The 118,456-nt window shown below is 36.0% G+C and overlaps 7 protein-coding genes across 8 annotated transcripts; 3 read left to right on the top strand and 4 right to left on the bottom strand.

The window, feature by feature from the left end:
* The first annotated feature begins 18,172 nt into the window (after window positions 1-18,172).
* On the top strand, window positions 18,173-25,265 carry LOC107187108. The gene is made up of 3 exons (XM_015575116.1): window positions 18,173-18,569; window positions 20,169-20,336; window positions 23,640-25,265. The coding sequence occupies exons 1-3, from the start codon at window positions 18,515-18,517 to the stop codon at window positions 23,852-23,854; spliced, it is 438 nt and encodes a 145-aa protein (XP_015430602.1). The 5' UTR covers window positions 18,173-18,514; the 3' UTR covers window positions 23,855-25,265.
* Window positions 25,266-29,040: 3,775 nt separating this feature from the next.
* Window positions 29,041-37,268, top strand: LOC107187099. The gene is given in 7 exon segments (XM_015575105.1): window positions 29,041-29,269; window positions 30,805-32,182; window positions 32,184-34,096; window positions 34,622-35,204; window positions 35,277-35,547; window positions 35,621-35,764; window positions 37,047-37,268. Coding segments are annotated over 7 exon segments (4,740 nt in total).
* Window positions 37,269-38,097: 829 nt separating this feature from the next.
* LOC107187107 (ralBP1-associated Eps domain-containing protein 1) lies at window positions 38,098-41,434 on the top strand. The gene is made up of 5 exons (XM_015575115.1): window positions 38,098-38,550; window positions 39,335-40,568; window positions 40,658-40,722; window positions 40,949-41,156; window positions 41,227-41,434. The coding sequence occupies exons 1-5, from the start codon at window positions 38,377-38,379 to the stop codon at window positions 41,409-41,411; spliced, it is 1,866 nt and encodes a 621-aa protein (XP_015430601.1). The 5' UTR covers window positions 38,098-38,376; the 3' UTR covers window positions 41,412-41,434.
* A 2,008-nt stretch (window positions 41,435-43,442) lies between these two features.
* Window positions 43,443-46,700, bottom strand: LOC107187109 (glyceraldehyde-3-phosphate dehydrogenase-like). Its single transcript, XM_015575118.1, has 5 exons — window positions 46,652-46,700; window positions 45,105-45,198; window positions 44,752-44,991; window positions 44,411-44,665; window positions 43,443-44,325 (listed from the first exon to the last, which is right to left on the bottom strand). Exons 2-5 carry the CDS (start codon window positions 45,180-45,182, stop codon window positions 43,984-43,986), a joined length of 915 nt encoding a protein of 304 aa, XP_015430604.1. The 5' UTR covers window positions 45,183-45,198; window positions 46,652-46,700; the 3' UTR covers window positions 43,443-43,983.
* A 3,748-nt stretch (window positions 46,701-50,448) lies between these two features.
* LOC107187098 (glyceraldehyde-3-phosphate dehydrogenase-like) lies at window positions 50,449-55,477 on the bottom strand. Its single transcript, XM_015575104.1, has 7 exons — window positions 55,393-55,477; window positions 55,201-55,324; window positions 53,866-53,981; window positions 53,526-53,789; window positions 52,783-52,943; window positions 50,736-50,930; window positions 50,449-50,575 (listed from the first exon to the last, which is right to left on the bottom strand). Exons 1-7 carry the CDS (start codon window positions 55,468-55,470, stop codon window positions 50,449-50,451), a joined length of 1,065 nt encoding a protein of 354 aa, XP_015430590.1. The 5' UTR covers window positions 55,471-55,477.
* Window positions 55,478-58,667: 3,190 nt separating this feature from the next.
* On the bottom strand, window positions 58,668-68,347 carry LOC107187102 (probable hydroxyacid-oxoacid transhydrogenase, mitochondrial). 2 transcript variants are annotated; one of them, XM_015575110.1, is made up of 8 exons: window positions 68,295-68,347; window positions 66,936-67,044; window positions 65,891-66,154; window positions 64,538-64,770; window positions 63,860-64,093; window positions 62,104-62,266; window positions 60,633-60,914; window positions 58,668-59,649 (listed from the first exon to the last, which is right to left on the bottom strand). In XM_015575110.1, the coding sequence occupies exons 1-8, from the start codon at window positions 68,345-68,347 to the stop codon at window positions 59,566-59,568; spliced, it is 1,422 nt and encodes a 473-aa protein (XP_015430596.1). In that variant the 3' UTR covers window positions 58,668-59,565. The 2 variants fall into 2 exon arrangements, with proteins under 2 accessions (XP_015430596.1, XP_015430597.1); XM_015575111.1 differs by having other exon boundaries at window positions 68,301-68,347.
* Window positions 68,348-71,553: 3,206 nt separating this feature from the next.
* On the bottom strand, window positions 71,554-113,971 carry LOC107187100. Its single transcript, XM_015575107.1, has 9 exons — window positions 113,591-113,971; window positions 79,943-80,295; window positions 78,392-78,720; window positions 77,322-77,905; window positions 75,764-76,106; window positions 74,523-74,888; window positions 73,229-73,402; window positions 72,519-72,732; window positions 71,554-71,968 (listed from the first exon to the last, which is right to left on the bottom strand). The coding sequence occupies exons 2-9, from the start codon at window positions 80,285-80,287 to the stop codon at window positions 71,561-71,563; spliced, it is 2,763 nt and encodes a 920-aa protein (XP_015430593.1). The 5' UTR covers window positions 80,288-80,295; window positions 113,591-113,971; the 3' UTR covers window positions 71,554-71,560.
* Window positions 113,972-118,456: the final 4,485 nt, after the last annotated feature.

The following is a 118,456-nucleotide window of genomic DNA, read 5'->3' as shown; positions in this document are numbered from 1 at the left end:
AAAAAAAAAAAAAAAAAAAAAGATTAGAGTAGATTAGATTAGACTGGGGACACGAGGGCTGGAAGGGTCTCGTCTGGGCACGTCTGTCTGGGCGAGAACTCTGATGAAGCTGATGTTCCGCCAACACCTGGGCGAGTTTGCTCGCTTGGTGAGGGGCATTTCGGCGAAGTTGGGGGCCCGACCGGCTCAAGTCCACTCACCGCACCTCCACGTGGGGTCCTTGGGCCTCCGCCCCAGTAGTTGGAGATCGCTTCTGCGAAAACCAATTTGCTGGACGCGGAGGGCGAACGCGGGGAGCTGGCAACACGACGGGAATCGATGACGAACAGAGCAAGCTGGGAGTTGGAACTGGTCCGCCCGCAAGGACTAGGTACATATGGAACTATGACATCGAACGGAACAAACGTTTACGGTGCAGGGGGCGTCGGATCCCCCAGTACCGGCGCGGAGGGTGGTGGCCGACCGGGCCCCCCCGCGTCGTCATCCATCGACCGGGGGAATATTGCGGTAGACCGCCAGGCTGCAGTATTCAGCATCACGATTGGTGACGAGGCGTCAGGGGCGGGCACATCGCATACCCCTGCGCCTGGCGTGAGGAGCGGCGTCCCCGACGCGGCTGCGGGACCGTCTGGGTCGACGGGTGTGCCGCGGGAGCTGCTGCCGATTGTTCGGCTGCGGCGCCACCCGAACGGCCTGAGCTGTTGGCCCAGCACGGCGAGCGTCGATGCCTGCAGGAGCGTCAGCTACAAGAGGGAGCTTGTGCCTGCCTGCCCCCACTGCCGGCCCCCACGCCTCGACGGATTGGGGGCCGGCGCCGGCCAGGATGGCTGGCGACGGGCCGACATCCCTGGCGCGTCGGGCTTGCGTGACGGGGGGGGGCGGCGGCGTCGGCGCCGCCGCGCCGGCGCGCTGCTGCTTCGACTGCTCCGCCTGCTCGCTCGCTGTTGCGGCCGGCCGTCGCCGATGGCGGCGGTCGTGCTGCGGGCGCGGACGGCGGAGCGGCGAAGAATAAGAAAAAGAAGAGGAGGCCGAAGAAGAAACCGCCTGCGCCGGCGGAGGCGGGGCCGCCTGCGCGGTCGCAGCCGGAGACGGTGGCTGCGGCGCAGTGGCGGCATGAACCCGCCGGTGGCGTGCCGCCTGGTCCTGACCACGCGGATAAGTGGTCTGAGGTGGTGGGCCGCCGAGAGCGCCGGAGAAAGGCTGCGGCAGCGGGTGCACCGGTATCGCCAGGGGCGGCGGGCAGGGCGCCGCTGCGGCCGGCGCTCGCTGGGTAACGAGGGGGCGACCGTCGTCCCCCGCGCGTGCCCAAGCGGGCTGCGGTCGCCCTGACCGTGACCCCGGGGAGCCAGACGTCGTACTCCGACGTCATGCGGCGGGCCACGGCCGGGGTCCCGTTGGCGGAGGTCGGCATTAACGACCTCCGGTATAGGAAGGGCCAAACGGGGTCCTCCATTCTGGAGGTCCCCGGACCCGACAGCGCGGCCAAGGCCGACGCCCTTGCGGCACACCTGACCGAGGCTTTCCGCGGCACGGACGTCCGGGTCTCGAGGCCGGCCATGACCGCCGAATTGCGGTTGTCCGGCCTGGTCGAGTCCGTGTCCGTGGGGGCCGTGGTGGCGGCGGTTGCCGACGTCGGCGGGTGCGGTGCCGCGGAGGTCCGTGCCGGCGAGATCCGCCGGGGCCGGTCCTGCCTCGGCACCGTATGGGCAGGTGCCCGCTCGCCGCCACGAAGCGGCTGACGGCGACTGGCCGCGTCCTGGTCGGCTGGCCGTCGGCCAGGGTGGAGGCGCTCCCGGCCCGCCCCCTCCGGTGCTACCGCTGCCTCGAAGAGGGGCACGTCCGCCAAAAGTGTCCGTGTGATGCGGATCGTGGCGGACGGTGCTACGGCTGCGGTGGCGAGGGGCATAAGTCCCGGGATTGTGAGGCAGCCCCTAAGTGCCCGGTGTGCGCCGACCTCGGTAGGCCGGCGAACCACCGTCTGGGCAGCCGGGGCTGTGCGCCGCCACCGTCCCGACGGGGGCATAAGGGGCGCGGCGCGGCGGCGGCGGCGACCTCGTCGACGCAGACGAGGGAGAGCCAGCCGACGCGTTCGGCTGGCGTCCCGCCTTCGACGCCGCTGGCGTCGGCGGCGGAGGATGGAGGATCCGGTCGGGGGGAGGCCATGGTTACGGACTAATCTTCCCCCCATGGTCGGGGTCCTCCAGGCCAACCTCCACCACTCGGCACGGGCGCAGGACTTGTTTGTCCACAGCCTGGCCGAGTTGGGGGTTGGCTTGGCAGTCGCCGCGGAGCCGTACCGCGTCCTGGACCGCCCTGATTGGGCGGGGGACGCGCTGAGCTCCATGGCGAGAGCGAGCGACGGAGCAACGCCCCTGAGCGTTACGACGCGTGGTCGCGGCTTCGTTGCGACGCTGTATGGGCGTCTCGCGGTGGTCGGCGTATATGCACCGCCGAGCATGTCCCTCGCGTCATTCGAGATGCTGTTGGACGGGATCCGGGACTTTGTGTCCCGCGACTCGACCCGTCCGACGCTGGTCCTGGGGGACTTCAAAGCGAAGTCCACCCTATGGGGAAGCCCCAGGACCGATGCGAGGGGCGATGCGGTGGAGGAATGAGCGGTGTGCATGGACCTTCGTGGACGTGCGTGCGGTGGCAGGAGAGTCGATAGTCGACCTCTCATGGGCTACGCCCGCCGCCGCGCGTCTCGTGTCGGGGTGGAGGGTGGCGGAGGAGGTGGTAATACTAAGCGACCACCTCCACATCATTTTTGATGTTTCCGCCGCCCCTCGACACCACCCCGCTCTCCGCCCGGGCGCTGGCCGGCCGCCGCGTAGATGGGCGCTTAAGCGCCTGGAGGAGCACGCGCTGATGGCAGCAGCCCTCGCCGTGTCCTGGCCGGGGGTTCTGACCGGACCGGTCGCGGACGTCGATAGGGAGCCCGAATGGCTCCGGGAGGCAATGGCGGCTGCGTGTGACGCAGCCATGCCCCGGGTCAGGAAGCCCCCTAGGCGGGCCTCGTATTGGTGGAGCGGCGAGATCGCTGCGCTGCGTAACGTGTGTCACGCGGCGTGGCGCCGCTTCACCAGGGCCCGCCGGCGGCGGAACTGCGACTTGGCGGGGGAGCGCGAGCTCTACGGGGTCTTCCGACGAGCGACGGTGGACCTCCAGAGCGCCATCAGGGAGGCCAAATCCCGTGCCTGGGGTGAGCTCCTGGAGACGTTGGACCGTGACTCGTGGAGGCGCCCATATCGCATCGTCCTCGGACATATGCGGCCGGCCGGGGCCCCGGTCACGGAGTCTCTTGACGCCCATGCTCTCGAGCGTCTCGTTGAGACCCTCTTTCCGGACGATCCGGATGAGGGCTCGCGGCCGCTCGAGCCGGCGGACCCGACCAACTGGTCCGCCCAGCTGGGGATCACGCAAGAAGAGCTCGCGGCGGCCGTCAAGCGCCTCGGGGCCAATAAGGCTCCGGGGCCTGACGGCATCCCCGGGCGGGCGCTGGGATTGGCCTCACGCGTCCTCGGGCCTCGACTCATGCGGCTGTTTGACGGCTGCATGATGTCGGGGCGGGTCCCGCTGCCCTGGAAGCGGGGCCGGATGGTCCTCGTCCCGAAGATTGGAATGCCCGCGGACTCACCTTCCGCGTACCGGCCGATATGCCTCCTCGACGAGGCGGGCAAGCTCTTCGAGCGCGTGCTCGCTGCCCGCCTGTCGAGGGGCATGTCCGACGGAGGTCCCGGTTTGGCAGACTGCCAATACGGTTTCCGCGGGGCACGGTCTACGCTAGATGCGAGAGACCATGTGCATTCCCTCGCGGACCGGGCAGTTTCCCGCGGTGGTATGGCGTTCGCGATCAGTTTGGATATCGCCAACGCCTTCAACTCTTTCGCGCCGAGCGCCGCATATATGCGGCATCCACTCGACGACCTGTGGGTACGGGCGCCACATATATACGGCATCCACGCCACGACTTCTGGGTACGAGCGCCGCATATATGCGGCATCGAAATGATGTATATACAAGTGCCATCTATAGTCGATAGCAACACTTTTCGTTATCGGCAGATGATTTTCCGTTGATTTTATTGACATATTGGATTAATCACTTCTTAAAACTCTTTAAAACTGCTCTTTGTTGAAACCACATCCAAACGTATTGCGCAATAAACTACAAACATAAAGGCGATCGTTTACTGTTTTATACCAAATATTCTATCGAATCCATTCGGCAGTAAACTCGTTATTAATTATATTAAACATTTAATCGTTAAGCTTTGTAATTATATAAATACCTATGTTACCTATAATTTTGTATTTTGTATTTTAATAATTTTGTAAGTCTTTTCATATTAAAAATGTAAATATACTTATTACATTAGAGCAATGATTGTTTTATTCAGCACAGTTACTATTTAAGACTTAGAACAACATATATACAGAAACCACGCGCACTGTGCATATTCCCGGCGCGAGTTTCCATTCAGTGACGGTACTTCGACGGACGGGGCTGCCGTAGCGAAAGGGTTAACACCATCCGCCGGGACACGATCCGGGAGGCATTCCGAGAACACGGGGTGCCTCCGTATCTCCGGATCGTGCTGCGGGACTACCTGTCGGACAGGGTGATCGAATACCCCGGCCGGGGAGGCGTAGTCATACGTCGGAGAGTCAGCCGAGGCGTGCCCCAGGGGTCCGTTCTTGGACCCCTACTGTGGAACGTGGGGTACGACTCGGTGTTGCGCGGGCTCTTCCCGCCCGGTGTGCGTGTCGTCTGCTATGCGGACGTCTGCAATGCTCCGCATTGCGGAGGTGGCGGTGGCGCTCATCGTCGCCAGGATCCGGGACCTGGGGTTGCAGATCTCGCCGCCAAAGACGGAGGTAGTCATGTTTCATGGACTGCCTCTGTCGCGGTGGGTCCCCCAGGCCTGGGTCCGAGTAGGAGACGCCTGTGTCCGGGTCGAGGGACATATGAAGTACCTCGGCCTCGACCGGGACAGCCGCTGGCGCTTCGAAGGACACTTCGACCGCCTAGTCCCCCGGATTGAGGGCGTGGCGACCCTGTTGGGTCGTCTGATGCTCAATCTCGGGGAGCCGGAGGAGAGGGTACGCCGCCTCTACATGGGGGTGGTGCGGGCGATGGCCCTATACGGATCGCCCGTGTGGGCCCGCGACCTGATGGCCCACCGGCGGGGCCGGCAGCAACTGCGGCTCATTCAGCGCCGCATGGCCATCAGGATCGCGAGGGGGTACTGCACCATCTTCCACGAGGCGGCGGCCGTCCTGGCAGGGGTCGTGCCCTTTGATTTCCAGGCGGAGGCTGACGCCGATCTGTATCGGTGTCTGTAGGGCCTCCGCCGGAACGGGGTTGACCCGCCGGACGACGCAGTCGAGGTGATGAAGCGCCAGTGCCGACGGCTCGCTCGCGAAAAGTGGCGGCGCCAGCTGCACGACGGCTGCGCCGTCCGGCAGCGGGCCGTGGGTGCGGTCCTGCCCAGCCTTGATGCGTGGCTGGACCGTAGACACGGCAGGTTATCTCACCGGCTCACGCAGGTGCTCACCGGGCATGGATGCTTCGGTGGGTACCTGCTGAAGGTGGGAGCCGGGGCGACACACGGGGGTACACGCTGGAGGAGTGCCCGGCCTTCTCTAAGGAGAGGCGGGCGCTCCGGCTAGCCATTGGGTGGGACCTCTCGCTCCCGGCAGTGGTTGCGGCCATGGTGGGGAGCGAGGGGTCGTGGAACGCGGTGTCCTCCTTCTGCGACACCGTCATGAGGCAGAAGGAGGACGACCAGCGGGATCGGGAGGCGAGTGATCCCGCTCGCCGCGAAAGGAGGAGGGTGAGGCGTGGTCGTGGGCGGGGCCAAGTGGGCCGCGCAGCCGGCCCCGCCGACGCTGGCGGGGGGCCGGTCCCCGCGTAGGCAGGCAGAAGCCTGCGAGAATGAACGGACGCGTGCGCGGACCTCGCGGAGCCGCAGCTACTGCGGCTCTTTCTCTATTGGAGTCCCGGGACTCTCTCCCTGTCCTTGAGGGGGGGTGGTAGATTTGTGAGGGGCATCAGAGGAGGGGGGGCTCCTGAAATATTCGGGGCAGGTAATACGATAGGGGGTTGAAACAGGCGACACAGCTCTCTCTCAATGATGGTACGTACATAAGCACGATGATTCCACCCCTGGTACAGACTCGGTCTGTGGGTGAAGCAAAGAGTGAGCCGGTACTCACTTTGGAGAGGAAGGATCGGTTGCCCCGACGACCATATTCCATAGCTAATTATTTAGGTAGGGAAGGGACGATCCTAGTGACTCTCCGCCCCCCGGCGAGTACTTCCTCGCCTCCATGTGGCCCGGGCCTAAAAAAGTTGGTCGGGTTGGAAAACCGGGGGAAATAATAGCCCCGGGTAATGCCCACAGCAGCCCCCCTGCTAACGTGGCGGGGGCTGTTTGATAGCTACCGGCGATTTGAGCCACAGCTGGGCCTTGGGGGGGGGGAAATCGCACTTCCCCTCTCCCGGGAGAACCGTACTACTACTACTACTACTACTGCGGCTCTTGCCTGCGCGCGCGCATCCGTCGGTGCCGCTGCGGTTGGGGTGGGGACCCTGACCGCATGTTCGTGCGGCCCAGTAGTGCCAGCGTCGGAGTGCAATCCTCCGACGCTGGCGGAGTAGAGAGGGGGGTGACCGGGGTTCGGTCATCCCTGGGGGCGACATACTGCCCCCACGGAACAGGGCTCCCCGACGTTATGGGGAGCATAGGCGCGGCGGTGGCGGTTCGTTCGTACGAGATCCCGCCACCGCCGAGTTCCGCCTGAGACGGCTGCCGCGGGGGTTTTAGTGGGTGCAAGCCACACACTACCCCGGAGTCCCACCCCAGGACAACGCGCATTGCAGAACACAATTGAAAGGGTCGATGTTAATGGCTCGACGCGCAGCTAACGACTTCGTGCAACGTCAAGCCGAACACGAGCATTCTGACGCGCATCGTAGAAAATCGTATAACGCGTGTAAATCGGTCAATGGGCCCTCACTGTCGATGGTACAGGGACGATATCGCCGGAGCGGAGACGACTGTGTCATCCCCTCCACCATCGACAGTGAAGGCCCATTGATAAATTTACATGCGTCGACACGGTTTTAATAGCGGGGTTGTTTAGAGCGGCACGGCCTTTTATTTGGTGCAGCGAGAGAATCACCCTGTATGTACTTTATTTACGAAATATATATAATTATTATAAATATTACTACTTACTTCCATTGTATTAAGTAGGCGTCGCGGCATGTCCCGATCTGACAAGAATTTTATGTAATTGTAGAAAAACCAAGTACTTTTATAAACTTAACTAAACGGTAGACAGGGCTTTCCTTTTTTTCATACATTCACCTTCAAAACGAAGCTTCAGGTAACTAGATAATTTAATTACCGAAGGAACAGTAAGTAAAGGGGATGACTGCTGCGCCTTTTCTTGCTGATTCTCTACGTGAATATTCCTTCAGTAAGAAAATTGACAGATAACCTGACGTTTTGTGTCAACAAGTAAATGCATGGAAATGTGCATTCGAACAAAGTTATGTACACATATGTATAGTAACAATGTCATAAAGCAAGTGATAAATGAGTATGTGGCTGTCATATATGACCGTATATATCTCTCAACATTTTCTCAATAATATGATTACATTATATAATAATGAAAACCTTTATGTATAAATATACATTATATTTATACCATTTGTATAATACATATTCAGGGAAACAGGAAACATATTCTTACTATTTGGTACATGATCATCTATATAAGTGTTATTAATTCATTCAGCAGTTTATTTTTCATTACGGATGGTTAGTTCAAGAAAAATAGAAAAGCTTCTTCCAATTTGGTGGATGATGCGTTATCGTGCGCGCGATAGCCGTGTTTCCCCGTCTTGACGAACATTTGCGCGCAACGAATGCGCGCCCGGTTGTTTAAGTCGACCCTTCTTGAGGGTCTTGAGTGGCAATTCTGTTGCATGTTGCTTAAATACGGACGGAATTTTGGCCGCGCGCCGTATTGTGTGTGTTCGTACTCAAACTTCATTTTGATGATCACGCAGCTACTTGACTTAGCAATCGACCGAGACTGACTACCGATTCATGTTAATGTTACGAACTGATGAGATGTTTACATTTCTAGCTATACGCGATGTATTGCCACTACATAAACAATGTTACAAGACCATTCGTTTATGTAAAAGTGAGGGTCTATAAAATAATACAGCATGTACTAGAATAAGTTTAGAAACGATAAGAAGATCTGAGAACGATAAGAAGATTTGCATTGACGCAAACGTTCACCACGTCGAGGATCTCCTGTAAGGTAAGAAAGTTTAATTTACTAGCACAGTTGACCTTACATGGCCTTCAATGATGACTCGCTGAAGTCGTCTCAACACCGGCTATCACATCGCGATAAAAAAAACAGAGATGACCATGAAATCTCCTCTATGCCTTCACCCACGCAGAAACTGTTTGTGTCACAATATGCCCCCCCCCCCCTCTATACCGTGTAAATTTTATATATAACATTTTTTCATATTATTACAAATAACGGCAATATTCAAACTGGACATAGTTATTGCCCCATGTACCCTGTATGTAAGGAAAAAGTTCTTTAGAAGCACGCCCCCGACAGTATATTATAAAATCATTGAAATCATTCTATGTTGGTATATCAAATAAGCTCCAAAATTATTACTGCCATGTTATGGTCCCTCTAATACCATATAATTTTGGCGAATAAACTTTTTTTATATCTCTAAACATAATGGAATAATTAAACTGATCACGCACGCATTTTTTTTAATAGGTACTCATCTCATTTATAAACAGCATATCAATTTTTAGCTATTCGCAGCGTTTTGATTTCTATGATTAACTACCATGAAAATATTTAACATTCTTATGCTTAACTGTAACTTTGTTACATACTATACGTGTCGTGTAGTTCTATAGGTTTATTTGCTGACATAACTACATATATTCACTCTGAACTGAGATTGATACAAAATGTAGTTGATTCTAACTGACAATATCCAGAAATATTGAAATATATTATTAAAACAATATTATATACATGGCACTTTCTTTGATGAAAAAGATGCGAGTTAAACGTGACACTGTATACAGAGTATAACAAAAATGTTGGAGGACGCGGAAATGGGAAAATCGTGAGATGATTTGAAAGAAGTTTTTCTTTAGCAAAAATGTTATCTGAGGCTTTGTTAACGAAATATTAAGGAAAATCCCCGACCAATCGGAGCGCGAGTCTGCCAGTCGAGTTCCCGCGGTAACGATGGCCACGCGTTGCAATTGGTAGGTAACGTTACCGCGGGAACTCGGCTGACAGACTCGCGCACTGATTGGTCAGGGTTTTTCGTTAATATCTTCTTAACAAAGCCTCGGATAACATTTTTGCTAAGGAAAAACATGTTTCAAATCACCTCACGAGTCTCCCATTTCCGGATCCTCCAATATTTTTGTTACACCCCGCATATTTCGTTCCATCCTCCCTGGGCGTCGGAGTGCGCGCACGTATGGATCATGGACCTAAAGGACGGAGTCCTGTTCTGCGGGGGCGGACCGAAAGACGGAAAGAGAATCGACCGTCAGCCATCTAGTGAGGCTAAATTTGTAGTGTACTCTGCAGGCGAATTTAATTATTGACACTAGCGTGGCTTGGCGTTATTTGGCGTGTTTTGGAGTACATTTGATTTATTTATAAATCTAATTATAAAAATGCCATCTTGGTATTGTCAAATAACTATAATTATAGGATACACCTCATAAAATGTATCATACAACAATTTGTTAAAGTAAGATACCACCATATGTCTAAACAAAGTGAACATACTTCACACAGTAAAAGATCCTATTTTAATAAACTTATCTTGTGTTTTGGTCACTAAATTTATTGTGTTATTATTGACCCTATGTATTAAAACTTCTGAGATGTATGTATTATTATAAAAATAAATATATATATTATTTACAAAAATATTTGTGACTTTATACAACATATCCTTGATGATAAAACTTAACACGTAGAGATAAAATTATTATCCGATTTACAGTTAACTTAAAGCATGCAGACAGCTTGATAAGTGTAAATGCCTCAGTCCGCGGAGTCACACTCATGAAAACATACGAGGACAGTTGTCAGCACCTCGTTATTTTTTTGCTCGAAGCTGGAGCCTCGATCGCTTGCCTATGAAGTGTCGGACATAGAAAAGGACAAGCGACGTAGAGAACAGACAGAGAAAGCATCTCTTTCCACTCGATTCGACTGCGTAAACCCGTCTGCGACGCTCCCACCGGCCAATGGTTTCATTATAACCGACCCACAGTCCGATTGTGTGTGTACCGTTTCGGCCAATAATAATAAGACGTGTAAATGGAGGTGACCCAGCTACATTTTATTCATCGACAGCTCTCTGGGCAGTCGCTGACGACTGAACGCTTCGACTAATCGTCGTACATTCCCCTGCTTCGTCCGCCGAGTCCCTCGAGCGCATACATTGTTGCACGGCGCGCCGAGACGGCTTCCCATTCACGAGCCAAAAAAGATTACATTCCCGGGTATTGGCGAGACAACGCTAATGCAACGATGAAACTGTTTTATTTTTTATTCGTTGTTAATAAAACGTTTACTAGTATATTGGTGAGATTTTTCTGATTAAAATGATATCAAATATGACATAATTTGGATCATATTTACTCATGTAGAAAGTGTTAACAATTCATATTTGTTCATTATCGTTTCTGATAAATCATAAGTAAATATAGTCCAAATTATATCGTGTTTGGTATCATTTTAATCAGCAAAATCTCATGGATATGCTCGTAAAAGTTTCGTTAACAAACAACCAAAAACAAAAAGGTTTCATCGTTGCATTAATATTGTGTCACTCGATACCCGGGCATGTAATCTTTTCTTGATCTCCCCTCGTTCAGCCGGCGGTTTGTGAAAGGGAAGTCGCCGCGGCGTACCGGGCAAAAAATTATACGCTTGACTAATTCCACGGCCCCCTTCCCCAGTGGTGGGGATGACGACTTCACACTTACCGTGGCTCAGTCGGCTCACATTTATCGAGCCATTTCTCTATTTGCCGCGGCATGATCTAGGTGGAAGCACTTTGGTAGCGGCACAATATGCTTTAAGTTAACTGTAAATCTGATAATAATTTTTTCTCTACGTGTTAAGTTTTATCATCGAGGATGTGTTTTATAAAGTCACAAATATTTTTATAAATAATATATATATTTTTATTTTTATATTAATATATACATCTCTAAAGTTTTAATATATAGGGTCAATAATAACACAATAAAATTAGTGACCAAAAAACAAAATAAGTTTATTAAAATAGGATCTTTTACTGTGTGAAGTATGTTCACTTTGTTTAGACATATGGTGGTATCTTACTTTAACAAATTGTTGTATGATACATTTTATGAGGTGTATCCTATAATTATAGTTATTTGACAATGCAAGATGGCATTTTTATAATTAGATTTATAAATAAATAAAAAAATATATTCAAATATTGTTCAATATTGTGACTAATCAATTGACGGGGGCAGCACCTCCCAATGATCACCAACGAACCGACCATGCAACAGCCGATCAGCCATGAACGATGCATCGGTAATGGTTGGCATCATCACCGCAGAGTCACATACACCACGCGCCGATAGCTGCGCGTGGCGTGCGCGTCGCTCACCACAAGCCAATCGCGGCCCGCGGCGTGCGTGTCGCGTAGCGAACGCACCAATTGCAATCATCAACTGTGACACGTCACATCCGTCTTCCTTACAAGCGGGCGGAAACGACGTCTCACTCTGACACTCTTGTTCGGATCGTGGTATCAACCGCATCGTGTACGACTCGACAGTTTTCTGTTCGTGTGACTCTTTGTGCACAAATCTACACTGATCTTGTAAATCGTGAATACTGTGACGGAACACCTACTCAATAAGAACAACTCTATACAACACCGTAGCCCAACTCAACAACAGAACAGCTCACGCCGAATAATCACCAGCTGATTGGCCATTGTCGAAACCACCTGCGACCACGAGGTGATTTACGACCACCTCGCTGCACATATCAACGCAGTGGTTACTCATCCGCACGGTAAACACTCAAGTCTCACTTACTCGTAGACTCTCTTACCATAGAACCACTCATAGTGTGGCCATTCAATTAATAATGAAAAGTACTCTACATTTGACTTGATCAACCAGATTCACATGGCCTAACTCACACGATTTACACAGTGTAATTCAACTCATTTTTATTGTGTTCACATTCTGAAGCTTGCTCATCCATTGATTCTATTCATATCAAGTGTGTTGCTCAGGCATCGAGTTGATAAATATCAATTAATGTTGATCACTCACTGTTATATTCACCATCCATAGTTTACACATTCATTCTTCAATTCATAGATAATAAACGGATCACTCATTGGTTCATTGCATACTTTGAATTCTGGTTCTCTCATTGTTTTAACCAATATTGACGCAATAAAGTAATCATAAAGCCAACATGTGTACATTTACTTGCCACACAGCTGTCACCAGACATCCGTTTCCATCCTGGCTCGTTCCATGCAAATGCCACTCATATACAGTCCACTAAATTCCTAACATCAAAAATAATAAACCGAGCATTACGCAACAAATATATATAAATAAATATATATAAATAAATTCGCTTGCAGAGTGCACTACAAATTTAGCCTCACAAGATGGCTGACGGTCGATTCTTCTTCCGTTTTTCGGCACACCCCCGCAGAACAAGACACTGTCCTTTAGGTCCATGATTTGGACCATAGATATATATAATAGACTTCGCGGTTTTATGATAGGGATGAAGTAAGCCCGAAGGACAGAAGTAGCGCTGGATTGAATTCGATCTTGCTCGCACATCGCAGAGGGAGGGGTGAAAGCGATTGGAGTGCGATGAGAAGAAGGAATGCTGCACGCATGTAATGTCTCCACTCCAACCATAGAAGAATCCGTCACCAACAGCCCCATTAGAAAGTGGGGAAAGTTACTCCAGTTACTGTCCTCTCTTTCTAGTGCCGCCTTCATACGTACCATAAGACCGCGCAGTCTATTATATGTATATGTCTATGGTTTGGACTAAACCAGTGGTGGGCAAAGTTAGCCTGTGATAATGCACAGCACATACACACCCGTAACTGCATATAGCGATACATACATACATTATTGCCTCGGTTTCGCTAGCAAGGATTGGAATTCTGGAATGGTACGGAACTTCTGACGCCCCAGAAGCATGGGACAGAAAATTACATTGTATGTTAGGTCTATCCTTATATCTCGTCTGTGGTCACACGTCGTCAGTTCCCGAATTACACGAACAACTCCATCACTGTATGCGTATCGCTCTTGCGAGCGCGTAACTCCGGCCCCGTCCACGTATGGGTAAAGGAGCGTGCATTAAACGAATATCTACTGCAACAAGTACAGTAGAAGCTCGATAATTGATAGTCCGTTAATCGATCGCTAGGAACACCCATCGTTCACACGTATTTCTCAAACACGTACGCACACCTCACTCTGTCGCCCAACAACGAAAGAATACAATATATACGGTGTAGCATTTAACTCGCATATTTTTCATCACAGTAAGTGTAGTGTATATATTGTTTGAATTAAATGTATCAACGCTCAATAACTTCTGTGAATAAACTTTTTTAATATCTATAAAAATAACAGTAGGAAAGTGATCAAAAAATGCATATATCCAGCCCACCCTATACATAGCTACGTTAAACTACTGAAAGGACGATCGGCGGGGAGAGTGCGTGTGTGGTTGGAGCCGTTAATTATTGATAAGTTCCTGGAAATTTGGCCCTCTACAGTTTACAGCTTCGAAATGATCAATTATCAAGCTTCTACTGTATCGTTTTCGTTATGAATCATCAATTACTAACAGCCAGTATAAATGTTTCTACTCGAATGGTATTTGCACAGATAAGTTAGCATACATTTATCTGCTACTTTAACATCACTCGATCAAAACGTGTTCTGTACTTTCTGCGATCGACAATTGTAGTACTATATTGTAAGTCTTACCTCCTTGGAAAACAAAGATTAATACTAAAACTCGTAGCGTATTTAGCTTTATCTGCATTATTCTCTATCTTTGCATTTATTCTGCAATTTGTGTTCGATTTTTGAAGGACCAGTAGGACGAAAGAAATATTTCGTGTTGACGTTGATAGATCACGATTTTAAATGTTACAATGACAGTGTCATCTATAGGTAATAGATTTCGATAATCTGAAAATGAAATATGATATAATTTACAATTATCAGAATTAATAACGTAATGATTAGAATAAATTTAAAGAAAAGGTTATATGTTACCTCAAGGAACGAATGATTGACAGAGGGATGTATTCATTTGCTCTTTAGTTCTGAATATCAATAATTTAATAGTGAAACTCGTATATATATATATATCAGAGTTGCGGAGTTTCGAATTTAATTTACTAATTCTTTGTTATCCTTTTCACAATTACTCCACCAACACGAACATAGCAAAGAATATCGATACATCGCTATTTTGACCACGAGATAGGAAATTTTGTCCTAAAATTTCCATCAGTTAGCACCCAAAAGTTACTGAAGAATTTTGACAATTTAACTAGTATTGTCTTGTTTGAAGAAGCACTCAAACAATTAATGTCATGAGTAATAGAAAAAATGTTTCTTGTTCTGCTTATAAAACCTCATAGAATGAAAATATTTTTTTCTATAACATTGGGGTCACTATATGGCAATGTTATACTGATGTACATCATAAAATCAATGACATCTAATCCATATCGTTGGTTATACCACATATTTACCGTGTAGAATATAATCGTCGAAGATGTGTCAGGGACATATGGTGATGTTAAACATGTTAAATGACACCTGCAATAAGCAATTGATAGTGAAAATGAAATGTTAAATGTAATTTTCACTCAAAGGAAAATTTTATCTTCACATATAAAACAATAGTAGTATAAATTATTTAACACGATAAAAGAAGTGAATCTTTCACGTATAAATCAATTTTATATAATTCATAAAATACATTTTTCAGTAATAGTATTCATGATTTACAAATCATTTAAATTTCATATGTTATTTTTTTCTATAATTATCCTTAAAATGTACACCTATCCTTACGTATTTTTTAATAATCTCTAGAAATATGTATAAAAAATTCTAACTTTCAAAATCCTATTGATTTATCATAGCTTGTTACTAGATAAACAATTATTATCGACTACATATTCATATTCAGAGAAATATGTTCTTCATATTTCTTGTTCTTCATTCTCGTCTTCATATCCGTTACATATCCCCATAGTTTTTTCCCTTACTTCTTCATCATTCATACGATTAATATTATCACTTTTCACCATTTTTTGAGTTCATTCACTGGTTCACATCATGAATAATTCTTCCTCTGACCATCTTCTTCAATTTTTTGTATTATCATATTCTACATTCCTTATACAATAATATTCTTAAAATCCACGTATACACCATGGAATAACAGCAAATTTCATATCAAAATTCGTATGCAATATTAGTATTTCGTCACTACTGTTATCAACGTCAAATTTTTAAATAAATACTATTCACACAATGGAATAAAATAGGTTCATCGGACAATGTGTTGAGCAGTTTCCAAGTAATCATCGATATTATTCTCGTAAGCTGAATTGAAGAAAAGAAGAAAAAAAGAATCTCTTTTATATTTACAGCATAGAGAGTTTGACGACTTCATTTTGAGGATAAAAGAAACGCGTGATCCTTGTCATGGAAGGATACCCTCCGCGTTCCTTTCCGTGTACCGTTCGCGTGCAACTTATTACTCGAGCTTCCATGACATTTCATGACGTTCAGTGTGTCACAGGAAAAGGGATATTATCCACTTAGAGTGTTCCAAACTACCACTTTACGCTCCATTTGAACATAAAGCTCTTCGTACCGCCCACGGCCTTCCCTATTTAACGTGTAGCCCAGCCTTATCCGACAAAACAATCGTACTTTTTATTGTCGTCGAATAAAGGTCCCCACTTGCTTACATTGCATTATCCACGAGAAGTTAAGATCTTTGTTATTCTTCCGCCCCGCAATAGAACGAGAGGCGATCGACGCAAACAATTTCGGAAGACAAGTTTACAGACGGGTGATTCTGGAAACTGGGGCAGACTTATACTTCCATTACAAACGAAGTCGAAGGAAATTCGATATAAAGGAAGTTGAATGCCATTTACGGATAAATGTCTGACATCATTCTTTTCATAATACAAATATTGCAGATTTCTCGTAAATCCTAATTATTCTGTGTATTTTTGTTACAGTAAATTTTCCACATTTTAGTTCTCAAAATCGAGTCTTGTTTTATTGTCGTCTAGCATAGATGAATTTAACTACATAATTTATCTTTCAAATAAATAACTCTTTAGAACGAGATGAGATGTTTTTCATATGAAACTACGTATTTTTATAAAATTTAAATCTTAGGGAGCTACTGTACTTCTACGTAGCTTATCTTGTGTTAATGTAAGGAATTAAGAATATAATTTTTCATCTATCGATTTAATAAAATTTAATTTATAATTTTTCATTTAAATATGCGATTTTCGGAATTGTGGGGAATGATCATTTTCTGAAAATATAAGGTGTTTAAAGTGTTGTTCTCCGCAGAAACGCAACTGTAATACTCTACTTTGGGGATAATTTTGCATGACATAGAAATAGAGTTATACTATGGAACATCTGTTGCGCGCAGTGAGATGCTATAGCTACTATATGTAGAGTATAGATTGAATAGAGTAGAGAAGTTTGTTGATTCTCGTCCAGGACATCCTGTATACATACAAACGTGCAGAAAGTGATCAGGAATAGGAATCATTTAAACTTAAACCTTTGCAGTATTTTATTTGGTTACTTTTCGATTCTTCAAGGTGTAAATGCTCTTTTCAAAATTAACCCTCATCCGTCCCATGTGTCAATTTCACGCATTTTTCTTCCATGGAATAATGTTATTCTGTCATGTGTAACTAAATTTGTCTGAGGCACCGTGACTTTTATTTTAAAGAATTTGCATTTCAACTATTTATCTCTTCATTACATCAATTTTTTACCACTTTATCAATTTGACACCGAAAGAGAAATTAAATTGTGAAAATGAAGGACGGATGAGGGTTAATATGTGTTTCTGTATTTTCCTGTATAATTTGAAAACTATAATGCGTATAAAACAATTGTGACAATAAAAGTTTAGTAGCTTTGTGTGCTCTATACAACTGTATAATGAAATCGTCAAAAAATTATTTATTTATTTAAGAACCAAACTTTTCACAATTTTATCGCACAGATTCATACAGCATAAAAATCCATTAAATTTTCGTTGTACCAATTGTTCTATGTCTACTATGGTTATCAAAATATACAAAAAAATAGAAAAATCGTTAACACTAGAACTACCAGCACTGAATGTATATGTATACTAAATTAAGTTGTACAATATAGTAATAGACTCAATATATAGTATAATTTAACGTAAAATAGTATAACATAAAATGTGTAGTAAATTAGAAGCCAATGTAAATTCTGCCTAAAGCACTATTATAATGTCAGTAGTCCTAAAATAAGAAATCCGCATTCCGTCATTTCGACGGGTTTAGTAGTTCTAGTGTTAAGAGGTGTTTTTATTTCGGAGAACTAAAAAGTAGCAAAGAAAGAAAAAAAAACAAAATTGCCCGACACTTAAAGGGAGATTCCCTACAACCCCGCAAAGTTTCAAACAAATTAGGATATCTGGGTTACCAAAGTTTCCCCGCCAGTCGATAAAAACCGTCCACCGCGGAAATACTATAAAAATCAATCCAGGGCAACAGCATCCCTCCCCCATGTTCGTCAAAAATATTGATTCCGCTAGAGGCTATCAGTGCCACGAGCCGCGAAGTAGCGCCCTGAAACTTTCCCTCGCGACGATGGATTAGATCGTTTGGGCCTTGGGCAATTTCGTCCGACAACTCCGTTTTTCCGTTCGGCCTAGCCTACTCTTTGGCCGTCCTCGGCGTTACTAACGGCGGCGTAGCAATCACGTATACACGACGTGGGCTCTCTCGATAAACCGCGGGCATCGGTCGCGTTAGTCGCGGACTTGCGCTGCAATCGCATCGAGCTGTGACGGCCAGCTAGAATCAGTGCTTCAGCAGCTCTCGGGGCCGATTGGTTGGCCTCGCCAACCCCTAAGAGCTATTTCTCTCTTTCTCTTTAATCACTCCCACCGAGTCCACACACGACACCCTGAGAAGCGACCCGCTCGGTCGCGTGACAATCGTACCGTTGACCCCAGCTAGGAGGACCACCCCGTCTGGATCCATATCGAAGGATAACATCCGGTTTCTACGGCAAGGATACACAGGACAGATCGCAACCATGAGGCGCTCGCACGTCCTCGGAGTTTGCCTCCTGCTCGTTCTCGATCTCTACGGTAAGCGTCCAGAGTCCAGATGTTCTGTCTAGGCCATCCCTTGGTTCAACGATCGCGGGGGCGGGTGTACGAGATACTATCGATCCTCCAGTGTCCCTCTTAAACACAGTTTCCTGGTTTCATTGCTACCCACAACCACGGTTTAAAGTCGTGACGGGTTCGTTCGTGATAATATAACCGATGATTACTGTCGCGGTGGAGCTTAAGAATCCTGCAGCGATGAACATTGTCGTGATTCGGTTACGACGATCAAATATTTTCACGTATGATCGAGGACGAACCGAGAGATTGAGTCGTATTGAGGAGCAGTAGTATTTATCTCATCGAAGTAATGGAAATTGTGTACTTCCGTTTCGTTTCGTTATCGTTGGATTAGCAAATCTAGTATACAAGGCGCAAGAACACATTCCTGATTGTTTAATTTTATGCTGTTTTATTATTTATTGTAGCAACATCCTGTAACGCTTGTAATTGTAAATTTCTGAACTGGATCGCGTTACCTCCTCAATGTAGAAGTATCGAGTGTTCGGAGATGAATTACTGTTACGATCGATTTGATAGTAATGAGTATGTATAGTATTAGAATTACTGAATAAATCTGCCGTTGAATATAGATATGGTACAGGGAATAGAATATAATAATAGAATATAAAAAAATTAATTTCTATTTGCTGTGTAAAATTATTAAATTATTTCACAAGTTGCCCAATTGGTGCACACGTCAATTAGGTCAACAACGGTGAGCTATGCGCAAAGGAGCGTTCGTATTAAAGGAAATATTCGATTCGTCCTAAATAATGTACACTCCACCGTTAATTATTATTAAACGTTCAAATACACTGAATTTACTTTCATCGTTAATATTTTCTATCCTAAAGATAACAATTGTTCCTATATCTGTCACTATAGAATTCATTACAAAATATAATCAACGATTAAAATAATTCTTTCGATTCACATTACGGTGATATAATATTGTAGTAGCGTTATGTCATCCGAAACATTCAGGTTAAAGTTCAGACTCCCCGTTTTGCATACATAAAGCTCCACATGATCGCAAAAATAAGATCAGAATGTGCTGAACATATTGTCGTTGTGTCATTCTAGGGCAGATAACTGCATCGATTTTAATATCGCTCACGGTTGCAGGAACGATGAACATGTCCTCGATTGAAATTCCCGTTTCCTACAATATTTCAACCCCGACTATACATTGAGCCAATATTCGTTGCAATACAGAAAACATATCATGAAAGAAATTTAAAACGCAGGCAAGCACTGATCCCCTTAACTGAAATCGTTTCATCGTACGTATTATCTTCGTTACGCGTTGACCCCCCTTATCAATCAGTCTCTCGATAATGTTTATAGCTTCGTGCCTCGAATTATTACAAAATCGATGCGCCCTTTTGTATACAACTAGACATAGAGTGTGTTGAACCATTTTTGTTGACGTTCTTAATGTAGCCTTTTTTTTGTCTCTACGTCGAAGGGAACACGTTATCGAGAAGTATTCCTCTTCCGGAAAGATTAGAAACCATGGAAGTTACGTTCTGCGAGTGTCAGGACGATGTTTTAAGAGCAGGTGTAATGTTCCAGGTGTAAACGCGATCCAATGTTACTTGTGTAACAGCCACAATGACAGCCGATGCGCCGACGATATACCGCCGGATGCCCTTAAAAGAGATTGCTCTGATCTCAAGGACGGCGCAAAATACACGATGTGCCGAAAGATTACGCAAGTCATTGAGTTTAGCGTTAATGGACGTAAGTAATACGCAAATTATTTCATTATTATGATATTAGCGGTGTGGTAGGTAGATCTTGCGATGCGGTAGAAACATAATATACACTCCCAATCGTAAGTACTGGGACACTTATCGAATATGCAACAAACATTACATGGCATTACCAAAATGCTGAAAATCTGAAAAAATATTGTTCAGGGAATATTGAATTTCGATCGACACCACTTATGCTACTATGAAGTAATAAAACTCAGCTAAAATAGATAATTTTTACGAAACATCACATCTTCTTCATACAGACCTGGAGTCCCAAAACTTATGAGCAGTAAAAGAAAATTTTTTAAAATAATTAAGGACCTGGTGTCTGAATATTTACAAGCAGTAAAAAAGCATTAAAAAATGTTTAAATAAAAAAAAAAAAGATAATAAAGGCATGGTGGCCCAATACTTATGAGCGGTAGTGTACGTACCGTGTTTCGTTCGTAATCATTTCCCCGGTGCTTAAAGTTAAACAGAGTAATTATTAGACTGCAGATGTCTATGCGGATATAGAACTTTATGGACTCATTTCTCGAAACAGCACGCGAAATAAAATTTATTTACCTCGTTAAAGGTTCTAGCAGGTTCGAAATAGAAAGAAAATCTGGATAAAGCTTTCTGAAACTTTTTACTGCACTGAATATAGAAAACTATGTAATGATTTATGGAAAAGCATGTATTCTATGATTGATGATCAAAAAAATAGTAATAGATTTTGTAATAAATTAAAAACTTTCATTATTCTAACATTAAATATTCATGGAACAATATGCCCCGGCAAGCTATCTATATTAACCCCGATTAATACAGCACCCTCATTATTCTATAGAAAGCAACCGTGTATTACTACGCATGCTGCAAGAGCGTGTTTAGTACAATGCATATCGCGCTATAGTTGTTCGACTTATCCAGCGCAATATAATCACTCTATTTTATTATATTAATACGTGGTTAAATGTAATTTATGGTACAATCGAAAATATCATCGTACGTTCGTGTAAATAATAAATCGGAAGTCTCTTCGCGTTTGAAATTTTTTATGTGCAGCATTTCTTTGAAAGGAACCAGAGTTTTAAAGATACAATTTACTATATTCCTTATTTATTTAAAAATTCAGTAATTTGCAATGTTTTATTATCGTATAAACATTTAAAATTACGATTCATGCGAAATTATGATCGAAGATTTTAACTCACTCGAAGAATTTGTAAAAAACTTCCTAGTTTTCTGACATCTTTTTCTTTTAATTGTGAATAACACTTCTAATATTTATATACATTATACGGTTATAGTTCCTTGGCAAGTGATATTTTTTTATAACTCGTATTAAAATATCGGTTTTTGTACAGTGAAATTGTATGATACCATTGTAGATACAGAAAGGGAAGAAAAACTGACAGGGTGACCAGGCTGACGAAGTGTTCACAGTATTAGTAAATGTTTGTATAGAGACGAAGAAATGAAAATGATCACAGAAGCAAGCAATGTCCAAATTCAGTTAAATTTAATTTTACAGAAAATTAGATCTAGCAAAGAAAAATTTCACTTTAATCTTTTCGTTCATTTATTTATAAATTATCGTCTTTTCTTTGATTGTACTATAAATTAAACTTCGCCTTGCACACACAGGTTTTTATGTACAATGTGGTAAGAATAATATTAATGCACGTCGCAAAGAAAAATTATAAAGACTGATGTGAAATTAATTTTTACTGATTTCAAGTTTGCTAACACTCTCGTTACACTGTATCTATAGATTATAATTCTATATTTTCAAACAGTTCCCTTTGGAACAAATAACACTTATACTACACGTTCATCGTATCTTTTTCAGTTTTTCTATGGGAAAAAAGTGATTATAAAAATAAACTAAGCGCTCAACGAAATAACACGAAATTACTGAAATTTTACATAAATGTAGTACCGAAATGAACTACACCCATTTTAAGGTTACTTCTTTCTAAATAAATAATTGTAGACGAACTGGCGTATGAATCTAGGCTTACGATCAGTTTGGCAGAGCGTGGCAAAGCGACGCTCAGCCAAGAAATAAACATAACAATAAAAATCTCATCGGCCTTATATCATACGTGGTTCCATAAGATTCAATGTTTTATACAATTTTCTCTTCGTATCTCCGCTCGCTGCAAAAGTGCCAACCAGTTTTCAAAAATACCAGTGGCAATTTGCCATTTATTTCTAAATTGCTAAACACTTTTTTATTCGGAAGTTTATAAATATTAGGTCAGTACAAAAGTTTTGGCTAATTTTCTGCAGATGATAAAAGCGCCCTAGTTTCATAAAAACAATAAACAATCACAGAGTAAATTACTATTTAGATAAATAATTTACATGATTGAGTGCACTTTATTGTTCTAAAATAAAATGTAAAATGAGCTTTTATACGCTCCATTTACATGTTGTAATCGTGCACGAGTGTTCTAGAAGAATAAACATTAGAAACACCGTAAAAAACACTTGCGATTTATTTAGAGAAGCTACTTCCGTGATAAACTGTGTATAAAGCCAGATTCACACTAGCGGTCAAAGGTACGGTCCGATCACGATCAATCTGAATTTAGACTATATCTCTACCATTAGATTACGTGAGACTGATAAAGACCGCTGCCTGATTTGACCGGACCGTGACCGCTAGTGTCAGTTGAATGTATTGCCATAATTTAATTATATAAATTCAATAATAAATATAATATTCATAAAATATTTATTGAAAATATATATGTTATAAAAGAATTAATACATATTTTAGTAAATAAGTATTGAAATTATTATTCTACAATTTTACAGTGAATCCAATAAAAACATTTACACTCATCCAAATCTTAATTTGACAATACTTATCTCTTAAGCACTTATGTTGTATATGTATATACGTCATGACCAAAGTCAATACAAAGCGGGAGTAACATATTCGCATTACGAACATTTTTTAAATAATTCTTAAAAAATAAAGATTCGGAATTCCTTTAATTCTTTCGAAATGACAGTGTTCAAACTATATTATTTTAACTGTATTTCTAGTAACGTGCAAAATTTTTTTCGAATAATCATTACGACATACATGTACACCACAGTGAAAAATTCATAATTACCACTGTAGACTGCACATTCAGTGCTGATCCATAATACAGTAAAGGCTTCATGAATAAAAATTCAGACTCGTTTCTGAGACGAGTCATATGTAGTTAAGGTTGAAGAGATTAATAAAAATGATCGTAAAAGAAACGACATGAACAATAACGGCACTACGCGTTTCAAACAGTTCCAGCTGATACCCGAGTGATAAGAGGCTGCGGATGGCAAGAGGAGAGCTACAAAGGCAAATGCTACCAACGAGGCGGTTTCGGTGGTCGTCAAGAAGTCTGTTCATGCCTAAGCGACTACTGTAACGTGGCGACACCAAACATTCTGCCGCCGAAGTCATTAATCCTGTCGTGTGTCCTGGGCAGCGTGTTGCTAGCATTCATTCGTAATTAGCTTTAAAGAAATTTACTACCCCTCCCCCCCGCCCCAACAGTCGACGAGAAGATACGTTCCCGATCGGTTAGTACATCTACTGTAAGCAGCTTCGTGTGTCACGCGTCGTATACTCGAGAAACGGAAAGGGACCGGGGGCTGACAGGACAATGGATTCGAGAAGAAGTATCCTTTGATCTCTCGTCGCAGATATGAGAAAAGTGCACATAGCAAAATCACTTTTCGAGTTGTCGAGATACATATACGCAACTAAATTAGAATCTATCGATACATCAGGACAAACGTAATGCTAACGATCTTGAATTGATCGAGAGAACGGAGGATCCTCGATCGAAGCCGTGTTTCATTTTTGACAATCTACATAATAGAAACGGCGCCGCGGCGTCCTCCTGTCCGTTGGTTGACAGTCATCGTAGCTTTAGAGAAACTATGCACGCTGTTCCTGGTCACCTTGTCCATATTTTCATGAGACACGATCGCCCAAGAACAAATTAGAATCATCGGCGTAGCCAGGGGGGCAGGGTAGGACACTTGCCACCCTACCCTAGAGGGAAAAAAGTAGCCTGTACCCTATCCTAGAAGAAAGAAATTGGATTTTACCACCTGCCCCTCCCCAGAGAAGAGAAATATTATGTTATATTAATTAATGTTTTGTATGTAAAAATTAGTCTAAAATCGATGTAAAGTAATATTACGAAAAACTTGAGATCAGCTTTGCCCCCCCCTCCCCTCCCGACTGATAACCTGACTACGCCCATGAAAATTACATGACGTTCATACATATACATACGATGTTTCAAACGTGTTACGGAAACAACTGAAGTTTTCATCAGGGTTGTAAAATAAAGTATAGGCAAATGAAAGTATTTAAAAAGTAATATATAAATCAATGAATAACTTACATAAAATGATTGACGACGAAAGCATATATTGTATATGTATCTATGCGAGAAATTATTTATTCTTCATAACGAATTCATTACCCATTGATGGTTCAGTTCACATTTCTCATGTAAAAGTATTTAGATTTGTCAGAGACTGGAATATTGGCTAATTATATCGAAAAATTACGATTTTTTATGAATGCATTATATAGGGTTTCAGGAACAGTACTCGTCTTTTCGTACTTTTTCGCGAAAGTCGCCTAAGCGATAATTCCTCCGGTCATGTGTAATCTCTTCTCAAAAAATTTTTCAATTTAGATGCTGAAGGTGTGGAAACAACAACCACATTGTGTTCACTCGACGATTTTTCTGCGTAGAGCTTAAGAATGATATTACATACGCAACGATTCCGCAACTTGTTGAGGATCTTGTTGTGGCCGATGTTCACAAATGAAAAAACATCTGTACAATATGTTTTTCTTTTGTGCAAAACGAGAAAAATATACCAGGGATGTCGTTGCGGAGAATTCGAGTGTTTATTATTATCCCTCGACCTATCAAATTGTAACCTGTAATTTGAAATGCGTATGTACATAATGTCTCTTATGGAATTAAGAATGGATGGAAAAGTATCTGAAATTCACATCACAATTCATATAAACAATTCAAAAACAATGGAATCACGAAATTCCTCCAACGCATTTATATTTAATTTTCATACGTTTATAAGTGTTCATTTGGAATGCAGAGTAACATAAATATTAAAAAAAAATGGAACAAATAATATTCCAGACCAATATTAATTAAGACATGAATAGTTTGTGTCTAAAGTGGTATTACATAGAAAACACACATGTACGTTTCTGTCCAAATGTTTATAATCGTTACCTTACTTTTGTAATATCTATTAAGTTATTAGAGCAGTTATTGAAGTTGTTTTTGTAGCTCATCTTAAATTTTACTTCCATTAGTGGCTGAACTTTACTTTCCCGGACCAAAAATTATTGACTTTTTTTCTATCTGCTGGTAGTATTCAACGAGTGGAATCTAAAAATGCAAGTTTTAAGTTTAGGAATCCATTCAGAAGTTATGCGTATGTAAAACATTTTTAGCGTACTTTACAGGTTGGTTTAACGTCATATTGACTTCTATACCAAATTCGTCCAATCAGTGGTGTCACTGCTTCTAAGGAGATGCACGTGATGACGGTCATTTTGGCGAGATAATTCAAATGTGCTTGCAAAAAGGAATCACTTATTCAAAGCGAAATACTGATTCTGAATTGGTTAGAGCCTGTTTATGAAAAAAAACATGTATTCAAAGCGAAATACTGATTCTATATTTCTTTTTTATTAATGAGTGATGTTATTGGTTCTAAAGAAATGCGCTATTTTTGTTATTTTTAAGAATTTGGATATCAAGTTCAGATAGCACATGACGCCTTAAAGACGCCTATTTTAAGTCCAAGGCGTCATGTGCTACCTGGGAGAAAGAGTGATCGGAGTAGATCTGGGAGGGGCGGCAGCAGACAACTTTCTACGATTATTCATTTTAAAAGGTTCTCACATGTGCCTCTATCCATCACAGAATCAGTATTTCGCTTTGAATAAATGTTTTCTTTTTTCGTACACAGGCTCTAACCAACAAAGAATCACTATTTTGCTTTGAATAAGTGGTTTTTTCCCGTAAACAAGCTTTAACCAAGTCAGAATCAGTATTTTGCTTTGAATAAATGATTCCTTTTTGCAAGCACATTTGAATTATCCCGCCAAAATGGCGGCCATCACGTGCATGATGCACGGTGCATCTCCTTACAAACAGTGACACCACTGATTAGACGAATAGGGTATAGAAGTCAATATGGCGTTAAACTAACCTGTAAAGTACGCTAAAAATGCTTGGCTTTATATAAACATAACTTTTGAACCACTGGATTCCTAAACTTAACACTTGCATTTTCAGATTCTACTTGTTGAATACTATCAGGAGGTAAAAAAAAAGTCGATAATTTTTGGTCCAGGAAAGAAAAGTTTAACCCTATTAGTTTATCATACTACATATATTTTCATTCTCAATGACACGTAAACAAAAATTTGAAAAATAATGATTATTATCAATTTCAAACAAAAAGTTCTTCAAATCATGTAATTTTAGGGTATGTCCTGGCTTTACTTAAAATATATATTATACGTTTGCTAATACTATATTTTTAGATTCAGGATACTATGTTCACCTATACAGTTTGAGAAACATCTTTTATATGAAATGATATGTACATGAGACATGATAAAACAAAACATAGAAATATTTCTTACGAAGCGAAGTAATCAAAATTCTGTTACCTATAAAACAAACATATAAGCGTAAATTTTCTTTTATTTGCAGTAACCATAATCGTAAAAATTTAGAATATAAGCTCCTAAATGAATGTAAGTTAACTGTTACTAAACAATTTTGTAAATATTGTTCGTGTCATTCCATATTCCTCGAAGTTAATACTGCAATACCACTTGTTATTTATAACTGTAAAAAGTATACATTAATATTACTATGATATGTTTTTTTTTATTTAAAAAATTGTTTTGAAGAAAATTTTCACATAACAGTTTTAAATAATACTAAATTAAATAACTCCTATGTCTACTTCTTCGAAACAGGTACAATGAAAAAATCTTAAAAATGATAACAGTTTCCACTAAAATACGTTAAATCTCCGTTTGAATTACTTCTACGAAACACAAACTTTATAAATTTTCCAATGAAATCGGTATATTAAATAATATTTATATTAAGAAAATAATCGAACCAGGTATATTAGCATCGAAGCTGCTTGAACCGTGCGTCAAATTTTTCTCTCGTTTCATTGTTCCGGGCGAATAATTTTGTTTCATGTCAATAGAGTCAGTAATCTGCCATTTTTTCTTCGCGGTGTTCATAGATTCTTCCGTTTCATAGATTACCATTATATTTCCAACATGTATATACGTTCTCTTGTTCCTCTTTCATAAGGAATCACATAATCAGTTCGCTGTAAGAGACAGGGCGCGATAAGTACGATAACATGTATTTTTAATTAATGCAACACAGCAGCAGGGCGAAGTGATTCGAAAAGTTCGTGGATCAACATCAAATTTCTTACCTCCGATTGGAAGTTAATTCGTTGACAGTTTAAATCTGTTTCCTATTACCGTTCCCTCCCGTATGTATTTATTTTTGTTATTTGAGTTTGAGATGATTTCACCTTATTCCCTGTGGATCCAGCCTCTTCTCCCAATGACGTTCCTTCGTCATATACCTTACCGATATGTTTGAACGCAACTGATTTTGAACTCAGGAACATTGAAAGGGTATTTTGGACATCAGGTAAAATTCAAACTGTTTGTCATCGCAAATTAATAAACCGATATGTAAAATACGTGCTTAGGTTACCGATCTGTCAAACAGCAACTGATATAGTGGCTACGTTCGTTCGATTTGTTCGGTATTTAAGATTTCTTAGTCGTAGATATTATTATGTACAGAACTGATATCTTTCATTATACATTCAAATAAATTAATTTCGTAACACGTTTGCTAACTCACAATTCGTATGCTGAACAGAAAAACTTTAACTAGTAACTAAAAGTCCTATTCATCTCCCTCAAAAATGGCTAGATGATAGTGTACAAATCATATGCAAGACAATGCCTTGTGTAAAAATAAGTGAAAAATGTAGAATGTTATGTCTTCTCTGAAAATTCGTTTTGACCCATTCCTCAAGGTATCTGTAACATCAAAGCTATGGTAATAACACGAAACTTGTTACTTATTGTTAGATCCATCTACTTAATGTGAAAACCCAATTTAACAGTAGAACTACCAGCCCTGAGTGTATACTAAATTAAATTGTATAATATTACTATATTACACTGAATATATAGTACAGTTTAACGTAAAATAGTATAACATAAAACGTGTAGTAAATTAGAAGCCAATGTAAATTTCACCTAAAACACTATTATAATTTCAGTAATCCTAAAGTAAGAAATCCGCAATTCGCCATTTTGACGGGATTAATAGATCTATGTTAAAAATTATATTCTATATTTTTTACTTACGTTTAGTTATGTGTTGAAAACATCTTAAATGACAAACGTGTTAAAAAGAGTCTGCTAAAAAATTGCAAATTAAAAACATAGATTATACAGTTACGCCAAAAATCATACCTATAACCAATATCTACTAAGTGATTTGAATCTTTGTACAGACCATTGAAAGTCCTGGCAAGAAGAAGTATATTTTTGAACTAGGGTTTGGTGGATCATGCACTCAACAGCTGCACGATCCAATCGAACACCTTTACAATCTTCGATTCCGCCCACGACCACACCCTCGTCCATTCTTCATCCGCAGCAACAACAAATTCTTTATGGTCCCATCATTAATCCAATGTTAACACTTCAACCATGCGGGACTGGTTTGCATCCATCGTGTATTTATCCCGGCGCTCAACGTAACGGTGTACCCAATCCTGTTTCCTTACACATACAAGGTGTAAATATGTGTCATTTTTAAATTTTATTAATTCCATAATCTGCTTCAAAGTTCTTGACATTTTCGGATGTATTTCGGGAAATGATTAAACGCACATTACTTACAACTATTGACATATACGACTCAAACACTTTTTGATTGAGTAAATACAAAATATTATTTTGTTTGTTTTTGAAAAAGGAAAATTTCATCTTAAATGTACCATGTTATAATTTGAAACAATATTTTTAGTGACATAAGATGAATATGAATCTTACAGATAATATCATTAAATTCGATTGCGAACTCCTCCTTTGAAAAGAAAGAAAATTAATTTTTTGGTAAATTAAATTAAAAACATATTACATTTGATACTGTAGCAAACTCATTGGTATATTTCAGGATTAGAATGTCTAGAAAGTTTTTCCATTAAATATTAAATTATATAATTTACCATAATCAATCTTAAATAAAGTCTCTTGAAATTGTATTTTCGATTCATACAATTAAAAAGATGAATTTGTTCCACTGTTTTCTTTTTCACTGTACGCACAGAGTCACATTTAGTAACAGAAATATATAAACTGTCTTAAAAAATTACTCTTTATCGATCAAGCGTGAAGTTAATTTTTTCCTTGACTACATTTTCAGAGGGTAAAACATATGAGAATTACCTAAACTTCGAAAATAATCTACTTTTAATTTCTGTATGTAATTTAAAAATCGTCAGTGAGTATAATTTATTTCTTTTTATTCTTTATTGAAGTCGATATAAATACGAGGCGTGTTCTTAAAGTAAGGTCCGTTCGAAAATCAGAAAAAAAATCTTCAAAAAACATAAATGATTTACTTTAGCGAAAAAATATCTAAATATTTGTGGTATTTTTCCATATAGTCCCCATGGACGTCGACACATTATTTATTCCACTGTCAAAGAAGTCCGCCGCCAGAGTTTATACTATGCTTTGACGTCGTTTTTCAGTTCATTATCATTTTCAAATATTTGCGATAGCAGCGATTTTTTAAATGCAAAAATAAGTGGCAGTTGCTTGGTGCAAGATCGGGACTATAGGATGGATGGTTAAAAATTTCCCAGCGAAATTCTTCCAACATTCGACGTCGTCGTGCAAAAGCATAAACCTACTGGACAGTAACTTACGTCTTTAGCTTTGAATAGCACGTCTAAGTTATATCATCCACTATTTATTGCAGCACTCATAGTAAGTTATTGAAATGCGGTAATAAACGCGACACTGACTAAGACTAAATAGCAGCCAGCTAGTTAACGAATTAGGAAAAGATACTATGTAATTGCGATCCCGCTTCGTTACTTCAATTGGCGGTAATTTTAAAACGGACCTTACTTAAAAAAAACACGCAATGTAAATATAATATATATATATATATATATATATATATATATATATATCAGAATAAGATACAAAATAAAAATAAAAATTATCTCTGCTCTTCGAACTATTACATAATATATTTATCTTAAATAATGCTTCCAGTTTTTTTAAAATTGTCGTACAAACCATTCCATGAATATAGGGAAAAGCAGCAGATGGCTACCCAAGAGTAAACTTGTACGAAACCAACAATATTGTCAGCAACAGCAACAACAACAACAACAACAACAACAGCACATTCAACAGCAGTTGTCCTACAACCCGAAACCGTTGGTTTTGTTCGATCAAACGGCGAACAATGCTCCACCGCCAGCGCCGACAGCTTCGTTCCTAGTTGCTTCCTCGACGTACACGCACGGCTCATTTTCCGGTGATCAGTACAATAATTCTGGAGTAACCCTGATACCACAACCCTATTATAAGCCACCAGACGTGCAAGTTGCCTATTGCCTGGTTCAAGATCAACAAACTGCTCAGCAACAGCAACAAGAACAGCCGTCTCATGGTTCCTACTACAATATCTCTGCCACCAATACCTGCAATCTGCAAACCGTGAACACCCACTCGACATTTCAGTTCTCCAATCTTAGCCCATACGCGCCGACGAATTTCAATAACCAAATCCTAGGACCCGTTCAAACGGTGCAACCCGCTAAAATTTTCCCCAGCCCACCAGTGAACTTGGTCTTGGCCGGTCCGCAGAGGGACAAACCCGTGTCAACGTCCACCACACTCGACGTTTCAGCCTTTAAATGCACCAATAGCAAGATCACCGGCAACGCCACTCAAATCGCACCGATTGTCTCCGAGGGCTACAACGAATGGCCGTTCCAAACGATCGCCACGTCAGCCAACAGTTTGTTCGACGGGAAACCCACTACCGATGACGCGCGCCAAGAAGCCACAACGAATTCTCTGGACAAAGTCACCTCGAACGTGTCCACGAAAACGCAGGACGAACATTATTCTGACGAATCCTCGGCCAGCTTCGACTTCACCATCGAGGCCGAGAAAATGGTCTCGGCGCTCTGCAACACGTCTTCGAATGACCTCGGCAAGGAGGAGAGGAAAGGCAACAAATCGAATTCGGCGCCTCTGTTCAGCGGTGCTGGCGACACAATCTCGAACAAGAACACCTGGTTCCCTGACTTCTGCGCCAGTTACGGGTCTGGCACATCTGTAGCGATTCAAACTGATAGTCCGTGTGCTGATGATACACACTATCCAGAACTGCTAAGGAAAGTTATCTATTGGGGATGCTCCGAAGCTGAGACTATTTTAACCAACAGTTGCAAAACGAATCCTCGGTCCGGTTGGTTAAAGAACCTTTCCACTGCTACGAAGATAGCGATCACTAAATCGTCAACCTGCTTTCCTGTCTTCGCCGGGAATCATGTTTTCACCAGTGATTTGATTAACGCTCTGTTGCGCATTAGCAACGGTTGGCTCATACTCGATAATTACTTGAACAAGCAACATTACTCGAGCCTGGACGAAAAATACGACAAAGAGCTGGTCAGATTTGCTGAACCAGATCGTACAGACTTTCCTGAAACTAGGAGAGACCAACGATACCTCGAATGCCGAACAGAAACTAGAATTATTCGGGACCTTTTTTCCAGGTGACGTTTCAGTTTACACGAATTGCGACTTGTTCGATCCGTCCACGAACGCGTCGCGTCTAGAAACTGGTAATAAGAAAAACGATCAAGAGTCATCGTTGAATGTGGCCACCCAGCTATCGGTCGGAAGCCTGCGGAATATTGGTCTCTACAATCAGGAGAAACAAGCTCCGAAGGAATCGAAATTACGAAGTAAGTGGACCGTTACTGAGAATCTAACGACAGTAGACAGCACGAAATTCGTGCCTGATATGTTCCTAGGACACGCGGACACCGGTGTTCCAGCTAGCAGTAGATTTCGTTCGAGGGGCAGCTCGTCCTCGGCGAAGATCGACTCCTCGTCTCAATCCCTGAACGCGGAGTTTTTTCACTTGAGGAGCAAAGTACTCACGGAGAACAACCAGGACTACTCCAGGCAATGGACGTTCAAGGAAAAGAAGCAAGAATTCGTAGAAAACAAAGTCCCAACGCACGAGAACTCCGACACAATTTTCCGACTTCCACGGCAAATGGCCGAAAATTACGACAGCAATTATACCCACAAATGTTTGTCTACAGGGGAATCGTCGTTTCTGAATCCTATGAGCTTGGAGTCTATGTATTTCACTTCCAATAACGAGACCGAAAATTTCGATCCAAACTATACCGATTGCTCTTCCTATAGGAAAGACTACGGTGACAAGAGTATGAAGACATTCGATCAAAATCAGGGGAACAAAGGTAACATGGACTTGGTTTATGTCGGTAAGTCGTCGACGAGCCAACTGGAACTGGCAACGGTACCGAAGGACAAGATGACCTTGCTCAGTCAAATAGAGCCAAGTATTCCGGACAAATCGTCCGAGGAGATGACCGCCAATCTGTCAGCCTGGTTCGCCAGCATGAGGAACTCTGAAACTGGAAACGTAATGCCCCGGTTGCCAACGCGTCAAGAGATGCCGAAGAATACGATGGATCTTAGCAATTGCATCAGACAGTTACAGATCGATGCGAACCGTCAGTTTCAGACACTCCAGAATATGCAGAGTATTCAGAGCGCGCCTTGGAACAGCTACAACCTGATCAACAATCGCATCCAAGTGCAGCAAGTTCATGAAGAATACGATAGCTCCGAGGACGGCCGAGTGTACATGAAGCCAGGCAGCTATAACGTTCCGAAGAAAAGGCATCAGCGAAGATCCACTCGTCGTTTGGACAATTCGCTGCCTCGAAACGCAGTTAGTGGATCAACGAATAGCCATCGTACCCATAATACGAATAAGGAAAAAGTTTTTTTTGCTCCAACCCCTGGAACTACGCATCTGTCTCGGACCACCACCACATCTGTTTCAACCAGTGCTAATAATCCCGTGAATACATCGGTGAAGTTACCCTTCCCAGCGACACCTATCGTACCGCCGCCCGTTTTTTCCCTCGAAAATTCACCGCGAATTTTGAAACGGATCGACGCGACGAGCTATGCGGTATCTGAAGATGTCACATGGAAAGCAGCGTGTGCCTCGGCTGAAATTTTACTAGAGGCGTTAAACGTGAAAGAGGATGTTAATGTCAACAAGGAAGAAGACCATCGCAGTAATCCCATTACGGAGCGAGATAATATCACGAAAGAGGAAAATGTCGATCCTGTGACACAATTCGTGCAGAGTCAGGAGAAATTACAGGAAAGTTTTTCCAAAACGTTGAAGGATGATAATGATGGTTTAGGGGGAGCGTCGAGTTATGAAGCGTCTGAGGATGATTCGGGCTCAACTTATCACTTCTCCCCTAACGCGAGCATAAACGAAGCTTTACAATCCTCTGAATCCAAAAATGGTAACTTGAGTTTCTTCTAAATATATTCACCATCTTTTATAAGATATTAGACCTGATTATAAGCATTTATCAATTTTATTCATTTTTAATCAGAATATCGATATCTATAAAATAACCTAATTCAAATAATTATCATTACTTTTTACGACATTTTGCCGTATATTTGGATGTATATACAAAGGATTTTTTAAGTTACTTGATGATATTTCATTAAGTTTCATTCTTTATTTGCAGTAATTACTCAACCTAATATTTTGAAATTCGTATTTTACAATTAATTAAAAATAGCAGTACTTTACTCACTGTTTCATAAGTAACGCAAAGTTCAGTACATTCAGTTGTAATGTCTACTTATATAAATAAAATTTAATCGCTTTAATACTTGAAGGACGGAAGTTTCGGTATATTACACTCTTGCAGTGTATTTAATTAATTGCATGTGTATTTGTGAAAACATATCGAAAAACACATTCCGTCCTTTTAGTATTAAATTTCGCAATATTTTATGCAGCTGCCCATTAACAGGTTCTAGTAAAATGAACGTAAAAACGGACTCGTGGCTAATCAGAACTTTGAACAACGCTAGCATGGCGAATAAGCAGAAACGGCGAAAGAACAGCACCGATCCACATACCTCGGAATCGTCGAACAGTTCAGTAATGGAAGACGAACAACCAATTCCCATTTTATCGTTAACGACCACAGCAACGACAATAGCAACAACCACGACTCTGAAGAACCTTCAGTCAACGAGCTACTCTAGGAAAAGTTTGTTCACCCCATTCAATAGTAACCAAACAACAACAACAACAACAACACCAGAAGAAATGGAACGTGTTGCAGGAAAAGCCACGTATTCCGAAACCGTGCGACGCTGTACACCCTTAAACTCGTCTCAATCGGATAAAAAAGAATTTTGCAGAAAAGGAAAATTAAACATTCTTAACTCATCGGCGATATGCAGTACCGTCATACCAATTCCTGGACGCAGGTGTCAGAGAAAGGAATCCGAGAAGTCGCACTACCTGTTGCATAATAGACAACGGAAATGTCCCGCAAAAAGGCTCGTGAAAAATTGCGAAATCACCGAGCTGCAAATGGAAGAAATATCGTACACCAAGCCCAGAAACACACGGACCGACACGATCAAGGAGAACGCGTTTGGAATTCCATCGGGAACGTCATTGTCCTCTGCGATCACGACGAAGCATGGAAAGAAAAAAAAGGAGAATGTCGGATTCGTGGAATTTTTGGACGGAAAATTTGGCGGAAAAACTAGCGATCGAGGCTGGTCCGTGTGGTACAGTTCCAAAAGAAAACAAAGTCTTAGCCCACTCGCGCTCAGCAAGCTGGAAATGATACATCGGATGGTTTGGCAAATGGAGGAAGCGGAAATCTTTAAGTGTCCGTCTTCTGCAGATAGCTGCGGCAATCAGGCCTCTGCACACGCGGTTAGTTGTTTTATTGCGAGATTACTGTATTGCAGAATCTATAGCATATAATAATTAGACATTTCTATTCTAGATTGAAGACTATTGTAAGGTAATCAAAAACCCAATGTTCCTTGAAACGGTTGAATATAAGCTGAAGAATCGTGTTTATCATAAGGTAGAACATGCGGTTCGGGATTTTCGCCGTATTGTTTACAATTCCAAATTATATCATAAGGTTTGTAGCCTAATTACATATAATTATCCAAATATCTGAAAACGAATTTAGTCTATTATAACTATGTTATAAAATATTCAGGTATATGTAGAAAATCTGTATTACTTTATTTTGTATATCATACTCAATACGCTTACATTGTTTGTAAAAGAAATATATTTTAGGAGCAACTGGGTTTGTTAAATGTAATGATTATTATTAATGTTACAAAGGTCATTTCATGGAAAATCGATAGAGTTTGAACATGACCGTCACCAGTCTTTTTCATTTTTTGTACAAACTTAGATAGGACCTATGAGAAAAGTATTTTGGTAAAACTTTAATATCCTGCGGAACATTTTGCCCGATCTACAGTAGTTTGAAAATCATAAAAATGGTCCATTTTCGCTTAGCAGAGGTATATTAAAAAAATCATAACTTTGGTTATAATCGGTCGATTGGGATAATTATTGTTGCGTTAGTTAGGGAAAAATACATCTTTTCTGAAAAAATACGGCTTCCTTTTTCCGGGCGAAAAATATCTCAAGCATAATGGAAACGTACTTTATCCTCCAATATTTCAAAACCCGCACATTTGATTTTTTTCATTGTTACACATGTTAATTACCATAGTTTCAGCAGCTGACTATAAAATTTTAAGAGTCCGATCGCAATGGGTTTTCGATGATATAAGCATTTTCTAAAATTATTTTCCCTTATAAATTTACTCGCTTTCCTATACGAATAAAAAAAAAAAACTAATATTTTTATATATTTTTATATTTACACAATATAAATAAAACATTTCTTGGTATTGAATGCGAATTGTTGTATAGATTAGACCTCTGCTAAACGAAAATGGACCATTTTTATGATTTTCAAACTACCGTAATTCCGGCAAAATGTCCCACAGGACATTAAAGTTTTACCAAAATGCAGTTCTTATAGGTATATATGTATATAAGTTTCTACAAGAAATGAAAAAATTGGTGACCGTCATGTTAAAAAAGTCCCAATTTTAATCGATTTTCCATGAAATAACCCACAAATAATAACGGGAAAAGACATATTTGGTATTAAATTTATCGTTTAACATTTTATCTTACTGCTCGGTAATAAACCACTTGAGACCTTTGCCGGAAGTACAACTATAAAAGAGAATACTACATGATGAAACATCCGTTTTTATTACAATTGAAATATAACATTTGAAGAAAAATTGATCAAACAGAATTTGATAGTTTTAAATAATGATTTCTTCCAAATCAACTGTGTATTAACAAAATAACCCTTTTAATCGTAGAATGACCATGATCGAGTGAAAACGATCGAAACGCTGTCGAAGAAACTGGAGGAACTGTTCGAAGAACATTTCGCCAGTTGGGATTTCGATAATATTAGCGGTAGTCCCAGGGAAGTTTCGCCGGTGTCGCATCGATTTAAATCAGCCGGGAAAAAAACAGTAACCGGACGTTACGGTAACACGAAGAAAAGTCCGCCTGTTTCGATCACAGAAAATATTTGATGTTCGAACACTATATACCGCTAAACTTTGAATTTATTGTGCCTCTAATCCATGGTGACGTGTTTGCCTACGATTTCTGTTACTGTTAGATTGAAAAACTACGGATTTCCACGGAATTCATATGAATCCGAAGGAAACACAGTTCGGTACACCTCCAATACTTGTCGGATTCCATCGTAACAACACGCTCTCTAGTCACGCCTTAGTTCATATCGTTATTATCATAAGCGTTCTACGAGTTTTCTTTCACAAAGCAACTTACTCCTTTCTTCGTTTATTTTTAAGGACCACAAAAGTCGAAACGCTTATGGTGCATTCGTGCGAAATATATTAAACGCAGGAAAAGAATAATTTTTTTTATACCATTAACGTTATACAAGAGAGAATAGTAATAATTATTTAATCGTATTACCACGGCCGATGACTAAAACTTGAAAAAACATATTATTACTATTACTACAATATTTCGTGTATTCTCTTTTGACAGTCATTCAAAAGAATCAAACCAAAATGCGAATTATTGAAATACATAATAAGGTGAAGCAATTTGTCAGTTGTCATGCGATCAATGTACATGGGATATACGTATCGATGAAAGGAATAGGAATATAGTGTTAAATTGTAATGTTAAACCGATAAAGGATTTACAGAATAAACGAGATGAAAAAAAAGAGAAGAGTTACAAAATCCCACCTAACCACGCGAGAAAACAACGCATGCGCAGTACGAGAGTAATGTAACTTAAAAGTTATTGTGCATCTACCGTAGAAATGTCAGATGACGGTGCGAGTAGTGTATACGTATAGAGTATAGTAATGTCAAACACTGAGGAAACGGAAAGATGGCGGTCAAGCCATAATTTTGCGATGCATCGGATATAGTTTATAAATGGGGCGTCTCACTTTCCCAAGGGATTTATCCGAGTCATAATATTATCGTACGATGTGACCACGCTGATTACGACCATCCCGTGAAGCAAATCTTGTGAAGAACGGAAGAAAACATAGAAGAGGGAGAAGAAGGGAGAAGAGAGAAAGAGAACGGACACCCAGTTTATACGTAACGAGTGTCGAAGCGGTTCATTGCTCCGCTCTAACTTATCGCCAAGATGGATTGGGACTCGATCACGATAGCGAACCTTCACTTAACGATGACCGAACACCAATACTACGAGGACATTTTTAGTTATTGTTGCGAAAACACTGACAGCGAGAGTGTACCGGTGATCAAAGTCGCCGAGCTGCTACGCTCGGCAAATTTACCAGGACTTGTCACGATGAAGGTAAATTACGCCTACCCGTTATGCTTAGCCTGTCAGCTGTTGATTTTCTGTCATTCCCGCGAATCAAATGTTCAGATCATGCGTTACGATTAATTATCTGAAGGTGGTCGTTTAATGTGTCATAACATGTCATGATCTCCGCAAATTCTGGAAACCCAAGCAGGTTAAGTCTCAATAAAGATCATAAGCGGATTGTTATGTTACCGTTAAATAACGAATTAGCCAATAACTATTTCATGTCCTTAAAAGAAAAGTAAATTGAATGCAAAGTCAATCATTGGCCGTGGAATATTCCTGATATGAATATGGAATATAAATTATGAATGTACATGATTGAAAAATTGATTAATTGTTTAGTACTCTTGAATGTTACAACAGCTCTTAAACACGAGTCTATGTTTAAATCGCAAAAGTGTTATGAACTTACTGGACAAATTGCATTATTGTAGAAAATTTCAAACATATTTTTGTATTATTATTAAAAATAATATTGTATTAACGGATTATGGCTTAAGCTCAAATTATCATTTTATTCACATGCTATTTCATTTATAAGTTGATCGTTTATTAGTATCAATAGTAAATAACTATGTTAAATAAATATATGAATAATGGTTTTAGGTATCTTCATTTTATTGGCAATTAATATATATTATAAAATATATTGCATTATTTTCATAGATATTTTTTGAATTCTATTTTAGACTGTATGTAAATATTGAACTGTAGCACAAGAAGCTTATCTTAATATTTCAGGAAAAATTTGAATTTTTGTGGTTTGTAGATATTGGATATTTGTTTTGGAACTGAAGCACCTTGCATCGCAACACACCTTGGAAAGAAACAATTTTATGGATTATTGAAACTTGTGGCAGCTCATCAAGCAGGACTTAATATTCGCAAAGACTTAATCACTATACTTTTAGACGTCATAAGGCTGCCAAAATTTACTTGGCCAACATCAGGGGATGAAGATGACAAAAGAAGTTTTGATTCATATAGAGCTGTGAAAGGTCGACATCATGCTCCTGAAAGTACTACAGAAAGTGAAAGCGAAGCAGAATCTCCAAGGGAAACTGGAGGCAGTACAGATTCACCGACACCAACAAACAGTATAATACAAGAACGAAATAATGATATAGGTGGTGAAACAATATTGGACTCCGTGACAGGAGGTTGGCAAGGTTTATCTGAAGAACTAAGACAATTATTAGGGACTGAAGAAGAAAGTTCAGAACGTCACAGCAGTGACGAAGGTGATAGTGATGGTGATTGCTCAGGATTTCCACCAGAAGTATGGATAATAACTGACGAACAACGTGACTATTATACAACTCAATTTTCGCAGCTACAATTAGATTCTGATGGACTCCTGCATGGTCATATTGCCAGGACATTTTTCCAAAAATCTGGCCTTCCTTTTGAAGAACTTAGTCACATTTGGCGGCTAGCAGATATAACCAGGGATGGGGCATTGAGTTTAGAAGAATTTCTTGTGGCTATGCATTTGGTTGTGTTACGAAGAAATCATGTGCCTCTACCTGATGTGTTACCTCCACCTCTATTAAATCCACTGCTTACAACTGCTCAGAGAACTCCACCTAATACCACAAGCACTTGTGAAAAAAACAAAGAATGGACAAAATTTGTGGATTCTCCAACCGGAACTAATAGCTCCCTTACGATCCCAGGTCTGCAATTAGTAAATTTTGATTTTCAAAAGTCTGATGTTGCGAAAGATCCTAAAATTTTGCATCCAGTACCATTACGCTTAACACCTGAAGCAGCTATTCTTGCTTCTGGAGCAAATGGTAATAGTAATAGTTGCACTACATTAGGAGATGATGACCTTCAACCTGCTGCAACAGCATTGCTTCAGAGACCTTTAATTAAAAAACCATCTGCTCCTCCTGAAGATGGACTTATTGTAACTCCAAAGAAGGAACCACCACCTCCACCACCACCCAGGCCATATAGAACACATGCAAGAAGTTCTAGTCTTGATCTTAATAAACTAGGTATATGTTGCTACCAATACTCTGCAATACTTTTCATCTGTGGCTGTGATAGCAAAGTTTTATGCTTCAAACTGTGCACATTCTTGCAGGGAAAAATGGTCAAAGTTTCCTTGGAGCACCTCCACTAATTCCGCCTAGAGTCTCACCTGGAATTGTAAGTACTTTTGTTTATTTTTAAATTATTTGAACATTAAGTACTAAAATTAGAATTATAAGTTTATATATTAATTATGTTTAATTGAGCTGCTTTTCACGGACCTCAGCAGTAGATATTTTATATACTATACATGTATACAATTTTGCGAATTCCGAATATGTATTATAAAACACAGGCAAAATTACTACTATAAATAGGTTTTTTTTATACATCTCTACTACAGACTTCACCTCGAAAGTTGGTTGGGCAAAAAAGTGAGGGAGAGGGACAAAAAACTTTAAGTGATAATCAAAGTTTTGTCGCTGATTTTTCTCACTTTTCTCCAAAGAGCGAACTACCAGAAAATCTGCCTTCGGAAAGCACTACTCCTCAATCACTACGATTTAGTGGTGTCTGTGGTGCATTTCATATTTATAGAAAACCCAGTCCGAGTAAGTATGTTTATTTGTCATCGATTATGAAAGTGTTTTTGTAAATTGAAAAAATGTTCCTGTTTTCTAGAACGAGAAGGAGGAGAAGAGGACACCCCGAAGGACGAAGTGGAAGAATCGAAAAAGTTAACGTTACAAGAGTTGCGAGAAAAGAATGCTGAATTGCGATTAGTTTGCGAAGAATTAACACGAGAATTAACCAACGCACTCCAGGAACGTATAAATCTTCGTGCGAAACTTTTACTTTTAACATGATGGAATTTGTTACCATTTGTGAACGCTCCAACCTGTGAGATATCGATTTTTCCTGAATTCATCGTAAACTCATGTATTTGATACATCATTCTAGTCTAGATTTTTTTCCTTTTCCAATGAAGTCTCATGTATTCATAATCATTAGCGTAACCAAAAGTTAAAATTACGAAACAGATATCAATAGAAATTATACAAACTCTGTGAAATGAGTTGACTATTCGATCTGTTTTCGTCACTGTTACTTGATGTTTTAAAAATCATTTGCACTTTGATCGTATATTTGTGTATTTTTAAATCTTTGGCGGTTGTAACGCATTTAAACATGACTATTTACAAAGCAAGATTATTTTAAAAGAAATTGCATGCATTTTACATTATTACAGAATTACAGAAATTATATGTATACTGGATGAAATACATATAACTTCAGGTTATCGTATCAATTCGTATCATTTACTATTTTTAAATAAAAATAAGTCGAATATTTATTTTCGAAATTTCTTTGTTCATTTTCACAAACATTTAAGTACGATGTACACCGCTGATGAATAAGGTATTGGAAGCTTATACTGCCCAGATTGCTACTAATTAGGGTTCTTGGGTATGCATAAATCGTTTTCTTGTGGAATATTACATACTGTTCAGTTAAAATTTTATTACTATCACTAGACTGCGGCTTTTTATGCAAAATAACATTTTCCAAAGTAATTTGTAAAGACAGGAGCATATGTAGAAATTTATTTTTGCTCTTAAGTATCCTATTGGGTTCAGACTAAAATAGAAAAATCATTGGATACAATGAAAGTTTTGTCTTTTATTGTATTTCACAGAGCCCTATGGGCCATAAATGCATAAAATCCACAGTCTAACTATCAGTAAATGTGACAACTGCCAAAGGCTTAATATCGTTGTGGTATATATAAATAAGTAGTTAATAAATATTTATGTTACAGTTTCATTAAAGAAGATGAAATTTTCATAATACTTGGAAATTTTTTATATTTAAGTAAGATTTTTCATGGTTACGCTATTATCCATGTGTTATCCTTTCTCACCAGCAATTCCAGTGTGCATTATTAAGAGCGCAAGTACAAGTATTGTAGCGACATCTGCCACTCTTTAACATTCGAATGTTACAGCATTTTAAGATTTAAATCATTTTGAGAACTTATATTTTTTATGCATAATATTGTGCTGAATTGCTAAAATAATAGTTCTTTATATGTATATAAGAATCTTTTAAAAGTTGAATGTTTACATCGAGCGATAGTGAGAGCTTGATGATTATTGTAAACTGCAAAATTATTATAGAAACATATTGTAAAAATGAGTGATAGATGTTTATTGGTTACGACGACAAAATGAAACTGTATTTTCGTAACGCTGTACAATCAAATTTTTCACAGCATGGCATATAATCGAGAATCGGTATTCCTGACAAAGTGTTATAATGTATTTCGTTTCGTGATAGTAATTGTACATAGACAATAGAGTTTAGATCAAGGAATGAGAGAAAATGAAGTCTGCAGGAACAGAACATTCAGAGAATAAATATACTTTAAAAAAAATGTTAATATTCTAAATCAATTTGTTGTTTTAATTTTGTTTCACTTTACATATTATTTAAAATATTGCTTTTAATTCTAAAACAAAGTAGTTCACTATAGGATTTGTAATTTTACTTGCAAACACCATACAAATGCTTTATTGATATGAAAAACATGAATCTATTGATTAATGCTGCTAACAAAAATTATGTAACAGGTAATTCCTTGTGCCATACAATATGATATTTTATTACTAACATTGTAGCCACTATTGACAGGCTAGCAAATAATACTGTCCTGTCGTTAAAAGTTGTTTCGAGATATATGTTTCGGGTCAAGAATTATACAAAAAGATCTTTTTGTAAGTGCATAGATATTGTATACAAATCATATAAAATTGTTATTTACTCATTCCCTTTATTAGTGTATTCCTGTAAAAATGTAACTATATACAAGAAAGTAAATATGTGAAGAATAAACAACCTTTTAGTTTGATAACAATTTTTATTGATGTCAATGAATGATAAATAGTAATGTTTCAGAACGAAATCGTAAATATTTTAATATCTCCCTTGCAAATGCTGAATAAATGGATGATAGAAATCACTTAAAATGTAACATACATTGTCTAAACGATACGGCACAAAAAAACAATAATTTATGTTACATATTTGTTTGTGTACTTTTAGGGCATATACATTGTATATGCAGCTACATTTTTGTATTATTAACAAATAGGTTCAATAACTACAATCAAAAATTCGAAGTAATACACAGTAAATTTTAAACTGTTTTATTTTGTACTGACTTTGACGGTAAACTGAGTTATTTCTGCAAGAAGAAATGTATCTGCTAAAATACCATTGTTTTACATTTTCAATTTCTGTTTGAAAACGCTAATTGGCTAACAATAACGTCATGTAATCTGAAAAATTCATACAACGATATGCTATTTGCATGTATCGTATGATACACATCATACAGAAACATTTATGAAAGTATTACACGTGACATACAAAACCTGCTTAGTTGTCTTTCGTTTGTATGTACTTAATCAAATCGACTACACGGTTGGAGTAACCATATTCGTTGTCATACCACGAGATCAATTTAACGAAGGTATCATTTAATGGTATACCAGCTTTAGCATCAAAAATACTGGAGTGGTTATCACCAATGAAGTCAGAAGACACTACATCATCTTCTGTGTAACCAAGGATTCCTTTCAAAGGTCCTTCAGCAGCTTCTTTTACCTTAGCTTTAATAGCATCATAGGTTGCAGGTTTGCCAAGTCTGACTGTTAAATCAACAACAGACACATTGTGTACTGGTATGTTTTGTGCAGCTCCACGACCATCTCGCCACAACTATTCCATAATTAAAACAAGGGTAAATGTGACATAGATAATAATTATAGTACAAAGAGGAGTAGTGTGAAAGTATTGTATATACCTTGCCAGAAGGTCCATCAACAGTTTTCTGTGTAGCAGTGATAGCATGAACAGTAGTCATAAGACCTTCAACAATCTCGAAGTTGTCATGAATAACTTTAGCGAGAGGAGCCAAGCAATTGGTGGTACAAGAAGCATTGGAAATGACTTTGTGGGATGGGTCATATGCCTCAAGATTAACACCAACAACAAACATAGGTGCATCAGCTGATGGTGCAGAAATAATGACCTTCTTAGCACCACCTTCTAAGTGAGCCTATAAAAACAATAAAAATAGTTATTTCAAGTAATTCTTTTTGTAATTCATAGGCCTCATAAATAATTACATGAATTTCTACATACAGAAGCTTTGTCTATGGTAGTGAAAACACCAGTGGACTCCACAACGTATTCTGCACCAGCTTTTCCCCATGGAATGGCTTTTGGTTCACGTTCACTAAATACAGCAATTTTAGTGCCATTTACAACTAAGCAACCATCTTCAGCTTTGACCTCTCCCTTAAATTTACCATGAGTGGAGTCATACTTGAACATGTATACCATGTAATCCAAACCAATGAATGGATCATTGATAGCAACAACCTATAGAATTTATAACATTAATTAATTTATAAATTAATTGAGATAATTAAAAACGAATAAATGAGATATTATTCTTAAAGAATAATGAATTAAGCTATGGAACTACTGAATACCTGGGCACCACGTTCAAGAGACGCCCGAAGCACAAGACGACCAATACGGCCGAATCCGTTAATTCCGATTTTACTCATGATGCTTTCTGAACAACTAGAAAATAAACGTAACTTTTGATACTGGGTTTTTGTACCAGCAAATACGTGTTGGTACTGATAAATAATTTTTTGTGCAATCAATGTTAATTTCATCACGATGTGTTCTATAAGGTTAATTTTTTTCGATTTATTTCTTATTTACAATGCTTATTGCTTTCTGTATTAATAAACATGAAAAATATTAATGTGGAAATATAATATTTCTAATCTGTATGCACATGAGAATTTTTATAAATTTCCTTATTCATTATAGAACAATCATAATTTTGTGTTTTGTTGCAACAATTACGAAGTCCAACGAAGACTATGTTACCTATAGTTAAATAATAAAAATTTCCATTTATAATAAATTATACGTAGAAAATGAAATAAATTGTTTGCAGTTCAGATTCTGTGCTAGAAGGTCACTGAAGGTCAAAAATAGATAGCATCCTCCGACTTGTCCTTGAAGGCAAACGTGACCTTTTATACGTATACATAGACGAACAATTATGATAAATAAAAGCACTATTAATTTTGAATAAAGTATATTGACATGTAATAAGTGTAATATGAGTTGCAGTTACATTTACTTCCGACATACAGGTAATATGACGCAACAATGATAGATAAAAATGACAGCAGAATATGCTATTTACATGTTATAATGATTCGCAACTCAAAATCGGGATCTTTTCTAATTCCATACTTTCTTAGTATAATTAGCATTACATATTATATTGTATATGAAAACTGATTTACTCTAAAAACTAAAGCAGAATAAAACTGATCAACATTCTCGAAATGCCTTAAAAAATTAAAACCTTTAAGTGATTATGAAGAATAAAACCCTGAATTTCTTTATTAGTATTTTCAAAACATTAACTCAAGCATACAATGTATTATAATATTGATCAATAATCTCTGCTGGGTAAAAAGGTACTGAAGATATCCGAATTTCATTCCGAGGTTATTATAGGAATTTAGAAATATATATTATATGCCTGGTACTTATATAGTTTCTTTGCAATCGTAACAAAAATAAATCTTTTAAAGATAATAGAATAATCTTACAAGTAGGTAGTATGAAATGATAGTTTCTTAACAGAATGATTCCGCCGGGAAGCAAATGTGGACGTGGGTCCTAATAGCAGTGCACGTTTTCTCGAAGATTCTGAGACAGATACTAGATTTGCCGATTTATGAGTTACTATAGGAAGATGCTTATATTCAGTGACGTCATATCAGCCGGTATGCACGGCATGTAGATGTACATGCTACATAATTCCAGATTGAAAACCGAAATATAACTGGGTCTCTACTTTGTTCTTAATGGAGACCAAGCCAGTAATGAATGTATAAATACGTCCAGTGATTTAAAATACAAAAACGTGGTGGATATTTGTTAATTTTAAAAGAAACTAAGAATAAAAGCAATTGCAATTAATTCGAAAATCTATATTACTTACGTGAAAAACGACCCACACGCTACGATTACCACAGAAATAGTGTCATTTGAAGGGCAGAAAACGGTAATATAACCGGCGTCGATCTGGGTGTATGCGCTGTAACCGTTTTTTAACTTCGTGGTTTCTCGGATACGCTCGGATCACGTGTGCTAGTAGTCTTATCGACGTAATAATAAACCGCTAAATTCGAATCTTTTTGTTCAAAGCATTCTTTACACCGTGCATCTATAACGAAAAATTCAGAAAATCGTATCACATTGTAAAATACTTGTGACTATATAAGATTTAATTAATGAAATGTATATACTGATATCTGAACGTATGTTACAAAATAAGTTAAATAAGTTTCATATGTGCACGTTAAAACTTTATTGTAGAGGTGTTGTGTTGTTCAGTGAGTTTAATATACATGTATGTAAATACGTTTAAGTAATATTTAATTTTTTGAATGAATTGAGCATTTAAACTGCATAAGGCGCCAGAATAAGACGTCAGTAAAAAAGAATTGTTGCCTCAGTTACTAGTAAAACTTCTGTTTATTTCATACTATTATTCATTGTAATTTTTTCATCGATACTGCATAATAACAATTGTTAGAATTCGCTTCTAACTAATATTTAATTGTTAAAAATAACCCATTGTTTCACTTGCGGAAAAAATATGATCGTTAATATCTAGTCCTCGAGCCATTCCTTTTTTTGCCTGTACCATTTTTTTAGCATTTCTTGGTTTCGTAGACGTAGACGTAGACTGTAGACGATGACAGTGTCAATGTTGATAACGATCAAACGTCAAACGAAAAATTCTCACTTTTTTAAAAACTTGTTCGAAACTTACGTATAAAACATAGTCAAAATCATTTAAATAACATAATTAATATTTCACATTACTCATAAATATTTAGACAAAGTTGTTTAATCGATTATGATAAAATAAAAATTATCCACTTACGAAAAATCATTACAATATATTCACATCTTATACGTTACTCTATAGTATCACGATTTCTATTAAATATTATTAATAATAATTTGCATTACAAAAATAACATCGTTAGAAATATTAAATTCATCGAAAAATAATTTTCGCATACCTGTCCGCGTAGCTTGCGTTTTTCGCGCACCACAGACCATAAAAATGAGCGCGTGATTGAAAATCGGGTTCTCAGACCTGTAGGAACTGCCTGTTATGATCACCTGGCTTCTGACTATCAGTAACTAAGTAGTTCCAAGTCATTGCTAGACAGTGGCCGAAAAATATGAACGGGTTCTCTCCCTTATCCAAACCTGACTAATAGGGTCACTGTTCTTCCTCTATTTTATTATAACTCTAGTTTTAAGAGTATATCAGTGCCTCTCCCCCCTCATTACACTTAATTAAATTTTTTTTAACGTTTCAATGTGTTTCGTCGTCATCGAACGAAGACATCGCTGTCGCCGCTGGATATTTAGCTTAATGCGTTTAGTTTAGGTTACTTATAATTATTGTTTTAATAATTTATTAATTATTATTTAATTAAGATAGTTATTACGTATTGTAAAATAATTGTATAATATGTCGAGCAGTTATTACTTTAGTTCCCGAGCGATCGGTTTCTGAACCAGTGATCCGATCAGGTATAAAATTACATGTATAAAATAGGCATATACAAAAAATACGATATATATAGAGAGATTTATATAAAATATAACGATCTCTGTACAGGTTTTACGAGGTGTTTTCTGTATAAAAAATAAATTTACCGTTCTACTATAAACTCGGTTCTATGGCCGGTCTTGTTCTACTCTTATTAAAAATATTCTCTTTAAACGTATTATTTAAACGTTTATACACTGGGCGTCAAAATTAAGGAACCACTAAATATTTGCCGAAAATATGGGTCATTTTTAAATGACTATATCTCTGCGAAAAATAGTTATAAAAAATATTGTATACGACCATTTTCTAGCCTGAAGTTTCTAGTTTTTGAATAGAGAATTCAAAAATTATTTTCATGTAGTTTGTTCCTTTTTTTTTAAAGATGAAACGCAGCAAGCGAATGTTAAAAAATATTGGTCAACTTTTAGAGAATGCGTGGGCCAAATAAAATGTTTTCTAGTAATCCCAATGGAATGCTTTTAGAGAACAAACTTTTCTCCTTAATTTTCTTTGTTTAATTTTGTTGTACAATTTTTATTGGCTGAGTTATTCGGCATCATATGAGAAAAGGCACTTTCCACTTTGAGCGCCTGTAACTTGCGAACGCATGATCGTATAGAAAATTCCGAAAGAATTTTTTAAAGCTGTGAGATTTCTCTTTAAAGGCCTTCAGTTGCCAATTTGTTGAAATTTTCCTTCATCGTATACAGTCCATTTCAAAATAACGTAAAATATTGCATAATTATCATTTTTCACAAAACACGATGCCATTTTAACCAAAATCGTGGAATCTTCCATGTATCCACGTTTTTTTCAAGTTAAAAGTACACGTATCCTAACCCCTGTGCCAAAGGCCGAACTGATCACATTTTTTTTACCCTATGCCCTCGATAGTCAAACTTGCAATATGGTCTGAAAAATTGGTGAATGACTCTTTTGCGGTACATTTTCTCTTTAAAACGATTGTGCAGCGTTTTTTTTTTGCGCTAACAGATGCCAGGATACTCATCTCATTACACTGCGAGGAGATGCAATGGAAAGGAAGAAGTTTGGTGAAAAAAAGGCAAATTAAGTTCAGTAAAAAAAAGAGTGCATCTATCACAATAACTAAGGAAGGGTAGGATGTACACAGCATCTGCACTCTCTCATCACTTCGCATTGTGCACTTTTTGTCATTGCGAAGAGATTGGCTAGATATGTGTTTGCTAAATTTCTGAAATCTCTCCTTTCTTTTAAAATAAAGTGAAACGAAAAGAAACGGATCATAACAGTTCAAACGCTGCGAAATCGTTTTAAAAAGGAAACGTACCGCAAAAGAGTCATTCACCAATTTTTCAGATCATATCGCAAGTTTTACTATCGAGGGCATAGGGTAAAAAAAATGTGATCAGTTCGGCCTTTGGCACAGGGGTTAGGTTACGTGTACTTTTAACTTGAAAAAAACGTGAACACATGTAAGATTCCACGATTTTAGTTAAAATGGCATCGTGTTTTGTGAAAAATGGTAATTATGCAATATTTTACGTTATTTTGAAATGGACTGTATACGACGAAGGAAAATTTCAACAAATTGGCAACTGAAGGCCTTTCAAGAGAAATCTCACAGCTTTAAAAAATTCTTTCGGAATTTTCTATACGATCATGCGTCCGCAAGTTACAGACGCTCAAAGTGGAAAGTGCCTTTTCTCATATGATGACGAATAACTCAGCCAATAAAAATTGTACAACAAAATTAAACAAAGAAAATTAAGGAGAAAAGTTTGTTCTCTAAAAGTATTCCATTGGGATTACCAGAAAAAAATTTTATTTGGCCCACGCATTCTCTCAAAGTTGACCAACATTTTTTAACATTCGCTTGCTGCGCTTCATCTTTAAAAAAAAGGAACAAACTACATGAAAATAATTTTTGAATTCCCTATTCAAAAACTATAAACTTCAAGCTACAAAATGATCGTATACAATATTTTTTATAACTATTTTTCGCAGAGATATAGTCATTTAAAAATGATCCATATTTTCGGCAAATATTTAGTGGTCCCTTAATTTTGACGCCGAGTGTAGTATATTTTCATCCTTTAATTGAAACACACCATGTATATGTGTACCACTACCTTCATATGTATATTAAATATATTGATTGTGTTATAATTTTATACAATTCAGTTTTCTTGGTCCTGGTTTTCCTCCAAACTTTTTGCAGGTAGTTGTATTTCACCAGAATCAACTTGATGCATGTATTGCACCAGGTCTACTACACGATGTGCATAACCGTATTCATTATCATACCTGCAATCATTTACATATTTATAGTTGTATCAAGGTATTCCAATATGCTTAATGTATAATAATAATAATAATAATAATAATAATAATAATAATAATGTTAAAAAGCAAATGCTTTGTTTTCATAGTTTACATTGTGTAATACAAAATATGGTATAATTACCAGGCAACAACTTTGATGAATGTACTTGTCTGTGGAATGCCGGCTTTTGCATCGAAAATACACGAGTAACTTGTGTTGCAGAAATCAGATGATACACAATCGTCGTCTGTATAACCGAGAATATTTTTTAGTTCATTCTCTGATGCTGCCTTCATTGCTTCCTTCACTTCTTCATATGTTGTTGGTTTATTAACTCTGAAATTGAATATCATCCAAAAAGTAAGGACTTAATGTACCAGTACATATTCTATTAGTTATTATTTTTAGTTATTAGTTACTGTTTGAAGTAGACAATATAATAGTGCATTTTGCAATGTTAAGGCCTGTTACAAAGTCGAGCGGAGCATCCGCGCTACACGCAGGGACTTCTACCGAAACGTAAAATACCGGTATTTTTGGTTGTACCTTCGCCCTATACATATAACCCTACAAATACATACAAGCTCTACCCTTATGGAAACCAAAAAATACCGGTATTTATTTCGGTTTTCAGTAATATATCGGTGTTGGTATAGCTTTGATGGCATAATACCGGTATCAAAATCATATCGGTTTAAGTCCCTGGCTACACGTGCGGAGCAAATGTACTTATGCAGGTACATTACATACATATATGGGAGCGTTCACAGTTCAGCGGACGGTCCGCTCGCGGAGCAGCCGAACGCGTGATCCTTCTGTATCAGCGACACATAATTACATGGAGACAAATGTAGTATTTAACTGTCGAGCGGATTCCGTCGAGGATTAAACAGTTACCATAGGTGTAGATACGGAAATAGTTTAAAAAATTGTTTTCATTTTCACATAAATCAGTATACATATAATGACACAAAAGCGCCTTCTAAACTCCTTTGAGCAATAAGAGAATGTACCCCGTATCGCCTATTTACCCGAATTTCTTTTTTCTTCCTTTTGTGTCAATAATAAAACATAGCGATAATTTTATGCATTAATTTGGTCATATTTGAATAAAACAAAACTACATAATAGAACTTCAATACAGGCTATCATATAATAGTTATAATACTTGCTACTGAGACACGATGACTGAAGTAAGACTAATCGCGAACAAATCGCGGACAATAATCTGCTTGACTGTGAAAAGACATCGAATCGTCCGCGCTCCGCTCAACTCTATAACGGGCCTAAGAGTAGAAGAAGATACATATTACCCTAGTAACAATTATTGTTGGCATTTTAATGAGCCATTGATGGAATATTGGTTGGCCAACAGTTAGAATTGTTACCCTTTTTTGCAACTGGGCCAATGATCATACCCAACGTAAGGTCACATCACTATAATACGAAGAGCCAACTGGAGGTTCCTTTCTGTAGGGCCAATTGTTGATTATCTACAATAAACCAATAATAGGAAGACAGTTGGCTATACTACACTTCCTTAAATCCTTTAAAAATATTTGAAGGAGTATAACACTGGAAATAATATTATATTTATAATAATTACTTGTTATAATAATTACATACATGTATAAATTGTATATGTATATTAAATAAGTAAAGAAGTGTTTTACCAGCAAAGTAACCTTTACAATTTATTATGTACAATTTATACATGTAGCTAATTATAACAAATAATTATTATAAGTTATTTCCTATCTTCTGTCTCCTGACTCTATTTCAGTAACAAATTGCGAATATACTCATAAATAAGAAAACAAAAAAAATCAATTTGAAATATAATAAGTTTTTGGTTGTAGCAACATTTCTGACGTCTCCAAGACTATATTTAAATGTTGTCAAACTTTGGGTGGGCCAATGTTGTATTATCATTGTAAATGTCTTGTTAATTAATCAACTATAATAATTGTAGGCCAAACACTCGATATTCGTTGGCAAATAGTCATGACTTTTTCGTCGTGGGCCGTATTTTGGGAATTTGTAGGCAAAACCACTAACTATATCCCAACTAACTCCCGACTGTTGAATACCGTTGGTCAACCATTATTGCTACTAGGATACTGCTTTAAATTATCTCATATTTTGTAATTTATAATATATCATGTATATGTATATACATATTTGTTACCTGAAAGTCATATCACACAAAGAAACATTCGGGACTGGTACCCTGAAGGCTATTGCAGAAATTTTCCCCTTGAGATCAGGAATAACTTTGTCCAATGACTTTGCTGCGCCTGAAGATGTTGGAATAATATTTTGGATACCGCCTCTGCCATCTCTCCATAGCTATAATACCAACGTAATTATAATGTGTTCACTTACAATAATATACGGAGTGTCTACGACCACCTACGACCGAACATCTACATATCTTCTTTATTTTAAATGATACGAGAAATCTTTCAAACCCAGTTTGAATGGTTTTAGAAAGGGAATATCGTACATGAAACATTTTTTTCATGATCATTTTTCGAGTTCTTTTCAGATGACGGTATTTTTTTACTAGACAGAATGTACTTTTTTTACTGTATCATGTAGCACGTGTTAACGTGTGAACCTGAACATTGAAAAAATAATGAAATTTAAAAAATTTATCATATCATTAAAAATAAAGAAGATATGTATGCAGGTATTCGGTCTTAGGTAGGACACCCTGCATAGAATATATCATTATCACTGAAAGGAAACTCTTAAATAAAAACAGAAACAATCATCCGTTATTTGTAAAAAGCAACAGGGAATAGACTTAATATAAAGTCTGTATTGTACCTGTATTAAAATACTGGTACCGAATAAAATGGATAATAATAATGTACGTTATAAGTTGGTAATAAATGTGAAAATCGTAACAAAGTAACGAATATTTACTTTTCCTCGCTCTATGGGACCATCTAAAATTCTTTGTGATGGTGTCAAAGCATGAACACTGGTGATCATTACTTCGAGAACTTCGAAGGTACCATGCATAACTTGAATAATTGGCGCTGCACAATTTGTCGTACAAGAAGCAGCTGATACTATTTTACCTTTTTTTGGATCATAACAAGCATGATTTACACCATAAACCAGCATTGGTGCGTCAACAGAAGGTGCGGTAATGACGACCCTCTTGGCTCCACCATCCATGTGCAACTACCATCATGAATATTGTATAAAAAATGACTTCAAAAGTGAAAAACAGGATGACAATTGAAAAGGAATATCTCACTCCTGCTTTGTCCAGGGTATTAAATACTCCAGTAGCCTCAATTACATAAGTTACACCGGTATCTTTCCATTTTATTTTGCACGGATTTTTTTCTTGCGATGTAGCGATTTTCTTATCTGTAAAAATGGAACCAATTTAAATCTTAAGATTTGGCTTAAACTTTTCAAGGTAAGGAATTTTATACAAATTATATAAGTGCACAGCGAAAGTTTTTAATAAAGCAAAAAATTTAGTAAAATATACATCCAGATAGCACCGTACATCTAAAGAACGTCCGTTTCATGTCCAGTTTATATCCGAATATCCTACGTTCATTTTGGACATCCTTAGGCTGTTCGTAAGACTTAAATTTCGGTCGTTCTAGAAACTTCCGTTCCGAAAGTCCTACGGATGTTTTCAAGACTTAAATTTCGCATGTTCTAAGACTGTCCGTTTCTTAAGTCTTACGAATGTTCGAAAGATTTACATTTCGGATGGTTTCGTTTAGTAATTTTGGCTCAATGTCATTCCGTGCAAGATGATGGAACCCAATGAGCAAAGTGTTATTCTTTAGAGAAGTAATAGAGAAGTGTAACGTCACTAGTGGTTTTGTGCGGAAACTCAGAAAATTTGAAAAAATATTTCTTTTCTTTAACTGTCTCTAACCAACATACAATCATTATTTTGCTTTGAAAATAAAAATAAACACAATGTACACACAGATCATAACCACCAGACCTATATTTTCATCATAATTCCTTATAGGAAATTTAACCTTTTATTTATTAAGAAGAACTAACTTGATCTAACTTCTATTATCTGCGGGAATCGCAGGAATGTTAATCTTTTATTTACTAAACACAAAGCAACCTAACCTAACTTCTATCCCAGATTATTAATGCTTTAAACATTTGGAAAACGTTTCTTATACGCCTTTTAAGACATTACCATAGCGTTTTTAATACCTCTTTAAACGTTCCCAAAAAGTACATACAGAGAATGTTACTTTCACACATTAGGAAAATGTTTTGAGAATGTTAACAAGGACGTCCTCAGGACGTTCCACTTTGTAAACAGGACCTTCCTAGGGCATATAAAGATCTTAACAAGGACGTAGGGGGGGGGGGGAGGATGTGAACCTTTTCGGGACATCCTCCGAATGTACCAAACGTCCGGAACGTACGTACATATGTCGTTTTTGTGCTATTTGGGTACAGTCATTTATTTTTTGTTATTAATTTACCTTTCCTTATTATAATATTTAACAGTTTAATGTAACTACAAGAAAAAAACATCGTTATGCATGGCTTTTACTAAATATAAGAAAGTGCAATGTTATAAAATATGTAGAGATACCTGCAACAATAATGTGTCCGTCTTCACATTCCAGCTTCAAAGGATAAGTTCCGTGTGTCGAGTCGTATTTAAATAAATATATCATATAGTCGGTAGTAATGTATGGATCGTTGATCAATGCAACCTAATAAAATATATAATTCCTGTTTGTTCTGTATAGAAGGTCTGTACAGTTTAAATAATAAACGTTACTTCGATATTCTTTTCTATGCAAGCACGAAGACACATTCTTCCTATTCTACCAAATCCATTAATTCCTACAATCGCCATATTTTTACTATAAAATTATAAACTAAATACTATCGATACTTATTCGAGATATTCGTAAATAAACATCAGAGCTTGTATTTCATTCGCTTTTCATAGTTGCTACAAACATCTCGGAGTCAACAGCGTGAACTTGCGTGCGAAATTGTCTCTCTATGAAGTAAGAACAATCCTCTGTCGTGAATTTTTGTACTTATAGTAAATGTTCTAGTAATTAATATTATACAAGATTATTATGTGACTACTTTTAAACATCAATTATACATAAAAAATTTCTTTTCATGTGGAAAGAACTGAATTATAAGATCGATTTCCAAAAAAGAAGTATTTAAAAATTAAATAACTAAAGGGATTTCAATTCTTTCTGTTTCGTTCCCTATTTAACATAAAACTTGTTATGAATAAACTGAAGATGAATATTAAGGATCGCAGTTGTTTAATATATACATATATATGCGTGGAATCGTTGGTGATCAAATAATCAAACCGCATTTTATCGATGGAAATCTTACTGACGAACAATATGTACACTTTATACGAAATAGATTGGAGACTTTATTAGAAAATGTACCAATAAACGTTCGCCAAATGATGTGGTTACAGCACGACGGGTGTCCAGCACATTATGCTCGGAGAGTAAGAGATGCACTGAACGAACTTTACCCAAATAAATGGACAGGACCTGGAAGATTAGTTTCTTGGCCACCTCGTTCATTAGATTTGTTTCTCTGGGGAGCATTGCAAAATGCTGTTTATCAAGAAGTACCCACTACATCAGAAAATATGAAACAACGCATAATTGCAGCATGTGCTAGAATAAGTTCAGAAACGATAAGACATGCACGTGATGCAGTGATACGAAGATTGCAACTTTGCATCGACGCAAACGGTCACCACTTCAAGCATCTCCTGTAATGTAAGAAAGTTTATTTTAATACCACATTTGACCTTGCATGACCTTCAATGATAGCTCGCTGAAGTCGTCTCAACACCGGCTATCACATCGCGATAAAAAAAAAACAGCATTCCATTAAACAAAATAGAGATGACCTTGAAATCTCCTCTATGCCTTCACCCACGCAGAAAGTGTTTGTGTCACAATATGCCGCCCTCTATACCGTGTAAGTTAATATAACATTTTTTCATATTATTACAAATAACGGCAATATTCAAAGTGGACATAGTTATTGCCTCATTCTGTATATGTATATGTATATGTATATGTATAGTATATGCAAATGTATTTCAAGCAATTAAGTTCACTTATTTCTGGAGGTAGTATTGTTGAAATAATATTAAAATAAAATTTATTACGTAATACAAAGTATTATTAGCACAAATTTATGCTTCGAGAAATGTTAAGAACAACTATAAATAGTTTTTCTCTCTTAAAACTCAATGTCAGTATTAATGGTAGGTAAAATTTTATTCAGATAACGTGTAAGGATTAAGAATATTAAATGTTTTAAAATTTAGAATTTTGTCTTTGGATATTGTAATCAGTACGACAACAATCTACGTATGTACATGTTATGTGGATAGGAGATTGTACAGATATAAAGATCTAAAATGTTATAGGAAACTGCGGTTAATAAAATTTTATTTTATTATAAAACACTTTCTATTGTAAAATGTTTTCAAATTTCTTTATTTTTGTCTATATTGTTTTCTAATCCTTAATTAACTTAAACCAGACCCTGTATATTGTATATGAATAGTATAACATATACACATATAAATTTTATTTTGAAACTCGAGTATCTAAAAACAAAGCATAAACAAATTTCTCAAAAGAATTAGTCTCCTTTCTACTTTCGGGATGAATCTCGAAACATATCATATGTTTAATGAAAACTTCATAAATTTTTAGTGTCGGGCAATTTTATATTTTAAATTAAAGCATTAAGTGCAAACGAAAATATAGGTTGTCCATTCACAGAATATTACTAATTCAGTACAAATGATTTCCATATTTTCTGAATATTTTGAATCTTACAATGTCTCGCACTGAATGAGAGTCGTAAATACCGTGTATTTTTTGCGTCCACGTAGGTCATTATACACAATCATTGTGGAGTATGGCTTTGCTTGATATTGAGAATCAAACATCAACACTGCCAGAGGATAGTATTAGACTTACGACATTACTCGAACGCCAGTCTCGTATTTGCGGTAAAGGAAGCCAGTTCAAGATGACAGAAGAAATGTCTGGCTAAGTGTTCATTGAAAATTTTTTCTTTTCTTTGAGGAGGTTCGACGGTGAGTAATTTAGTGGCTTCGTCAAGTAATAATTACATGTGTTGAACAAATAGAGGGAATTTTTTTATAACAAAAATATATATTTACAGCACTAAACACGATGTGTATAGATTATTAATGCTTTAAAAAGAATGTTGAAATTATCAAGACATCTTAACACGTTTTAAACCATTATTAATAATTAACAATTGAAGATTAAAAGAATTAGATACATTTAGAAAGCATGGAAGGTCGACCTCACGAGGCTAAAGTAAAGATGAAAATGCAAGTACCCATATATTCTCGTTATATTCTGTTCTAAATAAATATTAAATATTTCTTTGTTAATAGTATTGTTTTACAGTAAATTCAAGATTACTCATTATGAATTATTGTGTATTTCAGAATGATTGATTTAAAAGAATCAGCCCGATATTGGAGAATTTTAACTTAATAATAATATTGTTCATCGACAGTATTGGTCAGGAAGGACGTACATTGAAAAATTATTTGAAAGTAAGCAGTATTTCGATCGCACGGAAGCTTTGAGGTAAAAGTATATTATTATGCACTAGAAATGTGATCAGTGTTTAACATAATGAGACGAAGGAAAAAAGATTGTATGTGCATTAACCAAGCGAATGTTGATTTGATTTGTATCGGGAGTATAAATTAATGTTACTTTGAGAAATATTCGTAACTTTAACACAAATCAGTTATGAATAATACTTTCTCTTAAATAAAAGGGAATTACTAATATATGCGACTTTAAGGTACAAAATAACGTCATTAGAAATCTATACATATATCGTTTCATACGATCATAAACCGTGAAAAATGAGCATTGATTTTTCTTTAAATACTTTTAATGTGCGTATTTAAGAATATCATTTCGTGCAACATGAACGATATTTATATATTTCACTGATCAGATATTTGTCAGGACGTCGCATTTATATTAATGTTTCGCGACTTTAAGGGAAAAAAGAAACTTTCAATTTCTTATCACGTATTTCTCAAAGTAATCTGAACAACAATAATTATCAGGACTTTGATTTCGACATTGATATATAGTAGAATGAAATTTATGATTATGATTAATAGATATTAATACTTACATTCTGCTACATACATTTTTCGATGATGTGAGGTTGTAAATGTAACGAAGACGGTCTCCGGAAAAAATGGTTTAATGTGTATCTTGGAAGATTTCGGAAATTTCTAATTAAATTCGCGTGATGACGTCTGACTGCTTCAGATACGGGTTTAAATCTGCAGCTATTGTTAGGGATTCGATTTAGAAAAGTATTATCTGTCTATTTTAATTACTAATTAACATATGCGATGTGTTTGGCGTAGGCGGCTTAATTACCTGTTTACTAGAAGATCTGGTAATATTTCGATAAATATTAACATAGATATAATAATGTCTTACTGTTACAATAGAAGTCATCGATCATCGGAGATCCTTTTCACTACGGTGATAGATGCTTTTTAAGGAACTATCGATAGAAAGATGACTTCACGTATTATCGTGAACTACACGTTTGTACTCGCACAAAATACACGTTTGAACATTTCCTTATTCACGACTGATAAAACTCATTCATACATATTTATTAGTGCTTCTATTATTATTACCATTTCTCGGTCTGTGAGTTAAGATTAATAGTTTTTCTGATATTTTCTTTTATACAATTGTTTACATACTTGAAGCAGAGTGGTGGATTTACTTCACTGTTCATTCAAGGAAGTATTCAAGGATAAGAAATATATAAAGCGAAAGCTAAAATGCAAAACAGTAACAATTTATTCGTTCCCTTTTTTAAATTGATTTCAATGATGTGAGATGTATACTTATTAGTAAATTGTAAACGAATTTTCAAACAATCGCGAAAGATCTTCTTCAGACTGTTCTCTTGGCGCTAATTTTGTTATGCGATGCTGTGAACAAATTATAAAAAATAAATTACTGAACATTGTATTGATAATAAGTTTTGAAATGATGTGTAATTGTAAGATTAACGAAGTCGAATATGAATTTGTAATCGCGGAAATCTAAATGATGAAATATATTTGTAAAAATATGTATCGTTAATACCACAATTATGAATTCGTCATACATGAAAGAGTAGTGTGTTAATAGTATGGCGAATTTATTTAATTGTACTGTGCTATGTATGGTGATCAATAAATCATCATTACAATCTAAATTTTCGTTTTTTTTTTCATATGTATTTGAACAAACTGATTAAACTCATAATATGAAATCATTGTCGTTAGTTGAAATTTTGTATTACCAAATTTCGTATTACATACCAATAATAAGTAAATGTTACTATATATTGTTAATGTTTGAATATATTCAACTTCTCTACAGTGTTAGGACTTTAAATTTACATTTAAAAAAACACATACGTAATACTGACAAATGATGATCTTCAATAATATTACATACACACACAGAGTTAGATAAAATTATTTTCACGTACAGAAATTCAATTTATTGTAATTAAATTCAATTTAATGTTCACCTAGTTCTTTCTATAATACATAGAATGCCTCATACATATGTTCACATGCCTACTATCGAAATAACGATTATGTATAAAGACTTTATGTAATGCGATTTCTAAATATTTATCCTTATTACATTTACTCTTACCATCTTTCAATAATAAATTCTTCTTAATTTGAAAATAAAATTTATGATTTACTACGTACTGTAGTGAGAGAAATACAACGTCGTTCCGTGAACAAATCTATAAGTCACTGTAAGTGTTAATTCGACTATTAAGATACTAGGGTACATACTTATTGAATAATCATGTCGACTAACTCTATGACATAACATTCATCGAATAATACTGAAAAAGTGTGAAATGGGATAATGTTGATGGAGTTACCAAGAGAATAATAAATCTTACCTGTGGCAGTGTCCCCTGAACCAAAGTAGGAATATCTTCTTTTTTAAATCCTAATTCCGCCAGACCGTTTTCGACTTTCATTACTCGCATGTACTCTTTCACGGTGTCGGCTAATATTTTTCCGGCGTCCTCTTTCTTTGCTCGTTTCACATCGGCGCCGAGTAGTTCTGCGGCTTCCAGATGCCTTTCCGGGCATGCACTTCCGGTAAAGGAGAACACAGCGGGTGCTGATATTACGACCGAAAGACCGTGCGGCACTATGGGATGATCGTCGCTGTAGCCCTGTAATTGTTTTGATACTATATCATCAGAAGTGTAAAATGTGAACGGTAGTCTACCGTGTGGTTAATAGTTTTTAGTATTTCATTGCATTTGTAGACATTGTAGCTACTACATAGGCTTTAATAATCAGGGCACCCCGTAAGTTCCTAAAGTGAGCGTTACCACCCACCGGAGGGCGCCATCTGGATATAAAGAGGCGTTCTAGTTATTTTATTTTCTTTATTTTCAATCTAATTTTTTAAGATTCAAAGATTACATGTACAACTACACTTGGAAATTTTGATAACAGAGATAGTTCCTCCGAAGGAGGTGTTAAACAAAAAAACTTTGAGAAGGGGACGGTGAGCCAAAAATGGTTGGGAAACAATGGTTCATCCCAAAAGTTGATGCCGAGTTTTATACCGGGGTTTGAATCCATGTTTCCAAGATAGCTTCAAGTTTTATGAAAACACGAATTAAGTTTGTGCCGTGATGTGTTTATACTACATTTCACAAAGTTTTTCATTTTCAGGGCTATTCTATAGAAGCAAATCGGTTTTTTGATGATGACAATGCTAGACCTCATGTGGCAAAAAATGTTTAAAATACGCATGTGAATTTAACATTAAAAGAAAGCAACGCTTTTTAGTTGGTAAAAAAAATCAATAATCGTTAACGAACAAAAAGATAGTATTGTAAAATATTTGAATGAAAACCCAAAAAGCGGGAAGCAATTGTAAAATGAAATGGCGATAACGTTTTTCCATAAAACTGAAAGTTGTGTTTGAGATAGTGATCTAACAATAAGTTTGGATATAGATTTCGGCACGAACTTATGGAATGATCTAATTGTATACATTGTATGTATTACTAATCATTTGAGCGTATTGTTAATGTATACCATATTATAATAGATTATTATACATTGCCGTTAAAATAGGTACATATGTTAATATACATTTATAAGACTATTTCAGAAAATATTTCAAAATCTTACAAACTATTTATTTTCATTTTTTGTGCTTCTGAAAGTGAAACTTCAGATTATGAAATCGTAGGAGACTCTTTTTATTTCTTTTAGAACTACATCGTTCAGAAAATTATTGTTAAGTGCTTCAAAACCAGTTCAATAAAAGGAACCGTATACAATTTCAATTAATCAAACAATTCATTGTTTTTCTGAAGCAGTGAAAACATTTGAGGAAATTACCTTTGGTTGGAAACTTCGTACATTTCCGCTAATGGGATAAGAGAGCCCGTGACACAGGTGCACGCCGGCATTACCAAACCCGACACCCGCCATAGTACTCGCAAGATGCATGTTACTTCTTGCTTCGAGATCGTCTTTGTTGTAAACGGCTCTTTTAAAGTATCTATCAGCAAATATGAACATGATAATAACGAAATGTCTATTAACAACAGAATATGAATCTACACATTGTTTCGAAATAGCGTTAACCCTCAGACACTACACTAGTACGAATTTGCATCAGCGAAACATTGTTTCGTCTGTTCGTTTTAAAATATAAATATAAAATATATTTCTCACTTTTGCAATTATTATCACTGAATTTTCGAGGAAATTTTACCGTAAAAAATATGTTCTGAGCTCAATTTGCTTTTATTCTTTTCAAGTTCTTAATCATCAAAAATTCGAAGTTCTAATTTGCACTAGTGTGGTGTTTACGTATGCTGAGGTTTTTGAGGGTTAAATTTGCACATTATCTAATTTATATAAGAAACCACTGTTTCACAAAGACGAAAGGAATATTTCTATTTCCATTCTACATATGAACCGTTTATTTTGAAAGTGGTGTAAGTCCATTTTTAAACAAATTGAGAAATCACATAATTTACTTATAATTTAATGTGCACATTTTATTTATAAACAATTCACAGTTAGTATTTTAAAATATCCATATGCTTTGATCAATTTAAAATTCGTCAATAAATGAAATTGCGGACCGATTGATTATGAAAGTGGTGTAAGTCCATTGTCCTTAGAATAACTAATTAATTTAATTAAATTAATTAATCAAAATAACTAATAAGTTTAATTTGTACGAAATGAAACGTGTTGAAATTTCATTTCAACAAAATATCTAGAAAATGCAGTTCAAAAAAGGAAAAGGAACACTGAAGGAGAAAAGGTAAACTGGCTGAAAATATGTTGGATGAGGTTTTGTAAAAGTGCACAATGTACTACTATTTTATATAAAACATCGATGGAAGACATGGAATTTATGACTTTAGATTTATCACCAACCGATCGAGGGAGACCGCCAAAATTTGGAAAAATTACACTAACGCCTTTGTATAAAGATGTTAGACCCATTAGATACGAAAAATATAAGGATATGATGCAGTTATTGCCTTATATGTATACATACCTCCTGTGCGTCATGAATATTTCAAAAAACTTCCACATAATGAGCCTAAATGAAAAACAGTATCTAAAGTTAAGCTCGCAATAATGATAAACTTATCATTAAATAGTTTACCAATAATTAAATATTTTTAATGTTGAGTATAAAAAACAATATTTTTATTTTTTGTTATTATTTTTTTCTAAACAAAATCAGATTAAAACACATTGTATTTCAAGTAAAATTCAATATTTGATTATTGAAATTAAATGATTTTTACAATTCAATAATTATGAAAGTGATGTAAGTCCATTTACAACCCAGAAAGAATATATTATTTTAGTTAAATTCAAATAAAAGTTATTTATGTAATCAAATTACATATTTCTAAATTCGTTGAAACATTGTTAAACTTAGTACAATTTATTTATATTTTTTAATCGACTAAAATGCTAACCTTTTAATATCTCTTTCAAAATAAACGGTTCATATGTACTTTATTAAATAAATTTTAGAAGTTGTGTCAGAGATTTGAGATTTATGATACTGTTTGTTGGTTTTACTCTTGTATCTTTTCTGTTACATCGAAATTACACTTACTTCCGCATAGTTTGGAGAGCATATTTTGACCATACATCGCTGATGGGATTGCTACCCTGGTAAGCAGGCCGAAGAATAGGATTTGAAGGACATGGTGTCCTTTCCGTGTACGGTATAGCAGTGAAAGACTCGAGGGCGTGGCAGAGCACATCAAAACCGGAATAAGCGCAGACCCTCTCTGGCATGGTCAACATGTGTTCCGGATCAATTAAGCCTAAGGTTGGTCTTAAAGCCCTGCATTCATAGTTAAATACACTTTTTGTTACTCATTTCCTACATATGAATTAAAAAACCGTTCCACTCCATTATTGGGACAGCATAGAAAATGTTATGAATATCATATTAAATATAAATGTTCGTTGCTTTCAATTGAGCCATTCACAGGCTAAAATGACTAATTCCAATTTTTGAATTTCCGTAAATTTTAGTGCAAAATACATGCCTTAACTCATATACATATGCTGCAAACACTTAACTTTTTATATTTTAAATAAATTTCCGTGATAATTTAGTGGAGACCACTTTGGCAAATGAACTGCTCAATTATAGAATAGAGAGATTCAGTAGTTTCTAAATAATTGTTGCTTATTAAGAATAAAAATGTTAGAATTAAGTAATATTATGTACGGTAATTATATTAATTGTATATTTATTTTAAAGTTACAAATAAGGATTTACCTATTAGCGATACCAGTTTTTGCTTTAAGTGGCCTATAATCAAAGATGGAAACACCTGTAGTTTCTGAACCAGTGCCGGAAGTAGTTGGTACCGCGATCAGTGGCTTTAAGGGCACCTGAACTGGTTTGCCTTTGCCAATTGGCGCGTTCACATAATCTAAGAAATCCGCTTCTGGATCGGAACTGTACAAATTAGCTGCCTTACAGGTGTCCATCACCGAACCACCGCCGACCTATAGAAAAATTAATTTCATATTTTATTTTTGTACTTCCAATTATCTCACAACTCATTTCGCGAATAAAGGTATTGAAACGCAATAGTAACGCAATCGTTTCTTATAAATTTTCGGTTAGTATACATTTCGAAATTTGAATCAGGTAATCCTACTCCTGAATGATTAGAAAAAGGGTTTTAAATTCTAGGGAAGGTAAGGATTTTCGTAATGTAGTACTATTATAGTAAATAATTATATGTGAATATTTAATCGATGTTGGATATTGTTTGGAATTATTTTTTGTGGAAATATATATTTAATATAAAAAAGTCATTTATTATTTAAGTACAACTTTAAGTAGTAAATAACTGTCATTTCAAATATCAAAGTATATTATCATTATAATTAAAAGTATTAAAATTACTTGGTACATGTCATTATCATTATTTATTCTCTGTGGATTGTTAAATTAAACATTGTTCTCATGCATAACGCAACTAAATTTTTGCACATAAATTCGAGTTGAACATTTTACTCCAAAAGAATAAAATTAATACATTGAATAAAGGACTAATATATCATGGAAATATATGACACGTGTAAATAATAAATAAAATCAATTAGCAGCTTACACACAATACTTGTTATATGTATGTAAATGAAGATACAGTTTTCTTTCCTCTAAATAACTAGAAAAAATATATTATTCCTATAGTTACTTATTAAGTAAACTATATTAAATCAGCAGGCTTAATTTTTTATTTACAATTAAAATGTAACTTCTATCTATTATTTACTTAGTCTGCGTAAATTACAGTTGTACCGTTTTGGATATTCTAAATTAGCTATCATTTTTCATAATATATGCATTGATTCACGCATACGTTCATACATTTCCAAATTATAATTAAGTGTAAAAATATTTATGCAATTCCTATTTATGTATCCACGCGACCTTTATTTTTATTACCCTTTTATGATAGATTTTCCTTAATTTTCGAAGAAAATTCACAGTTTATTATGTAATTTGACCAAGTAAGTGTGACAGGCCTTCATGAACGAATTTGTGTCACTGTATATTTAAAAAAATGTTCTATTAGACTTCTATCATTGTATTATATTATCTTTGGTAACTTACCGCTATAAAAACATCAAAGTTTCCACGCTTCGCGCACTCGATGGCATCTTGAAGACTCTTTTCTGTCGGCTCCACGCGTACTTTATCGAAAACCTCGAACTGGATGCTAGCTTTAGCAAGACTGTCCATGACAGTTTTAACAGGTTGTAGATTCACTAGATTCGGATCCGTCATCAAGCACACCTTCTTCGCGGCCATATTTTGCATGTCCATGCCTAATTCTTTGGTGACGCCGACGCCATATCGCACTGTGGAACAGGCCATCTGCAATTACCTCCATTATTTATTATAACGCAATCGATAAGTATCACGATTAAATTTTCTTACCAGTAAATAGGTAGTTACTTTCGTTTCAGAATCACATTGAAAAGTTTTCATCCTTAGAAAAGATACATCTTAGGGTAAAAATAATATCTGATCTTAACACAACTGATTTTGGAAATAGCAATACATAATTGTTCAAGAATAAAAAATAACATTTATGTATATCTATTTTGCATATTCTATTAAATAGTGTAAACTTTGAAGGTGTTTTTAAGGTGTCAGTAATATATTATACATATATATTGCATTTTCCTGCTAAAACTCTTTGCTGGAATTATTATTAACATTTACTGAAACGAAAACAAACATATTCTCTAACCGCGCTATAACTGTCAAGACGAAAGAGTGAAAATAATATTTCAAGAAACACAATGCGAGTTTAACAGTCAACACTACTAATATTAAGTTAGAATTTTATTAAATAAAATATAATTAACTACTTGAATTGGTAACTAAGTGTTAATGTATTCAATAAAAAAAAAAAGTAAAAATACAAAACATTATTACATAGTAGAGCGTTACATAAGTTAGATTATTATCAAATGATTTTTACGAGTGTAAACAGGTCGATTTTAAAAACATGTTATCGGAATACATAAGATGATTGCGTTTATCGTTTGCAATTGTACAGCCCATGAAGTAAATGAGTAACGATCGTACAACAAAAAATCGTCATTATTCTTTATTCGTGAACTGTTGTAAAAATTTCGTTACTGCATACCTCAAAGGCATATTCTTTTTGCGGTATAGCATTTGCAACTGTGCTACGAGCTTTCGCTAATTCATGCCTGGTCGTGCCTTCTAGATTTCCATGAGCTGGACACCTGCATCTATAAGCAGTAAAAATTTTAAATAAAAAATTTATAGATTTACGAATATAAAATTATAGATTTCTTCAGCAGTAATTATTCAACTGTGTTATCAATCTTAAAGATTAGTTTTGTATTTAAAATAAAAATTTACAACATCAAGAGACTATATTAACGATAGCAATAATTTGTCAATTAATAAGAATTTAATAAAAGACATTAGCACATATAATGTCTTAATTCAATAATTTTATCATTTGCGGATTATATATTGTGTGTTGTACCATTTTTATACAAGAAAAAAGTAGAAGGTATTAAGAAATATTGTATTACGTATTTTTAATTTTGTAAATCATATTAAAAATATTTACATTTTAAGTATATTTATATTTGTATATCATACAATCGATTCAATGTATCTTCTATACAAAATCGAATTTCCCCTATAAGATTAAAGTATTATGTAGCAATCAAAACATATCAACTTACGAAACGTAATCGTTGCTTTTTATTATCTCGCAAATTTTTGATTGTTGATGTTAATAGTCAAAAATATAGGTATTAAATATCTTTTTATACTTTTATTAAATACACTTTTATTATTGAACATTGCTGAACATTATTTATTATACTCATTACGCCCTGTTTCTTCGTTTTAAGGAGTTTTTTCTTATGATAAGAAAGAGAAATAATGACCATGGTTCCGAGTTAATTGGTATTTATTTAGTTGAATTTAATAAATAGTATTTATTATTTTCAATGTTTTATGTAATAAATTATGTTACATACATACATATACATATAAGTAAGTGTATTACATATTGAAGAATATGAAAATTATACTAATGACAATAAATAAAAAACATTGTATGTTTATTTCTGTGCCTTACCAAGTTTACAATAATACTAAAAATTCAAGGCCGATCAACCGGCCTTTTTTGCTGACTAGTCGCCGACTACAAAAGTGACTGGATAGTTGGTTTAATCGATTAGGCGGCTACTAATCGGTACATCTCTAATCAATATACAATAAGTACACAATTAAAGTTTCAGATTTGTTCTAAACTTTCACCGTAAATTTAATAACAGCTGTTTAAAGTTGGTGTTACAGTACTGTTTACTACCAGACGTTATTCTTATCGGTATCGTAGAACATTCTGTCTCCTTAATTATAATATCGCGATGACATAGCATCACGAACGTGTATGTCTCCACACAAATCTTCTTTAAACGTCACAAATCGATGAATCTGTTATCGGTTATTTACTTACGACTGCGAAGAAATGACTTGTAACAGTTTCACGACGCGCCTTCTGGGATACATTTTCTGGCACGATCAAATATAACTATAAAACAGATCGATTATTTAAAAAAAACAGATCAGTGTTCGAGACGCTTGTGAGTTCTTGTGCTCCGTTCTCCGTCGACTGGTCGTATGCCCTCCCCAACCATTCTTGTTATCCACACATGTGATGAGATAGTTCCACACGTACAACGGAACCAGTGCCGTATCAATTTTCGTAATCACATTCACATGCATTTTTTCAAGCAAAGAGAAGTTTATGAACGATTTCTTTTTCGTTTAATTTCGATCTTTATACGACTAATCGTTCAACCAATATTGATACTTCGAAGATAAAATCAGATAAAGATAAAAACCAGGACGTAGTACATAAATTGGACGCTTACCGAAAATGTTGAAGTGCTATAAGTGCACCACATTTTTTCATCTTCTAAAATTGAATGATTTACTTTAAATCATCTTAAAGCATCGAATTATTAATATATACATATGGTTTATAGGAAATTTGAACAAATTGTTATTGTTGCAAAATTCATCCTGTAGTTTATCAATATTATGAAAAAACTTTTTTAAAATCACGAATTTATTATTAGAATAATTTGTTTTTTCTCAAAATCTAGTACGATATAGAAATCTATAAATAGATTCTCGTTATTGATAATATAATAAAAAGAAGCATTATATTCGCAAAATTTCATTTTCTTTTACAGTACATATACTTCATGAAGTAAAATATGTTTTTAACTTAACATATTATAGTTTACTTCAGTTGAAACATATAGAATTATCAGTACATATTATTTTTAAATTTAATTTATTTGTTACAATGATAATATTTTATTTTTAATTTTTGCTATTATGCTTTAATAAGTTTCAATAGGTTTATAAAAGCATATCTTATACAGTCATTAATTTTGACTCTTATATTAGTGTTATACCACATTGACTACAAGGGTTCCAGATTTTAAATATTTTTAAAGCTTTTAAACGATGGACGATGTTTTATATCTTTTTTATTATTTCAAGTATTGTATTGTGTTCACAAAACGTTTGGAAGTGTCATTAAACTGTTAATAGCACCAATAACAGCCTACTTACGTATATACATATGTGCGTCATCAATCGCTCTTCCATATTTTAATCGCGCAGATAATTCTCTTCGAAATTTTACGTCTGATTTAGGTCTGCAAACGTTTCTATTTGGTATACAAATATTAATTATTGATCGAAACGTGTAAATACAGTAGACAAACAAAATACAATGGGTCGACATGTTGATTAAATAGACTACAAAATAAAAATTTTTGCAATAATAAAACTGTTTCTTTACATTGGTAATCTTAGAAGTTCAGCATTAAGAAAAGGTAACAGTCGTAAGTAAATAATAAATTTATTGTTTCCTCATAATCAGAAAAAATAGGTATGTAATTATTTTTGTTTAAAATGCACCTTTAAATGTTAGTTGACACTTTTTGTGTCCGCGTATAGAATACGAAGTTTAGGCAGCACGAGAATGAATTAAATGAACGCTCAATTATTTACTATAATCAAAATTTTATTAAAACGTTATACATTATTTACAGCATGTAGCATAATGCATAGTACACAATAATGTACTACTTATACTACGAGATGTTAGTTTTCTTAGTACTATATGCGGTGTTTAGTCGTAAATACTTCGACTTCTGTGGCTTGAATGAGACATTTTGTTCACTGGAATTAGAAGTCACAAGTCTTATAATATTACTTCTATACCTACAGTACTACGACCCCGGTCGTCTGCCCGCAGTTCGGTATAAGAATTATTATACAGGGTGTCCCACGCAACTGGAACAGGCTGTACCTTCTATACGGTTGGGAATAGATGAAGATGTTATAAGTAAAAGTTAAATGGTATCACTTTTGTGCATCGGTGCATTAGAAAACTTGCAATTGCACTTTTTTTTAAATGGAAATCTATGTTTTTCACTGCACCAATCGATGCAGTTTCTTTGTGCTCTATATACAAGTACTAACATACTTATGACCTAAACTTATTCGTTAGGAAGTTATCCAAGCTAAAAGTTTTCTGAATTATTTCGGTCGCTCGGCAACTGTTCCGAAGTACCTACGTTATGTTCCATTACAATGTTTGTAAACATGAAACTTCGATAACTTCCTAACGAATAAGTTTAGGGCATAAGTATGTTAGTACTTTTATGTAGAGCACAAGAAATTGCATCGATTGGTGCAGTGAAAAACATAGGTTTCCATTTTAAAAAAAAGTGCAGTTGCAATTTTTCTGATGCACCGATGCACAAAAGTGCATAAAATTAATTGCATATTATGCACCGTCTGATACCATTTAACTTTTACTTATAACATCTTCTTCTATTCCCAACCGTTTAGAAGGTACAGCCTGTTCCAGTTGCGTGGGACACCCTTATATCTACTTTGGACCCTGCTTCCACGTCATTTCATTATTTTTGAAGTAAAAGTTTCACTTACCGCCTAAAACTGCATTCCCTCAGCGATTATTGGAAAAATAACAGACACATAATTATGAATTAATAGTTAAACATACACCTACAATTAAATTATTATGACTCCACTCTCATCTTCGATAAAAATTGACCATCCTGATAAAAGAGACAGAATACTGACTGATCATGCAGAAAACATTTTACATAAAATTTATTGATTTATCTTCGAAACATAATGGTGGGCATACAATAATGCTAAGCTAACCATACAATGTGTTCCTTTCCCAATCATCAAGTTTTAAAAAATTACTTTACTCACCATTACATTCATTACGTATGTTTAAGAGTAAATTCTATTGGTATAAAATCTTATAAGTTTCCTCTATAGACAATGACAATGTTAGATACTTTTCTTGTCACCCTTTTTAGAACAACGCATTGATGAGAGTTGTGTACTCTCTCCGTGTATGACATGTATATTCGATACTGCAACGCTCAAAAGATTGAAGTCGTTATCTTCAAAGAAAACTGCTTTTCCAATCATTTTGAAACTCACAATCTCTAAGAATGTACTTTTCATTTTAAAGACTGCAAGCCTCACACATATTTCCAGTTTAGATAATACACGACCTCAATCGTTTGAACAGTAACATAACCTAGCCAATTCGATTTATACAAAGAAATCTTTGTTTCTCTACTTTTCGATTTCTGCACGACCTGATTAACTCGAACCCCGTCGATCAACCGATACATTGTGCACGCGTGTTGCCCTTTAAACACTTTCTGGAACGATTTTGTCGTAGTGGAATGTGCTGCTGGAATAAAAGCTTCCCCGTTTCGGCATGTGCGGTGTCGCGATTTCCTCTTGGAGAGGCTTGTAAACCAGACCACAATTCTTGTTGTCGATCAATCCTTGACGGAGGATCAACGGTGGCCTGATAACAGGTCCGCGACCCCGCCGTCTTGCCAAGTAAATTGCAACGTGCACCGTTAAGAGAAGAATCATCGCCGTGATGACGATAACAGTGACCACGGGCCAGAGCGCGCTGCTGTACCAAGGATGATACTCCATGTTCTCCGCGGCTACAAAATCTTCGTATTCTTGATCTTGTGTGGTCCACGCTTTCTCAACTTCTTCGTTGGATCTTACGCCATGATCGAGTTGCAGTTGAAGCAGCTCCTAGTGGGAAAACAATGTTCGTTACTTTTGCCTCGCAAAATGGTATAAGGTTTGTACACATTTAATTGTATGTTAAAAAATGTCATGTAAGGAGGTGTTCTAATTTTCCACAAAGTAAGTTGGTATTTGGTTTTCAATTATTCTTTTAACAGATTCTGATAGAAGAAAGTGTTACGTGTAAAATTGTATAATTCTGAAGAAGATATAAAGGTCAAAATGCATTTACTTGTATTTTGAAAAAGTAGGATTCCCCCGTTTGCTTTTAGTGTTGTAGTGTAATATCTACATGGACAATTATGAAGTAGTGTGTAAAAGTATAAATAAAAAATATCTGGGACAAGTTTTTCTGATTTTGTTTTTAGATCCGTTTTTTAAAAGAGTTTCTTTTACACAAAACATAATATAGAATACTTTGTGAAAGAAAAGAGACAATTGATTTTTCTCGTAAGTCGAAAGAATGTAAAAATAATTGTAATTTGTTATGGCAAATTAGTCTTTCTTGCGGTAAATCACGGTCACTGAAAATGAAGAATGATCTTTGGCATCTCACCTCGTCGCCTTCGAGATCGTTTCGCAAAAGGGTATCAGAGTCGTCTGATGTATCAAATCCCCCAAGAATAATTTTCAATTTCTTCTTGTGCGGGAATTGTCTGTCTGGTGGTCCGTCGTTCACACCATCGCAGACTATTTTCGCTAGATCAGTCCATTGACTGATACCCTCAGGATCTTGATAATTATCGCCGCCACCATAATTACTAATGTATCTGCAAAATATATTCCACAAATTTATGTAATTCATAAACTCTTTTCATTATGTGTTCAGATACGCGTGAAAAAAGAACTTCGTTTAGAAATACTTGGAAATTATAGTCGAACTACATTTAAGACGTACAGTATATTTATGGTTAACAATTGTTGGAAAAAAAAGGTTATTTATCAATTAGTATTTATTTGACTGTATTAAATTCTCCCTTATAATTCAAAATAATTTAGCTGTAAAATTTGTTTTGCGCAGTGAATTTATTCATATAGCAGAATACTTAAAGTTCAATCTTCCTAGGTAATTGAAGATTAAATTTATTTTCATTTAAAATTTATTTAAAATTTATTTATTAAATTGCACATACTGTGCAGATTTATGACCAAATTTTTGCTCTTATAGCTTCAGTTTTTTTAGTAGGAAAAACATTTATCGTTTAATAAAATTCAATAAAAAGTTGTAGTGGTTTTTATGTTTTCGTTTTCGAAATTGTTACGTACTTCGATGGTTCCATCGGCGAAACCCCATGATCGGTAAGCCATTGCACAGCCTCATTGAATTCGTCATCACAATCAAGAGGATTACGCGACAAATCCAGGCCAACGATTTTAGGCGTTGCTTTCAATTCCTCAACAGTGATTCGTCGAAGCAGATTTTCGCGAACTGATAAGAATCTAAAAATAAAATCTGATATGGAATTGTTGTTACTTACGTTGATACCAATTCGTATCATTCAAAAAATGGTATTATCTCTGTTCTGTTAATCTATTTACAGTATAAATAAAAAAACGCTATTAACACGGATCCTTTTAAGACTAGACAAATAAGAATATGTTTAAGCGTCCAAGGAAAGTACATAGCATTGTCCCTTTTTTTAGTGATAAAATTACTCACTCGACATTTGGCCTTCAAATTTAAAAGCTATTGTCACTAATTTAATGACATTTGTTCTCGAAGGGTCAATAGACAGGATGCAAACGCAATTTTTGAATAATTATTAAAATAAATGGAAATCATATTTACAATGGAATATTTTCATACGAGGCTTCCTTTAAATTTGGTACAGTTTTCGGGTCTTTTTTTACTCAATCGTATTCTGATTTCGTAAAGACTGATCTGATCCATCAATATTTTTCAATATAATCGCGTTCCCAATCTACAAGAAATCGCTTTTATATTCGAAAAGAGTATAAGGAGGTTGTTACTAATAGTCCCGTTTCTCTGTCCCAATCATTAGTTCAAATGTATTTCTGGACCAAATGCTTTAAGAGGTTCAAGTAAACCGACTTTTATTATCAATTAGCGTATCTATTCTATAAAAATAAATACTGAAAGTGAAAACTGATACAAGCAAATAATGTGACATAGTGACAATAATAATATACTAGACAAATATATAATTCTCACATAAAAAATGCAATTGGAAGCTCATAACCAAAACGACCATTGTCAATTTGTCAAATGAAGCTTTGCCTATGAGAAAATGCATTGACAACAGTTGGCTTTAAAGAATCTTTTCAGAATTAATCAGGATATAGGACGTTTTCAATAGAATAGATTACACCAAGTTATAAGTCTCGCTCCTGATTACTAGAATCTATTGTTATCACTAAAATCAAAACATTTGACAAGGGTCGTTTTTGTCACGATCCTCTCAATTGTGCATTTTTGATTCGTTTGCGTACGAAGAATTATCATACTTGTGTTTGTACTATGATGTGTACCAGAATTCCTACGTTTAGCATCCTAATTATGTAAAGTGTTTCAGTCATGTACTGATGATACTGTTCTTACTTCAAACTAGTCAATGGAACTCTGGCCTCGCTCCAAACTCTTTCCAAAGCGCATCCGCTAGCGTCGATCTTGGTAAGGCCAGGAGCAGCCAGGAACGGCGTTACTTGCAACGTAACCAGAGGGTTACCAGCAAGTTTGATCTTCATCAAATTCTTCGCGCCGTTGAACATGTGGTTCTCCAAGGAACTGATCGTGTTGTCAGACAGATCGAGAATACGCAAAGCAGACAGACTGCTCAGCAATCCATCCGGTAAGCCACGTAACTTATTTCTGGAAAGGTTCAGCTGCGTTATCGCTGGCATGGCTTTGAAAGTGTCTTTGTGGAGGGTGTGCAGGCCACAGTGCGCGCATTCGAAACGGTAGACACTGTAAGAAATACATAGACGACGTTATTATAGTTTGATCATGATTATACTGTAAGATGAAAATACGAGATCGGGTCGTTCAATTGAGAGGTCCAATGCAAGAGGCTGCTATGTCACAAAATGTAGAAAAAAACAGTTTTTTTTATTAATTCTGGTACCTCATTGTGTCTAGTTGTTATCCCTTAATTTATAACTACATAGCAAAATTCCTGCCTGCGATATGATTGTATATGTATACATATACATAGTATATTACGATGTACATTACTTTCCATAAAAGCCTTAATATCTCACAACGCTACTGTTATGACACAGCTCCCTCTTGGACGAGACACCTCAACTGAATAAAACATTCTTCAAAAATTTGTAATTTTATATACAGCTTTTTATGAAAGAATCTTTTTACGTGTTTCTTTAGAAATTACCCAGATGATCAATTGAAATATCAAATTCATGTTTAGACCTTTTAAATTCGTGTAGATTCCAACAAATATGAATGAATAGAAAAATATATTTTAAGTATTGTATACAACAAACTTGACTGATAAATGATTACTGAAAATCCAGCAGATGTAATTAAAAACATGTTGTTGATTGTGCTGTTACATACGACTAGACTGTGGATTTAATGCATTTATCGTAAATGTGAATATGCAAAATACAATACAGTAAAAATATTTGGAAAGGTGAATATAAATTTTACTTTACTTTGGATTTAATGAAATCTTGAATAAAAGAGAAAAATCTCAAACATAATTTCAATTCCGTAAATTAATCATAAATACTGAATTTGCATAAAAATCCGCAGGCTACGTACAACTAAAAAAAGAAATTTTCGAACTAATTTAGAAATCTTTGAAACAGAATAGTGTTTACCTGAAAGTGTTGTACTCGAGACTAGTGGTTTTGAAGACGGGCAACGTTTCCAAACCAGGATTATCGTTCATCAACAAAATTTGCAATCGCCAATTCTTCATGAAATGATGTTCCGTCAAAGAAGTCAGCTTATTGTCGCTGATGTCAATGAGAGTAAGCAGTGGGAGGTAGGAGAAAGCGCTCGGGTTAATCCTCTTGATACCGTTCGAATTGAGCGTCAGTTTATCCAGCAGAGTCATACCAATTAGATCATCTTTTCCTATTGTTTTGATTCTATTGTGAGACACATCTAATATTCTCAGTTGTGACGCACGTATGGTGTTCAACGTTGTCAAATTGTTTCCTGAAAATTGAATACGTGTCTTTCAAATAACATTTCGATATTTGATTCTGTATAAGTTTATAAGTATTCGATACTTGATTTTTTGATACAATGGAAAGCATAGAAAGAATGTAATTTGCACTCTAACACTTCTCTATGGTTGTTTAATTTCCCCGAAAAATAAAAAAAATGTCATATTCTTTGCAATGTTATTACTACGGTGGTATTGTACCAAAGTAAATAGTTCGGAAAATGAGTCACTCTTGGGTATTCGTTGTCAATAAACTATCATCTCGAGATTTCCTGACAAGTAGCCGACAAAAAAGACCAGCTTTTCTGATTCTTTTGTTATACTCACATATATATTTTTACTATTTCTTAAGTTCAATTTAAAAATTTAACACACAGGGTTTTATACAGCTTTTAATTCTCTATCCGAATATTAAACACATGCGAAAGTTTTAAGTTGACGTTAAAAAATAATCAAAATAAAACAAATCGAAAAAGTTGTAACTTTTTTGTTGTCCGTTACTATATACGATTTTACGAAAATAAAATTAAAAGTATGATATTTAGAAGAAAAATATTAATTCCTCCGCTCCTTTAAAAACATTTCTTAAGATAAAAAAGTATATCTTTTCGTAATAAGTGTTATTAATTATTTAAAAATATTTTCTGAATAATAACTTTTTATGAAGAACAAGTTTCTAGTTTTCAGTTAATATTTCTTTGTCAATTTTATAAGACATGCAATAATGTTCTACAATTACATTCTACATATTCCATAGTTTCAGGAAATATATTGCTCAAAATAATTAGAGGATTGCTACTGTAGGCGATGCTAATGCGCCAACTAAGGGGAAAAACTTAAATAAATATTACTATTTCATAGATTGACATCTCTTCGTTCGATACCAACACCTAGTTTTGCTTCGATAAAAAACATTACAAGAATTATTGACGGACACAGCAGCTGCAGTGTATGATCCCCTAATCGAGGGGTTCAGTGCAAGACGGAGCTATGCCACAAAATGTTGAAAAATAAGATTTTTATTAATTCGGACACCTCTTTGGTGTCTAGTTATTATCCTTTAATTTGTAACTACGTGCCAACATCCTTGTCTGTACTATGCATGTACAATGATGTTCATTATTTTTTATAAAAGCCTTAATAACTCACAATGCTACTGTCGTGACATAGCTCCCTCTAAATCTACTTAAATAATAGAATCTTACCAGCAATGCGAAGCGTCTGCAGTCCTTTATCATAAAACAGATCAAGAGGGATTTCGCTGATCAAGTTGTTCGAAAGATCCAACTCAATTAGCGACGCCATCGAATTGAACGTCGCGCTGTCGATTTCCTTCAATTTGTTGTTTTTCAGATTAACAAAAATTAGGTCCGGCATCTTCGCGAACGCATTTCGCTTGAGTTTCGTCAGACCATTGTAAGAGTAGTCGAATTCGGTAACAGACGGAGAATCGAAGAGGCCGTGTTTGGATGATTTCGAATCCTGCGAATGTTTCAACGGGTTTCCAGAAATAGACAACAGTGACAGTTGTGTGTTATTCTGGAAAATATTCGGCGGAATCTCCTGCAGACCGTTACGCGTCAGGTTTACCGCGAATAAATACGCCACGCCGTCGAACGCGGTCTGATTCAACTCGACGATTCTCGTGTCGGTGATCACGAACGATTCCAGATGCTGAAGACCTCGTGAACGAAGCGCGTGAGGACCAAGGCGGATCTGTTCGGCGTTCTCGACGCGCAGATGCGCGATTCCAGTGCCGAACGATTGTTCATCCACGAGTTTGGTGCATCTAAACAGAAAACGTAGAAATTGTAGAAACTTTCTTGTGATACAGGTAACTCTTATACATAACTGGGTGGATAGGTTCCTAAAAATTGCTGTGTTATGTAAATTCGTGTTATACGAAACTAAGAACTAATACGAACATACATACAAAAAACAAGGTCAGATTTCAAAAACTAATAAAACTACACTATACAAACTACACAATTCTTTGACCTGTTAGTGCGAAACCGTGTTGTAGGAACGACACGTTATATGGGCGTTGCTTGTACAATCAAAAATGTACAGCTGGTATCAAAACAGGTGGACAACTTTAGGGATGAAATGTATTTAATTTTTATCGATTTAATCCTTTCACTGCCACTTTTTAAAAATTGACTTACACCGCTGTTAGCACATTATACATATAGACTTAGTGCCATTTGAAACGGTTTTCACTATGAGAAGAGAAAAATGAAACGGAATTACTTTGGTTGAAAATCATGACACATACGTTGCAGTCGTTGCAGCTGCGTATTGCCCGGCGCATGTACAATAATCGGGACACTCCGTCATCACTTGCTCGTCGTCATCGAGTTCGTCTTCTTCGTCCTCGTCGTCCCCGTCGTACTCTTCCGCGCTGTCGTCCTCTTCGTCTTTGCTCAAACCATCTTCGTAAGGCGCATCCTCAGCGTCTAATAATTTCTTGATGTCCCTATCTTCCGTAGTGTTGCTTTGTTCGTCGTTGTTTCCCGCGGTGGTCGGTTTCGTTGTCGAAATCGAGTAGGATGGCCTAATTCTTCGGGCCTCCGCTTTCAGTGTTTTAGCAACTTCTTCTTGTGTCTGTAATTATTGTGATAAAAAATCATATCGAGCTGATTTAAAACTGCGGAACAGTAGTTTTACGATCTGCTATTTCATGTAACGAAAAGTTTCGTGATGAAATACGACGAAGACAATTTATTAGATCAATGTGTACCGATACTAAATTATTGTTGAATTTTAATCCTATTGTTCTTCTCACTTACTTTTCAAATTTATATCCCTTCGGATAAAATTACTTCAAATGTGGAAATAATTTCTTTTTAACGAATGGAAAGAACACAAGTAGTAGACGGAAAATTTGCATACGTTTAATATATTAAAAATAAATATGTAAAACATGATACCCATTTAGACAGAATCTTTATTAAGGGTAATATAGACTTGAGGAGAACAGTAGGGTTAAATAGATACGAAGTCAAAAAGAACGTACTAACAGTAAGTACAACATTTCTCTAATTTTGCAAGGTTACATACTTATAAAAACTGTTTCTATGAAAAGCTATTATTAAATAGAGTACTCATTAAACTTGATATACGCAAGTAGCCTAAAGGATAATGTTTACACAATACAAATTTTTTAAATATCCGAGCTAAAATTTTTTGTAAGGTAATATTTATGTATTTGTTAAAATTATTAGATAATTTTTACATTCTGGTTAAAACGTATAGATCATTTAGATTTTAATGAGATAAAATTTGAATAAATAAAACATATATGTACTCACAAGAATAAAAAGTCTTAGAAATATATTGTTCCTTCATTTGTTATTCAAAATATAAACGAAAGATATTGCAGACCTACTGATATTTTGAGAGTTCAGTAAGCCAATTTCTAATACATTTTAAATACATTAAGAAACATATAAAAAAATCTGCATTCGCATATAGCATTGTAATTTTCAGCATTTATTATTAATTTCTTTGGTCTATTTATTTTTCAGCACAAATTATTCTGTTTAACCCCCTCACTGAACTGAATATCTAAACTTATCACTAAAAAATATATAAAAAAAACTATATAAAATAGATGAAATGAAATCTTTCAAGGCAGATACCTTTTGAAAGCTTAAAACTGACCGCTTATTTAATAAATGCTAACGTAGATTCTTAATATTGTAAATACTACATATTTTTGTGAATATTTGCATTATAGGTATTTACTGAAACCATGTGTGGGGAACAAAAAAACTGAACACAATTACGGAATGTGAATGAAATTAATTGTAATAAAAATGATCACCTTGGCATTGGTAACTTCTTCATCCAAATTACGAATTTCTTGCAGAAGCATTTCCTTAGGGTTCAGGAAATTTTTCACATCACCCAAGAGCAGATTATCGTCATCGTAGTTCGGCGTTGTTTTCTCACTAGTACGAGGAGCCGTTACTTTTTTTACAATAGCAGTACGCGTAGTAAGATCCAACGTTTCTGGCGAAGCGCTAATGCTGATCAAATTATGCTGCAATTTCGTCGTGAACGGTTCATCTGTAGTGTCTGTATTGATGTCTCTCGATGGAGTTTTATTTGAAGCAACGATTCCGACCAAGAGGGCAGCGGCCAGCAGCACAGCTGCTAGGACCTTCATTTTGCCTTCTGAAAACCAGAAAAACGTTTTTCATATACTAATCAGTGAATAGAATTTTGAACATATAATTTTGATTCTCGAATAATACAGCTGAAAGTATATTCTCAAAACAGATTAAATTGAATTTTCTTCTTTGTGTACATATTTGTATATTATGTAGTATGAGATATTCTGAAAAAAATAAGCATCATTTTAAAATAGATTAAAGAAAAAATTTTTTTTAATGTATTTGTATATTAGTACCTATGAGATATTCTAAACAAGATAAGGATTATCTTAACGTAGATGACAGAAAATATCCAGAAGTGTTTCATTATGTCGTGCTTAACTGTATAAGTACTAACAACCTTCGTATTACATAACTGAAATGCATAAAGGACTGCAGTGTCTACGTAGAACTATACACATTATAAAACGTAAGCTTCCGGTTGCACACATATTCATACTTAAAATTTAATTTGGTGTGACACATCTTACATGTACATATACAATACCGGACAAAATTATAACAACTTGAACGTAACAATTCTTTGAAGATCAAAATTTCCGGGTACTTTAACTTTTGTTGCAATAGTTTTCAAATACTTTTTATACGGTCCTCCAAGGAAGAAAATCACATATAATATCATCACAGAATTATTACATAAATGCATATAAAAATGCGGTTTTTGATTACTTTCATATCCTCAGAGGTATTATACCTATATCAGATCAGTATTATCAGTATGCTTCACTTCGTATATTTTAATTTCAACAAATTATATCATAAATAAAAATTGTTTCTTGACATTTTACACGACTTATCACTTAATCGTAGATTAAATGTTTTAACTGTAGAAATATAAATAATTTTTAAGGGAAGCATTTAATCTCTATACACGTTCGCAACAATTAATGATTTCTTTTTATTTAATTTTCCGTATATAGTTCTTTTTATTATCACATAATTTAGGTATATGCGCATAAAGTTTCTCAGCAAAGCCAGTACTCAATATAAGTTCCTAGATTCATCGTATGCGGTTACAGAGTTAGCTTCAAGCATATCCTCAACCGGTTTTAGAAGCGGAAGTGCAGCATCTTTACAAGAAAGGGAAGCACCTTCGTGTAATCAATCCAGGGGGAAGCCTCCATCCTCTCGATCTTTCCAACTCGATGCTCCGATTCTCGATCATTCACGGTTTTGTGCGCAAATCTTATACACCTTTGTGCGGAAGCAGTTTTCCTCAGAGAAAAACGGCCCTATATTCTATGGACGATCGACACCTCGTAGAAAGATCCCTATACAGTTCAACCTCTCAGAAACAGAACAGATTAACTAGTCTTTCTACAAACCTTTCAATTGTATTATTTTTAAACAATTTTACTCTTCTTCACTCAAGCTTTTTATTTTAGTTCAAAAGAAATTGCATATGTCGTTCCTACGATGGATATACAAAATGTTTTATAAACTGTGAATATAATTCAGAGGGAAAGTTATTTTAAATTTTTTCAATCTTACAGATACTGAGTTCGTATTTGTAGAACCGACACCAGATCAGTTAATAATGTAGAAATGTCTTCTTATCATCGTTGTACGATTTATCTTCTTGTTAGTAGTAGGAGTATGATTTGCAGTACACACTACGTTATTAATCCTTGGGAATGCATTTTTATAATGTCGATCAACTACAGGTACTTATTAATCAAACATACATTGTTATTTTTAATAAAGAATATCAAATGGTGTCATTCGAACGTGTTTGTACCCTGATCCAAGAATAACTAAAAATTCGTATCTTTTGTAAAAATTGTTATCTATCACGTTCCATATTATCTTGTTAAATAGCTCTACCTAAGTACTCTGCCGATTATATCAAATTCGATTTTCGGTTCTTCAAAATGAAGAATCGAGAAAGACCGAGACATTCATTGTTATACTTACGTGGTATTTTTTTATTCTTTATACGTATTTAATTCCTTATATTTCTTCTCATTGTCACAGGAACAATAATAAAAAACAAAAAATTAGAATCGCTAGTGAGATTATGTAAGTATTGCAGTATACAAGTGATACGCTATACACAATGTGAAATTGATAAAAACTTATTAAATAAAGCTTTCATGAAATTAATTACTTTAATTGTCGTGATAATTAGGTTTTACGAATCGTTTCCAGATAAGAATTAATCAGAACAATGGCAATGTAACTCTGGAAGCGAAAACCTGTCACACAGTGCGTTAATGATGCAGCTATCATTATCGCGATACGTGCTGACGTACGTCTCTGTCGCGTGTTATTCGTCCTGATAATATATCGATAAGTCGAGTGCTTTTGTTATAAAAGAACAGACTACCGAAAGAAAGGCACTTTTTAAAACGTAGCAATTGTAATCATTCTAAATTTTAAACTTCCACTATAAGAAATAAATAATTTAACGATGTTGCTCATATTTTAATAAAAATATACCATAATTCTAAAATATTTTACAAATTTTGGACTAACAGTTCTTACAAAGAATTAAAAAGAATATGAATAGATACATGAATAGAATAAGGTGACACAAAGAATAGACTGTAGATACATAAGATTAAAACGTTATAAATTTCTGAAATTTATACAGTAAAAACTGAAATTTCAAAGTTTAAACAGTTGAAAATAGTGATCATAATCAGTATATTTTGCACTATTTCTATTGGGCTGAATTAAGAGTTCGTACGGTTTTTTACTGTTAAATGAAAATGATTGATTACTGAAATTATATATCACTGTGTTCTCTGATGTTTTCTCTTCAGTAAAAAAAAAAAAACAGAAAACATTGGGATTATCAAACTACTGTGTCATTGATTCGAAAAAGGAAGAACAGAAAGTATATCTCCGGCATCTAATGCATTATTACTTTCGAAAGGGCAAAGATATCACTCGCGTTCAAAAAAAGATTTGTGCGGTATATGGAAACAACAGTGCGAGTTGTCATATGTGTCAAGAATGGTTTGAAAAATTTTAAATAGGAGATATCGCCGTAGAAGATGCACTGCGATTAGGTAGACCTTCCCCTGTTTTGAAAGTGATCAAATTTAGTCTCAAGTAATCAACACAGTACCATAAGTTTGGGTAATTTTGACCTACTCGGAGTAACTTTGTCCCAAATCAGAAAATGATCATTTTCGATTTTGCAGCTCTGCAAACTGTTAAATTAAGTTGATTTTTACGTGAAAAAGTATTTTACGTAAAAATACCTGCAAAATTGTTTTTCTTCAAGTTTTTTTTCTTTTGCAGTTTGATAGGTGTTTTAATATCATTCAGGTTTCCCATTAAAAGTTTTTTCCTATATCTTACGGTTAACAAAATATACTGAAAAAACGAAAAATTCGGTAAACTTCTTAAAGTTTATTACCCCTTAAGGTAACTTCACCATCTTACAATTAGAGTGAATGTCAGCCGAAAAAATTGCTCCTTGCATAAATTTGATGCCCCCAACAAACCCACAAAGTTTCATTTAGATCAGAATCTGCGGGTTGTGAAACCTTCCCTGTAAGGTTACGGACTCCTACTCCTCGGAGAAATTTCGGTAATGTCCGGTGGGTTATCTTTCTGCGTCGCGTTTCTTGTACACACTAGGGAGGGGGTATACGCGATCTACTCTACTTCGTTTTCACCACTCTAAATTCACAACCCTGCTTTTAATTAGACTAAATTCACTTGGCGATGGATTCATTTATGGTCCATCGCGGCTCCCAGGGGAGGTGATCGACGAACCCGACCACGTCTCTTCTTGAGGTCGGCTAGACCGGCCTCCCCATGTATCGCTATTGGAGTCCCGGGACTCCATCCTTGACCTTGATTGGGGGGGTGGTAATTTGATAATGGGTAAACAGAGGAAGGGGGGTTCCTGAAATATTCGGGACATAGGTAGGTAACGATAAGGGGTTGAAATAGGCGATACAACTCTCTCTCAATGATGACGGTACATACGATGATTACCACCCTTGTACAGATTCGGTCTGTGGGTGAAGCAGAATGAGCTGGTACTCAATTATGGAGACGAAGGATCGGTTGCCCCGACGTTCACACTCCTTTAGCTAATATATTAGATAGGGATGGGACGATCCTAGTGACTCTCCACCCCCTGCATGAGTATTTCTCCACCTCCATGTGGCCCGGGCCTAAAAAAGTTGGACGGGTTGGAAAGTCGAGGGAAATATCATCCCCGGGTAACACGCCCACGGTAGTTCCAATTGCGGGACTATCTCCTCTTCCGGGAGACTACGATCTAGTTAGTTAGTTGTACAGTTCTCCCGGGAGAGGGGAAGTGCGATTTCCCCCCCAAGGCCGCAGCAGTGGCTCTGTCGCCGTTAGCTATCACACAGCCCCCGCCACAATAGCCGGGGCCGCGGTGGGCGTTACCCGGGGCTATTATTTCCCCCAGTTTTCCAACCCGACCAACTTTTTTGGGCCCGGGCCACATGGAGGCGAGGAAGTACTCGCTGGGGGGCGGAGAGTCACTAGGATCGTCCCATCCCTACCTTAATCAGTGACTATGGAGTATATCGTCGGGGCCACCGATCCTTCGTCTCCAAAGTGAGTACCGGCTCACTCTTTGCTTCACCCACAGACCGAGTCTGTACCAGGGGTGGAATCATCGTGCTTGTGTACGTTCCATCATTGAGAGAGAGCTGTGTCGCCTGTTTCAACCCCCTATCGTATTACCTGCCTATGTCCCGAATATTTCAGGATCCCCCCCCTTCGACCTCAAAGAGAGACGTGGTCGGGTTCGGCGATCACCTCCCCTGGGAGCCGCAGTGGACCATAAATGAATCCACCGCCAGTGTGAAGCTAGTCTAATATCATAGCTGGGTGTATGAGATTACTGGAGTGGAAAACGAAGTAGAGTAGATCGCGCCCTCCCCCCACCCTAGAGTTTAGACTACGATCTAAACTAAACTAAACTAGGTATCGGTTAGCTCGCTCAAGCGCTCGTGACATACGCACGACCGAATCAAACGCCTCTAAATCAATGGGAGCGGTTATACTGCACGCGTATCGGTCGTCCGATGTCGCACGCGTTCGTCGTATACGAGCGTCAAAACGAACAGGAAATTGCCGTCACGACATCACTTCAACTGTTATATTTTAGTTACTTTTAAACATCTGATTTAACGCTCATTATAAAGCTGAAGGAATATTGTTTTCAAGTTTATGCACAAAATTTAAAAACCACTACTAATACTAAATTAATAGAAAAAAACAATCACTCCTCTTTTGCAACAAAAAATTAACTACATACAAAATATCAAGTTGCAACAAGTAACAACCTGGCTTGGTCAACATTTACGGTCATAATATTTTTAACAATTACTTTAAAGACATTTCATCGATATGGAACTAATCTTGAATCTCCAACCTATCCGTATAAATTAACGTTAAATCTCTAGCCAAAGTATAGACTTTTTTATTTCATGAAAATCAAAAACTGTTACTTTCTACCCCGATCTCCCCTACATCAATATGAAAAATAACTATATTAATATAATCATCAATGTAAGGAATAATGTTAAAAGTGATCGCATTCTCTGTCAGGGGTAAACTTTAGTTATAATTACAAGGTTTTCAATATTTAGTGTACATGTATATCACCTGAGATGTGACTATGTTTTTTGAAATGTTTTCGCGTGTCATAGTTTTCGCCTTTGAATATTTTACCTTTTTAATTTGCTCGATACCCCCCTTTATGTACAATAAGGAAAGGTTCTAACATTATGCCGACAGCCGGTCCCGACCGCGCGGTACCACCGAGGCACAGAACAACAGAGTCATAAACTCGTACCTTTGGAAGATGCTCACGATTTCGGCGCGGTCAAGTCGAACCTTCACCGCGCACATTTATTATTTTCACGTGCACGTGTCCTCCTGAACAATTACCTTGTTAACCTTTTCAAGTAATGAAAAATTATTAATAAAAATTCACTCTGCGGAAAAATATGTATACATAAAGTAGTTATTTACTTAACATTATTCCTTACATTGATGGTTATATTAATATAGTTATTTTTCATATTGATGTATACAGTCGTTTTTGCTATTAAACTTGGTATTTTTTATGTAGTTAATTTTTTGTTGCAAAAGAGGAGTGTTTGTTTTTTTTTCTATTAATTTAGTATTAGTAGTGGTTTTTATAGTTAATATAATAGTAGGGACACGTGAAGTTGGAAAGGACCGTTGGAAAAAACGTTTCCCGAAACCCCACCGCACCAGGTCGAACGAAAAATCAAACTAATTCGATCGACCTGCGTATACGGACGAACTGGTCATATTCAAGCAATTTCAATTCAAGCAATCACTTCAATCGTTATATTTTGGTTATTTTTCAACATAGAGCTCTGATTTAACGCTCATTATAAAGCTGAAGGAATGTTGTTTTCAAGTTTATGCAAATAATTTTAGTTATTGGTAATAAGTATAGTTATAATTAATGTTAAATATTGAAATGCCGATTTGACACTGTTCCTACGTATGAATCAATTTGGAAAAAATACTACTAGATTCCTTGAATCTTCAACTTTAAAATACACTTTTCAAACAGATGGAACGTTTTCGGGAAATTGTAAAAAAAAAATAGTTTACCATGATGTTCGGCCGCGTACTGCGTCTCAACTGTTCAACTGATCGCGTGGTTCTGCACACGCCGCGCGACATACATCATGGTAAACTTTATTTTTTTTTTAATTGTCCCGAAAGAGTTCCATCTTTTTGAAAAGTATATTTTAAAGTTGAAGATTCAAGGAATGCAGTAGTATTTTTTCCAAACTGATCTATATGTAAGAACAGTATCAAATCGGCATTTCAATATTTAACATTAATTATAACTATATTTATTACCAATAACCAAAATTTTGTGCATATACTTGAAAACAACATTCCTTCAGCTTTATAATAAGCGTTAAATCAGCGCCCTATGTTGAAAAATAACCAAAATATAACGGTTGAAGTGATGTCGTGTTGGCGATTTCCTGTGCGTTTTGACGCTCGTATGCGACGAACGCGTGCGACTTCGGACGACCGATACGCGTGCAGTATAACCGATAACCGCTCCCATTGATTTAGAGGCGTTTGATTCGATCGCGCGTATCGATATACCTAACCGAGACCCATCACTAGCTGTATACGGACGACGGGCTAGTCCAGGTTACCCCAATTTACGGTGCCACTAAAGAAATCGCTGAGACATTAAAAATAGTGGTGAACACATTATTGACTCAATGCAAAAATAATATTTACAAAATACATGTTTCGTAACTTCCGGTTCAACCCAACAAATATCAGTTGTATCTGTAGGTGTAACATTTCCTAAGAACCAATGCGTCAGTTACCAGACGAACCACTTTCTCTACAAACAACTGTATATGTACTTCGAGGAATCGTCGGGACCGAGGAAAATCCATTTTCCGTTTATCAAGGGCTGGAATGTCCTGTCTAAATAGGAAACAGCAGGATCCGCCTTAAACGGAACGCGGTTTAAAGGAGCCGTGTCCTGGAATGGTCAGGTACGCATGCAAACGCCACGTTAAAAGATATGAAAGGTGGGGCTTTGGTTGCATAGTGCCTATGAGTACCAGGTGGGCCTCTTTGTTCGACCCCCGAAAAATCTCGGCGGTTCAAGGGACCAGGTAGAGTTACCTGTCCTCTGAGCCATATCGCAGGTGGTCCCTCCTCCTTTACCATTCCGACTCGGTTGGCGCAGGGACCCCGAAATAAAGAGGGCCACTCTGACCCAAAGAGAGTAGTCTATAGTAAATCTCGGGATTGTCATTTTTGGGTAACATTCCTGAGCCCACCTAGGCGGTTGGCAGGGAATTCAAAGGGACTGGCTGACGTCGACATGCATAGATAGATTGACTCGGAAATGTTGTTTGATGATAGAACCGTTCGAGCGGCTACCGACTGTCAAGCTTTGTTTGGAGTGTTTTATCTGAATCTTCGGAGAGTAATTTTGGCTGTTGAATCAAAAGATTAAATTTGTTATTTTTGAACATACACTCCTGTTTGTAAGTATCAGTATCAAATATGATGTGGATGTAATGAAGCAAAATGAAATTATTGAAAGCCTGAAAGAAATATTATTTAGAGGATATTAAAGCTCGATAGACAACACTTGTACTAATATAAAGTTATCAAATTAATTTATTTAGTTTTTATAACTCATATTATTAGCCCGAAGATTCAATATGACATCGTATCGTTATAGTTTAGGATACATTCTCGAAAATAATATTTTGGAAGTGTTTAATGAATATTTATTTGTATTTTGTATTCTTTAATTTTCCTGTTTTTCTGACATCAAATTCAGACAAAAAATTTTTTTTTGCTTGAAAGAAACAATTAAGGTCAGTAAAGATTAAAAATTGGTATCATTCATTACAGATTACCAAAACACTTTACTTTCCACTAGAAACATCACAACAATGTTATAAAAAGAAATGTCCACAACTTCTTTTATCGAGAAGATAACTATTTCTATGAAAATGGGAAGATAACTATTTCTATAAATATTCTATAATAAAAAAAAGGAATAGACAAGTTACACGGAAGACAAGATTCTCTACGAACGTTATACTCTTATCAAACGATATAACGTAACAAAAGTCTACAAAAGATTCTATTAGCGTGTATGCGTCCGATTACTATTATAAAGCAATGTCCTTCGGAAATATGAATCGGCAGCGTTCCCTTAGTCGGAATTACACATCGATCTGATCGATTCCCTGGTCGCTGCCCTGCATCGCTGATTCGTCGCAGGATAGTTACCCGATTTCTTGTGAAATCGTACAACGGTTCGAATGACAATCTTCACTCATGGAGAACCATTACTGGTAACCGTTAACATAACCCTGTTATAATATAATCAGCCGCAGTCTAGTGTCAATAACAGTAAAAGTGGAACCGATTTCGTAAATCCGCGTTCGTTGCTCCGACGTGTGCACGTGCACGTACAGTAGGCAGCAAAAGTATTCATACACTCAAATAAATCATACATAATTGTTGATAAAGGTTGTTTATATTCACCGACACGCATGTTTGATAAATTATTTATGAAACTACAACTATTCTGAATTTATCTATTACAAATATCCAAATGTAAGACCTGCAATGACATGGTTTACCAATTTATTTGTCATGAAACATATCAATAACGCGACACAAAAGTATTCATATAATGTAAGTTTTCCGGGAAATACCTACCTACCCGTTACTGGGAATAAATTCAGAATAGATGTAGTTTTATAAATAGTTAAACAAATCTGTGTGTGGGTGACTATAAACATTATTTATGATTTATGTGGGTGTATGAATACTTTTGGTGCCTGCTGTACATATTATGTTACAAGTTACAATGTAACATTTGCGCAACTATTAATTAATCATCGTGGTTATAGCAATGAGTTTCTGTGCATGTATTGTGTTTTCATGAATACGCAGAGAGAATTCAAGTAGAGTAAAGTAGAGTAAGTAGATAAGATTTCATGTGCAAGTAGAGTAAATCATCGCAAAAATCATTACAGTGTGAACTAATATTTATCACGGACGTGTTTAATTTTTCGTAGGTACTGATATGAGGTTCGATCAGACTTTGTTACTTAATATTTTATTTTATAGATTATTTTGCAGTCCTAAATTATAAGTTGTGTTACCTAAAGATCCTTGACACGGTAGTAAAAGTGTTAATCTTGTATATATATACATATATATGAACATTTCATCTATTGTAAAGAATAAAAACACTATTTTCAGCGACATATGTTGCGAAACATACGTGAAACTAACGAAACATTTCACTAGTATTACATATATGTATGTATCACGATTTTATAAAATTTTTTCGAAAAGGATTGCATACAGAATCCATAAAGTCCATGAATTTTTTATTGATCTCGGCATTTAATTCGGTACTTATACTTTAATTTGATGCTACGTATGTTATTATTATCAAAAACGATTTCATTTATAAATAATGAGATATTTGTTTTCGGAAACAATGGTCTTAAAAAACCCCATTACAATGCTCCCATGCTTTTATAATTTTGAAAGATAAATGTTTATTTTCAGAAAATGTATCTTTGTTTTCCATTTGGGAGTTACATATGTATGTACATGCAACTGGTGGGTGTTGCCACCATGAGTAAAAATAAGTCATTTCGTCACATAGATCACAGATTACGTATTGTATGGATTTATAGTTATAGCAAATACGAATACGTAAAAAACATTAGAATACAAATTTTCATGAAGTTCGACAAAAGTTCTAATTCTTTCTTAACTTCATGACACTGCCATCAAAAGAATTCAATTCCCAAATGTGCCAAAATGAACCCAAATATACGCGAATGTGTTTGTATAAACATTAATAGCTTAATCACAAATTATACTTGTTCTTAACATATTCATTACTAATTATTTTGACGAACGTGACAATTATATTATTATAATGCAATTTTTCCTAATTTTCTACTAGTAAATCAGAATAAGGACAGAAACATTTAGACATTACTACGTAAGAGTATAAATTGAGGATAATTCTTAATGCATACTTTGCATACCAAGTATCACTGCAACTATGTAACTATGTAATTCTAGATAGTTTTTGCAGGACCTATTTATCTCATAGCGACTTCTTTGTCCCTCCTTTGGTGAATCGTGCTGTTCTCGTTTCGTCGCATAAATGTTTTTGCATCGTAATTGCCACTTACGTAATGTGTCACTGTTGGTAGCAGGAATTAATGACGATGTACGTAACAAGTTCTGTGCATTCAGTCTTTTTCAGTTCATCGTCTCATACCGTGCTAAATAATTTATCAGAATTATTATGTAGGGCGTGGCAGAAAAGTTTCCCAAATTTTACTTCCAGATTGTTATGGTTTTGGTAGAGTGAGGAAGGTTATAGATTCCTTCGTTAATCATGTAACTTGCCGTTTTAGTTTGCTATCAGGAGTAGGACGGGTGTAGACCACGCGTTTGTCGTTGAGGAGTTTATACGTTCAGATTTTACGGGAGTTCATGTAATTAGTTCCCCCAAAAAATTACATTTTTACCAAATCTGACTGTCTAGTCTCCTTAAAGCAAAAATCACCCGGAAGATCACGGAGTGTTCGGACGTCAGAGAATTTAAAAACTATGAGACTGACCATTTTCTCAATCTCCAGGACCTTTAGCCCGTAGGCATACTTCTGTCTTTTGGGATTGTCGGAACGAAGTACGAGAAGAATTTTACAAGATTACCTTAAGTCTCAAACACCACACCAATGCGAATTTGCACCAGCGAAACATTATTTCGTTTGTAAAATTGTATCTGGCTAGTACAAAGTTCTCCTTTCATCACGATAAAAAATTATTCCCCACTTTTGCAATTATTACATTGAATTTCTGAGGAAACTTTATTCTAAAAAATATGTTATGAGTTCAATTTGCTTTTATTCTCTTCAAGTTCTTAATCGGCAAAAATGCAAAATCCCAATTCCCTCTAGGGTGGTGTTTACATATGCTGAGATGGGCTGTGGTGTCTAAAGATTAATATGCATCCGTACAAAATGATGGTAGTTTGGGAGCTAAAAGAAAGCGATTGGGGGAACCGTAAGACATGTTGTAACGAAAGCTCATTTTTAGCTGTCTGACTGTGTCGAGAAGCAGAATTTTCGATATTGAACGGAAAAGAATTCCCATCAGCTCCATGAAAAACCATCATTACGTATCCAACGTGTTACAGTTTGGTATGATGTTGATTTTAGTGTTTGGGGTACTTTTGTTTTTGAAGAGGGATACGTAACGATCACCGTAACTTCCGATCGGTATGTCGGGATTGTTACGTAACTCCCTGGAACCCAAAACCTCGAGATTAGAAATGAGGATGTGTGGTTTTAACAGGACGAAAAGATCTATCGAGGTTTTGAGAGAACTTTTCCCAGGCCACTTAGTCTCATGCGTGATGACGTTCCGTGGTCTGCATTTTTTCTCTGGGGCTAGCTATAAGCGGAAATCTACGAACACCGGCCAAGAACTATCCATGAACTAAACGTTGCTATACCTAGGTTAAAAATTTAAAGCAATACCGCCGGAAATAACTACCCGAGTGATGCAAATCTTCAAAAATCGGCGGAAACAGTGTATTGCGAATGAAGGCCGTTATTTGAACAACACAATTTTGAAAACCTAATTAAACTAAACGGTGTTTTATGAACTTTTATATTGTAAACTAAGATTTTGGACTTTTTTACAGTATTCGTCAATATGATTTATCATTCATGGAAAGTGCTTCTACAAAAATAAAACCAGATGTTAATATCTTACGAAAAGTATGTGAATTTATCAAAACCATAACATTTACTTCGTTTCTGTTAAGCCGGGTACTCACCAAGCGAGCGAGCACGAGCTCGCTCGTGTTCAACTGAAATGCTCGCCCTACGTCCACACTGGAACGAATTTATTTCTGTTCGCAATTGATCCGAACACTGACCGCGAGCAGATTGTGAAATAATGAATAGGAAGAAATTAGTTTTTGCAAATGCTGCTTTTGTTGTGCTAAAGTTAAGTGCAAAAAATAAGAACGAAGAAAACAAGATAAGCGATGCTGGCAAACTTCACTGTTTAAAAACAGACAACGGTATAGTGAAAGCCATTTATTAAGGTACTTGTAGGAAGAAGAAGGATATGAAATGTTCTGAAAGAACAATGGTAGAAATTTGCCAATTTTGGACCTGGCTGGCAACGAATGTTCTTTACAAGTTATGTTTCTACAGGTCCTAAGGAATCCAAAATGTATAATTATTTACCCTGTAGACGATGGGAAAGTTATAAAAAATAAACGCAAAGTTCGGAATGTCGGATATTACACAATGAAACATTAAACATTTTAAAATATTCTAGAACTCAAATGGTGTATTTTAACATTGTTGTTATTTTTCTGGCAAATATTACATTTAAACATTGTATGTTATTGTGAATATGAAGATGGTGAACGAATTGTCGATTGTTGTTCCCACGTAACAACAATTTTATGGTTTTTTGGATATACTCGGCGCCAACCTACGATGAATTTACCAGACTTCTTAAATAATTATTTTACTAATAGATTATCATCCGAAGAACACAACGACGACTAATCAGGTGAGTTTTACTAACGACGACATTCCGAAATTTGCGATTATTTTTTATAACTTTCCCATCGTCTCCAGTGTAAATAAATATACATTTTTGATTCCTTAGGACCTGTAGAAACATATCCTGTAAAAAACTTTTGTTGCCAGCCAGGTCCAAAATTGGCCAATTTCTACCATTGTCAATTTCTGCAGAATGTTGACCAAAGATTTTGAAAAACTTCTACAACTTGTTGAACCAAAAATAATGAAAAGTGACACAAATTATATAGGCAAGATATTCTACCATTCTTGGCTACAGTAAGCCTCTATGACAGGCATGTCAAACACGCGGCCCGCCGAGACTTTTTAAACATTTTTAAATATCAAGCTTTGACGCTTGAAGTTGGAAAGTTTGAACTTTTTGGTTGACGCTGGCGCGAGGCGTCAAATGAAAAGCGGCGGCCGAAACCGAACGGAGATAAAAACACAAGACGATCAGAAACATGATAGAACGCGGAGCGATCTAATGCGACACACGACACATGTTTGTCCAAGTCGTCACAAAGTGCAGTGTTTGCTCAATCGTTTGCGAATGATATTTTGAACTCTAAAGTGGATTTTGGTTTTTATTCATATTAAACTAAAAAGTTATTTAATAAAAATATAATCGAACTTCAAGAACAATGAGTAAGAAAAGATCAATTGAAGAGGAACATCGTAATTTTCAAGAAAAATGGGAACTGCAATATTTTTGTGTCCAAAACAAGAATAAAATATTATGCCTGATATGTAAAAACTCTATTTCAGTTGCTAAGGAATATAATCTTAAAAGGCACTATGACACAAATCATAAAACAAACTATGACCAATACGTTGCAAAACTTCGTGAAGACAAATTGTCGGAATTGAAATCAATTCTTCAAAAACAACAAAGTGTATTCACGAAATGTGTTGAAGACAATACAGCTGCTGTAAAAGTTAGTTACATATTATCACATTTAATCGCAAGCAGATCGAAACCATTTACGGAAGGGGAATTTATTAGTGAATGCTTAATTAAAGCGGCGGAAGTATTATGTCCAGCACAAATAAAGAAATTTAAAAGTGTAAGTTTAAGTCGAAATACTGTAGCCAGCAGAATTGATGAAATAGCCGAGAATTTGAGAAATCAGCATAATACAACAATATCAACATTTCAAGCCTACTCTATTGCAATTGATGAAAGTACAGATATTCGAAATATCGCTCAGCTGGCCGTTTTTATTCGCGGATGCGATGTCAATTTAAAAATAAGTGAAGAACTTTTGGAAATCATTCCTATGCATAATACAACCACTGGAGCTGATATTTTTGATGCACTTATGGAAGTTTTGAAGAAGTATAAGTTACCATTGGAAAAGTTCGTTTGTCTTGCAACTGATGGTGCACCTACCATGACCGGTATTACTAAAGGAGTTGTTGCAAGATTAAAAGAAACATGCAAACAGCATGGTAATAATAATTTTGAACATTTTCATTGTATTATTCACCAGCAAGTACTGTGCTCCAAAGTTTTAAATATCGGACATGTTTTAAAAATAGTCACCAAAATTGTAAATTATATTCGAGCACGTGGACTTAATCATCGTCAATTTGCTTCATTTCTGGAAGATATAGAATGTGAATACACCGATAAAGCGATTCTTCAAATTGCTGGACGAAATCATAATTTTCTTGGAAACAGAAAATTATGAATGTGCTGAATTAAAAGATGGACAATGGATAAAGGACCTGGCTTTCTCAGTTGATATTACAAGTCATCTTAATCAACTTAATCTTAAGCTTCAAGGCAAAAATCATGTTGTTACAACGCTATTTGATAATATTAACGCTTTCAAACAAAAATTATTACTTTGGCGAAAACAAATAGAAAAAGAAAACTTGTCTTACTTTGAAAGCTGTCAATATCTATTGATTAAATCACCTAAATTAAAATTTACAGAATATGCTCACCAAATTAAATGGTTAGAAACGGAATTCGATCGAAGATTTTCTGATTTTAAAAGCTGTGAATTACAATTTCGTCTTTTTACTTCACCTCTATCTATCGATATTGAAATTGTTGATGAAAACTTACAAATGGAATTAATTGAAATCCAATGTGATTCTTTGCTGAAGCAAAAATGTATGGAAGTTGGAATTCCAGATTTTTATACATATTTATCTGTAGATCGGTTTCCTAAAATGTTATCGTTTGTTACGCGTATAATGGCTATGTTCGGAAGCACTTCTTTATGCGAGCAACTATTTTCTTTAATGAAAAATAGTAAAAATTCAGAAAGGTCAAGATTAACCGATCAACATTTATCATCAATTTTAAAAATTGCATCAGCTCAATATATTCAACGAAATTTTGATGACTTACTTTGTGAAAAACGATGTCAAATATCTTCTCAAAAGTAATATTAAACTGTGATTTTGTTTATTTCTTATTATAACTTTTATTTTTGTTTTTTATAAAAAATATAAAATATTTATAGTTTAAGTTTAAAAAATAACATGAAATATAAAACGACTATGTATGTATAATATACAATACATTGAGCTTGACATTGAGTCTAATAAATACATAATACATAATATAATCATTCTAAAAATCGTATTTTATTAATTTTTTCAACATTGAAAACATGCGGCCCCCAACTTAATACAAAATAGATCATGTGGCCCGTAATATCATATGAGTTTGACATGCCTGCTCTATGAGTTTAATAATGTTTTGATTACACCATTCCATTTTCATTTCACACGGAATAGAACGTTCCCAGCCAGAGCAATCGAATGCAATAAATAATAATCGACTACACCAGGCGAGCGCGAACACGTCTTTCTTTTGATGTACCGGCACGAGTCGGATCATTCAGCGAACGCGAGCGAGCAATGCGCGCTCAACGGTACACACCAAACGAGCACTGAGTGAGAATGCTCGTTCGCTTGGTGAGTACACGGCTTTACTTGTCATTAGCCGAACAGGACCGCCAACAGAAGCTACTCTAACTCTTTTGATTAATTAGCAGTTCATGAGTTATATCATTAATATAATTTGTAATAAAACCTTGTATCTTTCTGTTCTTATCACGGTGCAAGAAAAATTAAAGGAGATTTTTATTTCGTCGATTTCTTTCTATTTACGTGCCGACATCGCGTTTTACACCACGGAAATTGTATATTTTCAGTTTCGTGTAAGTAACCCTTTCGCTAGTGTACACTAGCACCTTCATTTTATCATATAACGTACATAGATTTGTTTATCGTTTCCTCTTATCAACCTCTTTTATCTCGTATATGTGCTGATAACATATTTACTTTTGTCTGACACTACACCATTGCTTTGCGCCTTTGTATCTCGTCTTTGAAACTCCAACACGCGCGCTTCAACATGCAATTCACGTTTTTGCATACGTATCAGGATTTTGCCAGTCGCACGATTGTAGTATGTACATACATATGTATATACTACACTGTTCTTCGGAAAAATTTACTTTCGTGGTAACGCGACACACTGAATCTAATATATGTTCTGCAAAAAAAGAAATTACATTGGTTCATCGAAGTGATTCTATAAAACTGATCTGTATGAATCTTAACTGAGGTTCCTTAGTGATCAAAAATGCCTTTTTTTTTGTAACTAATTTTAACGAAATAATGAACACGTTTTGAAATGTTTAGTATTCAGGATGTCAGAAATTGAAAGTGTCTTTGTAAGAAATTTGACAGAATTTCTTGATTTTTTAAAATGAAGTTCTACGTGGTGCAATCGTATGATTTTGTTAAGAGACTGTCTTTCAATTTAGCGTTTAAAATTTTTTTGGAATTATACATTCAGGTGTCAGAATATGAACGCGTAATTCACGTAAATTTCTAATTTCTTCATTATGATTATATCAAACTTTTCAACTATTCAACGAATTCCGATATCAATTAAAACACACAGAAAGGAATAATGATGAAAAATATAGAAAGAAAACCCATATATCTAATTTACTAATACCATTAATTTTTTTCGATACGATTTTGAAACAATGCTGTTCACATATGTAACTATTAATTGCTTCCTACTAAATGTTGTACTGTAATAACAGAATCATAAATAGAGGAACTTTGTCAAAACTTTGAAGTTTAAGATTGTAACACTGTTCTACCCGATCGGTTTTCAATTTTTTCGTGCCGCTGACAGAAATTGATTCACGTCGCTGACCTTTCAAGATTCATGACATGATCAAGGGGAGAAGATACCGTACGATTAGGTATCCAAGTATTGTACTCCATGCAGACGATCGATACGAGATTTCACTGAGCGTTGACTATAAATACCGTTTGATCAAGGATATAATTTCAGATGGCCTTTTCCATTTGTCACATGCTCGTATCCACTAACATATTACCGATACTTGTAAACTCAATAAACATTGTAAATTCCTTACAAAGAGAAAATCTGTTACGCTAATGTAAGTTACTTACATAATTTGGAAAGAGGCATTTGTTTAATGAATAATGACTTAAGTGTGGACTCACTTTATTCTGTAATGTTATATTACAACTGTGAATACATACAGAAATTGACAGAGAGAAAACTCGTTTACCAATCAGTAGTTCAGATATAATATGTGATGTGTATACAAACTTACAACGTATCAGTTCAAAGAGTTTACTTTCTCCAAAATAAACCGTTTAAAATTAGAAAAGGGATTTGCAACCATGAATGCTTATTTAATATTTTACATAGTGTGAACGCAAGGTTCGTAAGCATGATATTTTGCAGTGTTTTTCAAGATTTATTTTTTAACATTGAAAAGAATTACGAAGAAGTCACGTCAGCGCAAGTTTAGCAAACCCGTCTCTTTACAGGCAAATGGTGTTAAGAAATCGAAAATTGTAGGTCACTGTATGTTTCGATAAATTTGTACGTATTTTCTTCTAAGTAGTTCTTTTTTGTAAGCAAATGCAATGGCTAGTCACTATGGCTCAAGGAAATCTGCATCAACGAGTTTGTTTTCCATTTTCTTTTATTTTTTTACACTGAAATTCAATGTAGACTGAAGAAATGGCAGTTGCAATAGAGAAATATAATTTTTAACGTATTCTTTTATGACAATTATTACACTTTGTTCTTCGTTCACAATGCTACCCATACGTTGAATGATTGATAAGCACGATTCTCGCGTACTTTGTACCAATACCAGTAATCAATTGTAAGCATTTAAAGAAGACAATTGTATGACAAAGTATTCATACATAAAAACATTGGGAATAGTGTATGCGTCACTTATTCGTCATCTCTTTACATATCGAGCGTTTCACCAGTCAGTCAAACAGTAAGGGTTTGGATCGTTCGATTATCAAGTATTGTTACCACTATTAATCACATCTCGTCTTCTAGGAAAGATACAAAAATATACAGATTATTTGAAACAAATTCACGAAACATAAAACGTTGATTAGCATTACAATAAAGAAATCTGATTTCAGGTGTAAATAACTATTCGTATTACTACCGTGAACTATCGCATATATTATAGATAACTATCGGAACACGATGACATTAGAAATGTTGCATTCCAAATATATATTTGTAAATGTACTTAAAATATAATCATTAAAAATTATAAATTAAACCCAAGATAATCTAACTCTTCCGTTCGTTGGGAGCCATATCATGCGACTCAACGTAATCCTACTTATCAATGACATTGTTTACCAATGAAGGAAATGAGGCATAATTTTCAAAATATACATCGCACGAAAAATTCTGCTTTCCACAATGATCGTATTCTTAGCTCGGAGAAAAAGTAAAGGGAGGGGGGGAGGGGTGGGGAGAGAGAGAGAGATAATCGAAGCATCTGGCGAACCGGCTCTTCCACTCGGTATTTATTCATTCAGGGGCTGGGAGCGATCGTTTCTGATTTTGTGTGGAGGCATCGGGAACGGGAATGAAATTATGGAGTAGAGAGAATAGGCCGATTTTGACCGATCTCAGACCAGGACGTGTCCATCGGGGGTTTAGAAATCGTTTCGTAACCTCCATAATGCATAAGTATTGAATATCTGAAATTATTGTAACCTCATAAATAAAACCGTTCCCTTTATACTGTATTAGTGTTTTACAGACGGATGCATTATCTCCACCACTAGCTTTGTGCGTCAAGTGTAATTATTATTCAACGGACAGCTAATCAAGATTTTCGATCGGATACTGTGCATAACCTAAAATTCACTGCTGCGCAGAAAGCAATTTTTAACGTGTATAACTGAATCATGGTATCTTTATGATTCTAGAAAACTGAATACACTGCTCGAATGCACTTCCATAAAGCCACTGCGGTTTTCGATGAAATCGTACAATACTTCTATAATAATGATTATTTTGTGAGCGATATCGTTTTGGGGTTCATCAAAGAAAACATATTCATTATCAGCAACATTAGAAACATTATTTATTTGAAGAAAATATGAAAAAACATAATATAACACAAAATAAAATGAGAAATTTCTATAAAGCCACTTAGTTTCTGTGTAAATTCCGTACGAGTAGCTACTACAGACCGTGATCAAACCAGTTCAAATGTAAGTATTATTGTTCAAATTAATCTTTTAATTTATAGAAACCGTATACTTATTATATTTAAATTCAGTTTTATCAAAATGCCGCGAGGAAACTTATTAACAAGCGAAGAAACCGCATCGATTGATGCTTACAAGGAAATGGGTTGTTCTAATCGTGCAATAGTGAAACTTATGGTAAGAACCACCCTAAAGGAGGAAACCAGAAAATGCCGAAGAGGCAACGTTCGTTACTTATGAGATGTGCAGCCAAAGAATCGAAAAGTGCATCACAATTTCGCAGTGATCTTAAGTTGCCAGTATCCACGAGACGTGTCCAACAAGTATTAAAAACTTCGAAGCGGTTCCGATGGTCGAAAATGCTGCAAAAACCAAGTCTAAAGCCACATCACAAAGAGGCTCGTCTTGAATTTGGAAAAGTACACATGTCATGGAGTAATGAATGGCAAAATGTTATCTTTTCAGATGAAAAGAAGTTTAATTTGGATGGACCGGATGGTTATAAATTCTACTGGCATGATTTATCAGAACAAAAAAATATTGCAATGAGTCGTAATTTTTGTGGTGGTACGTTAATGGTGTGGGCTGCATTTACATTCGATAATAAAACACCCCTTTTGTCGTATTTCTCCTAAAATTATTGAAATTAATTTTGATACCATTCACCGAAGAAATTGACAATGACAACTTCAGTTTTCAACACGACAATGTTGCAGTTCATATGTCACATGGTACCAAGCAGTGGTTTAGTCAAAAAGATATTAAAGTTTTGAAGTGGCTAACCTGTTGTCTGGACCTGAACCCCATAGAAAATCTATAGGGAATACTCGCAAGGAAGGTTTATGGAAATTGTAAACAATACAATTCTATGAACGACCTATCAAAGGCAGTTTCTGAAGCGTGGGTATCCATTGATGAGGAAGTACTTCGAACTTTAATTCTATCAATGCCGAGTCGAATTTTTCAAGTAATTCAGAGAAATGGTAATTGTACTGACTACTAATCTAGAGATAAGAAAGAAACTATTGTTCATTTAGAGTTTATTTATTTAAAAAAAGATATGGCATTATAGACATTTCACATTTTATTTTGTGTTATATTATGTTTTCTCATATTTTCTTCAAATAAATAATGTTTCTAATATTGCTGATAATGAATATGTTTTCTTTGATGAACCCCAAAACGATATCGCTCACAAAATAATCATTATTATAAAAGTATTGTACGATTTCATCGAAAACCGCAGTGGCTTTATGGAAATTTCGAGCAGTGTAGTGTAATTTTAAAAAAATGTTTTTCCTTTTGCCATGTCAATCACCAGTGACCAACAGTAAAGTTTCCGTTCAAGCCGACACACAGATCTCAAATAAAGGGAGGACCTTCCTTCACAATTTTTATAAAATATTATTACTATGTAGACTGTGGATATTTAAGCATTTAGTTTAATATTATTTTGCGTTCACTACAGCGTATTCTAATAGAGATTTCAAAATTCTGCTTCTTTTTAATTTTTAGATATTAGTATTTGAATTTGTGAATTTGCATAAACTTCGGCAGTCTAATTATTACTTTGGCAGTCATATTTCTAGTACTTTCCCTTCCAATTCGTTTTGCATTTTCTTCTGAATAGTTCTTTCAAAATTTTGCAAACAACTATCGCATTACTCAGTAGCATCACGTGGCGAAAGTGGAAAGGTCATCAAAATCAACTCGGTGATTGATGTGTTAACTACCGAGGTACACTTCGAAAAGTCAGAGGTTGCATTGTTGCCAATAGTGTCTCCGTTTGATGATAGTCATACCTTGACCGTCATACCGTGCGCTCCACCCCGTTTTCATAATCGCTCACACCGATGCAGAAGCTTGAACCGCGTTTCCGAGCATCTCTCGTACAAAAATAGACCATTCGAATGGACACTGACCTTGCCATTGCGTAACGAAACGAACCGAGGCAAGGATGTGAAATATTATTAGAGGAGCCGGAAAGCATTCCGTCGGCTCCATTGTCGTGGACGATACGAGGTAAAGTGCCAGGGGGCTAGCTGATTGTATCAAGGTAAGTAAGTGCATCTTTTTCAACTAATTTCGGCACACGTAAACTTGCAGCGATTGGAAACACAGACATCGTTCAATCGAACTTTCTTTTATAAATAAACGATTATTCTGTAACTGTTTTAAAATGGCTTTAATTGTACTATTCTAACCTGATATTTTGGTTTTTCATCTTTTCGTAGAAACTTTGAGTACATAATCGTTATAAAGGTAACTCACGGTTATCACGCCTCTTTTTCGAACGTAGTTGTTACGCTGGGTCGATTCGACCCAAGCCATTTTTTAGTCAGCTGCTGTTTAAAAACTGTTTATTAAATTAAGTCGCAAAAATTCTGAGATATGTGAATATTGAACATTGTAGAATACATTTTCATTATAAAAAATTACCGTTTAAACCAGCGCTGAGCAGCGTAGGAGCACCTTACGTGCCTGTTTCCCCTTCCAACCTTTCTTTCGCACCGTGTGCCTTCGTAGAAACAAAGAAGCACAGACTCTTGTCTCTGTCACTCCATGGTAACGGTGGACGATGGTGGGGACAAGTTTTAGTTCCCGGGAGCCAACTTTGCCCACCGCTGCTGATTTAAACTACATAATCATCATGTTTAAACAAAATTCTTCATAATTCCAAAAAAGATTTTTTAGGATACCCAAAATTACTACTGTATAGCGCCAATAGTACCATCTCCAATATGATGCCTCAACATACTTCAATTCCAAGTTAAATTTCTAGTCATTTCGACCCAGCATGACAACCGAGGGTTAAATGTTCTAGAATATTTATTATAAAATAGAGTAAAATAGAATAATTGAATATGTAAGGAATTTAAATAAGAATATCGATAAATTAAATTCTCAAAATACGATTGGAAGAACTCTCCCCTCCCCTTGATGATGATAATAACCATAGTATTTCACGTGTACTGAGACAATATTGATAAAATTGATTATAAGATTAGTCTGTCATCGCATATTCAATTCTATTGTAACGACAGTAAGTTCTAAGTGATACCTTCCTCTTCTTCGCAAATGATTATCTATTAATAAGTAACTTCAAAGTAAAAACAAGGAACAAGAGTAATGCAGAAAACGTAATATTAGTTAATAACCTCTTATACAATATACATTTGCATTAATTATGATTGAAAATTTTATAAAAAGTCGCTCATATTCAACTCGAAGTCTCATTTAAATTTCTATTCTAATTTTACATTTTTTTAAAGCGGAAATCTATATAAACTATAAAAATATTCCATTTTAAAAAAAATAAAGCAAATGATGTCATAATTTAATAACTGATGCTCCAACGTTTATACTTGTACAGCTGATATTCATTTTCTTTATCTTGAACAATAATACTCATACTGCATACTGTTTACCTTTATATTAGATCTTTCTCAATGTATAAAATAGCAAATGCAAATTTTAGACATATATAATGTATTAACATAAGGAGAAAAACATTATAAATTTATCAACTTAAAAACAGGTTCATTCTGTAAAATAAACATTCCAGTTACCACACACCTGCAGACATCAGGGTTTTATTTTACAATAATATTAACAATAAAATATAACAACATTACTTGAAATAATAACGACTGTTTGTGATTCACTTCAAAGTAACTGAAATTCATGCTCGTAAGGTTAAATCGCTAATTCGTTAACACCCTGTACAACATCATGGATTTATAATGGTGATGACAGAATACACGCGCGGCTTACGTAAAAATATTTCCGTCTTATATTAATATTAATGCTTGTGTACTGCGATCAAGCGAAGTCACGGTTAACGGTGATGTTTCAATAGTACATGTATGTCGTTGGAATCGTTTATATTTTTCATGGTTCATCTTTTGCATACTGCATTCAAACATTCTATTTTCACTTTTACGAACACACACGAGAGCTTCTACTTGCTCAAAACGTAAAAGAAATCGCATAAATTATGAGCACGGAATAGATTGCACAATGACACTAAAGTTTTCGTTTTCGATCGCGTTGAAAGCGAATTCAATTGTTTGAGATTCGAGCGATCGTTTTAAAATGATACTTGGACAATTTGAGATAAAAGACTAACTCTCGTAAAATACTGTACAGAGAATGTGGTTTACGTAAGTATTTATAAAATAATTTAGCGCAGAAAGTGAATTACAAAGGAAATAGAAATATCGGCTCTTAACTCGATTTCACTTTAAACATTAGATGTAGGTATGTATAATACTTTTTTCAATTTCCTGCTGTTTAACAATTCTTATTTCTTGTCACAGAACACTGTATATATCACAAATATGTAATATATTCCGTTAAAGTAAAGAATAGAATATCGAATATTGATAAAGACTACAATGCAATTACGAAATGTTGCATAAATTATTCAAATATGCTTCTTCAAATAATTTAGAATTTACTCACTCGTTTGATTTTATAAAGTAAACTTAATACAATATTTCAATTTTCCTTTTAACTGCAATTTACAGAGTTTTAAATAACAATGTACTTTTTTTAAATGGAACTACAGTGGGTCACAAAATTATTCGCTCACTCGCTAATGTGGCAAAGATGAACGAAATAATCAGGCAACACAGGGTACTTTTCAATTTTTTATTTGGATATACATAGCTTAAAGTTTAATTTAATAGAATCGTAAAAAAAAATTGCGAAATTTTCATTTATAATTACAGAATAATGAGTTTTAAGAAATCTTTACGTTTTTTCACGTCACAAAATTATTCGCTCATTTTGTTTTAATTACTATTATGACAATATTAATATTTAGTGGGATATCCTTTTTGTCTTATTACTTCTGCAAGTCTTTTTGGCATTGATGCTACTAATGTTTCCAAATAATTATTGTCCATTTTTAGCCATTCCTCCTGTAATCTGTTTTGTAAGTCTTTCTTGTTGGTAATTGAATGTCTACTACGTATTTTAGTATCCAGCATGTTCCATACCATCTCGATGGGATTTAAGTCGGGAGATTGAGGCGGAGTTTGCATTATTTTTGGACAATTATATAATAACCATTCTTGTACCAATCTCGATTTATGTTTAGGGTCGTTATCTTGATAGAAGTGAAACACTTCTGAAATCCCCATTACTTCCGCACTCTGCTTCAAATTTTTTTTTAGAATATCCATGTACATTACTTTATCCATGGTAGCCTCAATCATTTGCAATTTTCCAACACCGTGATAGCTAATGCAACCCCAAACCATCACATGACCACCTCCGTGCTTGACTGTGCTACACAGGTTCTTGGGATCCATCTCCGCGTTTGATCTTCGCCAAACTTTTTGATGACCGTCAGAGCCCCAAATATTAAATTTACTTTCATCACAAAATATTACATTGTGCCAAAATTCAGGGGGCTTTGAGATGTATTTTTTGGCGAATTCTGTTCTTTTCTTCCTATTAATTTCGCTTACGTAAGGCTTTCTTCTTGCTACGCGGCTGTTGTACCCGTTCTTTCGCAACACTCTTCGTACCGTTTCATCAGAAACTTCTTTTTCACTAAAATTTTTCAAACTTGTATTGATTCTGGGAGCACTTATTTTCGGATTTTCTTGAACTTTTCTCACAACAAAACGCTCTTCTGAGGAATTCAATATCTTTTTCCTACCACGGCCAGCTTTGTTTATTATTCGTCCTTCTTCTTCGTACCGTTTTATAATATAACGTACTGTTGAATAACTTTTACAAACGATATTTCCAATTTGTCTGATGGATTTTCCACTTTTCCAATGAAAAATTATAATTTCCCTAATATCTAGACTAGTTTCTTTACTTTTTCTACCCATTGTAACGAATTCTTGAAAATCAAAGAAATAAATGAAAATAAATCCTTACTGAGCGTTTGTTTACGTTATACTGACTCTTTCCAGCAACAATCAGAAACAAATGCCCCTCTGAGTTTGTAGATTGCATTTGTTTCAGTGGATTTCGTGGCCTGAGCGAATAATTTTATGACGTGAAAAAACGTAAAGATTTCTTAAAACTCATTTTTCTGTAATTATAAATGAAAATTTCGCAATTTTTTTTACGATTCTATTAAATTAAACTTTAAGCTATGTATATCCAAATAAAAAATTGAAAAGTACCCTGTGTTGCCTGATTATTTCGTTCATCTTTGCCACATTAGCGAGTGAGCGAATAATTTTGTGACCCACTGTATATATTTTTATTATTACTATGTTAATACGCTCGACAATTGCACAAATACACTTTTCACTGGTATAGAACTCACGGGTAGACTTCCCTACAGGGTGGTCTGGTCCGTATAAACGCCAATAAACACATTCTAATTGAAAGAATTAGAATTTTAGAAAGTGTGCGATTGTGACAGACGCCGATGAAAACACACAAGATGGCTGCACAAGTCACATTTTGTCAAATATCTCACGATTTAATGGTTTTCTCGTCAAACGCAGACCAGACCACCCTGTACACTACTATCACACTATCGTGGAAATTCGATTTGAGTCACTTTATCACTTCTGAAAGGCACAAGTTGGTTCCTACGATTTCATACGTCCAGACGCAGAAATAAACAGTGGTATAGTTCAAGGATTCTCCGATAGAGGCGTTTATGGTATTTGTCAGTCACTTTGGCCTGCGTTACCACGAGCATCGATAAAACAGAGGGAGTCGGTAAATGTAACCTCGCAACACGTGGTGGATCGTATCGATTGTTTTGTTACGCTGTTGCCATTCGACAATTCTGCCCGTCAGGAGAACGATGGAACAGCTACGGCCTACGGCTCGTGGCGAGATTTCGATTCTCGCGGAACGTAGGAAAAGAACGACGCGAGGGAAAGAAATCCGAGAATTAAACAATACGTACTAATGTGTGCAAGGATGAACCTTCTTATTCGTACTTGCAATGATGCTTATTTTTTTAATTAATGAAATTACATACGAGATACTTGACATGATATTCTCGAGAAACAAATTGTAAAAATGGCACAATATATATTCCGGGTATTCCACATACGAAAAACATGGAATACTATACAAATCTCTTGTTGGAAATGATATTTATTTATTTTTTATTGACATAATTGACGCAGGTGTTATATACTTACACAAATATTTCATAAAAGAGACACAAAAGGAACACAATTAATCGCATACGCTCTGTCAATCTTTCATTCGTCGCCCAGCGGAGATAGATTTTGTACTAACAACTGATTGCTGTCGCATGCGTACTTAGCGTATCATCTTCGCTGCGTCTGCACCTGTTCCAGTACGTATTTTGTTTTAAAAATTGGACCAAACGACTTGAGTTTTTTTGAGAAGCTAGAAGGATTAACTTATTAGATGACATGTTTTCGTTATTTCGAAAACATTACAATTGTTGGAATAGCGAAGAAAATAGTAAAAATATTAAGAAGTTCTTTTTTCATTTTTTTTCTGATCCTATAGTGAAAATTTAACAAATACCTCTTATACACTTAATTAAGATACATACACGCTGAAAATTGCAGGGTATAAGTTACAAACTATTAAAAGTGGTTAGACTTACAAGTTAGAGTTACAAATAAGTTACAAAACTAAAAAACTCGTACTTTCGACTTATAAACCTGAAGATTTTTTACTACTTCGGTGCTCGTAGCTTCTTTGCTTTGACCGACGAATTTTGTTATGACTGGGCCCGATAATGGTGGCCTGACCTAGGTCACTCTGAAAGTCACCATCGGGTGTCGATCGAAAACGAAGAGACAGGAATACTGTTTCGTTGAACGTCGACTAGAATGGTCATAAAACCAGCTTTCGATTTCACTATTGTTATTAAGCAGTATTATTGATATATATACATAGATAGTAATGATATACTTAGTCATGGCAATAAGGAAACTGTAACATCGCAGCTTCACTTTTCTTTTTCTTAGATATATAAGTCTACAAGAGGCATATTTCGAATGTTCATTATAGGCTAAGATAAAAAAGTTGAAAAAAGTGTCTGTTACTATTTTTGTGCGTGTTTTGTCAAACATTTCCCTGTACATTGTGAAACAACTAATTACAATTAAATCATTAAAACTTAATTATCTAGACTAATCTTTAACTTCTCATAAACATTCAAATCATTTTATGGATAACTAGCTGACGTACCCGCTCTCGCGCGGGCAGTTTCATATTGCAAATCATATTTTAGTTCGTATATACAGACTAGACTGTAATATACCGTGAATAAATAAGCAGCATAGAATTTTGGATAGTGCAATATGAATCACATCGATTTGCGGCTTTTTAAACTTTTTTGTCTGCCTCAGCTCATCGTTAGCTAAAGAACATTGTCGCTTGACTGTTCCTTCGACTAACTTTGGCCAGCAGGAATAAGTGGGCTGTTGAGCGCCGGGCGAGAGGCCAGCGACTGACGATCGAAATACAATGTAAACAGATAAGGAATGAAACGCATGAATGCAAATTTAATCTTTTATAGTTTTCAGTATACATTCATTAAAGTGTCACGAATGAACTGAGGAGATTCTGTCGGTGGAAATGAGTCCAAATACGACATCATTCGGATTATTTTCAATAATATATCATTTTCATCCGCAACATTACGTATGAGTAACAATTGTCCAATTACACTCGAATTTGGACGCATTTTAATCGGGAGAATTTCTTCAATTCATTCATGACATTTTCATTAAAATATATTGCAAATTGTAAAAGTTTAAATTTTCATTCGTGCGTCATTCCTTATCTCATCTACGTCTGTTTACATTGTATGCCGATGGGTCGGTCGCTGGCCTTGGACGTTCGGCGAGAATCGAAATCTCGCCACGAGCCGTAGGCCGTAGCTATTCCATCGTTCTCCTCACGGGTAGAATTGCATGCGGGACATGAGGCAACAGCGTCAGAAAAAAGATACTGTCCGGCAACACTGTCTTCGCGTAGGAAATACACAATCCCAGCTTGATGGTAACGCGGAACAAAATTTATTTGTGGGTACTGCCGCTAGATGTCGTATTATCAAGCTGTCCCAAATATCGATTTTGTGTTTCCGCTGGCGTCCGCTTATTTACTACAGCGCTTCGATCGATTCGGAGTTGGCCCCAAAGGAGTCTCCCCCCTTAACAGACCATCGTATATCCCCGCGCCTAAGGTTACGATTACACTGGACGCGTATTCGGACAACTAGCCCGTCGTCCGCATACAGCTAAGTGATGGGTCTAGATTAGGTATATCGATGATACGCACGACCGAATCAAACGCCTCTAAATCCATGGGAGCGGTTATTCTGCACGCGTATCGGTCGTCCGATGTCGCACGCATTCGTCGTACACGAGCGTCAAAACGCACGGGAAATTGCCGACACGACATCACTTCAACCGTTATATTTTAGTTATTTTTCAACATAGGGCTCTGAATTAACGCTCATTATAAAGCTGAAGGAATATTGTTTTCAAGTTTATACACAAAATTTTAAAAACCACTACTAATACTAAATTAATAGAAAAAAAACACTCCTCTTTTGCAACAAAAAATTAACTACATACAAAGTACCAAGTTGAATAGCAAAAACGGCTATGTACATCAATATGAAAAATAACTATTTACCTTATTAACCATTTCATTATTTACTTAACATTATTCCTTAGATTGATGGTTACATTAATATAGTCATTTTTCATATTGATGTACATAGTCGTTTTTGCTATTCAACTTGGTATTTTGTATGTAGTTAATTTTTTGCTGCAAAAGAGGAGTATTTGTTTTTTTTTCTATTAATTTAGTATTAGTAGTGGTTTTTAAAGTTTTGTGCACATACTTGAAAACAACATTCCTTCAGCTTTATAATGAGCATTAAATCAGAGCCCTATGTTGAAAAATAACCAAAATATAACGGTTGAAGTGATGTGTCGGTGATTTCCCGTGCGTTACGCGTTTTACGCGTGCAGTATAACCGCTCCCGTGGATTTAGAGGCGTTTGATTCGGTCGTGCGTATCGATATACCTAACTGAGACCCATCACTAGCCGTGTTCGGACGACGGGCTAGTCGTCCGAATACGCGTCCAGTGTAACCGTAACCTAAGGCAGGGTTTGCTAGCTATCTAGCCTTACTGACGAGTCCACTAGCAGGCCCAGGACGAAACGCTCCCTCTCCTTTCCTTTTCACATTTTTCCAGTCACCAGATTGCCGCCAAAGAAGTAATAGAGTGTATGTATACACTTAAACCAGCATACTGCATATTACATATGTATAGGTTGACTATGAGTAATAGAAACCTATTTTTGATGCTATGGTTCTAAAAATAGTCTCACGCCTATTAAGAATCGTTTTGAAAAACATTTCAGTGTTTCTCTTTACCCACATTTTTCTATTTGAACAACCCGAAATGAATTGATATTTTACGAATTATATTAATTAATCGTATAACATATATGTGTAACTATAATTTTTAATTCTTTTGTATATTTCATACGTATCTACAGTTACATAGAAAACAATCATGTTTCGATAGACTTTGGTAGCTAGCAATATGAGTTATTATCAAATAGGTGTGTAAGATAACTTTTATTCGCTCGGACTATATAAATACGGCAAATCAACAAAAATCATTTTATCAAATATTGGTGAAAATAGCGGTGCTTCTAATGTCCTTTTTAATTTAAATAACTATTAAAAGCTTGGATAATTGAGTATCGTTTACATGATGATTAATTATTTATTAACTGACCGACATAATTTCTCCTAAAGACTGTCAGTGTTAAATTTTTTTTTCATATTGACTTCTAGCACTAACAATTTAATAAGTTGTCCAAAAACGGTTAAAAATAATTACCATGTTACTCTCCAGAAATGAATAGGTTCTTGTATTTAATTTCTTTACTGACACGTTTATCCACTAATGTGAACATTCGTTCATCGCAGTGTAACAATTATTCAATTGAAAGATAGTTCAAATGCGAGGCGTGGGTGGGTCAACTTTAATTGGCTACTTAGAAACACTTTATCAACAGTGAATCAAATGTGGTAAACACTTCGTGTGATAAATGAAGGCGCCTTAATATGTTTTTGAAACTGATTTAGATGGTATTTAGATAATTTTTTGTTGGACAAAAATTTAGTATTATCGCACCCTATAATTAAAAGTGTTATAATTATTTATCGATTGAGAGTTTTTCGTACAAAATAGTATTTGAAGCCCGTTTTGGGACACATCCATACATTTTTCAACTTTAGAACTCCAAATCAAGGTCACAATTATCTCACCCTTAATTCCAAAATGTATAGAATGTTTCGAGTGTTTTTATAGCATGATAAAGGTTAGATTTTATAGAATTAAAATCAATTGTGCTAAATAACATCGGAATTGTACTACTCTATAGATACGAATGGCAGTCTGCCATTTATTTCTTATTAGTTAATCAACAAGTGATGGGAAATGTAAGAATATACATAGATATTTTGAGAACCAGTTACCAAATGTTGATTGTTGTCAGAGGAATTTAAGAAACAAAAATTATTCATGTTTAGTTATGTTTATATTAATTATTTTTATGTCGTCAGATCAACTGTCTACATGTATACAAACTGCATAGCCAATTCATACGGCAAGAAATAACCTTTCACTAAATTTACACGACCAGTTAATTACATATTACTTTTTAGCAACTCATTTAGCGAAAAAATAGCGAAACAAACAATTCCCAGTAAATTGTATGATAAATTAGTATCGAAACTCCGTATGCGAATTTAAAACGTATTGTTAATATTACTATTTTGCTAAATCGGTAACATTGTAAACATGACATCAGACTCCCAAACGATTTGTTAAGTAAATATTCACGAAAACTTTAACAATTTCTATTCTTGACGTAATGAAACCGCTCAGACCGATGCATATAATGAGTTTTCTTTCCTTTCACGTTTGTTATCGGCGGCATTGTTTCGCAGTCAGTCGGCGCCAATGAGGACGCAAAAATGCAAGTTAATCTGTGAGTGCTGATAAGTGTGTAAAGGTATACGAGAATAACCATGGATCTGTATCTATAGTAATATTACGTTTCAAGTTGAACTGTTTCAACTGTTCGTTCCCATTCATTTCAAACTGTTCATTGACCATTAATTTTATCTTTTGCGTAATTTTGTAAGTGCACTGTGTGAACCGCAGTGACGTTGTCATCTTTTGAATCTAGACCCTTGTGCACCGGTCATATTTGTATTACACACGATTAAGTTGCATTAATGAGACGAAGTAAAAAGCTACATCTGTTTCAAGCGAAACAAAACTGTTAAATGGTTTGGTAATTGTTAAGGAATGATCGGAACATGCGTTACCGTACTAAATGTTCCTATAAATAAAATTGATGGCTTTAGTAATTACATACTATATGACCGTGACGTAAAAGTGGCAGACTGAAAATAAATTCTTGTTCAAATATGTCGAGTCAACATTGTGTTAACTTTGGTGCATACAACTCTTTTAGTAAACAACTACGTCAAAGATCACTTTATTTTGAAAATCTGTTGTTTCGTTCGGATCGACAGTTTTTATTTAACCATTAGTATAAGTAATACTTAAGAATCTTCTTAAAAGTTAGTGTTCATTTTAAGAATGTGTTTACTGCGAAATAAGATATTTAAAAATGAAACTAACCGATTTTTAGTCAGTCAAATGCATATTACTCTTTGTGTATTATATCAAATCATGAAGTAATTTGAAATTTAATCGATATAGCTTGTATACCTCGTTGAAATCGATGTCATTTACGTTGAAGAACAAAAGAATTCCTTTATCGCGATGGAAAATGTATTTGAAAGACGTCAACAAGGTAGACTGAAATATTTCATCGATGAGCCAACGCGCCATATTCTCATTCGATATGATTGTGGCTTTCCTCGCGGAGGATCCGGAAGAATTTAACAATCAAAATAAATGTTTAATAAGCGTCAAAGAACACCGTTCATGCATACAATGCGTGGTTGATACGTCAACCAATCGCGTCTCAAATTCTTAATGTCGTTGAACTCACCAGACGGCTCTCAAAACTTCATGATTCCGATCGTAAACAAATTATATATTATAATTACCACGGTGTCAGTATTTACACACCATAATTTCTTTAAACTCAACAGCTAAATAATTAGTTTAAAGCGCATTGGCTACGTGATTAAGAAAATAATCATATAAAATAAAACACTGAAAAGAATATTAAATTACATTAATTAATAGCGAGAAGAATTACAGAAAGCCCCTAGAATGATAGTTTTACTTTCCGTGAATTTGAAATATTATTAGTACAAAACACCAGTAGTTGTATGACCGTAATAGAAAATACGCATGCAGATCGTTCTGGAGATGAAATCAGTATCTATTTAGACGAGAGTTGGAGGCTGAACAAACACGTCTACAAATACCGAACGTCCTCCAGCACGGGACGACCGATCGGAATGTCCTTAGTTGGCGTACCGCTGGAGAACTTCCTCCTTGTTTAACAGCCGATTCGATGGACGAACGATCGTCGGGGCCTCCGATCGCGGCATAACAATAGTAAATGTACGTAATAAACGACCCGTTCGTGATATTGCTCACCTGATGTCGTTCTTCAGGCGTGTTCGTGTAACTCCACGAGGAACCCCAGGCACATTAACGTTCCCGTGCACTACTACGCGGCGGCGACGCAATTCCGCTGAAAACAGCTCACGAAAGCTGACGCTAGAAATCGGTTTCGTGCTTACGGCCGACGAATTTCTGAACTACGTAGCCTGTTGCAGTCGAGCCAGGCGGCAAGTGATACGAGGCAGGAGAAGAGGGCGAGTGGGGCCCAGGGTCGACATCGCCATTGGTCGACTGGGTCGGTCCCTGATATTGCGAGCCGTTCAGGTAAAAATTCAGGTAAACAGGTGGCCGTCGTCGTGCCATCTAGCGGATATCCAGACCAAAACTCCCTCGGGACGACTCCTTGACCAGGCCTGACTAGACCAAAGATTTAAGAATAACTGCGTGCTGCGTGTGCAGTGATCAGAGGAGAACGATACTGATGTTTGTACTGGGGTAGATACTGATGGGAGAAAATTGTTTCGTGTAATCATTTTTTTAATAACGTATCTTTACAATAATGGGATACAGTCTTTTGTGTGGTATGCTTGTTTTCAACATTTGCATAGAGTCTATAAGGAGTATAAAGCAGTCAAAATAGGCGCAAACTTAGTTCATGAACCTTTATGTGTATACGTATACTGTAGTAAGAATATGTGATATAGATGTGTAAAATATTCAGTATTTCTTTTGTATCTCATAGAAAATTCATTATTTTGAATATTTACTTCGAAAACGAATTGTAATGTTGAATAAATAGTGAAGTTTAATAGGTAAGTAAATTACGAAAAATACTTCATTTTGAGGTTGTCTTTTCGTCTTGTTAATTTTATAAATTGTTTGTAACTCAGAAAGTGTAACATGATATATGGTATTTTTTTAAATTATTAAGAAAATTTGTTTCAACAGAAGAGACGTGAACTTTGAACATTAAAACAATAATTAAAATAAAATTTTTAAGCGAATTGAGATTTATGCCAGTCTTTCAATACTCTCACGGTATAGTGCTACCATCTAGGAACGGAATGAGTAACTATATTTACTAGTGGGTGAGTACGAAACATGCCGCAATTAAATTGAAACATTTTTATTTAAATTGGAAAATATATGAATAAAATTTGTAGGGCTTCAATATCTGTTAAATTTTATATTAACCTTGTGAAAAAGTCTACATAAACAATTTGTAGTATGTTAGATAATGAACTATACATACGAATAAAAAAATTTAGTATATATCATTTTTAAATCCTTCATTCAAATTGTAAAAGCATTTGTTTAAGTTCAGAAGAATTGATTACAAAATACAATGTAGGTATACGTATACAATATCGTGCAATGCGTAACACTGTACGTATGTAATTAGGGTTTATGATCATATGTATGTAATTATGTAGCAGCTAGCATCCACTAATACGTAACATTATGAAAGCATAGAATCGTTCTGTCGTTGATCGTATTGCAAAGTTTTTTGTTTCCAAGTCCATTTGAAATTGCAATAGAACTGGCATGCGGTGATATTTTGTTCAAAAGCACATTACAAATGTAAAATCAATTTTTTTTGTACAAAGGCCAGATAGCACATGACACCTTGAAAACGTCCATTTTACGGCTACTTTAGGTCTAAGTCGCCTTCAACGCATCATTAGGCGTCACGTGCTATCTGGGACGTTTGTTTTCGAAACAAGTGATCGGTAATTTGTCTGATACACAAACATTAGATCGTATCATTAATGCACACAGTACGTAGAAACAGTAAGTAATGGAGAAAGACATTAATCAGAACGTATTCAATATATACACGTTAAATGTTCAAATTGAAATTTATTTTCTGTTCTCTAACACAAATCAAGGTAAAACATAACACGAAACTTTGTCTGAAATTATCACTAATATCGATAATATTTCTAATAAATTAATTAATTATATTTGATAAAATGAAATACATAGATCGTATTTGCGAATAATCAGAAGTATTAATGATTACATTGAAATACGTTGTAACTGTTAACGTTATACTTTTGTTAACATTAACGTTTAACAGTATACTTCGATTAATATTTGTTTGTTACTAACTTTGACAGTGATAAGCACACACTCCAGTGTAGGAATATGTACGTACCAAAGTTTAACTTTCATTTTTCACGAAAAAAAATCTAAATTCTATTTTCTTATCAAAAGTGGAAAAGACTAATTCTTGCGTAGACAAGCACTGAAACTTTATTTATACACTGCAGTAATTATTTTACAATTGAGTTTTTATACTTATACAAGAATTTTTGGGAATTTTGGTATCATAATATACACAATTTTGATGATGAAATTTATGGAACAGATTATTACGAATTGTGGATAAATATGCTTTAGTACTGGATTTGAAAATACATGGACTTAAACATTTTGTAGCTTTTTATGCAAGTAAAAAATATTTTTTACTTATTTTTGTAACAGAAGACTATATCACAATCAGTCTGGGGTTTATTATTATACATTTTAAAATATAAAAACAAATTTTGTATATTATTTTGTTTAATATATAGAGCGTCCCAGGTTTTAACAGCCAAACTTTGTCAGTATATTCTATGTATCTAAATAAGATAAAAATTTTATATGTGTAAACATAGGTCGTTCAAAAATTTATTAAAAAAAATTTGACCAAAATATAAGATACGAAGGGAACAATAATGGACTTGCAGTTGCTTTTCCTGCTAGTACTGTTAATAAGTTGTTATTGGACTTCATACCGAAATGTTGCAATTATTTACGAATAAAGAAATCTGAAAAAGAGTTTGAAACTTTGAAGGAAAAAGTGTATCGAACAAGAATGAGTTCGCGTGATGAGTTGATTCAAAAAATTAATAATGCGTTCACTGAAATGAAATAGGTAAAGGAAAAATGAACTTCGTAGTGTAATAAATTTTCGACCACTGTCAATCTTGTATTGTCAAGATCAGTAGACATTTTGAAATGGAGTACATATTTGTAGTTATTATTTATGGGAGTATTAATAAGAGTATTGTGCTACCGTTGACAACCTCGGATGGTAAATACAGTTCACATAACAGTCTATGTACATGGAAATACGTACATATTACTAATTTCTTCCTACATTGTATCGCAGTGGCGGCAAGTCCGTTACTGTTCCCTTTGTATTTCAAATTTTTATCATAACTTTTTAATAACGTTTTAGACGACCTATGCTTATATAACATTTTTTTCTTATTTAGACCCATAGAATATACAGGACGTCCCAAAAATGTTGTGCCTCCTTGAAAGGGGTGATTTCTGAGACGATTTGAAACAACTTCTGCCTTAACGAAAAAGTTGTTTTAAATCACCTCAGGAATCACCTCTTTCAAGGAGTTACGACATTTTTAGGACACCCTTGTATAGACAAAGTTTGTCCGTTAAAACGGGACACACTGTATACTGCAAACACCAGCAATGTCTGTGACGTTCCAAAAAACGGATGCCTAAACGGTGTATATGTATAAAATCTCGGGATCCACTCATCTGAAATAAAAAAAAACATGTGATTCGCGAGACAAGAAACATTCAAATTGCCATCAGTTTCCACACAGTCATTCGGAAAATTGATGTTCAAACAGAAAATTCAAATATGTCGTTGGATTCGTTTTGAAATGCTTTATAACATCTCAATAATAAAAATATGTAGTTCCATTTAAACAAATTGCATTGTTATCAATATTTTATTAAGTTTACTCCATGAAATTAAATAATTTTCATACGAAACATTTTTTTTGCATTTTCAATGGTTAGAGAAATAATAGCGTGTACTAGGGATGTGCGGGTACTCGACATTTCGGACTCTGGTCGTGTTGGTAAAAGTCGAGCGAGCTCGAGCGGGTACCCGAGACATACGAATGTTCGGGTAGGGTAAGTGTAGGTATTACTGTGGATGCCCTGATTACTGCCGATATTTAATGTTGGAAAGTATATAAGCTCTTGCAGATTAATGATAAAATTATTTTAAACTTTATTGCAAATAATTATTAGTAAATATGTAGAGCAAAGTTGTTATTAATTCTTTTATCGTAATTTGAAATTCGTCAAGACGAAGCTTTAATCGATTTCCCAATATGACGGTTCTGAACGTTTACTTGAAAAACATTTATATCTTTGTTATCAACCGTAATACACGTAATGTAGCGTTATTACTCCATAGAGTAAGAGTTCTTTTTTCACAAAAAAAGTACATTATTCATTTACAGTTTATTTTTAATTTTTATTTTTCACCGCAGTGTTAGGTGCAGTACTTTACACCACGTGCGTTTATTACTGCGGACAAGTGACTGCGTAACCTAACCTATTTTCGACCGCATTTATTCATTTAAAAAGTAAAGCTACAGAATTAATGTTATTGAAAAAAAATTAGAATAAACAAAATTTTGAGTTTCATATTGTAATAGAGTAGAGTGGGGAAAAAGTTCGCAGTATGTGAATTTCAATGTTTCTCAGTTATGACAGTTGACGTAGAGTTACCAGCGTGGAATTGCGTAGCTGTGCCGTCGTTTTATTATCGTACAATGCGGTAAGTACTGAATTCACTAGTTTCGATGTAATATTCTTATTTCTATGAATCAATTTTATCCCTATAAAGTGATCAGTACATATGTAAATTAACATGTCGTCTGAAAGAGCTGAAATTCTTCTTTGCAAGAAAAGAAAAGAAAAGAAAACAATACAAACGTAGCTATGGGGACAAGAGTTCGAATGCGAACTTTTGCCCTAAAACAATTTGACGAGTGAGAGTCTCGTGTTGACAGTCGAGCGGTACGCACGTATTTGTATACAATCGCGAGTGCCATAATACCAAGTGCCGGTGTCAGTAAATCACTGAAG

This window comes from Dufourea novaeangliae, unplaced genomic scaffold, assembly GCF_001272555.1.
Source record: "Dufourea novaeangliae isolate 0120121106 unplaced genomic scaffold, ASM127255v1 scaffold106, whole genome shotgun sequence".
Classification (NCBI taxonomy): domain Eukaryota; kingdom Metazoa; phylum Arthropoda; class Insecta; order Hymenoptera; family Halictidae; genus Dufourea; species Dufourea novaeangliae.
Note: the sequence above shows the minus strand (reverse complement) of the source record. Positions and strands in the feature narration are given on the sequence as shown.

Bases quoted from the DNA above. Each gene is read 5' to 3' on its own strand.
- LOC107187108 (XM_015575116.1), top strand. From the start codon at position 18,515: ATGAGGCGCTCGCACGTCCTCGGAGTTTGCCTCCTGCTCGTTCTCGAT. The intron at 18,570-20,168 runs GTAAGCGTCCAG...GTAATGTTCCAG, and splicing joins GCTCGTTCTCGATCTCTACG to GTGTAAACGCGATCCAATGT. The intron at 20,337-23,639 runs GTAAGTAATACG...CGTTTCAAACAG, and splicing joins TGAGTTTAGCGTTAATGGAC to TTCCAGCTGATACCCGAGTG.
- LOC107187107 (XM_015575115.1), top strand. From the start codon at position 38,377: ATGGATTGGGACTCGATCACGATAGCGAACCTTCACTTAACGATGACC. The intron at 40,723-40,948 runs GTAAGTACTTTT...TCTCTACTACAG, and splicing joins CTAGAGTCTCACCTGGAATT to ACTTCACCTCGAAAGTTGGT. The intron at 41,157-41,226 runs GTAAGTATGTTT...CCTGTTTTCTAG, and splicing joins TTATAGAAAACCCAGTCCGA to AACGAGAAGGAGGAGAAGAG.
- LOC107187109 (XM_015575118.1), bottom strand. From the start codon at position 45,182: ATGAGTAAAATCGGAATTAACGGATTCGGCCGTATTGGTCGTCTTGTG. The intron at 44,992-45,104 runs GTATTCAGTAGT...TAAATTCTATAG, and splicing joins CTCTTGAACGTGGTGCCCAG to GTTGTTGCTATCAATGATCC. The intron at 44,666-44,751 runs GTATGTAGAAAT...TTGTTTTTATAG, and splicing joins CTACCATAGACAAAGCTTCT to GCTCACTTAGAAGGTGGTGC.
- LOC107187098 (XM_015575104.1), bottom strand. From the start codon at position 55,470: ATGGCGATTGTAGGAATTAATGGATTTGGTAGAATAGGAAGAATGTGT. The intron at 50,931-52,782 runs GTAACAAATATG...ATTCAATTTCAG, and splicing joins TTGTGTGATATGACTTTCAG to AGTTAATAAACCAACAACAT. The intron at 50,576-50,735 runs GTAATTATACCA...AAATGATTGCAG, and splicing joins TTCATCAAAGTTGTTGCCTG to GTATGATAATGAATACGGTT.
- LOC107187102 (XM_015575110.1), bottom strand. From the start codon at position 68,347: ATGTATCCCAGAAGGCGCGTCGTGAAACTGTTACAAGTCATTTCTTCG. The intron at 62,267-63,859 runs GTAAGTGTAATT...ATTTGCTGATAG, and splicing joins GCTCTCCAAACTATGCGGAA to ATACTTTAAAAGAGCCGTTT. The intron at 60,915-62,103 runs GTAATTTCCTCA...AAACAATTACAG, and splicing joins TACGAAGTTTCCAACCAAAG to GGCTACAGCGACGATCATCC.
- LOC107187100 (XM_015575107.1), bottom strand. From the start codon at position 80,287: ATGAAGGTCCTAGCAGCTGTGCTGCTGGCCGCTGCCCTCTTGGTCGGA. The intron at 74,889-75,763 runs GTAAACACTATT...TATTTCTTACAG, and splicing joins CTCGAGTACAACACTTTCAG to TGTCTACCGTTTCGAATGCG. The intron at 71,969-72,518 runs GTGAGATGCCAA...TTTTCCCACTAG, and splicing joins ACGATCTCGAAGGCGACGAG to GAGCTGCTTCAACTGCAACT.